This window comes from Oncorhynchus mykiss, chromosome 13, assembly GCF_013265735.2.
Source record: "Oncorhynchus mykiss isolate Arlee chromosome 13, USDA_OmykA_1.1, whole genome shotgun sequence".
Classification (NCBI taxonomy): domain Eukaryota; kingdom Metazoa; phylum Chordata; class Actinopteri; order Salmoniformes; family Salmonidae; genus Oncorhynchus; species Oncorhynchus mykiss.
The window spans coordinates 10,657,837-10,800,317 of record NC_048577.1 but is presented as its reverse complement, the minus strand read 5'-3'; the positions used below and the strand labels follow the sequence as shown (position 1 = coordinate 10,800,317).

At 45.2% G+C, this 142,481-nt stretch overlaps 8 protein-coding genes across 26 annotated transcripts in view; 3 read left to right on the top strand and 5 right to left on the bottom strand.

Moving 5' to 3' along the window:
• LOC110494931 (voltage-dependent P/Q-type calcium channel subunit alpha-1A) overlaps positions 1-19,977 on the top strand; it is a 133,202-nt gene extending 113,225 nt beyond the window's left edge. The window contains exons 45-51 of the mRNA XM_036942587.1: positions 2,570-2,705; positions 5,784-5,903; positions 9,488-9,505; positions 11,213-11,251; positions 13,085-13,307; positions 14,326-14,582; positions 16,431-19,977. Of these exons, the coding sequence (XP_036798482.1) occupies positions 2,570-2,705; positions 5,784-5,903; positions 9,488-9,505; positions 11,213-11,251; positions 13,085-13,307; positions 14,326-14,582; positions 16,431-17,243 (1,606 nt within the window). The 3' untranslated portion in view covers positions 17,244-19,977. The remainder of the gene's footprint in view (positions 1-2,569; positions 2,706-5,783; positions 5,904-9,487; positions 9,506-11,212; positions 11,252-13,084; positions 13,308-14,325; positions 14,583-16,430) is intronic.
• A 10,966-nt stretch (positions 19,978-30,943) lies between these two features.
• LOC118938430 (immediate early response gene 2 protein-like) lies at positions 30,944-32,610 on the bottom strand. Its single transcript, XM_036942358.1, has one exon. The coding sequence runs from the start codon at positions 32,443-32,445 to the stop codon at positions 31,837-31,839; it is 609 nt and encodes a 202-aa protein (XP_036798253.1). The 5' UTR covers positions 32,446-32,610; the 3' UTR covers positions 30,944-31,836.
• A 5,340-nt stretch (positions 32,611-37,950) lies between these two features.
• LOC110487189 (syntaxin-10-like) lies at positions 37,951-59,513 on the top strand. Of its 2 annotated transcripts, none has more exons than XM_036942352.1 (9): positions 37,951-38,105; positions 40,969-41,044; positions 43,615-43,708; positions 48,711-48,805; positions 49,584-49,646; positions 49,831-49,932; positions 50,090-50,196; positions 51,527-51,621; positions 57,216-59,513. In XM_036942352.1, exons 1-9 carry the CDS (start codon positions 38,071-38,073, stop codon positions 57,290-57,292), a joined length of 744 nt encoding a protein of 247 aa, XP_036798247.1. In that variant the 5' UTR covers positions 37,951-38,070; the 3' UTR covers positions 57,293-59,513. The 2 variants fall into 2 exon arrangements, with proteins under 2 accessions (XP_036798247.1, XP_036798248.1); XM_036942353.1 differs by lacking the exon at positions 37,951-38,105 and adding an exon at positions 38,177-38,309.
• Positions 59,514-68,511: 8,998 nt separating this feature from the next.
• LOC110485345 (nucleus accumbens-associated protein 1) lies at positions 68,512-83,067 on the bottom strand. 6 transcript variants are annotated; one of them, XM_036942329.1, is made up of 10 exons: positions 82,524-82,671; positions 79,152-79,303; positions 78,627-78,869; positions 77,844-78,056; positions 76,858-77,272; positions 72,067-72,186; positions 71,641-71,812; positions 71,447-71,544; positions 70,968-71,288; positions 68,512-70,053 (listed from the first exon to the last, which is right to left on the bottom strand). In XM_036942329.1, the coding sequence occupies exons 2-9, from the start codon at positions 79,275-79,277 to the stop codon at positions 70,969-70,971; spliced, it is 1,707 nt and encodes a 568-aa protein (XP_036798224.1). In that variant the 5' UTR covers positions 79,278-79,303; positions 82,524-82,671; the 3' UTR covers positions 68,512-70,053; position 70,968. The 6 variants fall into 6 exon arrangements, with proteins under 6 accessions (XP_036798224.1, XP_036798225.1, XP_036798227.1 ...); XM_036942330.1 differs by lacking the exons at positions 68,512-70,053; positions 82,524-82,671 and adding an exon at positions 82,929-83,067 and having other exon boundaries at positions 70,506-71,288; XM_036942332.1 differs by lacking the exon at positions 68,512-70,053 and having other exon boundaries at positions 70,506-71,288; positions 82,642-82,676.
• On the top strand, positions 82,951-103,292 carry LOC110485344 (tRNA (guanine(26)-N(2))-dimethyltransferase). 3 transcript variants are annotated; one of them, XM_036942320.1, is made up of 16 exons: positions 82,951-83,086; positions 89,060-89,440; positions 91,958-92,147; positions 93,339-93,526; positions 94,691-94,806; positions 94,935-95,047; positions 95,556-95,704; positions 95,819-95,902; positions 95,986-96,055; positions 96,155-96,289; positions 97,032-97,117; positions 97,238-97,346; positions 99,129-99,205; positions 99,453-99,572; positions 101,640-101,757; positions 102,826-103,292. In XM_036942320.1, exons 1-16 carry the CDS (start codon positions 83,055-83,057, stop codon positions 102,892-102,894), a joined length of 2,037 nt encoding a protein of 678 aa, XP_036798215.1. In that variant the 5' UTR covers positions 82,951-83,054; the 3' UTR covers positions 102,895-103,292. The 3 variants fall into 3 exon arrangements, with proteins under 3 accessions (XP_036798215.1, XP_036798217.1, XP_036798216.1); XM_036942321.1 differs by lacking the exon at positions 82,951-83,086 and adding an exon at positions 87,955-88,156; XM_036942322.1 differs by lacking the exons at positions 99,129-99,205; positions 99,453-99,572; positions 101,640-101,757; positions 102,826-103,292 and adding an exon at positions 97,453-97,527.
• A 2,101-nt stretch (positions 103,293-105,393) lies between these two features.
• LOC110485343 (mannosidase, alpha, class 2B, member 1) lies at positions 105,394-118,032 on the bottom strand. 2 transcript variants are annotated; one of them, XM_036942314.1, is made up of 23 exons: positions 117,878-118,032; positions 117,374-117,476; positions 116,882-117,055; positions 116,358-116,551; positions 115,583-115,715; positions 114,878-115,023; positions 114,574-114,773; positions 114,279-114,399; positions 113,762-113,840; positions 113,257-113,366; positions 109,971-110,078; positions 109,759-109,875; positions 109,449-109,637; positions 109,116-109,213; positions 108,710-108,830; positions 108,409-108,527; positions 108,102-108,203; positions 107,884-107,971; positions 107,583-107,663; positions 106,935-107,159; positions 106,535-106,684; positions 106,026-106,128; positions 105,394-105,855 (listed from the first exon to the last, which is right to left on the bottom strand). In XM_036942314.1, the coding sequence occupies exons 1-23, from the start codon at positions 118,019-118,021 to the stop codon at positions 105,752-105,754; spliced, it is 3,009 nt and encodes a 1,002-aa protein (XP_036798209.1). In that variant the 5' UTR covers positions 118,022-118,032; the 3' UTR covers positions 105,394-105,751. The 2 variants fall into 2 exon arrangements, with proteins under 2 accessions (XP_036798209.1, XP_036798210.1); XM_036942315.1 differs by having other exon boundaries at positions 117,374-117,530; positions 117,878-118,014.
• A 101-nt stretch (positions 118,033-118,133) lies between these two features.
• On the bottom strand, positions 118,134-128,120 carry LOC110512270 (E3 ubiquitin/ISG15 ligase TRIM25). 6 transcript variants are annotated; one of them, XM_036942325.1, is made up of 8 exons: positions 127,153-128,119; positions 125,771-125,860; positions 123,356-123,586; positions 122,861-123,032; positions 122,690-122,740; positions 122,131-122,211; positions 119,915-120,160; positions 118,134-119,685 (listed from the first exon to the last, which is right to left on the bottom strand). In XM_036942325.1, exons 1-8 carry the CDS (start codon positions 127,744-127,746, stop codon positions 119,381-119,383), a joined length of 1,770 nt encoding a protein of 589 aa, XP_036798220.1. In that variant the 5' UTR covers positions 127,747-128,119; the 3' UTR covers positions 118,134-119,380. The 6 variants fall into 6 exon arrangements, with proteins under 6 accessions (XP_036798220.1, XP_036798218.1, XP_036798219.1 ...); XM_036942323.1 differs by having other exon boundaries at positions 125,771-125,866; positions 127,153-128,117; XM_036942324.1 differs by having other exon boundaries at positions 122,131-122,208; positions 125,771-125,866; positions 127,153-128,117.
• A 1,747-nt stretch (positions 128,121-129,867) lies between these two features.
• On the bottom strand, positions 129,868-138,731 carry LOC118936325 (amine sulfotransferase-like). Of its 5 annotated transcripts, none has more exons than XM_036942351.1 (6): positions 138,474-138,731; positions 134,642-134,856; positions 131,444-131,570; positions 131,186-131,280; positions 130,590-130,770; positions 129,868-130,062 (listed from the first exon to the last, which is right to left on the bottom strand). In XM_036942351.1, exons 2-6 carry the CDS (start codon positions 134,771-134,773, stop codon positions 129,935-129,937), a joined length of 663 nt encoding a protein of 220 aa, XP_036798246.1. In that variant the 5' UTR covers positions 134,774-134,856; positions 138,474-138,731; the 3' UTR covers positions 129,868-129,934. The 5 variants fall into 5 exon arrangements, with proteins under 5 accessions (XP_036798246.1, XP_036798241.1, XP_036798243.1 ...); XM_036942346.1 differs by lacking the exon at positions 138,474-138,731 and adding an exon at positions 137,703-137,996; XM_036942348.1 differs by lacking the exon at positions 138,474-138,731 and adding an exon at positions 137,841-137,995.
• Positions 138,732-142,481: the final 3,750 nt, after the last annotated feature.

Genomic DNA, 142,481 nt, shown 5'->3' with positions numbered 1-142,481 from the left:
GTCTCTGTCTCTCTGTCTTCCTTCTCTGTGTGTCTCTGTCTCTTTGTCTTCCTTCTCTGTGTGTCTCTCTGTCTTCTGTCTCCTTCTCTCTGTCTCTCTGTCTTCCGTCTCTGTGTGTCTCTGTCTCTTTGTCTTCCTTCTCTGTGTGTCTCTCTGTCTTCTGTCTCCTTCTCTGTGTGTCTCTCTGTCTTCTTCTCTGTGTGTCTCTCTGTCTTCCTTCTCTGTGTGTCTCTCTGTCTTCCTTCTCTGTGTGTCTCTCTGTCTTCCTTCTCTGTGTGTCTCTCTGTCTTCCTTCTCTGCGTGTCTCTCTGTCTCATTCTTTGTGTGTCTCTCTGTCTTCCTTCTCTGTGTGTCTCTGTGTCTTCTGTCTCCTTCTCTGTGTGTCTCTCTGTCTTCCTTCTCTGTGTGTCTCTCTGTCTCATTCTCTGTGTGTCTCTCTGTCTTCCTTCTCTGTGTGTCTCTGTCTTCTGTCTCCTTCTCTGTGTGTCTCTCTGTCTTCTGTCTCCTTCTCTGTGTGTCTCTCTGTCTCCTCTGTGTGTCTCTCTGTCTTCCTTCTTTGTGTGTCTCTGTGTCTTCTGTCTCCTTCTCTGTGTGTCTCTCTGTCTTCCTTCGCTGTGTGTCTCTCTGTCTTCTGTCTCCTTCTCTGTGTGTCTCTCTGTCTTCTGTCTCCTTCTCTGTGTGTCTCTCTGTCTTCTGTCTCCTTCTCTGTGTGTCTCTCTGTCTCCTCTGTGTGTCTCTCTGTCTTCCTTCTTTGTGTGTCTCTGTGTATTCTGTCTCCTTCTCTGTGTGTCTCTCTGTCTTCCTTCTCTGTGTGTCTCTCTGTCTCATTCTCTGTGTGTCTCTCTGTCTTCCTTCTCTGTGTGTCTCTGTCTTCTGTCTCCTTCTCTGTGTGTCTCTCTGTCTTCTGTCTCCTTCTCTGTGTGTCTCTCTGTCTTCTGTCTCCTTCTCTGTGTGTCTCTCTGTCTCCTCTGTGTGTCTCTCTGTCTTCCTTCTTTGTGTGTCTCTGTGTCTTCTGTCTCCTTCTCTGTGTGTCTCTCTGTCTTCCTTCGCTGTGTGTCTCTCTGTCTTCTGTCTCCTTCTCTGTGTGTCTCTCTGTCTTCTGTCTCCTTCTCTGTGTGTCTCTCTGTCTCCTCTGTGTGTCTCTCTGTCTTCCTTCTTTGTGTGTCTCTGTGTCTTCTGTCTCCTTCTCTGTGTGTCTCTCTGTCTTCCTTCGCTGTGTGTCTCTCTGTCTTCTGTCTTCCTTCTCTGTGTGTCTCTGTGTCTTCTGTCTCCTTCTCTGTGTGTCTCTCTGTCTTCCTTCTCTGTGTGTCTCTCTGTCTCATTCTCTGTGTGTCTCTCTGTCTTCCTTCTCTGTGTGTCTCTGTCTTCTGTCTCCTTCTCTGTGTGTCTCTCTGTCTTCTGTCTCCTTCTCTGTGTGTCTCTCTGTCTTCTGTCTCCTTCTCTGTGTGTCTCTCTGTCTCCTCTGTGTGTCTCTCTGTCTTCCTTCTTTGTGTGTCTCTGTGTCTTCTGTCTCCTTCTCTGTGTGTCTCTCTGTCTTCCTTCGCTGTGTGTCTCTCTGTCTTCTGTCTCCTTCTCTGTGTGTCTCTCTGTCTCCTCTGTGTGTCTCTCTGTCTTCCTTCCCTGTGTGTCTCTCTGTCTTCCTTATCTGTGTGTCTCTCTGTCTTCCTCCTCTGTGTGTCTCTCTGTCTCCTTCTCTGTGTGTCTCTCTGTCTTCCGTCTCTGTGTCTCTGTGTCCTTATTTCTCTGGTGCCGCCAGACTTGTGTCTGTGTGTGTTGGTATTGTATTTGTAATTATTGAAGCGATAGTGTGGTTTTATTTGAGTGTGTGTTTTAGTCTGCATGTGTGTGACTGTATCTATTCGCAAACATACATATGCATGTATACCTATGCATGTTTGCATAGGCGTGTGACTGAGTAGGTGTGTGTATTTGACGTGTGTGTGTGTGTGTGTGTTCATGAGTGTGTGCATACATATCTGGGTTTGCGTTTGTGCGTATACAGTATATAAGCCACTAACATCCTCCTCCGTGTCTGCATTCGTGCGTGTGTGTGTGTGTGTGTGTGTGTGTGTGTGTGTGTGTGTGTGTGTGTGTGTGTGTGTGTGTGTGTGTGTGTGTGTGTGTGTGTGTGTGTGTGTGTGTGTGCGCGAGTGTGTGTACACGAGTGTGTGTGTGTGCGAATGCTTGTGTGTGTGTGTGTGTGTGTGCGACTGTGTGCGAGTGTGTATGTGTGTGTGCGAGTGTGTATGTGTGTGTGTGTGCGAGTGTGTGTGTGTGCGAATGCTTGTGTGTGTGTGTGTGTGTGTGTGTGCGGGTGCTTGTGTGTGTGTGTGTGCGAGTGCTTGTGTGCATGTGAGTGTGTGTGCGTGTGTGTGAGTGTGTGTGTGTGTGTATGCGTGTGTGTGTGTGTGCATGTGTGTGCTTGTGTGTGTGCTTGTGTGTGTGTGTGTGTGTGTGTGTGTGTGTGTGAGTGCTTGGGTGTGTGTGTGTGTGTGTGTATGCGCGTGTGTGTGTGCGTGTGTGTGTGCTTGTGTGTGTGTGTGTGTGTGTGTGTGTGTGTGTGTACCAGACCTCCAGAGGGTGGGATGACAGAGAGCCAGTCGTGGGTGACAGCTAAAGCTCAGGAGATGTTTAACAAGACGGGCAACTGGAGCCCAGAGAGACCCTACCCCGACCATCTCCATGACAACAGACACAACCCCCAGGTAACGCAACACAAACATATAACAAACACATGCAGGTCACCGTGGTAACGCAGTAATCGCACAAACTGGCGCCCGACTGTGATTCTATTGAGGTTTTGGGACAATACAGTGGCTGTTAGTGTATAGGCCAACAGTTGTTCCATTGTGTCCTATAGGAGTAAACATGATGATGTCATATACTCTACACTAAATGATAACTTAGTCATACAATGCAGGATTGGCGCGTGTTTTAAAGATATCTGTTAAGCTTATATTCCGGTAAATTGTTGACAACATGATCCTTTTCTGGAGAATGTCATTCCCTCGGTATATATTACATCCTTATTCTTAACTGGTAGAAGGAAATGACAGACTGTTGATACTGCTACTCAACCTATATTTATCCTGGTGATTCACTGAGAAGGCCTTGATTGGTCAAGAGATGGACAATATTCCACCCCTCTCAGCTGTGCTGCTCTGAGTCAACTTCTGGACTGTTTGTGTCGTCCCACTCAAGGTCCTCCTCTTTAATCTATCTCTCTCTCTTTCTACGTTTCACTCAGTGAAGTAACTATGTTCAACCTCCCACCCCTTACTGACACACTCTTTCTGTCCTCTCTCACTCTCTCGCGTCTCTCTCCAACACTCTCATGCCATCTCTTGGCCCATCCTCACTGCCCCCTGGCTCAAACCAAGTCTTGGGCCTACAGGTGGGTGGTAGATGGGCTCCCCCCACTCTCTCTCCCTGTTGGACTGTGCCAAGCCCACCCTGGTCTCATCTCTCTCAGTCAAATTAGTGAAGAACCATAGATATGCATGTTTTGTGTGTTGTGTGTAAAAACATAGAGAGACAGTATTCAGACCTCTTGACTTTTTACACATTTTGTTACGTTACAGCCTTATTCTAAAATGGATAAAATAGTTTTTTCCCTTCATTGATCTACACACAATATCCAATAATGACAAATGTATAAATAAATAACACCCGGAAATATCACATAAGTATTCCCTTTACTCAGTACTTTGTTGAAGCACCTGTGGCAGTGATTACAGCCTCGAGTCTTCTTGGGTATGATGCTACAAGCTTGGCACACCTGTATTTGGGGAGTTTCTCCCATTCTTCTCTGCCGATCCTCTCAGCTCTGTCAGGTTGGATGGGGAGCTTCGCTGCACAGCTATTTTCAGGTCTCTCCAGAGATGTTCGATCGGGTTCAATTCCGGGCTCTGGCTGGGCCACTCAAGGACATTCAGAGACTTTTCCCGAAGCCACACCTGCGTTGACTTGGATGTGTGCTTAGGGTCGTTGTCCTGTTGGAAGGTGAACCTTCCCCCAGTCTGAGGTTCTGAGCACTATGGAGCAGGTTTTCATCAAGGGTCTCTCTGTACTGCTCCGTTCATCTTTCCCTCGATCCTGACTAGTCTCCCAGTCCCTGCCGCTGGAAAACCTCCCCACAGCATGATGCTGCCACCACCATGCTTCACCGTAGGGATGGTGCCAGGTTTCCTCTAGATGTGACTCTTGGCATTCAGGCCAAAAAGTTCAATCTTGGTTTCATCAGACCAGATCTTGTTTCTCATGGTCTGAGAGTCTTTAGATGTATTTTGGCAAACTCCAAGCAGGCTGTAATGTGCCTTTTACTGAGGAGTGGCTTCCGTCTGGTCACTCTACCATAAAGGCCTGATTGGTGGAGTGCTAGAGAGATGGTTGTCCTTCTGGAAAGTTCTCCCATCTCCACAGAGGAACTCTGGAGCTCTGTCAGAGTGATCATCGGGTTCTTGGTCATCTCCCTGACCAAGGCTCTTCTCGCCCGATTGCTCCGTTTGTCCGTGTGGCCAGCTCTAGGAAGAGTCTTGGTGGTTTCAAACTTCTTCCATTTATGACTGATGGAGGCCACTGTGTTCTTGGGGACCTTCAATGGTGCAGAAATGTTTTGGTACCCTTCCCCAGATCTGTGCCTCGACACAATCCTGTCTCTGAGATCTACGGACAATTCCTTTGACCTCATGGCTTGATTTTGCTCTGACATGCACTGTGAACTGTGTGACCTTATATAGACAGGTGTGTGTCTTTCCAAATAATTTCCAATCAATAGAATTTACCACAGGTGGACTCCAATCAAGTTATAGAAACATCTCAAGGATGATCAATTGAAACAGGATGCACCTGATCTCAATTTAGAGTCTCATAAGGGTCTAAATACTTATTTAAATGAGGTATTTCTGGGTTTAATTTTGTATTTTTTTAATACATTTGCTAAACTTTGTCATTATAGGGTATTGTGTGTCGATTGGTGTGGATACATTTAAAAAAAAATCCATTTTAGGGGTCCGGGAGCCTCCGGTGGCGCAGTGCCTCCCGGTCGATGCTGTCCATGGGGCGACGCACAATTGGCCTAGCGTCGTCCGGGTTAGGGAGGGTTTGGCCGGTAGGGATATCCTTGTCTCATCGCGCACTAGCGAGTCCTGTGGCGGGCCGGGCGCAGTGCACGCTGGCACGGTGTTTCCTCCGACACATTGGTGCGGCTGGCTTCCGGGTTGGATGCGCGCTGTGTTAAGAAGCAGTGCGGCTTGGTTGGGTTGTGTATTGGAGGACGCATGACTTTCGACCTTCGTCTCTCCCGAGCCTGTACGGGAGTTGTAGCGATGAGACAAGATAGTAACTACTAACAATTGGATACCACGAAATTGGGGAGAAAAGGGGGGTAAAATGTAAAATTGTAAAAAAATTTAAAAGTTAAGGGGTCCGAATACTTTTGGAATTATCTGTACATGAACGCTGCTACAGTATCTATGGTTCTGTGGGACGAAATGTCTACATACTGCTCCCTGCAGCCCGTTGAAGGACCATAAACAGACAATAGAGAGGCTTCCTTATTTTATAGCTACTTCACAGCCAAGTTGGCCGGTGGAGACAAGACAATATACCTATTGAATAAGAACTACACAACTAACTATAGAATAGTTCAAAAGCATAGAATTATAAACAATTATAGAATCACTTACGATACACTCATTCTAGTCCTATCAAAAGACCCCTGTCTCTGAGACTCCTGCCCCTAGTCGGCAGTGGTCACACACCCTCTGGTCTCTTTCTTGCAGACGCTAGAGATGAGAAAGATGGGGCGGGACGGGTACTCGGAAACTGAGCCCTGTCACCCAATGCGAATGGACAGGCATGGTCGGACCATCTCCATGCCCCGCCTCTCAGACGACAACCAAGTGAGCACCTTCATCCCCATCATCATCATCATCATAAACCCTCCATTCCTCCTCCTCATCCCTGCACTCTTTCCCCTCCGTCCTCCTTCTCCTTTTCCTCGCTCTGACTATCCACTCTGACCTGTGTTTGTCTATTTGGATCCCCATTAGCAGCTGTTCTTCCTGGGGTCCACAAAAACAGTAAACATGACAAGTAACAAAACATGGATACACGGATAGACAAGGACAGACACACACATTTAAAATACAACCATATACAAACAATACAACTAGAAAAATAATAATACATTTTAAAAATGTATTTGTGCGTTAAAGTGTGTGTGTGTGTGTGTGTGTGTGTGTGTGTGTGTGTGTGTGTGTGTGTGTGTCAAGCCCCTGTTTGTTAAGACTACTACTGGTAAAGTGATATGTCTTAGAAACATTTGATGTATCACTTTAAAACTAGTTTCCTTACACTCTTATTAACAGGGTGGTGATATCAGTGTGACGCATGCTAACGCTAACTTAAATAATTAAATATTAGTATGGAGATATGCTAATGCTAACTTAAATAATAAAATATTAGCATGGAGATATGCTAATGCTAACTTAAATAATTAAATATTAGTATGGAGATATGCTAATGCTAACTTAAATAATAAAATATTAGCATGGAGATATGCTAATGCTAACTGAAAGATGAAATCCACAGTAGGGGGAAACAGCCCCATTGTCCATTGTTATTGATTTTGTTGCCGAGCTGAGGAGTGCAGCAAAAATTCCAGTACATTCTGCCCTCTTCTATCGCAATGATGTCAGAGGGGAGAAAACAGTATTCGATGGGTTAGAGGGTCACATGTTCAATCCCATTGCTAGACACATTTTTTTTAAATGTTGAACCCTATCCCAAACACTTAACCATTCAAAATGAATGCCTACATTTAACCAGCCGCAAGGCGCCTTGCCAGGAGGCTCTACCCATCAACCGTGTCAAAAACAAGTTAGAACTGTAACGTTTGGACCAACTTGGAAATTTGACGTTTTGAGAAACGTGGATAAACTGAATCTGAAATCAAATTGGTCAAAAAGTGAGATCTTGTTGCTTTAAAGAATGAAATATTAGCATGGAAATATTGGGTAACAGAGCAGTCTGGATACGTCTTTCATCCACAAAGCACAAACTTGCCTAGCCCTCCTCATCTCACATCCTCCCTCCCCTTCTCCCTCCTTCCCCTGGTGTGCATCCCCATTACATCCATCCTATCCATGCTCATTCCCATAGTAGCCTTGGTGTGTCTGTCTGCTGTCTGCTGTGGCCAGAGGTCTTGGTTTGTTGGGAGAGGGTGTGAACTGAGAAGGACAATACAGGTGGTACCTATTTTACCTCAAACATCTGTGTATTTCAAGAAAAGCTTTCGCCAAAATGTCCCACAATCCCCAGGACAGAATCTGGCTGCAAAAACACACACACACACTGGCATGCACACACACACACACACACACACACACACACACACACACACACACACACACACACACACACACACACACACACACACATATACACACACACACACACACACACACACACACACACACACTGGCATCAAACCATGTACTCTCACTCTGGTCTGGTGTCATCAAGTCTGTTGGTTACTGTAAGACTGTAGCAGTGTGTTGTCTGTTGGTTACTGTAAGACTGTAGCAGTGTGTTGTCTGTTGGTTACTGTAAGACTGTAGCAGTGTGTTGTCTGGTGTCATCAAGTCTGTTGGTTACTGTAAGACTGTAGCAGTGTGTTGTCTGTTGGTTACTGTAAGACTGTAGCAGTGTGTTGTCTGGTGTCATCAAGTCTGTTGGTTACTGTAAGACTGTAGCAGTGTGTTGTCTGTTGGTTACTGTAAGACTGTAGCAGTGTGTTGTCTGTTGGTTACTGTAAGACTGTAGCAGTGTGTTGTCTGTTGGTTACTGTAAGACTGTAGCAGTGTGTTGTCTGGTGTCATCAAGTCTGTTGGTTACTGTAAGACTGTAGCAGTGTGTTGTCTGGTGTCATCAAGTCTGTTGGTTACTGTAAGACTGTAGCAGTGTGATGTCTGTTGGTTACTGTAAGACTGTAGCAGTGTGTTGTCTGGTGTCATCAAGTCTGTTGGTTACTGTAAGACTGTAGCAGTGTGTTGTCTGTTGGTTACTGTAAGACTGTAGCAGTGTGTTGTCTGGTGTCATCAAGTCTGTTGGTTACTGTAAGACGGTAGCAGTGTGTTGTCTGTTGGTTACTGTAAGACTGTAGCAGTGTGTTGTCTGTTGGTTACTGTAAGACTAGCAGTGTGTTGTCTGTTGGTTACTGTAAGACTGTAGCAGTGTGTTGTCTGGTGGTTACTGTAAGACTGTAGCAGTGTGTTGTCTGGTGTCATCAAGTCTGTTGGTTACTGTAAGACTGTAGCAGTGTGATGTCTGTTGGTTACTGTAAGACTGTAGCAGTGTGTTGTCTGGTGTCATCAAGTCTGTTGGTTACTGTAAGACTGTAGCAGTGTGTTGTCTGTTGGTTACTGTAAGACTGTAGCAGTGTGTTGTCTGGTGTCATCAAGTCTGTTGGTTACTGTAAGACTGTAGCAGTGTGTTGTCTGTTGGTTACTGTAAGACTGTAGCAGTGTGTTGTCTGTTGGTTACTGTAAGACTGTAGCAGTGTATTGTCTGTTGGTTACTGTAAGACTGTAGCAATGTGTTGTCTGGTGGTTACTGTAAGACTGTAGCAGTGTGTTGTCTGTTGGTTACTGTAAGACTGTAGCAGTGTGTTGTCTGTTGGTTACTGTAAGACTGTAGCAGTGTGTTGTCTGGTGTCATCAAGTCTGTTGGTTACTGTAAGACTGTAGCAGTGTGTTGTCTGTTGGTTACTGTAAGACTGTAGCAGTGTGTTGTCTGTTGGTTACTGTAAGACTGTAGCAGTGTGTTGTCTGTTGGTTACTGTAAGACTGTAGCAGTGTGTTGTCTGGTGTCATCAAGTCTGTTGGTTACTGTAAGACTGTAGCAGTGTGTTGTCTGGTGTCATCAAATCTGTTGGTTACTGTAAGACTGTAGCAGTATGTTGTCTGTTGGTTACTGTAAGACTGTAGCAGTGTGTTGTCTGTTGGTTACTGTTAGACTGTAGCAGTGTGTTGTCTGGTGTATGACCAAGTATATGGTTGTAAGAGAGAAACACACACACACTAAGAGGAGTGTGTGTGTGTGTGTGTGTGTGTGTGTGTGTGTGTGTGTGTGTGTGTGTGTGTGTGTGTGTGTGTGTGTGTGTGTGTGTGTGTGTGTGTGTGTGTGTAGCATAGAAGCGTAGTAGTGTTTAGTAGTGGAATATGTTGTGTTATACTGTATCTGAAAAGCTTTAGTGTGGCATCGGTAGTGTGGTAGGATAAGACCACATGGCACCCTATTCCCTTTGTAGTGCACTACTTTTGACCAGATCCCGTACTGTCGGGCTCTGGTCAACAGTAATGCATTTTGCAGAGATTAGGGTGCCATTTGGAACGCTAGCTAATAGCCTATAGACTGTATAGTATGAAACACCACCACCTGTGCTCTCCTCACTGACTGTGTCTAACACTGCTCTGCCCTACAGAGTGTACACGATGCTGCGGTAAGTGTGCGTGTGTGCGTGTCAGTGAGCAACGTTTTTTATTGTCTTTCTTTTCCTCTCCCTCTCTCTCTCTCTCTCTCTCTCTCTCTCTCTCTCTCTCTCTCTCTCTCTCACCCTCCTCTCTCTTGTGTGTGCTCGTTGGCCCTTCACCAATTAACTGGATCTCTCTATTGTTCTGCTCTCTTCTCTTCTTCCTTTTAACCTCCCTGCCCTCTGTCTCATCCTCCCTTCTCTCCTTTCCTCATCATGTTCTTTCTCTACCTCCTTCCCAACTTTTTTACCTTCCCTTCGTCCTCCGTTTCCCATCCCTCCCCCTCATTCCTCTCTCCCATACCAACCCCACCTCTCTTTCTATACCAACCCTTTCCTCCTCCCCACTCATCCCTTTCCCCTCATCCTTCACTCCCCCTTCCTCTCTCCATCCCTCTCGCTCCCTGGGTCTTGGTGGCTATGCTGTGTCCAATGGCTCTGTCCTCCGGTGCTGTTTGTTTTTGTCTCTCCCTTTGTTTTTGTCTCTCCCTTCCTCCTCTCTTCTTCCTTCCTCTCCCGTCCTCTCCGCTCCCTTCTTCTCCGCTCTCTTCCTCTCCTCTCCCTTCTTCTCCTCTCCTCTCCTCTCCCTTCTTCTCTCCCTTCCTCTCCTCTCCCTTCTTCTCCTCTCCTCTCCCTTCTTCTCTCCCTTCCTCTCCTCTCCCTTATTCTCTCCCTTCTTCTCCTCTCCTCTCCCTTCCTCTCCTCCCCTTTCCTCTCCTCTCCTTTCCCTTCCTCTCCTCTCCTTTCCTCTCCTCTCCCTTCCTCTCCTCTCCCTTCCTCTCCTCTCCCTTCCTCTCCTCTCCCTTCTTCTCCGCTCCCTTCTTCTCTTCTCCTTTCCTCTCCTCTCCCTTCCTCTCCTCTCCTCTCCCTTCCTCTCCTCTCCTTTCTTCTCCTCTCCCTTCCTCTCCTCTCTTCTTCCTTCCTCTCCCGTCCTCTCCGCTCCCTTCTTCTCCGCTCTCTTCCTCTCCTCTCCCTTCTTCTCCTCTCCTCTCCTCTCCCTTCTTCTCTCCCTTCCTCTCCTCTCCCTTCTTCTCCTCTCCTCTCCTCTCCCTTCTTCTCTCCCTTCTTCTCCTCTCCTCTCCCTTCCTCTCCTCCCCTTTCCTCTCCTCTCCTTTCCCTTCCTCTCCTCTCCTTTCCTCTCCTCTCCATTCCTCTCCTCTCCCTTCCTCTCCTCTCCCTTCTTCTCCGCTCCCTTCTTCTCTTCTCCTTTCCTCTCCTTTCCCGTCCTCTCCTCTCCCTTCCTCTTCTCTCCTTTCTTCTCCTCTCCCTTCCTCTCCTCTCCCTTCCTCTCCTCTCCCTTCCTCTCCTCTCCCTTCTTCTCCGCTCCCTTCTTCTCTTCTCCTTTCCTCTCCCTTCCTCTCCTCTCCCTTCCTCTCCTCTCCCTTCTTCTCCGCTCCCTTCTTATCTTCTCCTTTCCTCTCCCTTCCTCTCCTTTCCTCTCCTCTCCCTTCTTCTCGTCTCCTTTCCTCTCCCTTCCTCTCCTCTCCCTTCTTCTTCTCTCCCTTCCTCTTCTCTCCCTCCCACTTCTCTCTCTTCCTATCCTCTCTCTTCCTATCCTCTCCATTCTTCTCCTCTCCCTCTCCTCTCCTTTCCCTGCCTTCCTTTCCTCTCTGTGGCTTCATGACTGTGTGTGTGGCTCTCTGCTCCTCTTCTCTTTGTGTGCCTGTCTGACTACAGCGGAGACGACACAGGCCTCGTGGACATAACCACCTCAGTGTATGTACCCCTGTCTCTCCCTCTCTGTCTCTTTATCTATCTTCCATTTATTTTATTTCTCTCTCTATCACTCTCTCTTTTTTAATGTACCCCTGTCTCTCCCACTATCTCTCTATCTCTCTATCTCTGTCTTTCTCTAGCTTAAAAAAAATCTGCCTCCCTCGCCATCTCTCTTTCTCTCTGTGTTTTCCCAACTGTCTTTCATCTAGTTTCTGTGTTCTCCTGTACTCTCCTCTCTCTCTCTGATCCTTTTGTCCCAGTAATGTTTTGTGCTGCCCCCCCCCCCCCCCCCCCACCCTCTGTCCTGTATGCCTGTGTTGCAGTGTTGGTCCACATGGTCTAGAAGGAGGGTCTGCTTGTCTGTCTGTCTGTCTGTCTGCTGTCTTTGTATGTTTGAGTTTGCGATTGCCTCTTTGCATTGCCTCTGGGTCGACAGCGAATGTTGAAGCATGATATCGCTAGACGGAAGTTGTTGACCAATACATAAACATAGTCTTGGCATGTCATGTCAGTCACACCGTGCATGGTATACCATATTGGATATTGGACGCTCTTTGGAAGCCAGTTGTGTGTGTGAGTGTCTGGTTACTGCACATGATATGCCTAAGCTACATATGGACCCAGTCTGAACAACAGAATGCAGCTTGTGAGCTCAGTGGGTGTGTGTATTTCTGTGTGTGAGTTGAATGTCCAGCTACTTGAGGAGTGCGCATGGCTTGTCCATATACTCATCGGGCTTGTCTGGTCTGGTTTCCTCATTACATGACCGAGGGACTTGTAGACCTGAATGACTTGAAGAGGTCAGCTCCTAGGTCTGCCTGCTGATAAAGGTGTTCTTCATGCTGGTAGTTAGTGTGACTGTGGGTGTCGGTGTTGAACGCTGCTACGATCTCTAAGAGATATCATTCAGGGTGAATACATGCTTCTGTGTACGTGCCATTGGATGCATGTGAGGCATGGTCTATGCTTGTTCTCTCTCTCTCTCTTCTGTCATTTTGCCCTTTATCTCTCTCTCATAGTACGGAAGCATGGTATTGTAGTTGGATGTGCTTGGCGTTGTGGGTTTAGTGAGGTCTGGCTGATAGAGGGATCTTTTGGGATGGTGTACTCTCCCACACAGACTCTCCCACACAGACTCTCCCACACAGACTCTCCCTCACAGACTCTCCGACACAGACACTCCGACACAGACTCTCCCACACAAACTCTCCCACACAGACTCTTCCACACAGACTCTCCCTCACAGACTCTCCGACACAGACTCTCCCACACAGACTCTCCCACACAGACACTCCGACACAGACTCTCCCACACAGACTCTCCGACACAGACACTCCCGCAGAGACTCTCCCACACAGACACTCCGACACAGACTCTCCGACACAGACTCCCCGACACAGACTCTCCGACACAGACACTCCCACACAGAATCTCCCACACAGACTCCCCCACACAGACTCTCCCACACAGACACTCCTACACACACTCCCACACAGACAAGTGCATTAACACAAGCAGACACTCTCACACTACACACTACCACCACTACATATTCCTGTACAGAGTGAGTTTTAAACAGTTTGACTTTCTTATTTTCTGCCCGTTCTCTCATTCTCTCTCCCACTCTCTCTTCTTTCTCTTCCATCTCTCTTCTCTCATTTCCATCTCTCTTCTCCCGTTCTACATCTTGCTTTCTCTCCTCTCCTCTCCTCTCCTCTCCTCTCCTCTCCTCTCCTCTCCTCTCCTCTCCTCTCCTCTCCTCTCCTCTCCTCTCCTCTCCTCTCCTCTCCTCTCCTCTCCCTCTCCCTCTCCCTCTCCCTCTCGTTTCTCCAGACCATAACAGACACCAGCCCCATGCGTCGGTCCACTTCCTCTCTGGTCCACGGGCGTTCTGGCAGGGAGAGGGGGGTGAGGCTGGATGACTACAGCCTGGAGAGGGTAGAAGGAGAGGGGAGGCACGGTGGGGGAGCAGGAGGGGGACAACGCAGGGACAGGAGGGACAGGAGCCACCGCACCTCTCAGAGGTCCCTTACCAGATACACAGACGCAGACACAGGTGAGAGAGATGAAGAGAGGAGAGACACACGCACATCACACACACACACACACATACACACACATACACACACACACACACACACACACACACACACACATACACACACTCTCTCACACACACACACACACACACACACACACACACACACACATACACACAAACAAACACACTTACAGAGGTCCCTTACCAGATAGACGGACACAGACACAGGTGAGAGAGATGCTTTGAAACTTTGAGTTTCCCATTGACCAAGGCCAGTATTCACAAAGTGTCTCAGAGTAGGAGTGCTAATCTAGAATCAGTTTTGCCTTTCAGATCATAATGAACAAAATAAAATGAACAGGGGGTGCTGATCCTAGATCAGAATGTCTTTATCCCAATGGTTTGGAGGATTCTGGATTTCCTGCTTGTTCCCTCCTGAATCTTCCAACCGGGATTTCTGGAAAACCTGGGAATTTTGCAAATATCGTTAACATTAAGTAAAAGTTACCAGAAGGGAAAGTTTCTAAATAAACTTTTTGGAAGGAAGGTACAAAGTAGAAAGGTTTAGAGAAACTTTTCAGAGAAAAGTCAAGTTCCATCAGAGGTTTGAGATAGAAAGGTCAAGTTCCATCAGAGGTTAGAGATAGAAAGGTCAAGTTCCATCAGAGGTTTGAGATAGAAAGGTCAAGTTCCATCATAGGTTTGAGATAGAAAGGTCAAGTTCCATCAGAGGTTTGAGATAGAAAGGTCAAGTTCCATCAGAGGTTAGAGATAGAAAGGTCAAGTTCCATCAGAGGTTAGAGACAGAAAGGTCAAGTTCCATCAGAGGTTTGAGATAGAAAGGTCAAGTTCCATCAGAGGTTAGAGATAGAAAGGTCAAGTTCCATCAGAGGTTTGAGATAGAAAGGTCAAGTTCCATCAGAGGTTTGAGATAGAAAGGTCAAGTTCCATCAGAGGTTTGAGAAATTCAAGGAAGTAGACTTTCAGAAGAAACTTTATGGCATAAAAAATATGTCCCCCCCTTCTCTTGCAGGGTTGGGCACAGACCTGAGCACTACCACCCAGTCTGGAGAACTCCCCCCCAAAGAGCGTGAACGCGAACGCGGTCGAGCCAAAGACCGCAGGCACCACCATCATCACCACCACCACGGTGGCTCCATGGAGAAGGAGGGGCGCTTCGGGCCAGACAGACACGGGCCAGAGTTCACCCACAGACACCCCCACGACCGGGGGGACAGACACTGGTCCCGCTCTCCTAGTGAGGGGCCCGACGGACGGGGCCACAGACAGGTGGGCACCACACAGCGACGGACGGGAGATGAGAAGCATAAGCATATACACACAAACATACACACACAAATGCATGTGAAGTACACACATAGACTGCACATACTGTATACGGCCTCACACACACACAGTCTCACACACACACCTTTATTCCTCTCTATAGTATATCTTTCTCAGGGAAGTGGAAGAAGTCCTTCGTCAAGCACCCTGGAGAACAGGTGGATTATAATGGTTCTTTCTCCTCATCCCATTGGTGGAAATGGAAAACTAACCAATGGAGAAGCAGCTGGAGTGATCTAACCATTAATCTTTGATTTAGAGTTCTGCCTTGTTGGTCAACTACCACTACTTACAGATGTCAATTTCTCTTTTTCTGTTATCTTTTACTTTTTCTTTCTTTCTTTGTCACTGTTTCTCTCTCTGTCCATTTTTCTTGATGTGGCTCTCGTGGCTTCAATGTGTGTGTGCTCTTTTGCCTCATTGGCGGTTTGGTTGTTATGGTTTTCAATGTTGCTGTCTTTCCACTTTTCTTTTCTCTCTCCTTATCTCTGTCTATCTATCTACCTATATCTATCCCCCTAATCCTCTCTCTTTATCTCTGTCTATCTATCTACCTATATCTATCCCCCTACTCCTCTCTTCATCTCTGTCTATCTATCTACCTATATCTATCCCCCTACTCCTCTCTCTTTATCTCTGTCTATCTATCTACCTATATCTATCCCCCTAATCCTCTCTCTTTATCTCTGTCTATCTATCTACCTATATCTATCCCCCTACTCCTCTCTTCATCTCTGTCTATCTATCTACCTATATCTATCCCCCTACTCCTCTCTCTTTATCTCTGTCTATCTATCTACCTATATCTATCCCCCTAATCCTCTCTCTTTATCTCTGTCTATCTATCTACCTATATCTATCCCCCTAATCCTCTCTCTTCATCTCTGTCTATCTATCTACCTATATCTATCCCCCTAATCCTCTCTCTTCATCTCTGTCTATCTATCTACCTATATCTATCCCCCTAATCCTCTCTCTTTATCTCTGTCTATCTATCTACCTATATCTATCCCCCTACTCCTCTCTCTTTATCTCTAACTAACTATATCTATCCCCCTACTCCTCTCTTCATCTCTGTCTCTCTATCTACCTATATCTATCCCCCTACTCCTCTCTCTTTATCTCTGTCTCTCTATCTACCTATGTCTATCCCCCTACTCCTCTCTCTTTATCTCTGTCTATCTATCTACCTATATCTATCCCCCTACTCCTCTCTCTTTATCTCTAACTAACTATATCTATTATCTATCCCCCTACTCCTCTCTTCATCTCTGTCTATCTATCTACCTATATCTATCCCCCTACTCCTCTCTCTTTATCTCTGTCTATCTATCTACCTATATCTATCCCCCTACTCCTCTCTCTTTATCTCTGTCTATCTATCTACCTATATCTATCCCCCTACTCCTCTCTCTTTATCTCTGTCTATCTATCTACCTATATCTATCTATCTATCTATCTATCTATCTATCTATCTATCTATCTAACAAAATATATCCCCCTCCTCCTCTCTCTTTATCTATGTCTATCTAACTAACTATATCTATCCCCCTCCTCCTCTCTCTTTATCTCTGTCTATCTAACTAACTATATCTATCCCCCCTCTTCCTCTCTCTTTATCTCTCTGTCCGTCTTGCTCTGTGTCTGTTTGTCTCTATCTCCTCTCTCTATCTCCTCTCTATCTCTTTCTCTCTGGTCGGTGTGGTTGTGGTCGTGGTTCCTTTGTGGTTGGCTGTGGTTGGTTCATTTTGTGGTGTTTTTTGATTTGCCTTGTCGCCATATTTGCTGTAGGGCAGTAGCTCGGTGAGCGGCAGCCCCGTCCCCTCCACGTCCGGTACCTCCACCCCCCGCCGCGGGCGCCGCCAGCTGCCCCAGACCCCCGCTGTGCCACGCCCCCACGTCACCTACTCCCCAGCCATACGACACCCCAAGCCCACCTACGGAGCAGGTCCCCCTGGACGACTCCGCTCCCCCTCCCCCCGACACTTCTCCCCCCCAGAGCACGACGGAGGGGGGTATCACCGCCCGCCATCGCGTCACGTTTCCCCGCTTGAGCACGGAGGGTCGAGGCACGGGTCTCCGAGATCGGCCCGACACCAGTCGGGGTCTCGTTCACCTCCGCCCCACCATGGGTCACCCCGGTCCCCCCGCCACGGGCGTTGGAGCGGTCCCCCTCCCGGGGATAGTCTGGAGAGCGAGGTTGGCCCATTCTATGAGCGTGACTGCGAGTACGAGCGCCAGCATGAGCCGCCCGCCTACGAGCAGAGCCTCAGCAACCCACATCCCCACGGCAACCCCCACCCGCACGGCAACCCACATCCGCACGGCAACCCGCACCCACGCTCCCCCAGGACTGCCCGGCACGGGGGCGGCGTGGGCCCACCACCTCCACTTGCTCCCACTCACCCCCGACGAGTCCCAAATGGTTACCGCTCGTCTTCGCCCTCCCCGCACCGGCGAGGGCCCCCACATCAACACCCCAATCCAGGGGGACCACCCCACCGGTCCCCCCCTCATCACCGGGTCCCCCATGGAGGCCCCAGAGGCCCCCGGAAGGGACTGCACGAACCCTACAGCGAGACGGACGAGGACGACTGGTGCTAGCACAGCGAAGGAACAGAAGAACGAGGGAGGAGAGGAAGAGAGGAAAAGGAGGGAGGAGAGGAGTCTCTCCGTCTCCCCCATCCTCTGTTCTTCGTTATGCAGACTTGAATGAAGGGTAAAGGGATGCAGAAGGGGGTGAGGAAAGGAAAGGAGGAGAGGAGAATTTGGGAGAAGTCTCTCCATCTCTCTACCTCCACCCCTGAGACTCAGACTTGGATGGAATGATGAGGGATGGAGGGATGGTTAGAGGAGAAGAGGCACACTGTGTGGGTGTGTGAGACTCTAAACTCAGAGCAGACATGACAGAGAGAGACAGCTATAAGGCAGAACTACGCACCTCTCCTCTTCTCCTCTGTCTCAACTACCATACCCAGAGTTCTCAGCGTGCCCAGGGGGGAGTAGACCGAGGGATGGTGGAGAGGTGCTGACGGAGGTGTGGAGAGGGAAGAAAGAACAAAAGAATGAAAGGAAGGGAGGAGCATGTATATTAAGTTACAAGTGGCCAATGAATGGTAAATAAAAGCCCCTCTCCCAGACTGTTTAGGGGATAGGTGGGTTAGTTAAGTTAAGCTAAACCTGGGTGCTCTTGCTGTTCTGTCATTCTATTCTACTAGCCTGATAAGTGTTAGGAGCTAACAGCTAAACGCTAGCTAGCTAACACTGCTCTTGGTCTAACCTAGACGGACATGTTTAAAAAAACAACAACGAAAACCCATGCCAGGACCCCCTATCCTTATACACGCCAAGCTATGCCTCCAGAAAAATCTAACTTGAAGACTAAAGAACAGAAAACAAAAACAAACTTTGAAAAAAAAGAGGAGAAAAAAAGGGAGAACAACCACTTTAACTTAAACTTTCCTGAAAGGGACCGGACTAGAACCAGGAAGCTCCGCCTCTACTGCAAAAACCAGCCAATGACAGAGCTGGCTGATATTTGATGAGTTTTATCATCTCCTGTTTACTGTTACAGACTCACGAAATGCTGACGACGGACCTGGTGTGACCTCACTTCCGGTGGGTGGGGCCTAGTGTGACATCACTTCCTGTTCCGGTGGATGGGGCCACAGGGTAGGGGCTGGGGGCAGAGTTATGGACCCTTAGGGGGCGTAGTTTGTTTGCCCCCACTATCTTCTCTCCCCCTTCCTCTCTCCTCCATCCTGCCGAAGGACAGGGAAGGAAAATGATGTGAGGATGAGCAGAAAGAAAGAAGGACAGGGAAGGAAAATGATGTGAGGATGAGCAGAAAGAAAGAAGGGAAGGGAAGGAAAATGATGTGAGGATGAGCAGAAAGAAAGAAGGACAGGGAAGGAAAAGACCATTTCTTCAGTATTTCTTCTATCGATTACTTCTTCTTCTTCTAGTTCTTCTTCTTGGACATTGGAGCTTGGTTCTTCTGTTGCGTTCGCTCAAGCCTCTGTTAATCCGTTATGATGCATGAAAAAAATACCTAGAGAGAAAATCTACTGTTGGGGATATGGGGGCATATTGGGTTTATAGAACACTTACATTTTAGGTTTTGATTGAAGAAGTTCTCTTTTTCTGACTCTCTCTCTCTCTCTCTCTCTCTCTGACTCTGTCTGTCATCATGCGTTTGTTTATTGAGTAAATATTTGTTCTATATCACCCTAAGGATCCGATGGACAACCTTTTTTCAGTTTGATTTCTGCCCAATAGGGTTTTAAAGCTACCATTTTCTTATCTTGAAAGTACTCCTAAGTTCCTGAGATACTCCTAAATTTTACTAAGATTCTCCTGTTGTACTAAGATATTCCTAAATTGTTTTGAGGAATAAGTAAGAATTGAGAGAGCTATGGGGAGAGAGAACTTCAACCTCTTTAAATAATTGATTTGTATTGTTAATAATGATGATAGTCCTATAAATACTGATATCAATGTCAATGCAAAACGATGAATGATGATAGCTGTTTGCCGTAGATCTGTTGTCATGTTTTTTGGAGTTTCAATCTGCTGTGTCATCTAGTTTTCATCGTTTATTTTCCTTTGGTTCTGTTCAAACTGTTTCCAAACTGTTCCCAAACTGTTTCCAAACTGTTCCAAAACGCCTTTAACTGGGTCCGATACATGCAACACGCATAAACTTTTCAGGGAGGGGTTAGATGTCGGATTGTGATTGTGAGCAACACAGATGGAACTGTGTGGCGTTGTGTAACGCAGCTCTTTACCTCTGATAGGTCCCCCCTCAGTGGTAGACAGAGAACCGGGGACACGTTCAGTAGCCAAATGTTGTCAAACGTTGCAGATAGAAATGTCATTAACAGAGCCGACGTGGTTCTTCATTCTACGTGTAAGAGATGCATGTTTGTTCTAAATAGCATTTTTCTATCCAAGCGTTCCAAAAACATTGTGTCCTGCTGAGTGCGCCCCAGTCATAGCCAAATGAACCGGCCAACCAACCAACCGTCAGACCTCCACACAGTATCTGATTTACAGCTAGCTGTGGACCATAGAGTTAGAAAGAGGACTTATACTGGGTTATATCCACCTAGAGCCTTCTTTCTACCTCTATGTTGTGAACGAGCTCCACCTCACATCCCCATGAGCTCTCCACTCGCTGTCAAGTCTCTCTGTCTTTCTGATTTTCCATGACATGTTTAGCATTGAGCTGCTTGCTTTACCAAGCCAGAGGAGAACATTCTAGAAACATTTTAGAATCTCTAAGACATTCTAGAAACTCTAGTCTAGACTCTAGAAACTCTAGTACATTCTAGAGCATTCTTTAGACAGGTTAGCTAACATGATTGTTTCCAGATGTTTTGGATTAAAACATATTTATTTTGCTATGATTACAGTTATGTAGATTGTAACAGATATTCCCTATCATAACTCGTAAAATGATAGATACAATATAGATATATAGAGATACAAAAGTTTATATATTATAGAGAGAAAAACATACTTTTATTTACTTCAAACACTCTAGCTAAGTGGCTAGAGCTCAGAAACTCTCCATTGAAATCAGCTACACAGATTCAAATTGCACTTTGTCACTGTAGCTCCACACAATATCCCACTACAAACTCTATGCAGATCTATCCAACATTCATTTCTCCTTTACCATTATAGTTCAGAGTGGTTGTACCATTATAAATAAATGACAATATGTACGTGGGCGCATAGAAATAGAATGTGTAGAACAGGCCTCCCAATTCAAGTCAATGATGGCATATCTATAGATTATATTTCTATGGGTCAGATAGTGTAGTGTCAGATAGTGTATATACAGCGTTTTGATATAGATGGATAGAACTATATAGATAGAGGGTATGCCCACATCGTTTTGCTTTTGCACAATCACTCACGATATCCTTGTCCTTCATAGCATCTTTCCTTTATTTTTGACCCTCCTGCAGTGTTTTGTCCTCTCCTGCTCCCTCTATCATTCTCCCAAGCTGTCCAATCCCAGGCCTAGTGTAGTGTAGTGAACTGGGAAGGGGAGCGGGTGCACATATACCACCCCTGCCCTCCGTATAGGTAGGTCCAGAGAGAGAGGGGGGGACCTACATCAGAGGGGTGTTTATCTACCCAGAAACCCCAGTGCCTCAGTGCCTTCTGTTTTCAGAGTCACATCTACCCTTCCCAGCTCGCCCCTCAGTATCCCCCTCGCCCCCTCCTGTGGTTGATCAACGTCAACCACACTACGCCTTAAAGAGTCCTAGTCGCTGTCTGTGGGCAGGTAGCGGTTGGGAGCAAGGCAGTAGGGACTGGGCTTTGCTTAGTTGGTTGGAACAGTGAGTAAAGCGCAGGAAGAGAGGGGAATGGAAACTACTTTTGATATGGCGGCCATTTTGGGGATCTCCTTCGCCCAGTTTCACACAGTGTAGTGAGATACTGTAATTGCAGGGGCGAAAAGGCAATGATTTGTTTACTTCTCAGGTGTCTCTAGAGATAGATAGCTAGATAGATAGAATCTACACTATATAATAGGCACGCTAAGGCAGTTAGTCAGTTATATCATATAATATGATATCAATTTATAAAATCATATGAAAAAAATATAGGCCTAGGGTTTGAGTTACTGTATGGTTTGTTATCTGGCATGGGCATTTGTAATGTCTTCCCTTCTCCCCTTAACCTCCATTACAGACCACCTACCATTCATCATGAATCTGCCGCTGAAAACTACTTGCACTTGACACTGTGGGTGTCCACTGATCAGGCAGGAAACTGACTACTCCATTTTGGCTCAGCAACACCAACATGCTTGTCCAGAATTGTAACTGCGGATCCAAAATGGCTGACATCGACACACAACACTGCCGTTGTTGCATGTTGTGTGGATTGTGTGCTCCAACCATTATAAAATGAATGACCATTTTAAGGGGTTTATTTTGTTTATTAAAAAAAAAAAATCCAGAAGATTTGTGAAAAGGAGGATTTACGAAGTTTCTAGTTTACTCTCAATCGTTCATCCATCCCTCCTACGTTCCTATCCATTTATTTTTTGTCTTTCCTTTCTATTTCTGATGTGACTTCTTGATCAACTCTCTCTATCATTTTTTCCTCCTCCTTGAGAAAGCAGACGATCTCCGAAAGCCAATCCAACCCCATTCACTCAATCAATCAACCGTTGTGCGTTTGTGAAATGATGTAAATGATTGGTGTGTGAGGCTAGTGTGTGTTGATCCAGAAATAAGGGCTCTCCTAACAAACTAAAGGGGTTTCATGTGCAGGTACAGTAGTGCTGCCAAAAGTCATCTGTATGTATCTCAAACCCATACAGTGGTGTGGTCTCCCCTTGTACAGCACTAGGTGTGTGCATGCGTGTGTGTTGGGGTCACGGGTCAGGGTGAGAGAGTCTATGGGGGGGGGGGGGGGGGGGCACAGCTGGGTGTACGTTCCGCTGAGGTGAAACGTTCTGGTATGTTCTGCTGAAGTGAAACGTTCTGGTATGTTCTGCTGAGGTGAATCGTTCTGCTGAGGTGAAACGTTCTGGAAAAGAACAGATAGAAATGTAATGAATAGAGCTGACACGACACCCTTTTCTGTCAGACTGACAAGCATATCCGTTCTACTTGATGCATTTCTATCTGATTGTTTTCTGTAACATTTGCACCCTCCTGAACAGACCCCGGTTAGAAGAAGTGTCACAAGTCACATTATTTCACAAATGGCACTGGAACGTTCTTGGTTCATTTTCTAGCTCCGCCTTCTTCCGCTTGCCAATACAGCCTTCGTTATGATGTCAGCTGCCATTTTCTCATTGACCTCCACCTGCATCCCCCAGCTCATTTTGGAGTGGAGGGTCACCAACCTCATCAGGGCTGGGTTTACTGGTATGACAGTGAGACATTCTTCTGTGTCTGTGTGTTGTGTTCGTGTGTGTTTGCTACGTGTGTGCTTGTGCGTGTGTGAGTGAGAGAGTGTGTGCGTGCGTGAGTGCGTGCGTGTGTTCACACCTCATCTACAGTAAGTTATCTTCAGTGCCTTACACTGTACAGTAGGAACCAAATCTTCTTTGTAGATAGACAACACACACTGCACTGAATAACGCTTTCATAATGTTTTCATAATGTTTTCTCTCCAACTGTTCTCTTCTCTCCATCCAGTATTGCCTCACCTACCATCCTATTCCTTCTCTCTCTGTGATCGACGAGTAAGGTCTGGAGGGAGGGCATGGGTGAATGAATAGGTGATCGTTGTGTTGGGTCTGTCATCATTCTCTTTCTCTCTCTCTGTACATTTGCTCTGTAAACTCTTCCTGTGTACATCTTCCATAAACTTTCTGAAACAATCCGACCATGTCCATCTATTTTCTCTTTTATCGCCCCTACATTTATTTTTCAACGTTTACATTTCAATCATTTAGCAGATGTTCTAATCCAGAGCGACATAGTGTCGACAACATCACTCCCACTCTTCAATTGTGCTTGAAGTCTCACTCAAGTGATGTCCATTTCCATGTAATACCATACATGAACACAAGGTGGTGCACTCATGCTTTAAACAGAGTATACATTGGTCGACATAACGCACCATTCAAAGGCCTATGTGTATGTTGTCATTACATTGTTTTCGCAGGAGAACGGGTGAGTATCGTGTGTGTATGTGCGCATGTGCATGTTTGGAGGCTTCTGTGTGTGTGTGTGTGTGTGTGTGTGTGTGTGTGTGTGTGTGTGTGTGTGTGTGTGTGTGTGTGTGTGTGTGTGTGTGTGTGTGTGTGTGTGTGTGTGTGAGTGTGTGTCTGCACGTGCCAAAACGCACACAGCGACAACACCGAGATTCTTGACAACTGTGGGTGTGATTGATTCCCTAGAGATGTGTGGAGCTGTCACCATGGAAACCCTCAAGGCCCCTCCCTCACTCTTCATTCCATACAGTCTCCCAACCATCACCTTATAATATCACAATACCATCAATTTGTCCCATAGACACTGATTTAAGATCTGTTTTCAGTGTTAGCCTCCTTATGGTGAAGCATAGGAGTGAGGTGGGGTGAATCTGGAGTAGAAACCATATCAGTCCAGTGCCACAGTAGAAACCATACCATATCAGTCCAGTGTCACAGTAGAAACCATACCATATCAGTCCAGTGCCACAGTAGAAACCATATCAGTCCAGTGCCACAGTAGAAACCATATCAGTCCAGTGCCACAGTAGAAACCATATCAGTCCAGTGCCACAGTAGAAACCATATCAGTCCAGTGCCACAGTAGAAACCATATCAGTCCAGTGCCACAGTAGAAACCATACCATATCAGTCCAGTGCCACAGTAGAAACCATACCATATCAGTCCAGTGCCACAGTAGAAACCATATCAGTCCAGTGCCACAGTAGAGAACCATACCATATCAGTCCAGTGCCACAGTAGAAACCATATCAGTCCAGTGCCACAGTAGAAACCATACCATATCAGTCCAGTGCCACAGTAGAGAACCCATACCATATCTGTCCAGTGCCACAGTAGAAACCATACCATATCAGTCCAGTGCCACAGTAGAAACCATATCAGTCCAGTGCCACAGTAGAAACCATACCATATCAGTCCAGTGCCACAGTAGAAACCATATCAGTCCAGTGCCACAGTAGAAACCATACCATATCAGTCCAGTGCCACAGTAGAAACCATACCATATCAGTCCAGTGCCACAGTAAAAACCATATCAGTCCAGTGCCACAGTAGAAACCATACCATATCAGTCCAGTGCCACAGTAGAAACCATACCATATCAGTCCAGTGCCACAGTAGAAACCATACCATATCTGTCCAGTGCCACAGTAGAAACCATACCATATCAGTCCAGTGCCACAGTAGAAACCATATCAGTCCAGTGCCACAGTAGAAACCATATCAGTCCAGTGCCACAGTAGAAACCATACCATATCAGTCCAGTGCCACAGTAGAAACCATATCAGTCCAGTGCCACAGTAGAGAACCATACCATATCAGTCCAGTGTACCATATCAGTCCAGTGCCACAGTAGAGAACCATACCATATCAGTCCAGTGTACCATATCAGTCCAGTGCCACAGTAGAGAACCATACAGGACTGGAGTCATGTTAGGAAGCAACAAGAGAAAAGACACTACATAACTACATGGCAATTTAAGATAAAAAAGAGAAGTATTTAAATAACAGATTTGCATGTGCAATGTGCATGCCACTACGTGGGGTTAAATAAGTCAACTTCAGGAATAAAATTAAAAAATATATATAAAGAGAAAAAAAGTATATTATATATATATATATATATGTATAAATATATATAGATAGATGTTTTTAAGAGCAATGTGTTCCTTTTTCTTCTATTTTTAAAAACAAAAAACTGGAGAGAAAAAACTTGGACAAAAAAAAAATAGATAGAAAATCTTTAAAAAGAAGAACTTTGGTGATGTAATGAAAGAATGTTTTTGTTTGTTACTTGCCAGTTATTCACTAAAGAGGGGGAACTGCGACGGCGGGGAGGCAGACCATTTAACACTTTAAACTAAATGTTGAAACATTACATTACAACAACAAAAATGAAGAAAAGATCAACATGGAATGAAGGAATACATTTTTCCTTAATTAAATAAAAAATAAAAATCCCTTGATTGAGAGTCTTGAGAGCTGCCTGATGATTCTGGTTATGATGTTACCCGTTTATTCCGGCTATGAAATCTCTTTTTTTCTTGCTCTCTATCTCTCTGCTATTTCTACCAGTGCATTTTGTTACTCCGAACTGAACTCTTCCTAAGGAACCTGAATAAAACCACAGAGAGAATGCATTCTACCGACCCTGTGACTCCTTAATGCGTCTGTGTATAACACACACACACACACACACACAGAGGGAATGCATTCTACCGACCCTCTGACTCCTTAATGCGTCTGTGTATAACACACACACACACACACACACAGAGGGAATGCATTCTACCGACCCTCTGACTCCTTAATGCGTCTGTGTATAACACACACACACACACACACACACACACACAGAGGGAATGCATTCTACCGACCCTCTGACTCCTTAATGCGTCTGTGTATAACACACACACACACACACACACACACACAGAGGGAATGCATTCTACCGACCCTGTGACTCCTTAATGCGTCTGTGTATAACACACACACACACACACACACAGAGGGAATGCATTCTACCGACCCTCTGACTCCTTAATGCGTCTGTGTATAACACACACACACACACACACAGAGGGAATGCATTCTACCGACCCTCTGACTCCTTAATGCGTCTGTGTATAACACACACACACACACACACAGAGGGAATGCATTCTACCGACCCTCTGACTCCTTAATGCGTCTGTGTATAACACACACACACACACACACACACACAGAGGGAATGCATTCTACCGACCCTCTGACTCCTTAATGCGTCTGTGTATAACACACACACACACACACACACACACAGAGGGAATGCATTCTACCGACCCTCTGACTCCTTAATGCGTCTGTGTATAACACACACACACACACACACACACACACACACACACACACAGAGGGAATGCATTCTACCGACCCTCTGACTCCTTAATGCGTCTGTGTATAACACACACACACACACACACACACAGAGGGAATGCATTCTACCGACCCTCTGACTCCTTAATGCGTCTGTGTATAACACACACACACACACACACACACACAGAGGGAATGCATTCTACCGACCCTCTGACTCCTTAATGCGTCTGTGTATAACACACACACACACACACACACACACACACACACAGAGGGAATGCATTCTACCGACCCTCTGACTCCTTAATGCGTCTGTGTATAACACACACACACACACACACACACAGAGAAAATGCATTCAATCTATCCTCTGTATCCTTCCTTAATCTGCATATAGAACACACACTGAATGATTTCAACCTATATCCTCTGTTTCTTTCCCTTCTTCCTTGGTTCCTTCTTATCCTCAAGACAGGAATGGTTTGGTTTATGGGAAGTCCAAACCACACACAAACACACCTATAGAGTATGGTACTTCCTCACATTGTGCAGCACACACACACACCCATTCAGTGAGGCATCCCCAACCACCTTTTGATGTGTGACTACACAACCCCCACCCACCAACACCCTCCCTCTCTTCCTCCTTCTTCTATCCTCACGTTTAATTGACATCGTCCCTCCTTTCCTCCCCCTCTCCCTCTATCATCCTGTGATGTCCTTCCTGCTCTCCTGTCCCTTTTCTCTCCCTCTCCCTCTATCATCCTGTGATGTCCTTCCTGCTCTCCTGTCCCTTTTCTCTCCCTCTCCAGTCTACCCCCTCCCTTCCTCCTACGTAGGCGCTCGTCGGACAATTACTTCAGTGTACACTCTCACACACACACACACACACACACACACACACACACACACACACACACACACACACACTCACACACACACTCACACACACACACACACTCACACACACACACACACACACACACACACACACACACAGCACAGTGGGGGAAGCCACGAGTGATGTCACATAGTCATAGAACATAAAGTCTCCACAGCTTTATCCACTCTTTCTCTGTTATCTTCTAGGTCATTTACTCTCTCTTTCACATACTCACAATCTGTCCTGTCAATAAATCGATCTCTTCTCCCCCTGCCTCCCTCTCTCATACTGTACATGCACACGCACATTCAGAATATCTCCCTCTATCAATAAATCTCTCTTTCTTTCTCGCTCTCAAATTGAAAATAAAAAAAGGTGCTATCTAGAACCTTAAAGGGTTCTTCGGCTGTCCCCATAGGAGAACCCTTTGAAGAACCCTGCTTGGTTCCAGGTAGAAACCTTTTGAGGTTCTAGATAGAACCTTTTTGACTTTGAATATGTGATAGAGAACGAGAGGGAGATTTATTGATAGAGGGAGAGACTCTAAATGTGTGTGTGCATGTAAATGACAATGAATGCGAGAGAGAGAGAAAGAGAGAGAGAGAGAAAAGGAGAGAGACACAGAGGGGAGAAGATATTTATTGATAGGAGAGACTGCGAGCGAGTATGTGAAAGAGAGGGTTCTACCTGGAACCAAAAGAGGTTACCCTATGGGGGACAGCCGAATAACCCTTTTGGAATCCTTTTTTCTAAGAGTGTGACATGAACGACACACACATCTCCCTTCCCCCTCCCAGTCCCACAGTTCCAGATGTGTTGAGTGTTTCTGCCCTGCAGCAGTCGAGTCTTAAAATACACTCCACCTACGCATTCCACCGCTGCGCCCCCCCGCCTCTACGCATCACTTCCTGTTTCTCTCACTCTTCCCGCTCTGCTCCTCCCAACTGCCTGCCTGCCTTGGCACTCATCTACATCACACATAATCACCACACAAAGAACATATCACATACACACACTCACATGAGCTCATACACCCTGCACAGTCACTCACACACACACACACACAGTCACACACACACACACACAGGATTCATACATACTCATAGACTTACTCACATAAACACACATTCTGTCTCTATCTGTCACATATGTGCGCACACAGTCACCACTGTACAAAGAAGACAACACAGTTAGCATGGTGCAACGACAAACACACAAACTCACATACTGTTACTATATCATAGTCACATAAACTCACATACTGTTACTATATCATAGTCACATAAACTCACATACTGTTACTATATCATAGTCATATTAACTCACATACTGTTACTATATCATAGTCATATAAACTCACATACTGTTACTATATCATAGTCATATAAACTCACATACTGTTACTATATCATAGTCATATTAACTCACATACTGTTACTATATCATAGTCATATTAACTCACATACTGTTATTATATCATAGTCATATTAACTCATATACTGTTACTATATCATAGTCACATAAACTCACATACTGTTACTATATCATAGTCACATAAACTCACATACTGTTACTATATCATAGTCACATAAACTCACATACTGTTACTATATCATAGTCACACAAACTCACATACTGTTACTATATCATAGTCACACAAACTCACATACTGTTACTATATCATAGTCACACAAACTCACATACTGTTACTATATCATAGTCATATAAACTCACATACTGTTACTATATCATAGTCATATTAACTCACATACTGTTACTATATCATAGTCATATTAACTCACATACTGTTACTATATCATAGTCATATTAACTCACATACTGTTACTATATCATAGTCATATAAACTCACATACTGTTACTATATCATAGTCATATTAACTCACATACTGTTACTATATCATAGTTACATAAACTCACATACTGTTTCTATATCATAGTCATATTAACTCACATACTGTTACTATATCATAGTCACATAAACTCACATACTGTTACTATATCATAGTCATATTAACTCACATACTGTTACTATATCATAGTCATATTAACTCACATACTGTTACTATATCATAGTCATATTAACTCACATACTGTTACTATATCATAGTCATATTAACTCACATGCTGTTACTATATCATAGTCATATTAACTCACATACTGTTACTATATCATAGTCACACAAACTCACATACTGTTACTATATCATAGTCATATTAACTCACATACTGTTACTATATCATAGTCATATTAACTCACATACTGTTACTATATCATAGTCACATTAACTCACATACTGTTACTATATCATAGTCACATAAACTCACATACTGTTACTATATCATAGTCACATAAACTCACATACTGTTACTATATCATAGTCATATTAACTCACATACTGTTACTATATCATAGTCATATTAACTCACATACTGTTACTATGTCATAGTCATATTAACTCACATACTGTTCCTATATCATAGTCATATTAACTCACATTCTGTTACTATATCATAGTCATATAAACTCACATACTGTTACTATATCATAGTCATATAAACTCACATACTGTTACTATATCATAGTCATATTAACTCACATACTGTTACTATATCATAGTCATATTAACTCACACTGACACACAGTCATCAGGGTGCTAAGAAGAGGAATGGTGAGTGGTAAAGCAATCATGACACACACACACACACAAACACACACACACACACACACACAAACACACACACACACACACACACAAACACACACACACACACACACACACACACACACACACACACACACACACACACACACAATCCATGTATCAATTGTCTCAAGGCTTGAAAATCGTTATTGAACCTGTCTCCTCCCCTTCATCTACACTGATTGAAGTGGATTTAAGAAGTCACATCAATAAGGGATCGTAGCTTTCACCTGGATTCACCTGGTCTCTGTCGTGGAAAGAGCAGGTGTTCTTAATGTTTTGTCCACTCAGTGTACATCACTGCATGCATACTCCTTTTATATTATCCATGAGAAGAAGGGCAGGGTGGGCGGTGTAATAATGATGCACATCACATCCTGATGCGTACATCCTCCCCTCCCTCACCCCAGAGATGAGACCACGCGCCACTGCAGATCTTATTATAGCCGTCGGCTGGCTGGGAGATGAACCACGTCACTGTCCATGCCTCTCCGTAGCATTACAACTGCACTTCACATCATAGTGTACATCTGAGGTGGCACCATATTCCCTATATAGTCCAACACATGCTGATGTGGCTATAGTAGGCTTACATATTGTATACGGATTTCAACCCATCCGTCATGCTAGTGAGGCCTACTGATCTATAGAGATAAATAGGACATGGAAAGAGTGCATTTTGTCAATGCACTGTGAGTTAGTTGGTCATGATGAATGAGTCCTTGAGCAAACCAAATGAATGGCTCCAGCTATTTATGTATGACATAACTCCCAATAAACCTCATGCAACTGTCAGTTCAGGTTATGAGAGGAAGTGAATCAGAATTTATGTCACAATCCACCGGATATTGGTGTGTGTGTGTGTGTGTGTGTGTGTGTGTGTGTGTGTGTGTGTGTGTGTGTGTGTGTGTGTGTGTGTGTGTGTGTGTGACAGCGGCTCTACTTACTCTTATTATAACCATCTGAGCCTGAGGAGTATTGCCTAATGCGGACCTGGACCACATATTGGGAAATGTCTGTGTGGTTCTGTGTTGTCTATCAGCCATCTCTATTTACCCCAGATAAATGAGACGTGTGTGTGTGTGTGTGCAAGCTTTTCAATACTATTAGGTGAGAGAGAAATAGAAAACCAGATCAACAACTATATACAGTTTTAGAATGTTTATTACAACTCTGATATAAATTTGAGGTCATAGTAAAAATTAAATAACAATCTATATATAAAATAGCTTATTTCACAGTTCATACAGCATTTCACATAGGCTACTTCTCTGTAGTTATTATCACATTTGCATTGTCAGTGCATCATATTGAACAGGTGAGACTGGTGTTACTACTGAACATTGTTTATATGTTATGTATATCATTTGACATTGTATGTTGAGCACCATTTCAGTACAGTCTCTAGCACAGTCCCATTCATAGTCATTGATCAAAGTCCAGTGGGTGAATGTGTGCCCTCCCCTGTTGTTTTTATAGTTTTACCCAGCAGAGTGGGTTATTTCCTGGTGTGTCTCTGTGTGTTGACCGTTGACACGTCAACTTTAATCATCTGTTATCCGTTTGGTGTTTTATGAGTCATCCCTCTCGTTCTTTATGAGTCATCCCTCCACGAGCTATGCGTCAGGAACTAACTGCCCTGGAACTTTTCCACTGAAACACTTTTTCAGTCACTGAGTTTCACCACTTCCTCAAACTTTCCAAACACAGTCACTGAGATCGGGTCGAGTCTGGTCTCGTTCTAGTTTGTGAGTTGCTCTTGTTCTCTCTCTGTTTCTTCTTTCTCTTGTTCTCGTCGAGACACGGCTGAGACCCAGTTCTAGGGTGTAGCCTAACCTGGTCCCCGTGAGGGCGGAGATATCGCACCCTGGCCCGAATAATCCCATTGTCCCGCGGGCTCGCCAATGTAGGTCAATTTCCTACTGACCCGTCCTTTAAACCTGGATTTAAACCGGCCTCTCCACCGGTTACCGGAGGATAAGATCAGTTCGATCATAGCCTACCAACAACAAAGCTCCATTCAGAGCCGTTTTCACAGTTCAGAATGCCGCAATTGCCCGGTTTGAGTTTAGGGACAGGGTGGTGAAAACGTCCCCGGCGCGGCAGCAGGTCCTTCCGCCGGTTCTAAGCACCCTCTCCTCCCCCAGCTCCAGTGAAAGTCTCGCTCTCTTGCTGGGGAGGAAATCGGGCGCGACGGACGCCTTCCCCCGGCGTTTCCTGGAATGCCTGTCTGGGCTCACAGGGCTCCGGTTCTCTTTGTCCTCTACCGTCTCCTTCGCAATAAATGTCCTGGTCTTGCATGCGCCCTGAGTGGCCTCAGAGTCAAAGGACATGGGCTCCTGGATAGTTGGAGTCAGCGGCGACTCAGGCTCTGGCTCGACCTGTGACACCTCCACCTCGACTTGTTCCCCACTGGCAGTAGTGTCCATCGCATCCTCCTCTGGTGTGACCGGGACCAAGTGTGCGGTTCCCAGCTCCTCTCTCTCCTTGGCCAGGCAGGCGGAGTGGTACAGGTCCCGGGCGGAACGCATGACCACGGAGAGCAGCAGACTCCGGTGTAGCCTCATACCTCCTCGCTGTGCTCGGGAGGCGTACAGTTTACTAATGGACACTGCCATGATCCGTTTGGCTTCAGCGCTCACGTCCATAGTTCCTCTTCTTGGTAGATTACCGTCAATTACGCACTGTTCGGTTGACGGTTGGAACAATAATTTAGAGCGTCAAGCTTTAGAATACTATTCGATACTATTAATAAAATATTATTCTTTCTATAAATGAAGCTGTACTTGTGTGTTGAGTTCTTCCTGTCACCAGCTGGTGTACAACAAGATAATGAGAAGTCCAGAGTAACAGGGCGGTGTTATATTTCCACTCTGACGTAATGAGCCTCGAGCTGCTTCATTCCTCCTTGGTGACAGGATAAACACGCCCTGCCCAGACCTTCCTGCTCAAGCTTAAGTTTCCTGCAGTAGATACCGTATGGCTGGCTGTCTACCTTATAGCATTACATGTATGTAACCTAGACGACCTCCTATTGTAGCAACCGGTTATAAGTAAGCGTTTCACGGTATAGTCTACACCTGTTGTATTCGGCGCATGTGACAAATAACATTTGATTCGATGTTTTACGCGTGTTGTTGGAAACGCAGAGATCAGTATGCTGTTTGGGATTTCAAGAAACTCAATAAAAAGAATAAGATGTTATTCTAGTAAATTCATTGTAATAATAACATAACAGACTACCTGTGTTGTTGGAAACACAGCTAGCCTATGTCATCACCAATATGGTGCTTGAGACTTCAAGCAACTCAAAATCAATGTAAATAACAAATAACCTGTCTATTCATATAGAAAACGATTTTATTATAGTCAATTTATATGAAGCTGACATAAAATAGAATAGAATATAATTGAATAGACTTCATTAATTGTTGTCAGAGCAACATAAAAACAGATAGTGATCCTACAGTAGAAAACAACAACAATGTCCCTAATATTCCAAACATATTGCTCTGTTCCCTTTTAGAGGACTATTGTAGTGTTGTTGTTTTTCTATCAATCCCTGCAACATGTATCAAGGTTCAGTTACACTATAATTCTCAGAAGTCTGTGGGTGGTAAAATATGTAGCTGTCTCCGTGTTTCCAGGGAGTTTCTGTTTGGGTTTTTTTCTCCCTCTCTATATTTTTTTTCTATCCAACGTCACCCTCAAACATCCATATATGGCCCATCCGCCCTGGCTGTGAGTTCCCCAGGGGCGCGCAGTGGAAAAGCCATGACGTGAACGCGCAGCCACGTAACCGCAGCGCACAGCGGCACTTCCCCCCATCTAGCCCCAGCGTTCATCAACGCACAGCGGCAGCATCGCAGCCGTATCGTCATCGCCACAGCTTCCAAATATGGAATTGTCACCGGTACAACAGCACAGCGCCAGTACCTTGCGCGTTGGGGCTGGTTGCTTGCAGATGTGCTTGGTTTACTAGGAAGAGGCACGATTGAGGTTAAACAGCAGCTGTCAGTCTAGTTTCTAGAGCTGCGATAAGAGGTCATAACGTCTATAAATAGAACTCGGGGGAAATCTGCGACTCAGTAAACTCCAATCTATTATTTGTTCTCTGACTGTTGACTGTCTGTGTGACTGTTCCTTTGTTCGCCTATTGCTTTCATTCTTCTAATTGGATTCAAGTACTAATGTGTGCTGTGTGGGACAGTCTCGTGCCCTTCTGAACCGTGATATGACTCACTGTACACTTAATATAATTACACATCTCTATGGCACACACATTCTATTATACTCCCAGGTGGAAATCGAAAAAAGTAACTCTGGGAACCCACCAATGTAGCCCAGTAAAATCCTTGAATGCACCTGAAAAAGCTCATTTCACATATTAGAATGATTTCACTCCCGGACCTAGTTTGGGTTTCCCCCACCTTTGATTGTAGGTAGGCCTATAGATGTGTAATAATATATTATAGACATAGTCTGTTCTAACTTGTCATTCCCCAAAACAAAACATCTTGATCATCCAGTGAGTCAGTCAGTGTTCATGTCAAGTGATGATTTCTCCATTGGACTTGGATCCAGCAAGGTGCCAGCCCAGAAGTGTGTGTGTGTGTGTGTGTGTGTGTGTGTGTGTGTGTGTGTGTGTGTTTGTGTGTCTAGTGGACTTGGATCCAGCAAGGTGCCAGCCCAGAAGTGTGTGTGTGTGTGTGTGTTTGTGTGTCTAGTGGACTTGGATCCAGCAAGGTGCCAGCCCAGAAGTGTGTGTGTATGTTTGTGTGTGTGTGTGTGTGTGTGTGTGTGTGTGTGTGTGTGTGTGTGTGTGTGTGTGTGCGTTTGTGTGTGCGTTTGTGTGTCTAGTGGACTTGGATCCAGCAAGGTGCCAGTCCAGAAGACCAAGAATAAACATTTGTCGGAATAACAATTGAACTGTGTCAAGATTTCCATCCCACTGCATGTAAAAATAGTCTGCTATGTGTGCGTTGTGAATGGCACCCTATTCCCTATAGTGCACTACTATAGGTCCTGATCAAAAGTAGTGCACTATATAGGGAATAGGGCGCAATTTGAGACACATACATTTATCGTTTTCCGGCCTTAGTGCATTCCATCCACTGAGTGAGGGATGGCTTATGTTTGACGTGCAATGTGTGTGCGCGCGTGTGTGTGCGCGTGTGTGATGCTTGAGATCTGTGAATGTTCACAGTGTAAAAGGAGGAGGAAAGCGGAGGAGGGGGGAGAAAGGGAGGAAACAGGACAGACAGAAAGGAGGGAACGGGGTGTGGGAGAGGAAGAGAAAATATAATGGGCAGGGCAAAGGGAAGGGGAGGAGTCAGAACAGAGGGCAAAGGGGAAGTGGAGGAGACGGAACAGAGGGTATGAGAGACAGACCCTGAGGGGAGAGAGAGAGAGAGAGAGAGAGAGAGAGAGAGAGAGAGAGAGAGATGTATGATCATATGTGTGACCATACGGCAAATGAATGACCATATTAGAGTAACATATTTTCCTCAGATTACAAAGACCCGCAAAGAATTTGAAAAAACGAATACAATTTTGATAAACTCCCACGGCTATTAGATGAAATACCACAGTGTGCCACCACAGCAGCAATATTTGTGACCTGTTGCCACAAGAAAAAGGGCAACCAGTGAAGAACATGCACCATTGTAAATACAACCCATATTTATGTTTATTTATTTTTCCTTTTGTACTCTAACTATTTGTACATCATTACAACACTGTGCATAGACATATTCCTCTGAGACTTTAGTGAGTGTAAGGTTTACTGTTCATTTCAGATTGTTTATTTCTATTTTGTTTGATCTATTTCAATTGCTTTGGCAACGTCAACATATGTTTCCTAAAAAAGCCCTTTGAATTAAATTGAGAGAGAGAAAGAGTTGGAACGATTTTATGTGGGAGAAGTGGTGCTGGACTCAACACATTTTGGCTCAGTCAGAGAACTTGGCTCTTTCATAGACAAGTCTCTCATTGGCCAATTCTTACACAATGTCCCTCTTGTCAGCAATGCAATTTACTTTAATTTCATTAAAGGTCCAATGCAGCCATTTTTATCTCAATATCAAATCATCTCTGGGTATATTTTCAATTAAAATGGTCAAAAACAAACAAAAATAGCTTTTTAGCAACTATCAATTTCTCAAGCAATAATTTTACTCGGACTGTCTGGGAGTGGTTTGAGTGGGGAAGGGGGAACTGAAAAGTAGCTGTTATTGGCAGAGAGTTTTGGAACTGTTTGTTGTTGGTCTATTAACTAATTTACCGCATGGTGATGTCACCAGGTAGGCCAAAACTCCATCCCACCTAAACAGGCTGACATTTCAGGCAGTCTTTTCAAACAGCTCTTACTCTAAAAGGGAATAATCACAATTTTCACAGTATTACTACAACCACATATTGCGAAAATATATATAAAACACAGTAAAATCAAGTTTTTGACTGCACTGGACCTTTAAATGAAATAAAAATATGTTAGTGTTAGGATACCACAGGGTTCAATTCTTGGACCGACTCTCTTTTCTGTATACATCAATGATGTCGCTCTTGCTGCTGGTGAGTCTCTGATCCACTTCTACGCAGACGACACCATTCTGTATACTTCTGGCCCTTCTTTGGACACTGTGTTAACTAACCTCCAGACGAGCTTCAATGCCATACAACTCTCCTTCCGTGGCCTCCAATTGCTCTTAAATATAAGTAAAACTAAATGCATGCTCTTCAACCGATCGCTGCCTGCACCTGCCCGCCCGTCCAACATCACTACTCTGGACGGTTCTGACTTAGAATATGACTCGCAGCAAACATCTCCAATCCAAAATTAAATCTAGAATTGGCTTCCTATTTCGCAAAAAAGCATCCTTCACTCATGCTGCCAAACATACCCTTGTAAAACTGACCATCCTACCGATCCTCGACTTCGGCGATGTCATTTACAAAATAGCCTCCAATACCCTGCTCAGTAAATTGGATGCAGTCTATCACAGTGCCATCCGTTTTGTCACCAAAGCCCCATATACTACCCACCACTGCGACCTGTACGCTCTCGTTGGCTGGCCCTCGCTTCATACTCGTCGCCAAACCCACTGGCTCCAGGTTATCTACAAGTCTCTGCTAGGTAAAGCCCCGCTGGTCACCATAGCAGCACCCACCTGTAGCACGCGCTCCAGCAGGTACAGTATATCTCTCTGATCACCCCCAAAACCAATTCTTCCTTTGGCCGCCTCTCCTTCAAGTTCTCTGCTGCCAATGACTGGAACGAACTACAAAAATCTCTGAAACTGGAAACACTTATCTCCCTCACTAGCTATAAGAACCAGTTGTCAGAGCAACTCACAGAAAACTGCACCTGTACATAGCCCATCTATAATTTAGCCCAAACATCTACCACTCCCCCTACTGTATTTATTTATTTATTTTGCTCCTTTGCATCCCATTATTTATATTCTCTACTTTGCACATTCTTCCACTGCAAATCTACCATTCCAGTGTTTTAGTTGCTATATTGTATTTACTTCACCACCATGGCCTTTTTTTTTGCCTTTACCTCCCTTATCTCACCTCATTTGCTCACATTCTATATAGACTTATTTTTCTACTGTATTATTGACTGTATGTTTGTTTTACTCCATGTGTAACTCTGTGTTGTTGTATGTGTCGAACTGCTTTGCTTTATCTTGGCCAGGTCACAATTGTAAATGAGAACTTGTTCTCAACTTGCCTACCTGGTTAAATAAAGGTGGAATTAAAAAAAAAAAAATACCACTATTCCTAAAAGAATGTGTTTCCTCATAAAGCAATTGTTCATTCTATATGAAGAGGTGGACTAGCATAGAGCAGGGCATGCATGAATGACAAGCTAGTTGACAAGTTTCTCTGATCTTGTGATTATACATTTAATATTGCTGTGTATAAATACTACAGTACTGTGCTACCCTTTTTGGAGCAACTGCAACTGTAAAGGGCATGCATCCCTTATTCAGGGGATGCCTGGATTTAAGAGCACTTAACCAAGAAGTCCTGCTGTTCTATTCTATTCTGAATGAATATATAATATGCATTTACATCTCTGTTATATAATTACAAAAGCAGATATGTACAATTCTGACTGTCTAGCTTTGACACAGTACCAAATGACAGTACAGTCCATGGCCACATGACAGCGGAGCTCCGTAGAGGCGCTCCGTGCATTGTGCTGGCGTCCTGCTTCGGGCCCCCAGCGCGCATGCGTCAGGTCTGGCGTTGAAGTGTCCAATATGTCGCTGGAAGATCCGTTCTTCGTAGTCAAGGGGTAAGGAAGGGTTTCTAAATAAACTGTCAACCAACTTCTCCGCCGTTTACTTACAGGACAAGTTGGATGTGTATGACGTTTGGGGTAGTTTAGTTTGATAACGTGGCGTTTAGAAGTTATCAACCTGTCTGTGGCAAGCTAATTTGCTAGCTAATGCTACAGGCTAGATTCGCAATCAACGTGCGGGTTTATGTTGACATTAAGGTAGCGACTTCGCGTTGGCGTGTCGTTGAAATCTTCGTGTCAAAAATGATTCCTTGAAAGTTGGGTGGCGAGTTTGGGTCTATTGCAACGGGGCCGTTGACGGAGTGTTGTGAAATTGACAGGAATGTGTGGAGTGTCCACACAGATTTGTTTGGGTCAAGATAGGGCGTTACATCTCCGCGTTACCTAGAAATGTAGGCTAACGTTACATGCCTTATTAGAGGCTTTGATGGCACGTGTATTTGTGTGTGAGATAGAGGGAGATTGTTGTGTTGTGCCTGGAGTAGAGGGCATGCAGCTTCGCCAGCTTGCGACATTTGTATCATTAACCACATAGCTAAACGTGGGATCAGTGTGTAGATACATTGCAGTATCAAATCAAATTGTATTAGTCACATGCGCCGAATACAACAGGTGTAGGTAGACCTTACAGTGAAATGCTTACTTCTCAGCCCCTAACCAACAATGCAGTTAAAAAAAATACCAGTAAGAGTAAGAAATAAAAGTAACAAGTAATTAAAGAACAGCAGTAAAATAACATCAACGAGACTATACACAGGGGGTTACTGGTACAATGTGCAGGTGCACCGTTTTGTTGAGGTAATATGTAAATGTAGGTAGAGTTTTTTGAAGTGACTATGCCTAGATGATAACAACAGAGAGTAGCAGCCGTGTAAAAGGGGGGGTCGGGGGGTCGGAGGCGGAGCAGTTGCTATACCAGGCAGTGATGGTGCAGCTGTGGAACCTTTTGAGTATCTGAGGACCCATGCCAAGTCTTTTCAGTCTCTTGAGGGGGAATAGGTTTCGTTGTTCCCTATTCACTACTGTCTTGGTGTGCTAAGACCATGTTAGTTTGTTGGTGATGTGGACACCAAGGAATTGAAGCTCTCAACCTGCTCCACTACAGCCCCATCAATGAGAATGGGGGCGTGCTCGGTCCTCTTTTTCCTGTAGTCCACAATGATCTCCTTTGTCTTGATCACGTTGAGGGAGGGTCTGTTGTCCTGTCGCCACACGGCCAGGTCTCTTACCTACTCCCTATAGGCTCTCATCGTTGTTGGTGATCAGGCCTACCACTGTTGGGTCATCTGCAAACTTAATGATAGTGTTGGCGTCTGCCTGGCTGTGCAGTCATGAGTGAACAGGGAGTACAGGAGGGGACTGAGCACGCACCCCTGAGATGCCCCTGTGTTGAGGATCAGCGTGGCGGATTTGTTGTTGCCTACCCATACCACCTGTGGCCGGCCCGTCAGGAAGTCCAGGATTCAGTTGCAGAGGGAGGTGTTTAGTCCCAGGGTCCTTAGCTTATTGATGAGCTTTGAGGGCACTATGGTGTTGAACGCTGAGCTGTAGTCAATGAACAGCATTCTCACATAGGTGTTCCTTTTGTCCAGGTGGGAAAGGGCAGTGTGGAGTGCAGTAGAGATTGCATCATCTGTGGATCTGTTAGGGCGGTATGCAAATTGTAGTGGTTCTGGTCTAGGGTTTCTGGGATAATGGTGTTGATGTGAGCCATGACCTGCCTTTCAAAGCACTTCATGACTACAGGTGTGAGTGCTACGGGTCGGTAGTCATTTAGGCAGGTTACCTTAGTGCTCTTGGGCACAGAGACTATGGTGGTCTGCTTAAAACATGTCGGTATAAAAGACTCGGACAGGGAGCGGTTGCTACATTGTTGTAGCTAACATCGTTAAATTTAACCTAGCATTTTTCACTGTCTCTTTAACAAGGACTTGTTTAAAGTGTGTCAGGGAAATGCAGGAAAGGTATTGTTAAGTGTGTGATGTGTATTTTTATGATGTGTGTCTAACCCAGGGCTCTCCAACTCTGTTCCTGTAGAGCTACCATCCTGTAAATGATCATTCCAAGCCTAATCTAGCACACCTCATTATAATAATTAGCTGGTTTATAAGATAAATCAGGTTAGTTACAACTGGGATTCAAGTGAAAACCTACAGGAGAGTAGCTCTCCAGGAACAGGGTTGGAGTGGAAACCTACAGGAGGGTAGCTCTCCAGGAACAGGGTTGGAGTGGAAACCTACAGGAGGGTAGCTCTCCAGGAACAGGGTTGGAGTGGAAACCTACAGGAGGGTAGCTCTCCAGGAACAGGGTTGGAGTGAAAACCTACAGGAGGGTACCTCTCCAGGAACAGGGTTGGAGAGAAAATATACACACGGGTAGTTCTCCAGGAACAGGGTTGGAGTGAAAACATACAGTAGGGTAGCTCTCCCAGAACAGGGTTGAAGTGAAAACATACAGGAGGGTAGCTCTCCAGGAACAGGGTTGGAGTGAAAACCTACAGGAGGTTAGCTCTCCAGGAACAGGGTTGGAGTGAAAACCTACACAAGGGTAGCTCTCCAGGAACAGGGTTGGAGTGAAAACCTACAGAAGGGTAGCTCTCCAGGAACAGGGTTAGAGTGAAAACCTACAGTAGGGTAGCTCTTCAGGAACAGGGTTGGAGAGCCCTGATCTTTTTATATGTATTTATTTAACCTTTTATTTAACTAGGCAAGTCAGTTAAGAACAAATTATTATTTACAATGACGTCCTACACCGGCCAAACCCGGACGACGCTGAGCCACTTGTGCGCCACACTATGGGACTCCCAATCATGGCCGGTTGTGATAAAGCCTGATCTAACCCGTGTGTGTTGTCTCAGGGAGGTCCAGAAGGCGTTGTCTCGTGCCAGGAGCCTTTACGAACGCTGGGAGGAGCTTCTGGAGGAGGGCACTCAGGTACACACTGGACACACACGCCTCTTAACTGCATTTCTACTGGAATGTGTGCAGCCACAGCATGTAAAACAACAGCTTGGAATGTGTGCAGCCACAGCATGTATAACAACAGCTTAGAATATGTGCAGCCACAGCATGTATAACAACAGCTTGGAATGTGTGCAGCCACAGCATGTATAACAACAGCTTAGAATGTGTGCAGCCACAACGTGTATAACAACAGCTTAGAATGTGTGCAGCCACAACATGTATAACAACAGCTTGGAATGTGTGCAGCCACAGCGTGTATAACAACAGCTTAGAATGTGTGCGACCACAGCGTGTAAAACAACAGCTTGGAATGTGTGCAGCCACAGCATGTATAACAACAGCTTAGAATGTGTGCAGCCACAACATGTATAACAACAGCTTGGAATGTGTGCAGCCACAGCGTGTATAACAACAGCTTAGAATGTGTGCGACCACAGCGTGTAAAACAACAGCTTGGAATGTGTGCAGCCACAGCATGTATAACAACAGCTTGGAATGTGTGCAGCCACAACATGTATAACAACAGCTTGGAATGTGTGCAGCAACAGCATGTATAACAACAGCTTGGAATGTGTGCAGCCACAGCATGTATAACAACAGCATGGAATGTGTGCAGCAACAGCATGTATAACAACAGCTTGGAATGTGTGCGACCACAGCGTGTATAACAACAGCTTGGAATGTGTGCAGCCACAGCGTGTATAACAACAGCTTGGAATGTGTGCAGCCACAGCATGTATAACAACAGCTTGGAATGTGTGCGACCACAGCGTGTATAACAACACCTTGGAATGTGTGCAGCCACAGCGTGTATAACAACAGCTTGGAATGTGTGCAGCCACAGCTTGGAATGTGTGCGACCACAGCGTGTATAACAACAGCTTGGAATGTGTGCGACCACAGCGTGTATAACAACACCTTGGAATGTGTGCGACCACAGAGTGTATAACAACACCTTGGAATGTGTGCAGCCACAGCGTGTATAACAACAGCTTGGAATGTGTGCGACCATAGCGTGTATAACAGCAGCTTGGAATGTGTGCGACCACAGCGTGTATAACAACACCTTGGAATGTGTGCGACCACAGAGTGTATAACAACACCTTGGAATGTGTGCGACCATAGCGTGTATAACAACACCTTGGAATGTGTGCGACCACAGCGTGTATAACAACAGCTTGGAATGTGTGCGACCACAGCGTGTATAACAACACCTTGGAATGTGTGCGACCATAGCGTGTATAACAACACCTTGGAATGTGTGCGACCATAGCGTGTATAACAACACCTTGGAATGTGTGCAGCAACAGCATGTATAACAACACCTTGGAATGTGTGCGACCACAGAGTGTATAACAACACCTTGGAATGTGTGCGACCATAGCGTGTATAACAACACCTTGGAATGTGTGCGACCACAGCGTGTATAACAACACCTTGGAATGTGTGCGACCACAGCGTGTATAACAACACCTTGGAATGTGTGCGACCACAGCGTGTATAACAACACCTTGGAATGTGTGCGACCATAGCGTGTATAACAGCAGCTTGGAATGTGTGCGACCACAGCGTGTATAACAACACCTTGGAATGTGTGCGACCATAGCGTGTATAACAACACCTTGGAATGTGTGCGACCATAGCGTGTATAACAACAGCTTGGAATGTGTGCGACCACAGCGTGTATAACAACACCTTGGAATGTGTGCGACCATAGCGTGTATAACAACACCTTGGAATGTGTGCGACCATAGCGTGTATAACAACACCTTGGAATGTGTGCAGCAACAGCATGTATAACAACACCTTGGAATGTGTGCGACCACAGAGTGTATAACAACACCTTGGAATGTGTGCGACCATAGCGTGTATAACAACACCTTGGAATGTGTGCGACCACAGCGTGTATAACAACACCTTGGAATGTGTGCGACCACAGCGTGTATAACAACACCTTGGAATGTGTGCGACCATAGCGTGTATAACAGCAGCTTGGAATGTGTGCGACCACAGCGTGTATAACAACACCTTGGAATGTGTGCGACCATAGCGTGTATAACAGCAGCTTGGAATGTGTGCGACCACAGAGTGTATAACAACACCTTGGAATGTGTGCGACCACAGAGTGTATAACAACACCTTGGAATGTGTGCGACCACAGCGTGTATAACAACACCTTGGAATGTGTGCGACCATAGCGTGTATAACAGCAGCTTGGAATGTGTGCGACCACAGAGTGTATAACAACACCTTGGAATGTGTGCGACCACAGAGTGTATAACAACACCTTGGAATGTGTGCGACCACAGCGTGTATAACAACAGCTTTGAATGTGTGCGACCACAGCGTGTATAACAGCAGCTTGTCATCATCAATCTCTGACTTACTAGTGTAGCCTGTTCAGTCCCTACCTACCTGATATGTACTGTTACTGTTATCTGTAACTGTGCTCTATCTATAATGTACAGGTGAACATAGACTTTTCACTGTGTTCAGGCTCATGTTTGACATGCCTAAATGTGTTTTTGTTTGTTGTGCAGGTGAGCAAAGATGAGCTGGACTGGAGCACCAATGAACTGAGGAACTGTCTCAGAGCCATAGACTGGGACCTGGAGGACCTGAGTGAAACCATCAGTATCTTTTTCTGTCTTTATAAACATAATGCTTACACACACACAGAGAGAACGAGGGAAAGAATGAAAGATGACAGAGTATGCTATATGAGGGCACTTCCATGTAAATGGACCAGGAGTCTTTACAAACGCTGGGAGGAGCTTCTGGAGGAGGGCACTCGGGTCCACACACACACACTGGACACACAAGCCTCTTAACTGCATTTCTACTGGAATGTGTGCAGCTACAGCATGTAAAACAACAGCTTGGAATGTGTGACAGAGTATGCTATATGAGGGCACTTCCAGGTAAATGGACCAATGAGCACCAACGTCAAGTTCATAAGATCACATCGAATGTTATTTGTCACATGTGCTGAGTACAACAGGTGTAGACCGTACCGTGAAATGCTTACTACAAGCCCTTAACTCCATTTCTTAAACTGCATTGTTGGTTAAGAAAATATTTTAAAAAATATATATTTACTAACTAAACAAAAAAAACAACAAAAATTAACACAATAAAATAACAATAATGAGGCTGTATACAGGGGGTACCGGTACCGAGTCAATGTGTGTTGGGTACAGGTTAGTTGAGGTAATTTAATCATGTAGGTAGGGGTAAAGTGACAATTTGTAAAAATTGAACTTTTATTTAACTAGGCAAGTCGGTTAAGAACAAATTCTTATTTACAATGACATACTGTTATGTTCAGCTCATTGTGTCTCCTGTTACTGTCCTCTCTTCCACTGGCTGTTATGTTCAGCTCATAGTGTCTCCTGTTATGTTCAGCTCATAGTGTCTCCTGTTACTGTCCTCTCTTCCACTGGCTGTTATGTTCAGCTCATAGTGTCTCCTGTTACTGTCCTCTCTTCCACTGGCTGTTATGTTCAGCTCATAGTGTCTCCTGTTACTGTCCTCTCTTCCACTGGCTGTTATGTTCAGCTCATAGTGTCTCCTGTTACTGTCCTCTCTTCCACTGACTGTTATGTTCAGCTCATAGTGTCTCCTGTTATGTTCAGCTCATAGTGTCTCCTGTTACTGTCCTCTCTTCCACTGACTGTTATGTTCAGCTCATAGTGTCTCCTGTTACTGTCTTCCTTTCCACTGGCTGTTATGTTCAGCTCATAGTGTCTCCTGTTACTGTCCTCTCTTCCACTGGCTGTTATGTTCAGCTCATAGTGTCTCCTGTTACTGTCCTCTCTTCCACTGGCTGTTATGTTCAGCTCATAGTGTCTCCTGTTACTGTCCTCTCTTCCACTGACTGTTATGTTCAGCTCATAGTGTCTCCTGTTATGTTCAGCTCATAGTGTCTCCTGTTACTGTCCTCTCTTCCACTGACTGTTATGTTCAGCTCATAGTGTCTCCTGTTACTGTCCTCTCTTCCACTGGCTGTTATGTTCAGCTCATAGTGTCTCCTGTTACTGTCCTCTCTTCCACTGACTGTTATGTTCAGCTCATAGTGTCTCCTGTTACTGTCCTCTCTTCCACTGACTGTTATGTTCAGTTCATAGTGTCTCCTGTTACTGTCCTCTCTTCCACTGGCTGTTATGTTCAGCTCATAGTGTCTCCTGTTACTGTCCTCTCTTCCACTGACTGTTATGTTCAGCTCATAGTGTCTCCTGTTACTGTCCTCTCTTCCACTGGCTGTTATGTTCAGCTCATAGTGTCTCCTGTTACTGTCCTCTCTTCCACTGACTGTTATGTTCAGCTCATAGTGTCTCCTGTTACTGTCCTCTCTTCCACTGACTGTTATGTTCAGCTCATAGTGTCTCCTGTTACTGTCCTCTCTTCCACTGACTGTTATGTTCAGCTCATAGTGTCTCCTGTTACTGTCCTCTCTTCCACTGACTGTTATGTTCAGCTCATAGTGTCTCCTGTTACTGTCCTCTCTTCCACTGACTGTTATGTTCAGCTCATAGTGTCTCCTGTTACTGTCCTCTCTTCCACTGACTGTTATGTTCAGCTCATAGTGTCTCCTGTTACTGTCCTCTCTTCCACTGGCTGTTATGTTCAGCTCATAGTGTCTCCTGTTACTGTCCTCTCTTCCACTGGCTGTTATGTTCAGCTCATAGTGTCTCCTGTTACTGTCCTCTCTTCCACTGGCTGTTATGTTCAGCTCATAGTGTCTCCTGTTACTGTCCTCTCTTCCACTGACTGTTATGTTCAGCTCATAGTGTCTCCTGTTACTGTCCTCTCTTCCACTGGCTGTTATGTTCAGCTCATAGTGTCTCCTGTTACTGTCCTCTCTTCCACTGGCTGTTATGTTCAGCTCATAGTGTCTCCTGTTACTGTCTTCCTTTCCACTGACTGTTATGTTCAGCTCATAGTGTCTCCTGTTACTGTCCTCTCTTCCACTGGCTGTTATGTTCAGCTCATAGTGTCTCCTGTTACTGTCCTCTCTTCCACTGACTGTTATGTTCAGCTCATAGTGTCTCCTGTTACTGTCTTCCTTTCCACTGGCTGTTATGTTCAGCTCATAGTGTCTCCTGTTACTGTCCTCTCTTCCACTGACTGTTATGTTCAGCTCATAGTGTCTCCTGTTACTGTCCTCTCTTCCACTGGCTGTTATGTTCAGCTCATAGCTGTTTCTTTGTCTTTCTGTTGTCTGGTGGTCAAACCAAGAGTGTTAAAACAGTCTGATTCTGGAGAACCCTTCCCCCTCTCTCTTCCTCCCTCTCCAGTTAATGTCACCTCTCCCAGCTCTTACCAACACCTACCCATGAGCCTCTTCTCTTTCCATTTACTGTAACCAGCATCCTCTTCCACTGAGCACCAACCGACACCGGACGTATATGGACGTTGAAGAGTAGTTGACATTTGGTCAGTCCAGCCTGACCTTCATTTCAACGTCCACAGGCGGACTGGACTGGACCAAATCTGAACCTATTAAAGAATTATGTTTGGATTGTACAGTCAATACAAAATAATAGTGGAGTACAGTAATGAAAAGTAGAGTACTCTACTGTATTGCACTCTACTGTAGTGCACTCTACTGTACTGTATTGTACTGTATTGTACTCTACTGTATTGTACTGTACTGAACTGAACTGAACTCTACTATACTGTACTGAACTCTACTGCATTGTACTTTGCTGTACTGTACTGAACTCTACTGTACTGAACTGAACTCTACTGTACTGAACTGAACTCTACTGTACTGAACTCTACTGTACTGAACTCTACTGTACTGAACTCTACTGTATTGTACTGTACTGAACTCTACTGTATTGTACTGTACTGAACTCTACTGTACTGAACTCTACTGTACTGAACTCTACTGTATTCTACTGTACTGTACTGTACTCTACTGAACTGTACTGAACTCAACTCTACTTTACTGAACTCTACTGTACTGAACTGTACTATACTGTACTGAACTCTACTGCATTGTACTTTACTGTACTGAACTCTACTTTACTGTACTGTATTCTAGTGTACTGTATTGTACTGCACTGAACTCTACTGTACTGTACTGAACTCTACTGTATTGTACTGTACTGAACTCTACTGTATTGTACTGTAATGAACTCTACTGCATTGTACTTTACTGTACTCTACTGTACTGAACTCTACTTTACTGTACTGTATTCTAGTGTACTGTATTGTACTGCACTGAACTCTACTGTATTGTACTGTACTGAACTCTACTGTATTGTACTGTACTGAACTCTACTGTATTGTACTGTACTGAACTCTACTGTATTGTACTGTACTGAACTCTACTGTATTGTACTGAACTCTACTGTATTGTACTGTACTGAACTCTACTGTATTGTACTGTACTGAACTCTACTGTATTGTACTGTATTGTACTCTACTGTATTGAACTCTACTGTACTGAACTCTACTGTACCGAACTCTACTTTACTGAACTCTGCTGTATTGTACTGAACTCTACACTGCTTTGGTTTGCTGCGGTGTGATGTCTAAACTTGTGAAACATGAGGAGAATGACATCCATAATTATGCCGTTTCTGTGTAGTATAGGGGACCATGATGTAATTCCGTTACCGTAAATGCGTTACCGTGTGTAAATCCACTTCACTTACTGTAGTTCAATAACCAACTCAAGGTGTGATGTTGTAGCTGACCCCATTCTTTCTGCAGACATCTTTGAATGTTAATTCTGAGCAGGTATTTAAGAGTTTTTGGAAAACGTGGTCGCATAAAAGAGATGTATAGTCTGTCCTTCCTTATAGAAAGAGGGGGAGAGGTGTATAGTCTGTCCTTCCTTATAGAAAGAGGGGGAGAGATGTATAGTCTGTCCTTCCTTATAGAAAGAGGGGGAGAGGTGTATAGTCTGTCCTTCCTTATAGAAAGAGGGGGAGAGGTGTATAGTCTGTCCTTCCTTATAGAAAGAGGGGGAGAGGTGTATAGTCTGTCCTTCCTTATAGAAAGAGGGGGAGAGGTGTATAGTCTGTCCTTCCTTATAGAAAGAGGGGGAGAGATGTATAGTCTGTCCTTCCTTATAGAAAGAGGGGGAGAGATGTATAGTCTGTCCTTCCTTATAGAAAGAGGGGGAGAGGTGTATAGTCTGTCCTTCCTTATAGAAAGAGGGGGAGAGGTGTATAGTCTGTCCTTCCTTATAGAAAGAGGGGGAGAGATGTATAGTCTGTCCTTCCTTATAGAAAGAGGGGGAGAGATGTATAGTCTGTCCTTCCTTATAGAAAGAGGGGGAGAGAATATACAAACACAAACTGGCCCAAAGACCAACTGAGCCCTAGACTATGATATCTGGAGCAGGACAGCTGATATGAATGAGGTGTGTGTGTGTGTGTGTGTGTGTGTAGAGCGTAGGCCTGTGTGTGTGTAGAGCGTAGGCCTCTGTGTGTGTGTGTGTAGAGCGTAGGCCTGTGTGTGTGTAGTTACAGGTGTTCAAAAACAAATCTCTTGAGTCCAAAGGGGGGGCACTGCCCCCCTCCGGGCCTCCCACCCTGCCGTACTCGGCAGAACCACATTCCTAACAGTTCCTGAGGAGAACCCTGAGATCTGTGTGTGTTGAGCCTTGACCCTCTCCCAGGTATCGTTGAGTCCAACCCGGGGAAGTTCCGTCTGGGGGAGAATGAGCTGCAGGAGAGGAGAGACTTTGTGGAGCGAACACGGCAGGCCGTACAGGTAACACGGTGTAACCTGTCTGTCACCGGCAGGTAGCCTAGTGGTTAGAGCGTTGGGCCAGTAACCCAAAGGTTGCTGGATTGAATCCCTGAGCTGACAAGGAAAAAAATCAGTTGTTCTGCCCCTGAGCAAGGCAGTAAACCCACTGTTCCCTGTGTGCCGAAGACGTGGATGTCGATTAAGGCAGCCCCCCGCACTTCTCTGATTCAGGGGGGTTAGGTTAAACGCTAAAGACACATTTCAGTTGTACAACTGACTAGGTATCCCCCTTAACCTACCTCTATAACGGAAAATAAAAGGGGATTTCTGCAGCTACATTTGATTGGATTTAATCTACGGTGTGTAGTCTGTTGTTGTAGCTGCTGTAGCTAACACTGTGTGTTGTTGTAGCTGCTGTAGCTAACACTGTGTGTTGTTGTAGCTACTGTAGCTAACACTGTGTTGTTGTAGCTGCTGTAGCTAACACTGTGTTGTAGCTAACACTGTGTGTTGTAGCTACTGTAGCTAACACTGTGTGTTGTTGTAGCTAACACTGTGTGTTGTTGTAGCTACTGTAGCTAACACTGTGTGTTGTTGTAGCTACTGTAGCTAACACTGTGTGTTGTTGTAGCTACTGTAGCTAACTGTGTGTTGTTGTAGCTAACACTGTGTGTTGTAGCTAACACTGTGTGTTGTTGTAGCTACTGTAGCTAACAAGGTGTGTTGTTGTAGCTAACACTGTGTGTTGTTGTAGCTAACACTGTGTGTTGTTGTAGCTAACACTGTGTGTTGTGTGTAGGAGATGAAGGATCAACTCTCCAGTCCCTCTGTTGTGGCCCAGGCAGAGAAGAAGAACAGACAGGTTGGTTTGCCTGTCTACACACTATTTCTCTCTCTCTCTTCTCTTTCCTCTCTATCTCTTCTCTCTCCTCTCTCTTCTCTCTCCTCTCTATACACACACACCTTTATGTTGATACACATTGACTTATGCAGGCATCTTCTCTGTCTCACACGTTGTAACATCAGCTGGTCTCTGTCTATCTCAGGCTCTGATGGGTGCGTCTGGGCAGGACAGGTCTGATGGTCTGGAGTCTCACCTGGTGTCAACCAACTCCAGATACATCCAGGATCAACAGGAACAGCAGCAGGTAGGATGGAGGGAGGGAAGAGGGTTAGCGTGAAGGTTTCTGTGTCTCCTTGATATTTAAGGAACAAGATGATGGTTTAGGGCTGAGCTGCGGTGTGAACATGAAGCTACGGTTGGGGTTAGGAGGAGGAGGAGGATGATGATGGTGTTCTCCACAGTTGATCATGCAGGACCAGGATGAGCAGTTGGAGCTGGTGACCGGAAGCATCAGAGTACTGAAAGACATGTCAGGACGCATCGGAGATGAACTAGACCAGCAGGCTGTGTGAGTACACACACACACACACACACACACACACACACATTTGGTGTTGAGGGTCAATGGGAGTAATGGGAAGGGAACAGGGGTTGGAACCTCTCCACCTGCTGCCCTTAAGGGACCACACCTCCCTCCCTCTTCCACTGGTTATCCTGACTTAAATAGGGTTGGAACCTCTCCACCTGCTGCCCTTAAGGGACCACACCTCCCTCCCTCTTCCACTGGTTATCCTGACTTAAATAGGGTTGGAACCTCTCCACCTGCTGCCCTTAAGGGACCACACCTCCCTCCCTCTTCCACTGGTTATCCTGACTTAAATAGGGTTGGAACCTCTCCACCTGCTGCCCTTAAGGGACCACACCTCCCTCCCTCTTCCACTGGTTATCCTGACTTAAATAGGGTTGGAACCTCTCCACCTGCTGCCCTTAAGGGACCACACCTCCCTCCCTCTTCCACTGGTTATCCTGACTTAAATAGGGTTGGAACCTCTCCACCTGCTGCCCTTAAGGGACCACACCTCCCTCCCTCTTCCACTGGTTATTCTGACTTAAATAGGGTTGGAACCTCTCCACCTGCTGCCCTTAAGGGACCACACCTCCCTCCCTCTTCCACTGGTTATTCTGACTTAAATAGGGTTGGAACCTCTCCACCTGCTGCCCTTAAGGGACCACACCTCCCTCCCTCTTCCACTGGTTATTCTGACTTAAATAGCCGCCTCATATGTGTATGTGTGTAAAGAAAGGACATACCTAGTCAGTTGTACAACTGAATACATTCAACTGAAATGTGTCTTCCACATTTAACCCCTCTGAATCAGAAAGCCTTTAATCGGCGTCATCGGCCCCACGGACAGCAGTTGTTGTTGAGAGATAATCGCCTTGCTCATGTGCGTGGTTTTAAAGGGTTCAAGGAGCCTCTGTGTGTACTGAACGTTTACATGTGAATTCCATTGTTGTCATGTAATCTCACAGTATACTTCCCATGCTGAGACGTGTGTGTTTGAAGGGTTCAGTGAGTGTGTATTTTACGTGTTCATTGTTTGAGGGATTCTCCTGTATGTTCCAGTATTTTAGGGGTGTTTTAGACGGTTTGTTGTGTGTGTCTCAATGGTCTAAGTGTGTGTGTAAGCAGCAGGTAGCCTAGTGGTTAAGAGCGTTGGGCCGGTAACCAAAAGATCACTGGTTTGAATCCCTGAGCCGACTTGGTGAAAAATCTGTTTGTGCCCTTGAGCAAGGCACTTAACCCTAATTGCTCCTGTAAGTCGCTCTGGATAAGAACGTCTGTTAAATGACTCAAATGTGGTTGCCTAACACCTATTTTGTCCTGTATGTTCCAGTATGCTAGGAGAGTTTGGAGAGGAGATGGACCAGACAGGTTCTAGGATGGACTCTGTCCTCAAGAAGATGGAGAAAGTCTCCCACATGACCAGCAGTGAGTTAACACACACACTCCATCTCTGTCAGTTCTTCTCTCTCACACACATAGACGACAGGTACAACACCAAGTCACCCTCCCTCTCTTTACCTTAATATCACTCTCTCTCTCTCTCTCTCCCTCTCTCTCTTTTCCTCTCTCTCTCCCTCTCTCTCTTTTCCTCTCTCTCTCCCTCTCTCTCTTTTCCTCTCTCTCTCCCTCTCTCTCTTTTCCTCTCTCTCTCCCTCTCTCTCTTTTCCTCTCTCTCTTTTCCTCTCTCTCCCTCTTTCTGTCTTTCTCTCTCTGTCTCTGTCTCTCTCTCTCTCTCTGTTTCTGTCTCTGTCTCTGTCTCTCTCTCTCTGTTTCGGTCTCTCAAGTTTCACATTCAAATTCAAGCTGCTTTATTGACATGAAAAACAATGTGTCTATATTGCCACAATATACACTAATAAAATAATGAATAATAATAATATGGTAGTAAATAATACAAATCATTACTACTACCACCATCATTACTACTACCACCATCACTACTACTACCACCATCACTACTACTACCGCCACCATTACAACTACCGCCATCACTACTACTACCGCCATCACTACTACTACCGCCATCACTACTACTACCGCCATCACTACTACTACCGCCACCATTACAACTACCGCCATCACTACTACTACCGCCATCACTACTACTACCGCCATCACTACTACTACCGCCATCACTACTACTACCGCCATCATTACTACTACCGCCATCACTACTACTACCGCCACCATTACTACTACCACCATCACTACTACTACCGCCACCATTACTGCTACCGCCATCACTACTACTACCGCCATCACTACTACTACCACCATCATTACTACTACCGCCACCATTACTACTACCGCCATCACTACTACTACCACCATCATTACTACTACCACCATCACTACTACTACCGCCATCACTACTACTACCGCCACCATTACAACTACCGCCATCACTACTACTACCGCCATCACTACTACTACCGCCATCACTACTACTACCGCCATCACTACTACCATCATTACTACTACCACCATCACTACTACTACCGCCATCACTACTACTACCGCCATCACTAATACTACCGCCATCACTACTACTACCGCCATCACTACTACTACCGCCATCACTACTACTACCGCCATCACTACTACTACCGCCATCACTACTACTACCGCCATCACTAATACTACCACCATCACTACTACTACCACCATCACTACTACTACCACCATCACTACTACTACCGCCATCATTACTACTACCGCCATCATTACTACTACCACCATCATTACTACTACCACCATCACTACTACTACCGCCATCACTAATACTACCGCCATCACTACTACTACCGCCATCACTACTACTACCGCCATCACTACTACTACCGCCATCACTACTACTACCGCCATCACTACTACTACCGCCATCACTAATACTACCACCATCACTACTACTACCACCATCACTACTACTACCACCATCATTACTACTACCACCATCATTACTACTACCACCATCATTACTACTACCGCCATCACTACTACTACCGCCATCACTACTACTACCGCCATCACTAATACTACCACCATCACTACTACTACCGCCATCACTACTACTACCGCCATCACTACTACTACCGCCATCACTACTACTACCGCCATCACTACTACTACCACCATCATTACTACTACCGCCATCACTACTACCACCACCATCATTACTACTACCGCCATCACTACTACTACCGCCATCACTACTACTACCGCCATCACTACTACTACCACCATCATTACTACTACCGCCATCACTACTACCACCACCATCATTACTACTACCGCCATCACTACTACTACCGCCATCACTACTACCACCACCATCATTACTACTACCGCCATCACTACTACTACCGCCATCACTACTACTACCGCCATCACTACTACTACCACCATCATTACTACTACCGCCATCACTACTACCACCACCATCATTACTACTACCGCCATCACTACTACTACCGCCATCACTACTACCACCGCCATCATTACTACTACCGCCACCATTACAACTACCGCCACCATTACTACTACCGCCATCACTACTACTACCGCCATCACTACAACTACCGCCATCACTACAACTACCGCCATCACTACTACTACCGCCATCACTACAACTACCGCCACCATTACAACTACCGCCATCATTACAACTACCGCCATCCTTACTACTACCACCACCATCATTACTACTACCGCCATCACTACTACTACCGCCATCACTAATACTACCGCCATCACTACTACTACCGCCATCACTACTACTACCGCCATCATTACTACTACCACCATCATTACTACTACCGCCATCACTAATACTACCGCCATCACTACTACTACCGCCACCATTACTACTACCACCACCATTACTACTACCACCACAATTACTACTACCGCCATCATTACTACTACCACCATCATTACTACTACCGCCACCATTACTACTACCGCCATCACTACAACTACCGCCACCATTACAACTACCGCCATCATTACAACTACCGCCATCATTACTACTACCACCACCATCATTACTACTACCGCCATCACTACTACTACCGCCATCACTAATACTACCGCCATCACTACTACCACCACCATCATTACTACTACCGCCATCACTACTACTACCGCCATCACTACTACTACCGCCATCACTACAACTACCGCCACCATTACAACTACCGCCATCATTACAACTACCGCCATCATTACAACTACCGCCATCATTACAACTACCGCCATCACTACTACTACCACCCTCACTACTACTACCGCCATCACTACTACTACCGCCATCATTACTACTACCGCCATCATTACTACTACCGCCATCATTACTACTACCGCCATCACTACTACTACCGCCATCACTACTACTACCGCCATCACTACAACTACCGCCACCATTACAACTACCGCCATCATTACAACTACCGCCATCATTACAACTACCGCCATCATTACAACTACCACCATCACTACTACCACCACCATCATTACTACCACCACCATCATTACTACTACCACCATCATTACTACTACTACCACCACCATCATTACTACTACTACCGCCACCATTACTACTACCGCCATCATTACAACTACCGCCATCATTACAACTACCGCCATCATTACAACTACCACCATCACTACTACCACCACCATCATTACTACTACCACCATCATTACTACCACCACCATCATTACTACTACCACCACCATCATTACTACTACCACCATCATTACTACTACCAGCATTACTACCACCACCATCATTACTACTACCACCACCATCATTACTACTACCACCATCATTACTACTACCGCCACCATTACTACTACCGCCACCATTACTACTACCGCCATCATTACTACTACCGCCATCACTACTACTACCGCCATCACTACTACTACCGCCATCACTACTACTACCGCCATCATTACTACTACCGCCATCACTACTACTACCGCCATCATTACTACTACCGCCATCACTACTACTACCGCCATCACTACTACTACCGCCATCACTACTACTACCGCCATCACTACTACTACCGCCATCACTACTACTACCGCCATCACTACTACTACCGCCACCATTACTACTACCGCCATCATTACTACTACCGCCACCATCACTACAACTACCACCATCACTACTACTACCGCCATCACTACTACTACCGCCATCACTACTACTACCGCCATCACTACTACTACCGCCATCACTACTACTACCGCCATCACTACTACTACCGCCACCATTACTACTACCGCCACCATTACTACTACCGCCACCATTACTACTACCGCCACCATTACTACTACCGCCATCACTACTACTACCGCCATCACTACTACTACCGCCATCACTACTACTACCGCCACCATTACTACTACCGCCACCATTACTACTACCGCCACCATTACTACTACCGCCACCATTACTACTACCGCCACCATTACTACTACCGCCATCATTACTACTACCGCCATCATTACTACTACCACCACCATTACTACTACCACCATCATTACTACCACCACCACCATTACTACTACCACCATCACTACTACTACCACCATCATTACTACTACTACTACCACCATCATTACTACTACTACCACCACCATCATTACTACTACTACCACCACCATCATTACTACTACCACCACCATCATTACTACTACCACCACCATCATTACTACTACTACTACCACCACCATCATTACTACTACTACTACCACCACCATCATTACTACTACTACCGCCATCATTACTACTACTACCGCCACCATTACTACTACCACCACCATTACTACTACCACCATCACTACTACTACCACCATCATTACTACTACCACCACCATCATTACTACTACCACCACCACCATTACTACTACCACCACCATCATTACTACTACTACCACCATCATTACTACTACTACCACCATCACTACTACTACCACCATCACTACTACTACCACCATCATTACTACTACCACCATCATTACTACTACTACCACCATCATCACTACTACTACCGCCACCACTACTACTACCGCCATCACTACTACTACCGCCATCACTACTACTACCGCCATCACTACTACTACTGCCATCACTACTACTACCGCCACCATCACTACTACTACTACCGCCACCATCATTACTACTACTACCGTCATCACTACTACTACCGCCATCACTACTACTACCGCCATCACTACTACTACCGCCATCACTACTACTACCGCCATCACTACTACTACCACCACCATTACTACTACCGCCATCATTACTACTACCACCATCACTACTACTACCACCATCACTACTACTACCACCATCACTACTACTACCACCATCACTACTACTACCGCCATCACTACTACTACCGCCATCACTACTACTACCGCCATCACTACTACTACCACCCTCACTACTACTACCACCCTCACTACTACTACCGCCATTATCACTACTACTACTACCGCCACCATCATTACTACTATCATCATCATCACTACTACTACCACCATCACTACTACTACCGCCATCACTACTACTACCGCCATCACTACTACTACCGCCATCACTACTACTACCGCCATCACTACTACTACCGCCATCACTACTACCACCACCATCACTACTACTACTACCGCCATCACTACTACTACCACCATCACTACTACTACCACCATCATTGCTATCATTACCATCACCCCTACTACCATCATCATTACTACTACTACTACCACCATCACTACTACTACCACCATCATTGCTATCATTACCATCACCCCTACTACCATCATCATTACTACTACCGCCATCACTAAACTGCTATCACTTCTACTACTATCTGGAATGATGTTAAGTTACTGTTTACTATGCATATGTTATTATTCAGTGGCCCTCAGGCTATGGCAGGCAAGTACATATTAGCATCTCTAGACTATACACTCGTGATTGTGACGTGTGTGTGTTCTCTCAGGTAGGAGACAGTGGTGTGCCATCGGAGTACTGGTGGTCATCATGGTAGTTGTTCTCATCCTCTTCTTCACCCTCTGAGTATGGACCTCTCTTCACTACACGACTCTACCGCACTCACCCACTCCTTCCTGGGGATGAACCATGAAATGGATGAAGGGATGAATGGAGGCATCGATATAGGAAACAGGGAATCCAATCCAACCCTCGTCTTTCCTTTGTCATAGATTATTCAGAGACTCAATTCTATCTTTCTAGTACTCATCACTTTGTCCCTGTCTCTCTCTCTCTGGGTATCTGTCTATCCCTGTTTCCCTCCTATTTCCCACCTCTCTCACCACCCATATCAGAGGAGTGAACAGCAGTGAGATGACGGTTACATTATATTATATATTCAGGCAAAGCTAAGATGTCTCTCTCGTGTGAATGATGGTACAGACTTGGGAGGAGGGAGGGAGATGTCAATGTTGCCTTATCTATTTTTATACGTCTATGAGATGATCTTCATCCCAAATAGAACCCTATTCCCTACATAGTGCACTACTTAGGACTGGTGAAATCACCTAGATCAGTTGTTAGGTCAACTTCTACCTTGTTCCAAATCATCTGGCCCGTTGGAATAGCTTTATCATAGGAGGTAGAAGTTACCCCTAGACATGTTTTATGTAGTTTCCCCTTCTGGATAAAGGATTTGAGGCTAGTGATCTGATCCCAGATCTGTGGAGACGGGAAAGGTCAAGCCTATGGTGATAGCTTTACCATAGTAACAGTTGGAGTTCTGGGTTGCTGGGCAGGAAATTAGCAGCACAAGTTAATTTGAAGCTCTTTCGCCCCCTAGCGGACATTTATGGCCATGTCCACATTTCATAATGTGAGATACCACTGACTGATGTGATGGCCCGTTTTCAGAGTTTTTGGGGGAGTGCTGATATAGGATCAGTTTTGCCTCCTACTCTGAGATGCTTGATGAATATGACCCTGAGGTGCATTTTATACTATTGTGTAAATAAATCTAAACGTAATGCTTGACATTGTGGGATGTGGACTTATTTCTCCTTCCTCAAGACACCTTTCCTGCCTGGTGTCTTTTGGTTGGTACTGCCACCTTGGTACCCGTTTGTGTGGGATGGTTGGTTTAATCTGTTCATTTGCGATTGGTTGTGTATTTAGGGCTCCTGAGTGGCGCAGGGGTTGAAGGCACTGCATTGCAGTGCTAGAGGTGTCACTATAGACCCTGGTTCGATTTCAGGCTGTATCGTAACCGGCCGTGATTGCGAGTCCCATAGGGCGGCACAATTGGCCCAGCGTCATCGTAAATAAGAATTTGTTAACTGACTTGCCTAGTTAAATGAATTTACATTGTACTGATTGGAAAAATACTTGAGTGATTCATTCTCTGTGATCAGTTTGAAAGGTTGTAGCTCTGTTCTACTGAAAACTGTCTACTGGTTTCCATCTATCACATTGTCCAATGATTTAGGTTTATTAGGAACTCTCTCAGGGTGCATTGACTGGTGCAATAGGCCCTGTTCTAATAGCTCCTTCCTTCACCTATTCCTCAAGGAAATCACCACTGATCTAACACGATCTGGTTGGTCAGAGGACGCAGTGGAAAGTAGCCTAAATTCCACCTATCCAACTTTGTCAGATCAGTGATTGAGCACAAACAAGGTTGCATTAGAAGGGTTTGAACAGGGCCTGATTCTTCCAAGTCAAAAAGGAAAAGGTTAGCTAGCATTTATCCACTTCAATGATCAGTGTTTCTCCTGCTATGGAAATGCCTAACCATTCAAGAGTTATTGCTAGATGCCTTGTGGGAAGAATGTATTGTGTAAATAGCTTACAAAATGGCCACCTTCCTGCTTTTGTTGGTTTCATTGAATTAGTGACCTCACTCGTCTCTTTATTTCAAGTTCTACTGTTGCTATTCATTTGTAACATTCAGTGTAATGTTTTCCAAAGTCTATGAATTATATTTGCCTCTTAACCCAAACAACATGTGCTGGAGTTGTAGGTCACCCTGTCTATGAATGAACATAGGAGTCATTTCTAATGCTTTGCCGTACCATCAGCCTGAAACATCAAGTAAACACTCCTTTTTTTGTACGATAAATGTTTTGCCGTACCATCAGCCTGAAACATCAAGTAAACACTCCTTTTTTTGTACGATAAATGTTTTGCCGTACCATCAGCCTGAAACATCAAGTAAACACTCCTTTTTTTGTACGATAAATGTTTTGCCGTCATTGTAGTTTCTTGATGAAAATGAACTATTGTTCTTAATAAATCATATGCTTTTAAAGTGTTTGACTCTCAATGCATTTCAGTTCCGAAGGGAAACTATCTCCACGGCTGGTGTAGTTCAGTGAGCCACCTTGGCCGGGATTCAAGCCCATCGGCCCTTTTGAAGGAAATGTTCACAGAGACCACGTTCTCAATTGGAAATTACTTTTAAATATCAAGCGTGCTATTACGCTGATCTGATTGAATGCCAGCCCTTGGAGACAGGCCCTTAGACTGGATTCAAACCTATGGGTGGTGTATTTCAGTTGAAGACCTTACACGGGAATGAAAGAATGAGCATGACGACCTACCCTCAGCACCAATTTGCATTATTCCACAATACTTTCCATGCCATAAAGAGAGCTGTCCTGAGTACTGTAGCGCTGGAAAAAGCGTGTGTGAAATGTTTGCGTCACGCATACCTGAAACAAATAGCTATAAACACTATGAGACATACGTGAAGCATCCAACAGGCTGCGGTATGTCTGTACATATCAATTTGACATGATATTTCCAAACTTAAAGACGAGTACAACCAGAGATGTGTGGCTTTGGTACAAGTACAAGACTGAATCCTTGGAGACAGGCCCTTAGACTGGATTCAAACCTATGGGTGCCAGGAATGTTTGTTATAAATGTGGTATACATGCCTAAGTTGTGACCCCTAACTCAACTTGATATTTCCAAACCATGAAGACGACAGCACAACTCCATAACGTACGACTAAAACACAGTAAAAACCACACGTATTTGTTACAAACCTTTTATTAAGATATTCAGATTGTTTTTCAGAATTTCTGTCTTTTTTACAGTAGTTAATGTGCAATTATCTTTATTACTGGGTCACAGTTAGGATTTCACAAAGTTATTGGCACTTGGAACACTGGCATGTACATGGGTAGGGATCAGGGTAACACGGCACGGGATAGGGTCGTGGGGAGGAGCATCATCAGTAGTATATCTCTGACAACACTGCATTAGGTTGTATTTTATATCCAAAAAAGCTTTTATTTATTTGATATTTTTAGTCTGGGTTATTTTTTAAAACAATAACTCATGCTGCAAGTGAACAACTAACAAACTTCAATAGTGCTTCTATGTGTTGTAAGAATGTACAGTTTAATATACTGTATTTATAGTGTGAGAAGAAAGATCTGCGATGGGGAAAGACCGACGGCACCAGAGACAGGAAACCAAATCAAAAAGAGAGGAGTCATTCTCGGTTGCTGTCATATCTCTCTATGTAACTGAGGTAATGACTTTCACAAAGCATCCCACTTCTCCACAGCCAATACCTTGACTGTATTCTATTCATACCATGTCAACATGAGACTTGAGCTATTTTTATTGTTCTGGTCTGTCTGTACCTGAACTAACTGTAGCCTAACGTCTCCTGGGTCGTATTCATTAGGGCGCACCGTAGCGAAACGCTTTGCAACGGGGGGGGGGGGGGAGAAAAAAAACATGAGCGTCTCTTATTAGACAAGTTCATGCAGTCCCTCCCCGTTTTCAGTCCGTAATGAACACGACCCCGGTACTTATGAGGTTAGTAACGGTCTGAGGCTATGACCGACGGCATAGGAGGTAAACTATCTGTGTAGTTGTAAACACACATTAAACAGGACACTATCAGTGAGCTGCCATGCCGTGTGTGTGTGTGTGGTTTGTGTATCTCTGGTGCGTCAGGGTCCTTATAAGGAACGGTAATACTAGTAAATGTATCTCTGGAATAGACGTTTAGAAGATTGCTGTCAGTCAGCGGTTGCAGAGAAAAGCACAGATTGGAGCCAGACCTGGGATCAAATACTTCATCTGGGATTGATTGAGCACGCCTGGCTTAGTGGACCCAATAGAATTGTCCTAAAAACGGCATACACGGCCCATCAGACTCTCCAGGAGGGCTAGCGCTCCAAAGTATTTTAAAGATTTAAAAGACTTGAACCCAGGTCTGATTTTAACTGCAAGGAAACATACAAGGATTGACAGGCCACAATGCAAGCAGAAATGGCCATGTCCCTTACCACTGGTCTAAGGTCAGATCTTTCTTTATCCCCATTATGTTTAGAATTAGGATTGGTAATAGGGTAATCTGGTTCTAGAGCTGTGGTAAAGGGGTTAACGTCGACCTATAGCCTGCCATGCAGAGAGGGCACGGTTGGGAGGAAGGGGAGGGGGGCTACTATAGTAATAGAATGGCTTCCCACCCCCTCTCCTCCCTCTGCAGAGAAGAGATGTACAGTCTGGTCACTAGGACCCAGGGTGTTACATGACCACGTGACCTGACCAGGGGGATAACCTCCCTACGCGTTGGTTGGTTGGGCACCACCCCCCAGAACCTGCCCGGGGGGGGGGGGGGGTACAGAAACAACAAATGAACACCAAATAAAAATACAAAATGAAAAGGAATAATAAAAAATACAGAAAGGAAACTACAAAAAAATCATCCTCACAAAGAGTTGACTCCCCCCCCTCGTCCCCACACCGATTCATTAGTAGACAGCGTAGCAAATCATTTCACAATGAAGAAAAACTAGAGCTTCCTTGGACAAATTCAGGTAGTCCCTCCACGCTTGTCAGTTTTCCACCGTTTGGTGCCTAATGAACACAACCCTGGATCCATCGAAATAGAACGGACTTGGAACCTCTAACCACCTCAAACTCAACTCTGGACCTCGAAGCCAGTTTCCACTGAATGTTTTCATTGTTCCCCTCTAAAACCAGGGACTGATTTAGACCTGGGACACCAGGTGTGTGCAATTAATCATTAGGTAGAACAGAAAACCAGCAGGCTCGGGACCGCGTAGGGTAAGAGTTGAGTACGGCTGCCTAACCCATTATGCCATCATTGACTTGAATGGGGAGGTCCGTTCTATAGATTCTATTTCTATGCCCGGATCACACTTCTGCCACCAAATACCACTCCACAGACCGTTCTAGAGGGACTAAATAGAGAGCGTGTTGACAAGGTGCCGAGGCTTTGGCTAGCGGTCTCTACTATACCGGACCGTTAGCGCTCACCCAAAGGTGCTTCAGTAAAGATTATTTCACCCTCTCTATTTCCCTTTTATTTGTCTGCGGTGCCGAGTGGAACCAGGTAGCGACAAGAAGCAACCCAGTGAGCACCAGACATTGAAATGGCGTATTGTCAACGTCTTGGGAAGACAGACGGGTAGATACATGGACATGACAAAGACAAGAAGCAATGTATTCCTGTCAGGATATAGGCTATGAATGAGTCGTAACTTGGGGCTGTGTACAGGCTCCAGCAGAGCTTACGTTAGCTATGGGGATCAACGGACTAAATATTTGGTCTCAAACACAATGGGGACTTCATCCCCAAAGCAAATACTGACAGGTCTTTTTGAATGTAGAATGAATGAATACAAGACAAGTCGAGACAGAAAGCAAAGCTCAACCACTGTCTCACTGATGTAACATTACGCTGCCCTCTATCGGTAGGATGATGGTAATGTCAGGCAGCGCAAGAAGTCCCCCCTCCCCCCCTGAGTTGGAGTACCAACACCAGACACCAGGTGGGCGAGCACCTTATGAGCATCACAATCCAGCTATTCTCTTGTGGACAGACAGTTTTAGGCAATAATGTTACTTCTGGGTAACCGAGATCACAATCCAGCCAACATTTCCCTGGCTGGGACAGTTGTCATTCTATACCATTTAGCAGATGCTTTTATCCAAAGCGATTTACAGTCATGCGTGCATACATTTTACGTATGGGTGGTCCCGGGAATTGAACCCACTATCCTGGCGTTGCAAGCGCCATGCTCTAACAACTGAGCTGGATCACATGAGACGAGAGCCAAGCATGGTCAAGTGAAGGCGGAAGCTAATTTAACTTCCAGGGAATTCTGGATTTCAAAGAAATGTACAAGAACATAAAAAACAATGTCTGATGGATATTATAAATGGTTATTCCTAGTAAGGAATTTAAGAGATATAGTCCCTTAGGAGAGACTGACATACCAGCTAGTGGGGCTTCTACAGTCCATCATCCGTCGGTCTGTAAACCAACCAACCCTGTCTCCCTCCCAAAAGTACACAATGCAGTTTCAGTACTGTGTTCCCCCTTTTCGTGTCCAGCATCAAAACTGCCCCCTCCCCTTCATTACAGCACAATGCAAAAATATGTGGATCTCTTTCTCTAGCTATTTTACACTTTCAGAGTTCGACTTCCTCTTAATGACAGAACACTTGGCAAGTTTCTAAAACGTGTTAATGTTTGAATTAGTAATCAGGACCTAAAAAACACTACATAGTACATAGCTTCTCTTAGCAACACTAGTATTTACACACTAGCGTTGCTAGGAATTAGCTTGCAAAAAAACAGAATAGTCAGCTGGAAGACAGGAGTGAAATAAAATGACATTTCAACTTACTCTGCCGATTGTCTGTAGAGTTGGTCCTTATGCAGGGGGGAAATTAAGCAAGTAACATTTAGTAGAACAGAACTTAAACCCTGTCCAAACGTGGGTCTGTCGTCCCACTTCCTCTCTGCTTTGCTCGCGTCAAGATAAAAGTCTGGCACGTGCGCCATACCTGCACAAAAGAGCTTGCGAGGGACTTTTATTTTGACATGAGGTAAACAGAGAGGAACTGAAGTCCCGGAGGAACTGCATGGGGTCTACAAACAGACCGTTAATTATACGTCCCATTCTATGTTCTTTCTCCATTTCCCCCCTGAATAAAGACCAACCCGACGGACAAAGTTGAAATTGAATTTGACTTCTGGCTTCCAAGCTAATTCCTAGCAAGGATATTGTGTGAATACTAGCGTAGGTAAAAGCAGCTATACAGTACACATTTAAATCTGTAGAAATAAAAACATTGGTAAGTATCAACAGAAAAACAGCAACGTAATAACAACATTTCCTACAAAGCTCTTTTCTAAAATATGGTCTCTAGTATTTTTTAAATGTCATTTCTGGCCCCGCGAAACAACTTCCAGCCACATTTAGAAATGGTGTGCTTGGCCAGTGTTCCTACAGGATCCCTCACTCACTCGTCCTCCTTTTCCTCGTTCTCCTGTCCCCTCTCTCAGTAGCATTGGACTTGATAAAAGTCATTTAAAAAAAAAGACAAACATGGTTGTATCCCAAATGGCATCCTATTCCTTATTTAGTGCACTACTTTTGACCAGGGTCCATAGGGCTCTGGTCAAAAGTAGTGCAATATTTTTTTAGGGAATAGGGTGCCATTTGGAACGTAGACTTGATTTCCAGGCTAGGAGGCCAGGGGTGTCTGTGGTAACGTCCCAAAATGGCACCCTATTCCCAATATAGTGCACTACTTTTGGTCAGAGTCCTATGGGATGCCATATGGGCCCTAGTCAAAAGTAGTACAGGTAATAGGGGATTGATTTCAGCTCTGCTATAATGAAACAGTCTGGATTTCCAGGCTGTCTGCCTGACGACTCACTACATACTTCAGTCAGGCAGCCAGCGTTGAAGTCGGTTGTGGTGACATCACAATGAGGGGTGTTGTGCAAAACAAAAGTCATTACCGATTGGAGCATCTCGAACCAATCAGAGTAAGCCAATGACACATTTTGAAAACGCAGCTTTACCCACGTGTGTTCTGGCTCTGGCCCAACCCATCGCTTTCTGGGACCAATCACAACTGTTTGAATGTGTTTGCGTTCTAGAAATCGTCAGATCCATGTTGTAGCGTTTGGCCGGAGCAAGGAGCCTGGGTAGGCAGGAAAAGGCTACGTCACCCCACCCCTTACATTAAGAAACAACTAAATATTTATCTTTGTTGCAAAAAGGCCATGGGACGAGCATCTTCTCCCTCTCAGCTGTCTTGACTGCAGTTAAGTACCAGAGGCCTGCCACAATGCTTCCTACGTCCTCAGACTCTAAACAAGCAGGAAGAAAGAGTAGCACCACACCCCCCTCCCCTCCATCCATAAGAGTTAGGGTAACAACCATGTATCTAGGAACGTATAGAATAGCGCCCCCCCCCCTCCATCCGTAAGAGTTAGGGTAACAACCATGTATCTAGGAACGTATAGAATAGCACCACTGTCTCTCTCCCTTCCTCCCAACTCCCTCCCATCTTCCCGCTCAAGTCTAGGGATTTCACATAAAAATAAAGTCAGTCAACTTGGAATAACAACAATCTTATTAGTATAAACATCTAAAATGGACTGTGTCTCACTGTATTAATATTTAGATAGAGAGACCACCGACAGGGAAATGTATACCACCATCTTCAACATCATCCTAGTCATCACTGCACTTTTATAAAACAGACCCATTGTCAGCCTGCAGTCTCCTGAAGGGAATGGACGCCTGGTTGGTTGGTTAGACACATGCATTGCCCGATGCAGAGACATATATACAGTACCAGTCAAAAGTTTGGACACACCTACTCATTCAAGAGTTTCCTTCAAGATTGTTGGAAAAAGCATTCCAGGTGAAGCTGGTTGAGCGAATGCCAAGAGTGTGCCTAACTGTCATCAAGGCAAAGGGTGGCTATTTGAAGAATCTCAAATATATATTTGATTTGTTTAACACTTTTTTTGGTTACTACATGATTCCATATGTGTTATTTCATAGTTCTGATGTCTTCACTATTATTCTACAAATAAGGAAAAGCCCTGGAATGAGGGCTTTTTGACTGGTACTGTATATACACACACACGCACACAGACTGTCACACCAGCACACAGGCAAAAAAGGACACACCTGGACCGACACACACACCAAGTCATCCTATCAGGCAGTCCCATCTGTGGTTTAGACAGTTACCACACCAAACAGCCCCCTTCCTCCTGCCAAACAAACATTCACTCTTACACACCAGTCATTCACATACACAACACGGCCGCCATTTTCAGACATTTAGCTTGCATCCTAAACGGCACCCTATTCCCTACATTGGCTCTGTCCCAAATTAAGTAGTGCACTTAGACCTGGGTCATAAAGTGGAGGCTGAATTGAATCAGAATAAAGTGAAGCTGAATGAGATCAGGACTCTGAATGGGATTTAATGGTTTGTTTAGTGAACAGTTTGATGCTGTCCCCTCCCTCCCAGCCAGTGTTTCATCTATATTCATTTAGCAGCGGTGGCCCACCACTCCTACATTATTGCCACAGAGGCAAAATATATATATTTTTTAAATATATATATATTTTTATATATATATTCCTGCAAGACGTGCTTTTAAATGGACAGTTGTTGGCTCAATGACTGGAAGTCTATGGGAACAGCTAGCATGTCATTGTGCTAATGCTAGTAGCAATGCTGGGTGTGTGTCTATAGGCTTCCTTCCTCTCCAGACTGTAGTACTGTAGGTCTCTCCTACTGAGTCAGACACAAACAAACAGTCTCCTCTCATTCTCTACCACCGCACATACCACACACACACACACACTACTGGCAGAGCCGCGTACCCAAACCACCCACACACACCAACAGGACATGCGCATTCGCCACTCCAAAACCCAGACACACACACGTATGCAACACATAGAACCAGACGCAGACTCACTCACCCTGGCACAGACATGCGCATTCCACACACACGCGCACACACACACACACACTCTCTCTGTCTTCCAGTCAAAGGCGTTAGCGTGAAGAGCTAGAACTTAACACGCATGACTCCATATATGGCAGCAGAGAGAAATGGGGAAAAACTGCACACACCAGCACGCATGCATGCCTTTATACAGAGCCAACCAAGCATCCCATCCTCCCTCCCTCTCTCTCTCTCTCTCTCTCCTCCTCCCTCCCGCTCTCTCTCTCCCTCTCCTCCCTCCCAGAGACAGACTGTCCTCTCTCTCCCTCTCCCCCCTCCCTCTCCTCCCTCCCAGAGACAGACTGTCCTCCTCTCTCCTCCCTCCCTCTCCTCCTCCCTCCCAGAGACAGACTGTCCTCTCTCCTCCCTCCCTCCCTCTCCCCCCTCCCTCCCTCCCAGAGACAGACTGTCCTCTCTCCTCCCTCCCTCCCTCTCCCCCCTCCCTCCCTCCCTCCCAGAGACAGACTGTCCTCCTCTCAGAGACAGACTGTCCTCCTCTCAGAGACAGATTGTCCTCCTCTCAGAGACAGATTGTCCTCCTCTCAGAGACAGATTGTCCTCCTCTCAGAGACAGACTGTCCTCCTCTCCTCTCAGAGACAGACTGTCCTCCTCTCCTCTCAGAGACAGACTGTCCTCCTCTCCTCTCAGAGACAGACTGTCCTCCTCTCCTCTCAGAGACAGACTGTCCTCCTCTCCTCTCAGAGACAGACTGTCCTCCTCTCCTCTCAGAGACAGACTGTCCTCCTCTCCTCTCAGAGACAGACTGTCCTCCTCTCCTCTCAGAGACAGACTGTCCTCCTCTCCTCTCAGAGACAGACTGTCCTCCTCTCCTCTCAGAGACAGACTGTCCTCCTCTCTGTCTCTGTCCTGTCAGCCACTCACTATTTTTCCCTTTAAGGCAGCGCTTGACAAATGCATTAAAAAAAAAGTGCAAATTTCTCATCCTACTCACTTCTCTCTTTCTCTCTGTCAGTGATAGAACTTGGTGAAGTCCCCAAGGATCATACCATGTGGTTAACAAAAGGAGGGGTGGGCTCCAGACCTCCCCACCACCCACCCGTCCAGGCCAAATGGAAGCTCTAGTAGTGCCTGCCCGTTACACTTTTAAAACCTGGGCTCTTCTTTGACAGTTAGCCTTTTTATAGAAACACTCTAAAACCTCAATATATATATATATAAAATTAAAATAAACTACAAACGTAAACAACATATGGCCCGTTTTAAAAGCCAGGCCTAAAAGCAGACACTTAGATAACTCTGATCTAAAAAACAACACAACGGTAGTTTCCAGATATAAAAACAACTCCAAGGCTTTCTTTTGGTTGGCTGGTTGAAAGGGGGAGTTACGATGACAATGTTAAGCCTATATTTTACCCAGGTTTATTTTATAGTTGTTTGTTCTACACTCGGTCTGTTTAGGTTCACAGTCAGAGTGTGGGGGAAGTGTTACGATTGATTAACCCTCAACTCCAAAGCAGTGTGCGTGTGTGTTTTAGTGTGCGTGTGTGTTTTAGTGTGCGTGTGTGTTTTAGTGTGCGTGTGTGTGTGTGTGTGAATATTTTAGTGTGTGTTTCTACCCCAAACACACAGCAGATCACCACAGTAACAGTGCAGTGACACAACAGACCAAGCCTGACAATCACAACGGAGCCCCCCGTCGGCACCGACACCAACTGCATTACAAGGTGCCAGTCTGTTTCTACTCCCTTGTCAACTCCTTATGGAATTGTTACGCAACGAGTTACAAGGTGGCGGCAAGATCCTACAAACAGACCTGGGACCAGGCTATCACTAACAACCGTGTCTATAGCACTAGCCTGTCTATGCTCACTTCTGCTCAGAGTACAAACCCCTTGATCTAGGATCAGCTTGCCCTCCCCAAACCTTGACAACTAGCGGGAAAAGGCAAACATGACCATAGATCAGCGTTTAGGGGCAACGGGTCCTTCCTCTTTGACACGCCATGATTCTACTGTATGATGGGATACTGGCGGTGGTGTCATTGGCTCCCTACTGGTACTGTGATAGATGGGAACTGCCACAGTCATCTTTCATCCAATCACTGATGAGCTGTAGCTAGAATGACAGTTGGTCGTTATTCATGGCTTGTCAAGGTCCATCTCCTCTCTGTAGTTTCTCACAAGGTGTGTTCAACAGAGCTTTACAGTGATGTTTATAGGCTGGCAGTGTGCTGCGGCTGGATCAGTCTGGGTGCACCGGTGTGTGTGTGTGTGTGTGTGTGTGTGTGTGAGAGAGATGCAGCATCACACACACACCAGAGAGATGGATGAATGAGTCAGCCAAGCGTGTGTGAGCACACTCCGTCTGGGTTCTCACTCTCTGCCGCATGTGACAACACACACTTCTGTCACCATCCACACACTGACACGCAAAGTGTGTGTGTGTGTCGTATTACTTTAATTGGCACCATTGTATCCACCCAGGATGTATAGGGATTAGTCCTCTAGGGTACTTTAATCCGTGTGTGTGTGTGTGTGTGTGTGTGTGTCATGAATGCCTCTTAGCAGGATACACCAACCCTCCCTCAGTCCATAACGAAACCAAATACAGAATGGGTCCACCCTGTGTACACTACACAGTACACACATCTAACATAATGCCTCTACACTCTAGCCCCTACACCCTAGCCCACAGCTTCAAGCTTGGTCAAATGGAGACGATTCTAGTATTTGGATAAGACTTGTATTATAGTATTATAGTGCAAGACAAGTACATTATTCAGTTATTACTTGCTTAATAGTGAGAGACAACAAATGTCACTTTCCTTCGAAATGTGAATATGGGCGTGAGCTGACATGATTTTAAACGGTCCCTTACTCCTCCCTCTCTCTCTCTCTCTACACAGAATTCAGTAGACGTATAGGAAATCATACTGCATCATCAACATGGATACCAGATCAGAGCATCTTCTTCCTCATCCAGTCACCAACTGTTCAACCATCTTTCAGTAACACATCTCCTCTGCTTTTCAGGGAGTCTTGGCAACAAGTCAAATGTCTACACGCAGAGAGAAAAACAACTATGAGAAGAGAGTCACAAATGAAAAGTGAAAAAAGTAGGAATGAAAACTGCCCTCTAAATTGTCACTTTCAGGGTCAAGGGGGGTGGGGGGGAGGGTTAGGGGGGGGTCCAAAAGTCCTGCCAATATACAGAATACATACACCTATTTCAACCATTAAGCCTTTACGTACCCCCCCACAAATATCAACCCCCTCCACATAAAATAGCCTTCAGTAGGACTTCCAGAGTCTCTATATAAACTGATGAATACAATCTAATCAATCCATTACAATCTACTGTCCACAGACAATACATACAGGTGACTGGACATCGCTTCACGACCGATACATTCATTATCAAAACAGTGTTATTAGACCCCCCCCCCCCCCCCTCCCATTACTACCCCATTCAACCCCGACCCCCATCCAACCCAAAAGCCCCCCCCCCCTCCCATTACTACCCCATTCAACCCCGACCCCATCCAACCCAAAAGGCCCCCCCTCCTAGGGAATGTGTTTCAGCGATATGGAAAGGAGAAAGGACCTTCGCCAACCAGAAAACAAACATTAAAACAAACATTAAAACAAGAAAAGATTCTACAATGGGGATCAGGGAATATTTCTAGGTTAACCCCCCCTTACATGACAAACCTCCCCAGTCTTTCTTTCTACACCTCTATCCCTCCATCTCTCTCCCGCCCAAAAGGGGGCAGACACTATGTACATGGGTCTGGGACGGCGAGAGAGAGAGAGAACAAGGGATGTAACAGATGGATATAATAAATGAAATTCCAAGTATTGAGGGAAGAGGTTAAGATATGGAAAGGTGACATTAAAAAACAAACTAAAACTGGGGGAGGAAGTATCGCCGAGAGCAATGATCAAAGACCATCGACCAATAAGATCACTCACTTTAAAACAAAGTGCTGCCGTCTCCGCCCACAACGCCTTGTAACCCCTCCCCCGAAGAAGGTCCCGCATCGCTATTGGCTGCCGCCGCCTCTTCTGCCAGGGAGTTGGGGTCGAACCCATGCTCCGCCCCCAGGGCGTCAGCCTCCATCTTGATGGCGTCTGATTGGAGGAAAGCGGAGTAGGCGTCACCCTCGGCCATGAGGAGCTTGAGCTTCGGGATCCAGGACTTCCTGACGACCCGGCGGGCATTAGTGCACATGTCAGCCGCGATGGCGTTCATCTCGCTCTCCTTGAAGCTCGGCGCAAAGTTCTGGCAGTAAACTGTTGAGGGGAGAGAGACAGTTAGGTGCTGCGGACAACATATGGAATGATGTGAAGAAACGCAGGTATATGACTACAACACGGTGCAGCACTGAGTGTGTGAGCCTTGTCCAGTGTGTGTGAAAGCAAAGCTGTGCACTGGAGTGTGTGACACTCACACTTGACGGCGTGCAGTACTCTGCTGTCCAGGGGCTTGCGGCTGGGGTCGTTGGTAGAAGAGCGGATCCCCGTCCCACAGCTGTTCGCTAGAGTACTCCTGAGAGGGGAAATATACACACAGCATCATTTACTGTATGTCTTCACAAACAAATATGGTTTCCAACGATCAAACAAACACACACCCTCCCCTCACCTGTCGAAGAAAGAGGCCAGCAGCCTCCTCAGTAGGACCTTGTGCCGCGTGCCGGCGCTGACGTGACAGTTCATGAGTTGGGCGCGGGAGATGAACACGGAGGTACCCGTCACCAGCTCCAGCCTCTCTGCAGGGTCCCCCTCCTCGTACAGCCGTGGGTGGCACCGGTTACCTACACCAACCAATCAATCCATTCAAATGTATTAAAGCCTTTTTCACATCAGCTGCAGGTGGCACCGGTTGTCAATCAATTCATCAAATCAATCAATACAATAAGGGTTTTTACAGTAACAGTAGCCTGGTCTAAACGCAGGTGGCAGCCAGCAATTGCCTATGAATAAATTAATGACTGAACTCAGAATGTCAACGTGTCTAGAGTTGCCTAAGACTATAATATTACAAACTAAATGAAGTCTGTGTGTGTACCTATCTGGGTGATGAGTTCGGCAGGTAGCGAAGCCAGATCCTGGCGTAGCCTCACCCCCCTGCCGCCCCGGGTCTCGGCCGTGAGGTGCTCCGGTAGGGACTCCACACGCTCGCCCGCTACTGGGGTGGTACAGAGGGGGCACACGTTACACATGAATACACACAGCAACATCAAACACGCGGCTACATTAACACACCTATACACTGAACAAAAATAGAAAACGCAACATGTAAAGTGTCGGTCCCATGTTTCATGAGCTGAAATAAAAGATCACAGAAATGTTCCATAAACAAATTTCGTTTTATAAAATTATTTATATCCTTGTTAGTGAGCCTTTCTCCTTTGCCAAGATAACGGTCAGGTGGATGAATTGTGGCATATCAAGAAGCTGATTAAACAGCATCAGTACACAGTTGCACCTTGTGCTGGGGACAATAAAAGTCCACTAAAATGTGGTTGTGTCACACAACACAATGCCATAGATGTTTCAAGTTTTTAGGGAGCATGCAATTGGCATGCTGACTGCAGGAATGTCCACCAGAGCTGTTGCCAAAGACTTTAATGTTAATTTATCTAAGCCGCTTCCAACATCGTATTAGAGAATTTGCCAGTATGTCCAACCGACCTCACAACCGCCGACGTTGTGTGGGCGAGCAGTTTGCTGATGTCAACATTGTGAACAGAGTGCCCTATGGTTCTGGTCGGGTTATGGTATCGGCAGGCATAAGCTACAGACACAAAAATACCGCGACGAGATCCTGAGACCCATTGAGAGGCCCATTTAATTTTAGGTTTCTGTGACCAACAGATGCATATCTGTATTCCTAGTCATGTGAAATTCATAGAATAGGAGTTCATTTATTTACTTCAAATGGTCTGATTTTCAAGCCTCATTGACCCTGCTTTGTAGTATATATACAGTTGAAGTCAGAAGTTTACATACACTTAGGTTGGAGTCATTAAAACTTGCTTTCAACCAGTCCAGAAATGTCTTGTTAACAAACTATAGATTTAACAAGTCGGTTAGGACATCTACTTTGTGCATGACACGTAATTTTTCCAACAATTGTTTACAGACAGATTATTTCACTGCATCACAATTCCAGTGGGTCAGAAGTTTACATACACTACGTTGACTGTGCCTTCAAACAGCTTGGAAAATTCCAGAAAATGATGTCATGGATTTAGAAGTTCCTGATAGGCTAATTGACATAATTTGCATCAATTGGAGGTGTACCTGTGGATGTATTTCAAGGCCTACCTTCAAACTCAGTGCCTCTTTGCTTGACATTATGGGAAAATCAAAGGAATTCAGCCAAAACCTGAGAATTGTTTTTGTAAATCTCCACAAGTCTGTTTCATCCTTGGGAGCAATTTCCAAACACCTGAATGTACCACATTCATCTGTCCAAACAATAGTACACAAGTATAAACGCCATGGGACCACGCAGCCGTGATACCGCTCAGGAAGGAGACGCGTTCTGTCTCCTAGAGATGAACGTACTTTGGTGCGAAAAGTGCAAATCAATCCCAGAACAGCAGCAAAGGACCTTGTGAAGATGCTGGAGGAAACAGGTACAAACGTATCTATATCCACAGTAAAACAAGTCCAATATCGACATAACCTGAAAGGCCGCTCAGCAAGGAAGAAGCCACTACTCCAAAACCGCCATTAAAAAAAGCCAGACTACGGTTTGCAACTGCACATGGGGACAAAGATAGTACTTTTTGGAGAAATGTCCTCTGGTCTGATGAAACAAAAATAGAACTGTTTGGCCATAATGACCGTCGTTATGTTTGGAGGAAAAAGGGGGAGGCTTGCAAGCCGAAGAACACCATCCCAACCGTGAAGCACGGGGGTGGCAGCATCATGTTGTGGGGGTGCTTTACTGCAGGAGGGACTGGTGCACTTCACAAAATAAATGGCATCATGAGGCAGGATAATTATGTGGATATATTGAAGCAACATCTTAAGACATCAGTCTGGAAGTTAAAGCTTGGTCGCAAATGGGTCTTCCCATTTGTACAATGACCCCAAGCATACTTCCAAAGTTGTTGCAAAATGGCTTAAGTACATCAAAGTCAAGGTATTGGAGTGGCCATCACGAAGCCCTGACCTCAATCCTATAGAAAATGTGTGGGCAGAACTGAAAAAGCGTGTGCGAGCAAGGAGGCCGAGAAACCTGACTCCGTTACACCAGCTCTGTCAGGAGGAATTGGCCAAAATTCACCCAACTTATTGTGGGAAGCTTGTGGAAGGCTAACCGAAACATTTGACCCAAGTTAAACAATTTAAAGGCAATGCTACCAAATACTAATTGAGTGTATGTAAACTTCTGACCCACTGGGAATGTGATGAAAGAAAATCTGAAATAAATCACTCTCTCTACTATTATTCTGACATGTCACATTCTTAAAATAAAGTGGTGATCCTAACTGATGTAAAACAGGGAATTTTTACTAGGATTAAATGTATTTGGCTAAGGTGTATGTAAACTTCTGACTTAAACTGTATATATATATATTTCTGCTCTTTCAAAGACCTGAAGTTCCGATGAAGATAACAGATATAATCTAGAACTATCTTGTTGCCATTATTTAACCAGGAAAGTCATCAAGAACACATTCTGTATTTAATTTCTGTCATTCCTTCACTATGACAAATAACCTATAGATAGTTATATATATATATCTACATCTTCTTTGTTTTCTCACATGAACTGTAGCTCAGTCAAATCTTTGAAATTATTGCATGCTGCGTTTATATTTTTGCTCAGTGTACAAAACATTAGGAACACCTGCTCTTTCCACGACAGACTGACCAGGTGAATCCAGGTGAAAGCTGTGATCCCTTATCGAGGTCACCTGTTAAATCCACTTCAATCAGTGTAGATGAAGTGGAGGAGTGTGTGCCATTCTGAGGGTGAATGGGCAAGACAAAAGATTGAAGTGCTTTTGAACGGGGTATGGTAGTAGAGGGGGTGCAACTCAGTGTTAGGAAGGTGTTCTTAATGTTTCGTACACTCAGCGTACAACTGGCTATAATGACATGCAGGTCTAGCTAACACTATCCTGCAACGGAGTGGGACAGAGGAGGAGAGGATACATGTCAAGACAGATACTCACACTTAAATATGCATCTATTAATATTCACATACCGACAACTAGCATTAATGTACAGACATAAGCAAAGGCACACACAAACAGAACATACAGCAGATAGCATCAGAGAGTGATGCTAATTCCCCATCCTCTTCCAAACCACGATTACAATCAGCTGCCTACTCGTTCCCTCTAATCTCGTCTCTTCCCTCATCTATCAGTCTATTGTTCTGACCTGAAGCACTCTTGCTCCCTCCCCCCTCGAGCTGGGAATTGCCAGGGACCTCACCATACAATATTATCACGCTACTTAGGTACCAATATGACACGTATTGCGGTTCTCACAAATCTACATGTATTGCGATTTTATACGGAGGTTTTATTGTGAATTGATGTTCAAAATATATTGCTCACCATATGTCTGCTGCAGAGAGACAAGAGAGACCCATGAGAAAACCAGTTTTCATCAGCCATGGAAATAAAAGTGCTCTAAACACATTGGCTCACTATTTAAAACAGGAGATGGAGGCCAAGCTATGGAATGAAAAATAACAGTTTTGGTGCAGGTTCAGCCGGCTAACGTTACCTAGCTAATTATTAGTATATATACACTACCGTTCAAAGGTTTGGCGTCACTTAGAAATGTCCTGGTTTTTGAAAGAAAAGCTCATTTTTTTGTTGTTTAAAATAACATCAAATTGATCAGAAATTCAGTGTAGACATTGTTAATGTTGTAAATGACTATTGTAGCTGGAAACGGCAGATTTTTTTATGGAATATCTACAGAGGTGTACAGAGGCCCATTATCAGCAACCATCACTCCTGTGTTCCAGGTAATACAAGTTTATCATTTTAAAAGGCTAATTAATAATCACAAAATGGTTTTCTAATGATGTTGGCACAGATGAAAACTGTGATCCTGATTAAAGATGCAATAAAACTGGCCTTTAGACTAGTTGAGTATCTGGAGCATCAGCATTTGTGGGTTCAATTACAGGCTCAACATGGCCAGAAACTTGTCAGTCTATTCTTGTTCGGAGAAATGAAGGCTATTCCATGCAAGAAATTGCCAAGAAACTGAAGATCTCGTACAACACTGTGTACTACTCCGTTCACAGAACAGCGCAAACTGGCACTAACCAGAATAGGAAGAGTCGGCGCCTCGTCACTGTTGACGTTGAGACGGCTGTTTTGGGGGTACTATTTAATGAAGCTGCCAGTTGAGGACTTGCTGCCAGTTGAGGACTTCTAATGATCAATTAGCCTTTTAAAATTATAAACTTGTATTAGCTAACACAACCAGCCATTGGAACACAGGAGTAATGGTTGCTGATAATGGGCCTCTGTGCGCCTATGTAGATATTCCATAAAAAAATCAGCCGTTTCCAGCTACAATAGTCATTTACAACATTAACAATGTCGACATTGTATTTCTGATCAATTTGATGTTATTTTAATGGACATTTTTTTGTTGCTTTTCTTTAAAAAACAACGACATTTCTAAGTGACCCCAAACTTTTGAACGGTAGTGTGTGTATATACATATATATTTAAAATAAATCAATACTTGGGAGTCAAATATTGGTATAATAATCAGCCCAAAATAATATTGCGATATTTAACTTAATCCACCCCCCCCCCATAACTACGCACCTCCAGATTCCTACCTCAAACCAACTCTCTCTCACCTGTGGCGCCCACATTGAGCATACTGTACATTGTGTACATGTTACAGATCTGCCTGTACTGCTCTTCAGCGCTGTCATCGGTCACTTCCTCTTCCTCCTCGTCATCGTGGTAACTAAGGGGCGAGTCGCTGGTGTACATGCTCAGCGTCCCCGGACTCGTTCCGTCCGGCGTCCCGACGCTGCTGCTGTTATGGTTACTGTTGTTGTTGTTATGGTTACTGTGGTTAACAACATTTCTGCCCGTTGCATCTTGGGAGTTGCAGTTGTTTGAGGAGGCGGAGGAGGAAGAGTAGCGGGCGGCTTTCCTGGACCCCCCTCCTCCTCCCGACCCCCCTCCCCCGTCACCGCGGTTGCCCCCCTCCCACAGGCGCTTGGCGACAGGGCTGCACACCACCGAGTAGGAAGTGGCCTCCTGCTGAGAACGAGAGAGAAGATATTAGCTACATAACATCTATTTAGTGTGTTGTCATCCGTTCATCATGTATGGGGGGCTGCCAAACTCATGTGTATTTATGCTTGAGCATTGAATGTTTGTGTATTTCCTTGTATGGCACAGGAGACAAAGAGGTTCACAGCTTGCACCTTTGACCAGAGGGGCATACTACCAAGCAGGATTAATGAGTTAGCTAGCTAACTTTTATTCAAAAAACAGAAATAACTTTAGAATTTCTGGTTCACTAAGAAAGCTAAACTTGCTGAGACAATTATACCATGTCCACTTCAAGCTTATCTTTCAAAAACATACATTTTAGAATATTAAGGCAAGTTAGCCACCTAACTCATTTATCCTGTTTTGAAGTACACCCCTCTGCTCTATGAAAGACCTGACGTTCCACTGAAGACTGCATCCCCTCCCAGATAAGATATATAATCTAGAACACACTATTGTTTTACCTTTCTTTAACCAGGATAGTAATTGAGAACATTTAATGTCTATTCCATTCCTCCACTATGACAAATAACCTATATATTTTTTTACAACTCACCTGCTGTGGTGTGGGTTGTGGCGTAGTCCCGCTCTGCTCCGTCTTCACCCTCGACACCAGGGGGAGGGGTGTCAGGCAGGAGGCGGGCCTACATGCTGCCGTGGAAACCACCCCAGCCCCTCCCCCTGTGGTTTGAGTGACAGGGCTCTGGGGCTCGGAGGGCGGAGTCTCTTCTGCATGAAGACCCTGGGAGTCACAGCTAGGGGAGGAGACCTGGCGGAATAATATGCAAATGAAGAGGTAAATAAATCTGAGAACAATATGTAAAATATTTAAGACTATGTAAAGTGGGAACTGGAAATCTTTGACAAGGAGAACCTTGGTTAGCCTAATGCAGGGGTAGGCAACTAGATTTAACCGCGGGCCAAGTTGTGTTGGAGCGAATAGTCGGGGGGCCGGAAAATAATTATAATAATTTGTACACTGCAAATTGACCACAACAAAAATAGATTATTTAAAAATAGCAATAATATCCTACCTTGACTACATTGAGACATGATCACGTCTTTTTTGTGTGAAGGAATACTTGGTAACAGATTTCCTAAAATAAACTATGTTTAGCTGAATTCCTGGCGATTTTACAGTTTCTTTTTTATACCAAAAACTAAAATAATAAATAAATATTTACTATATACTTGGGGGGTGGCAAAAGAAAACACCTGTTGCCGACCCCTGGCCTAATGAAACAATCCACTTGTGCTGTCAGTTGCAGGCCAATTATCTCCCAACATCATAGGAGTTGGCAAGAAAGCACAAACAGGTTGCTATGGTTACACTAGATACCTTAAGGAAGAACTCTGTGCCCTTCTCCATGATCTGCTGGATCTGCAGGAAGCCTGCGGTGTACATGAGGAGGAACTGGTCCCCTACGTTCATGCTGAGGCGGCCTGTGTAGCAGAAGGCCAGGATCTGCTGGAAGCTCTGGGGCTGGACGGCCGGGGGGAGCTCCACCACACTGCTCTTCCCTCCAGCGTTGAACAGGTCCCGGAAGTAGGAGCTACTGGCCGCCAGGACCGCCCGGTGCGCCTGGGGAGGGACGGGGAGAGGAAGTAGTGAATAAATATACAGCACACAGGCTTCTTCCTAAACAAACTTGAGGTACAACCAGAGAATATTTCACCAGGTTTCTTTCACCTAATCAAAATATAGAACTGTTGATTCAGTCATTATCAGATCAATCTAGCCTAACAGTTAACTGTGTTTTGGATCAGCCGTCGCCCTAACTTGAAGGCTTGTCAGTGAGGTAAATAACAGTTAGATTGGTTCAGTTTACTCCAAAAAACAACATTGATGTTTATCAACTCCCACCTTGAAGGCGTGTCCCTTGACAACCACGGAGACGTCGCAGTAGAGCCCCTGGAGACGCTGCTCATTGAGACACTCCAACACGTTGTTGCCAAAGTTAGGGATCGCCATCTGTAGCGTCTGAGCCATAACGCTCTAGCCCAGCACCACCGGGTCTATAACAAGGAGAGAAATGTTATATTAGGTCTTGTCTATGTCATGGGTATGTCATGACTACGTCATGACTACGTCATGACTATGTCATGACTATGTCATGTAGGCTACAAAGTTAGGGGTCGTCATCTGTTGCGTCTGAGCCATAACGCTCTAGCCCAGCACCACAGGGTCCAATAGCAGGGAGAGAAATGTCATGTACGGTATATGTTATGGATCACTTCCTGTTTGTTGTTGTTTACTGGAGAGACTGGGATTGAAATAAGGAAAATTATGGGAGGGAGGGGGATAGACGGATGACTAATGCACCTTTAATAAAGAGCGCTAGAAAGAGAGCTCTTTTTTTTTTAAATAGCCAATTAAGTTTGCCTCATTCATTTAAAATAAACATTTTCCAATTCTGCGGTGGGTAACTAGCATTAGTCCTACTTGGTTGTTTTGTTTTTGAACGAGACAAGAGAAAAAAGGCAGCAGAACTCCATTACGTAATTATTCAGTTCTGTTTGGTTTGTTGCCATCCAGCCTTGATGTGTCAGATCACAAGTAGAAAGAATGGCTGTCAAACTTGCCTCTCCACAAAGAACCCTTAAAAGTGTTCCATCCTTTTTGGAGACTTTGCATTGAAGAAGACTGCCACAACTTTAACTGACTGGCGGCACATAAGACACCACGATAGCTTTTAATTTAGATTATTTTTAGAGCACTACTAACTGTGTAATGAACCACATGTGACTGGGAATCAATGGAAAGGCCACGACCATGAGCCACTAGGCTAATAAAAAACACTCCGATGGGGATTAGGCCTATTTAATAACAAGGTCAAGCAAAGCTAATTTCATCAACACTCATACGATTAAACAATGAACGGACCTATATGTTGTCCTTAAAAAGGCAGCTTACTCGAGTGCCAACTGAAGGAAAATATCCCATGGAATAGGCTAAAAACAAAGGTTTTGTTATTTATTTCCTAGGACCGTGGCTAATTAAGATCTATGGTCTTGCTCTTTGCATACACATTTGTATCTGTGTAAGTTAATATACATGCATTTCTCCATTAAAACTATATAAACAGAGAAAGCATAATAATTTACCTCCTGCCACTGCACAAGATAAGAGAGCACGCTTTCAACGTTTCAATAATTATTCTCACAACTAACAATTGAAACAGGTTGAACTTTATATTTAGCCTAGCACATTTCCTTGTCATCAAACTGAGAACATAATGCTTAATTTTGATTGGTTCTATTCTGCATTCCTCCAAACAAAACGACCACCTAAACCCATCATCACATTAGGTTCCATTTCCTCTGGGGACACACCATCCAAGAACATAAAGGCAGTTCATTTAACTGATTTGACCTCTAACCCTCTACCTACCAGTAACATTATATGGCCACACGTCACCACCACACAATGTTTGTGTTATGTGAGGGACAATAATATTACATAATCTGAATTAAATTCCATATTTTGCCATCTGAATTGAAGTTTTACATTAATGAAAGAAAAAACATGTATACTTCATTCAACCTCTTAACCCCCTCCCAGCCGTAACATTACAAAACAACACACACCACAAAACGATTAGTCAGACATGATTATATCACAGGTTATTAAGAAACTAAATGTTATGTTTTGCTGATGCCACCTTATTTTGTACAAGCATAAGATCAATGAATAAGCGCACATTCAGCAATCTAATCAAATACGAATGTAAAAATATTTTTGATATAAATGATAGGCATGGCTGTAGCCAACAATCAATCAATCAAATACTATGATATTCAATTTCCTGGTTTGGGAGGTGAAAGGGTAGCCACAGTTAGCAAGTAGCAAGCTAAACGCTAATGCTAATTTGATGTTAACCAAATTAAAATGTCAAATTCTTGAACGTCCAAGTCATCAATTGAACACTGTCAAGTAAACGCATTTGCTTATTTACTTGAAAACACTTGCTTTAAAGAGTCAAAAATGAAGAAATCTACTTTGCATCAACCGGCATGTGGCTATATTATGTAGCTAGCCTCCCAAGAGCACGAATAATATTAACTTTAAACGGAATATACTGTACATCGATTAATCATTAATAGCTCAATCTCACATCGAAGGGTAGCGGGAGAGTCTCTTCGGTGTCCGCCAAGAGAAGACTAGAGGCCTGAACAGCGGTAGAACGGCCAGACGGAGTGGGCAGAGAGAGCTGTCCGTGCCCCGTTTTGTGCCCGTATCTTTGCCCCGTGAGATTCGGAGCGCTCGGGCTGGCACGGGCCGGGGGGCGACGGAAAGAGCGGACGGTTGGATAACAAAAAAATACTTGATCACCGGTTCTCTCTCTCTGTTTATGTCGACGCAGCCCTTCATTTGCTCTATCAAACTAGCTAAGAGACAACGGCACGAATTCTGTCACAAAAATAGTAGAACAAATAAAATATTCAGGAGTTCGCATCCCCCGCCGCTCTCGCCCCCACTCTGTGCCAGTGCTCTCGGTTAGAGTTACCTCCTTGGGCCTAGGCTAGCTACTCGGGATACACTGTACTTTTTATTTGGGGTTAGCCCATCGCATAACGTAACCCGGCGCTAGCTGACTTATCACCAAAATTAATTATTTGTCGCCCGAAACAAAGGATCATCCAATTAAAGTTTCGTTTAGTAAAAATCAGAATATATAAATATTTTAGTTATTTTTGGGAGGTAGCTTGGGGGTGGTCTCCGGTCAACACTCAACAGGTCAATCCGGGACAAACGTAGGCAAGTATCTTGGGGGGGCGAGTCAGTCTGAACCATGCATGCTTGCAGCGATATAGCTGTTAGCCTATGAGTTCCTGCTAGCCAAGACACCAATTTAACCAGTTAACGACAACACGCGATGTACATAAACCCCCAATCGCATTAACCATTTATGTTAGGAGTAGACTCATTCTACTGGGAAAATGTCACTCTTCAACGAAACATCCAGGTAAAACCCGGCCGCGTTTCAAAAGTTGAGGAATAAAGAGCGAGAGAGAGCGCGGATTGCTGTGAACTCACCGTTGAAAGGCAGTCTGGACAACCCGCGGTGTTGGCAGGCAGTGTGAGTGTGAAGCATAGACGGTAGCTATATAGCCACTAAAGTGGTTAAAGTTTTGTTGGTGCTGCTGTTCGGTGTTCCAACTCAGCCCATCCCCCACCGCACACCTTCCCAAAAACAATAGCTAACTAACCCGCCCACTCCCCCAAAAAACTCACACGGAACCGCTCTCAATTCCTCCCCGAAGAAGAGCCACTTCACAACAGCTAGCCGCCGCAAACACCTCGACGACTTCCCGTGTCCTTTCTGACCCCGGTGAACCCTGGTAAAACTCACCCCCCTCGCTATATTCCGTTGGAAAGTGTTTCAATTGAGTAGTGCAGAAGCGTTCGGTCCTCTCCCTCTCTACAGGCAGCCATTCAGTGTGTGAGCACAGCACAGGTGGAGAAGCAGAGCACAGAGCTGTCGAGGGAGCCCAAAACGGTACCCAGAGGTGGAGGAAAAGATCACAGAGCTAACCGATCTCTCAGACAGAAAGCGTCCCCAACCAACCCGGATGCCCCTGTCGGTCTCCACCAACTGCCCAATTCAAATCACACACACATTTTCCGTCTCTCCCATACCTGTGGGACTCCCTCTTGTCCAGACAGCCCAGTTGACTGGTGATTCAGAGTGGAGATCGACGGGAAGCCGCCGGTAACGCTTAAATCTCCTCCCCGGTTGGATTCAGAGCTCGCTGCGGGTGCTGAATGTGCTATTTTCGTATGTCTAGACTTCTCAGGTGAGCCCCTAGGCGTCTATAGTACGCGCATAGAGTACAAACTACCATCTGCATTCAAGCAATGGGAAAAGCTATAGAGCTGCCTAGATACAGTTCTTTCTTACTGTCAAAATGCATCTTCATCATGGCCATAATTGTTGTTAGACGAGCGCCACCTCCCGCGTTAGATGTTAAATAATGATAATTAATAATTTCATAACAATTCATAATTCTCTTTAATCATACGTATTATAAATGCTCTAGCCCTGACGCGTTCAGGGTATCACTTGGAATCATGATGGCAATGATAATTGTCACGTACATGCTGCTGCATACAGTGCCAGAGAAGAGGAAAACATGTGAAAAAATGAGGCAATGGAAACATAATAAAACAACAATATTAAAACACTACTTTTATCTACAGTATCACCTTTTGGCCTGTTAAATTAAGGCTTTTCATGTAACTTAAAAAAAAATATTCTTCGCACATTCAAGGCATGGAAAGTAGGCAAACTGCCAGATGAATGACCGCTCTGTCCTATGGCTTTCTATTACAAAAGACATGTTCAATACACCTTAGCAAAATGTTTTGCAATGGAACACGAAAAACTAAAGAATCTCTCCCTGTTTCAGTCCATTTGGTGCAGAATGAATATGACCCAGTTATGAGAATTCTCTCATAGAATTAGGAATTAGTAACTATATAGAGCTGCACAGTGGATGTGTCATAATACCCATAAAACCTAGTGGTCAAACAGGGAAAAGGTTCCAATCATTTTTCCACCATAAGGGATTTTAGAAACACAAAAACTAAGGGCTGTGTTTCATGTGGGCTTACCCTGGCGTGACGTTTTGATTATCATGTAAATCTGTCGGACAAGGTGACTTTTATCAATATAGTAGTCTCTGATACGAAAATGCTTATTAGCATCAAAGTAGACATACAAGACTACAAATCCCTGCACGTCATCTCTAGCTGACACCTTTGCTAACAGGTATTGTGTCAATTTAAAACTTGCACAAGACAGTTCACAGAAATGTCCATGTAAAGACATGTTGCCAGTTTATTAATTACTACATTTAGCTAACATTATATGTTCATCCAAAGATTGTTACCTTTGCCTCGGTTCGGCAGTCTCGTTCAGATATGGCATTTGTAGTTCTTTATTAGCAGGCAATTAGCAGTTCATTTTTGGGGGGTAAATACAGGTGAAAATATTGATAAAAGTCACCTTGTCCTCGAGAGATTTCCATAGTTATCAAAACATCATGCCAGGGTAAGCCTACACGAAACACAGCCCTTATTTTAAGTGTTTCTAAAAAAAAAACTATGGGAAAAATAACTGGTGGAACCATTTCCCTGTCTGACCGCTAGGTTTTATGGGTATTAATGACTCATACTGTGGTACTCTATATGCATTTTCTTCTCTAATTTGAAATGTGGGGGCAAGAAATGTGAATTGTTTTGCTCTCAAGAAAAGGACGCCATTGAAAGCAGTGATTACTGGGGTAGCAGTAAATGTAAAAGTTGACTAAATGAAGGGGAAGATCCCCGGGGTGTTCGTGATGCTCGTGTTTGGTGCGACGCAGACAGGGGTGTGAGTAGTGAAACAGAAGTGTCATTGTCTGTTCTTTTGAGTTTTGATGTTGAGTCTTTGCCTGACAAAGTGATGTTAGGATATATAAGTTGTCCTGTACAAGCTTTGGTGCCGAATACATTACATTGTTACAGGTGTCAAGCTTATGGGTATGTGGCAGCAGTGTGTAGGAGGGAGGTTCCTAGGTGTGAGTAGTGTGCAGAAGGGCATGAGACAAAGGAATGTAGGGATGCCCATGGGGCTGGGGATCAGAATTATTATTTTTTAATTATTTAACCAGGTATTTAACCAGGTAAGCTAGTTGAGAACAAGTTGTCATTTACAACTGTGACCTGGCCAAGATAATGTAAAGCAGTGCGACAAAAACAACAACCCAGAGTTACATATAAACAAATGTACAGTCAATAACACAATAGAAAAGTCTATATACAGTGTGTGCAAATGTAGAAGATTAGGGAGGTAAGGCAATAAATAGACCATGGAGGCTAAATAATTACAATTAGCATTAACACCGGAGTGATAGATGTGCAGATGATGATGTGCAAGTAGAGATACTGGGGTGCAAAAGAGAAAAAAGCTAAATAACAATATGGGGATGAGGTAGTTGGGTGTGCTATTTACAGATTGGCTGTGTACAGGTACAGTGATCGGTAAGCAGCTCTGACAGCTGATGCTTAAAGTCAGAGAGGGAGATATGAGTCTCCAGCTTCAGTGATTTTTGCAATTCGTTCCATTTATTGGCAGCGGAGAACTGGAAGGAAAGGCGGCCAAACAAAGGATATGTTGACAGAGTCGGAGCAGGTCTTTTTGCTGATGCCATGTCATATATATTTTTTAATGACATTATTTTTTCGTGTGTGTCAATTTCGACCAGAGTTACACATGGAATAAACAAACATACAGTCAATAACACAATAGAAAAAGTATATATACAGTGTGTGCAAATGAGGTAAGATAAGTGAGGGAAGGCAATGAATAGGCCATAGCGGCGAAATAATTACAATATAGCAATTAAACACTGGAGTGATGAATGTGCAGAAGATGAATGTGCAAGTAGAGATACTGGGGTGCAAAGGAGCAAAATAAATAACAGTTTGGGAATGAGGCAGTTGGTTGGGCTATTTACAGATGAGCTATGTACAGGTGCAGTGATCTGTGAGCTGCTCTGACAGCTGGTGCTTAAAGCTAGTGAGGGAGATATGAATTTATAGCTTCAGTGATTTTTGTAGTTTGTTCCAGTCATTGGCAGCAGAGAACTGGAAAGAAAGGCGGCTGAAGGAGGAATTGGCTTTGGGGGTGACCAGTGAAATATACCTGCTGGAGCACGTGCTCTGGGTGGGTGCTGCTATGGTGACTAGTGAGCTGAGATTTTATTGTATTTTTTTATTTTACCTTTATTTAACTAGGCAAGACAGTTAAGAACAAATTCTTATTTTCAATGACAGCCTAGGAACAGTGGGTTAACTGCCTTGTTCAGGGGCAGAATGACAGATTTGTACCTTGTCAGCTCGGGGACTTGAACTTGCAACCTTTCGGTTACTAGCCCAACGCTCCAACCACCCTGCCGCGGGGCTTTACCTAGCAAAGACTTATAGATGACCTGGAACCAGTGGGTTTGGCGACGAATGTGAAGCGAGGGCCAGCCAACGAGAGCATACAGGTCGCAGTGGTGGGTAGTATATGGGGCTTTGGTGACAAAACGGATGGACTGTGATAGACTGCATCCAATTTGCTGAGTAGAGTGTTGGAGGCTATTTTGTAAATAACATCACCGAAGTCAAGGATTGGTAGGATAGTCAGTTTTACGAGGGTATGTTTGGCTGCATGAGTGAAGGATGCTTTGTTGCTTTGTGATCCTGAGAGGAGTGGTGTGAGTAGTAGAGCTGTACCAGTACAGATGGAGGGGTCCTGAGAGGAGTGGTGTGAGTAGTAGATCTGTACCTGTACAGAGGGATGGACCCTGAGAGGAGTGGTGTGAGTATTAGATCTGTACCTGTACAGAGGGATGGACCCTGAGAGGAGTGGTGTGAGTAGTAGATCTGTACCAGAACAGATGGAGGGATCCTGAGAGGAGGGGTGTGAGTAGTAGATCTGTACAGAGGGAGGGATCCTGTGAGGAGTGGTGTTAGTAGTAGATCTGTACCAGTACAGAGGGAGGGATCCTGAGAGGAGTGGTGTGAGTAGTAGATCTGTACCTGTACAGAGGGATGGACCCTGAGAGGAGTGGTGTGAGTAGTAGATCTGTACCAGAACAGATGGAGGGATCCTGAGAGGAGGGGTGTGAGTAGTAGATCTGTACCAGTACAGAGGGAGGGATCCTGAGAGGAGTGGTGTGAGTATTAGATCTGTACCTGTACAGAGGGATGGACCCTGAGAGGAGTGGTGTGAGTAGTAGATCTGTACCAGAACAGATGGAGGGATCCTGAGAGGAGGGGTGTGAGTAGTAGATCTGTACAGAGGGAGGGATCCTGTGAGGAGTGGTAGATCTGTACCTGTACAGAGGGAGGGGTCCTGAGAGGAGTGGTGTGAGTAGTAGATCTGTACCTGTACAGAGGGATGGACCCTGAGAGGAGTGGTGTGAGTATTAGATCTGTACCTGTACAGAGGGATGGACCCTGAGAGGAGTGGTGTGAGTAGTAGATCTGTACCAGTACAGAGGGAGGGATCCTGAGAGGAGGGGTGTGAGTAGTAGATCTGTACCAGTACAGAGGGAGGGATCCTGAGAGGAGTGGTGTGAGTAGTAGATCTGTACCAGAACAGATGGAGGGATCCTGAGAGGAGGGGTGTGAGTAGTAGATCTGTACCAGTACAGAGGGAGGGATCCTGAGAGGAGTGGTGTGAGTTGTAGATCTGTACCTGTACAGAGGGATAGGCCAACAAGTGTTATATGTTTCAGTAAGATTGGATTTTTAGCATTTATAGTAATGGTTATCAACTGTACTGCAAGGATGGAATGTAAGTCACAGCAAATTGAGGTTGTGGTGGCAGCTGCAGAGAGGTATTTGGGTGTGTGAGACGTGACATCAGAAGAGTTACAGGGTGTGTTGTGGTGGTGTCCCATCCTTTCAGGTTGTTGGCTGAGGTAGGACTAAATAGATTTACATAGTGGAGTAGGGTGGTGATATTTTTAAATTATTTTTATTTTTTAGTGAGTGTAGTGTTACATGGTAGGGTATTTGTATATATATTGTTTTCAAGCAAAGGAGAAGCGAGTTGTAATCCAGTCTAGTAGGTGGCGGTAATGCAACATTGGATACTAACCGCCCTTAAACCTCAGCGAAGAAGAAGAATTCGAAACGCCTTTTTGCCTCTTTCTGTTTGGTTCTGCGGGTTTCTGTAGTTGTGGTCCATGCATATCTGCGTCCATGTGTTAACTTGAGTTTTGCAACAAATAGCTAGTGAGTTATTACCGTTGTCATACAGTAAATATACATAATCATCAAATACAGCTACATGTTAAGTTGTCAACTTGGGAAAGTGCGCCGCAGATAAGGTAATCGTTTTTATCTTACTTGATAGCTAAATACCGGTAGCTAGCTAGTTAGCGCTTCGGCTCATTTCAATGCAGTCAGTTAGCTTTGTGAACTTAGCCGGTGTCCGCATGTACAAGTTGCAAGTGTTTTATCATAACTTTTTTGGTGTGAATGTTCATGTTAGTTAGATTGCTGGTGTCTTTTTTTTTCTCTGACAAAACAAGCTCTGACTACATTGAAAGGGGTGCGCCCTGGTTTATGTAGCTAGCGTGCTACCTTAGCAAGCTGCTCTGACTTCAGCTCAGGCATCAGTAACGTTATAGATCATCTTTGCTTCAAACCATGGTTTAGCTAACAGTCTTTGTCCAACAGCTCATTTTCTCTGTGTGTGTTGTCAGTTCATGCTCTGTTCTAAACTGTGGAGGAAGAGCCCCAAGTCGAACCAATATCTGTTTTTCCATCACACCAGTACTGTGTAACCTCATCGAAAATAAGACTTTGTTCTTAACTGACTTAAATAAAGGTCAAATTAAAATAAAAAACCTAGCCCAATATGTACTCTAACTTGACTCCTTAAGGTCCTTAAGGAGACCTATGTTATTTTCAGAGGTATAATTTACTGTCTCTGACATCTAAACGTGAATCTATTCTCAATTGCAATATGGTTCTAGAAACATAAAACCCATGACTTTCATATGACATCAAAATAATTAAACAAATGCAAAATATACACTTACTGTACACCGCAAGCGATGCGTGTTAATTTTCAGACCGAGAATCTGGTCTCTTAACAAAACTCCCCCGGACAGTAGACGCCTTCGTCTGATGACTCTTATGTGTAATGTAATGGCACTGATAGTCATGATCAATGTCTGTGTGTGACAACTGTGACCGTTATAACACATTGTTGTCATTTCTTCCAGGACTGAGAAGTGCCCTATGCTGATCATCACTGCTCGGCTACTCCCCCTCTTAACTGTACCCTTCACCCACCAGAGGATTCTAAGGACAGTTGTTGCCTACAGGGGACTGAGAACCATGGAGCCCCTCAGGGCCCCTCAGGATCCACAAGTTAACACCACCCTGTCTGGGGTAGACACCAAGCCTCAGCCCCCTACTTCTGGAGCCCCAATGGAGGGCTTGAACCCAAGTCCAGCTGCCTCAACACCTGACCAGGAGATGCCCCCGACAACAGGGTTGTTGCCAGGGGAGACAGTTGTCAGGGAGGGCAAGGCAGCCATATTGTTTCCCAGTGCCAACGAGGTGTTTTACAACCCTGTGCAGGAGTTCAACAGAGATCTGACGTGAGTTTGACTGATGGGGCTTATTCACTAGGAAGTAAACGAAAGAGGGACCTACCTGAATTAGTCCAATAGAAACTCTCATACAGTTTGCTTTGGTGTGCACTTATGAATACACCCCTAATGGTCTTTTATCCCTTAGCTGGCCCAACATTCAGCTCAAGGCTGCATTGTCAACATATACCTTATCCCTGGACATATTATGGGATATATGCATACATTGCAATTTGGATGTTTTCCTATGGGTCTGTAAGCCTTCAGTTGAAGAAACTGCATTCAACATGGCTTATGTAGAGCTGAATCTGCGAAGAAAGTATAGCTATAGTCAGAGCCATGTATTTACACTGAATAAAAATATAAACGCAACATGCAACAATTTAAAAGAGTTTACTGAGTTACAGTTCATATGAGGAAATCAGTCAATTGAAGTAAATGAATTAGGCCCTAATCTATGGCCCTAATCTATAGATTTCACATGACTGGGAATACAAATATACATCTGTTGGTCACAGATACTTTAAAAAAGGTAGGGGTGTGGATCAGAAACCCAGTCAGTATCTGGTGTGACCACCATTTGCCTCATGCAGTGCGACACATCTCCTTCGTATAGACTGTTGATTGTGGCCTGTGAAATGTTGTCCCACTCCTCTTCAATGGCTGTGAAGTTTCTGGATATTGGTGGGAACTGGAACACGCTGTCGTATACATTGATCCAGAGCATCCCAAACATGCTCAATGGGTGACATGTCTGGTGACTATGCAGGCCATGGAAGAACTGGGACATTTTCAGCTTCCAGGAATCGTGTACAGATTCTTGTGACATGGGGCCGTGCATTATCATGCTGAAACATGAGGTGATGACGGCAGATAAATGGCACAACAAATTGCCTCAGGATCTCATCACGGTGTCTCTGTACATCCAAATTGGCAACGATAAAATGCAATTGTGTTCGATGTTTGTACCTTATGCCTGCCCATACCATCATCCCACTGCCACCATGGGACACTGTTCAAAACGTTGACATCAGCAAGCCCACACGACACCATACACGCTATCTGCCCGGTACAGTTGAAACTGGGATTAATCCGTGAAGAGCACACTTCTCCAGCGTGCCAGTGGCCATTGAAGGTGATCATTTGCCCACTGAAGTCGGTTACGATGCTGAACTGCAGTCAGGTCAAGACCCTGGTGAGGACGACCAGCACTCAGATCAGCTTCCCTGAAATGGTTTCTGACAGTTGGTGCAGAAATTCTTCAGGTGTGGAAACTCATTTTCATCAGCTGACATGGTGGCTGGTCTCAGACGACCCCTCAGGTGAAGAAGCTGATGTGGAGGTTCTGGGCTGGCCACACGTGGTCTGCGGTTGTGAGGCCGGTTGGATGTACTGCCAAGTTCTCTAAAATGACGTTGGAGGCAGCTTCTGGTAGAGAAATGAACAGTCAATTATCTGGCAACAGCTCTGGTGGACATTCCTGCAGTCAGCATGCCAATTGCACACTCCCTCAACATGAGTGGCATTACTGTGTGACAAAACTGCACATTTTAGAGTGGCCTTTTATTGTCCCCAGCACAAGGTGTGCCTGTGTAATGATCATGTTGTTTAATGAGCTTCTTGATATGCCACCTGTCAGGTGGATGGATTATCTTTGCAAAGGATGGTACAGGGATATAAACTAATTTGTGCTCATTTTGAGAAGTAAGCTTTTTGTGCGTATGGAACATTTTGGGATCTTTTATTTCAGCTCATGAAACATGGAACACTTTACATGTAGAGTTTATACTTTTGTTCAGTATAGACAAAATACATTAGTGGCGCAGCGGTCTAAGGCACTGCATCACAGTGCTAGTAGGCGCCACTACAGACCTGGGTTCGATCCCGGGCTGTATCACAACCAGCTGTGATCGGGAGTCCCATATAGCGGTGCACTATTGGCCCAGCATCATCCGGGTTAGAGGAGGGTTCGACCAGGGGGGGCTTTGTTTGTACCTTCATTTAGGTCGTCATAAATTAAGGTTTTGTTCTTTATTGACTTGCGTAGTTAAACGAAGGTACAATAAATATGGCTCAGGCTATGGTAGCTAGCTGGTTGTTCATCACAGGTACAGGCTATGGTAGCTAGCTGGTTGTTCATCACAGGTACAGGCTATGGTAGCTAGCTGGTTGTTCATCACAGGTACAGGCTATGGTAGCTAGCTGGTTGTTCATCACAGGTACAGGCTATGGTAGCTAGCTGGTTGTTCATCACAGGTACAGGCTATGGTAGCTAGCTGGTTGTTCATCACAGGTACAGGCTATGGTAGCTAGCTGGTTGTTCATCACAGGTACAGGCTATGGTAGCTAGCTGGTTGTTCATCACAGGTACAGCCTATGGTAGCTAGCTGGTTGTTCATCACAGGTACAAGCTATGGTAGCTAGCTGGTTGTTCATCACAGGTACAGGCTATGGTAGCTAGCTGGTTGTTCATCACAGGTACACCTGTTTCATCTCATGTCTCAGTCTTGCCCCCCTTCTCTCCAGGTGTGCGGTGGTTACAGAGTTTGCCCGGGAGCAGATGGCCCGGAGGGGGGTGAAGGTGGTAGTGCCAGGGGAGAAGGAGAGGGTGGTGGTCAATCTAGCTGACGAGAAGAAAGAGGAGACAGAGATGCAGACAGGGGAGGAAGGAGGAGAGGAGCCAGTCGTAACTGCTTCAGTGGGGGAGTGCTGTAAGGTATGAAAAAGCGTGTGTGTGCATCCATGTTCCAACCCTACTGTTCTCCTCTCCACAATGGTCTACCAGTGTGTTGGTATTCTAACCCTACCATTCTCCTCTCTCCACAATGGTCTGCCAGTGTGTTTGTGATCTAACCCTACCATTCTCCTCTCTCCACAATGGTCTGCCAGTGTGTTGGTATTCTAACCCTACCATTCTCCTCTCTCCACAATGGTCTGCCAGTGTGTTTGTGATCTTACCCTACCATTCTCCTCTCTCCACAATGGTCTGCCAGTGTGTTGGTATTCTAACCCTACTGTTCTCCTCTCTCCACAATGGTCTGCCAGTGTGTTGGTATTCTAACCCTACCATTCTCCTCTCTCCACAATGGTCTGCCAGTGTGTTGGTATTCTAACCCTACTGTTCTCCTCTCTCCACAATGGTCTGCCAGCGTGTTTGTGTTCTAACCCTACCATTCTCCTCTCTCCACAATGGTCTGCCAGTGTGTTGGTATTCTAACCCTACCGTTCTCCTCTCTCCACAATGGTCTGCCAGTGTGTTTGTGATCTAACCCTACCGTTCTCCTCTCCACAATGGTCTGCCAGTGTGTTTGTGTTCTAACCCTACCGTTCTCCTCTCTCCACAATGGTCTGCCAGTGTGTTGGTATTCTAACCCTACCATTCTTCTCTCTCCACAATGGTCTGCCAGTGTGTTTGTGATCTAACCCTATCATTCTCCTCTCTCCACAATGGTCTGCCAGTGTGTTTGTGTTCTAACCATACCCTTCTCCTCTCTCCACAATGGTCTGCCAGTGTGTTTGTGTTCTAACCCTACCATTCTCCTCTCTCCACAATGGTCTGCCAGTGTGTTTGTGTTCTAACCCTACTGTTCTCCTCTCCATAAAGGTCTGCCAGTGTGTTTGTGTTCTAACCCTACCGTTCTCCTCTCTCCACAATGGTCTGCCAGTGTGTTTGTGTTCTAACCCTACCATTCTCCTCTCTCCACAATGGTCTGCCAGTGTGTTTGTGTTCTAACCCTACTGTTCTCCTCTCCATAAAGGTCTGCCAGTGTGTTTGTGTTCTAACCCTACCGTTCTCCTCTCTCCACAATGGTCTGCCAGTGTGTTTGTGTTCTAACCCTACCCTTCTCTTCTCTCAACAATGGTCTGCCAGTGTGTTGGTATTCTAACCCTATCATTCTCCATCCAGAATGGTCTGCGTGTGTTGGAGGGTCTGGCAGCGTCTGGCCTACGCTCTGTGAGGTTTGCTCTGGAGGTGCCTGGTCTACGTAGCGTCACGGCTAACGACTTCTCAGCCAAGGCTGCTGCCCTCATCGCCCGCAATGCCCAGCACAACGGAGTCACACACCTACTGCAGGCCAGCCAGAGAGATGCCAGGTTGGTCTCGCTCTCTCCTTCATGTATCTCATTCTTTTCTTCTCTTATTGTCTTCTTTTTTTGTTTATCTATGCTCACTGACACACTCAGACAGTCTTCTCGAAGTCAAACTATCACTCTCCATTTATCTTTTCTCCCTATTATTCAGTCTCTCCCTCTTTACCTCTCTTTTGATCCACCTCTTTCTCCTAACCTCTGCCCCCCCATCATGTTAATCCCTCCCTGTCTCGTTCCTCCATGTTAATCCATCCTTGTCTCGTTCCTCCATCATGTTAATCCCTCCCTGTCTCGTTCCTCCATGTTAATCCATCCCTGTCTCGTTCCTCCATCATGTTAATCCATCCCTGTCTCGTTCCTCCATCATGTTAATCCCTCCCTGTCTCGTTCCTCCATGTTAATCCATCCCTGTCTCGTTCCTCCATCATGTTAATCCCTCCCTGTCTCGTTCCTCCATGTTAATCCCTCCCTGTCTCGTTCCTCCATCATGTTAATCCCTCCCTGTCTCGTTCCTCCATGTTAATCCCTCCCTGTCTCGTTCCTCCATCATGTTAATCCCTCCCTGTCTCGTTCCTCCATGTTAATCCCTCCCTCTCTCGTTCCTCCATCGTGTTAATCCCTCCCTGTCTCGTTCCTCCATGTTAATCCCTCCCTGTCTCGTTCCTCCATCATGTTAATCCCTCCCTGTCTCGTTCCTCCAGCGTGTTAATCCCTCCCTGTCTCATTCCTCCAGCGTGTTAATCCCTCCCTGTCTCGTTCCTCCATCATGTTAATCCCTCCCTGTCTCGTTCCTCCATCATGTTAATCCCTCCCTGTCTCGTTCCTCCATCGTGTTAATCCCTCCCTGTCTCGTTCCTCCATCGTGTTAATCCCTCCCTCTCTCGTTCCTCCATCGTGTTAATCCCTCCCTGTCTCGTTCCTCCTCCATCGTGTTAATCCCTCCCTGTCTCGTTCCTCCTCCAGCATGTTAATCCCTCCCTGTCTCGTTCCTCCTCCATCATGTTAATCCCTCCCTGTCTCGTTCCTCCTCCATCATGTTAATCCCTCCCTGTCTCGTTCCTCCTCCATCATGTTAATCCCTCCCTGTCTCGTTCCTCCAGCATGTTAATCCCTCCCTGTCTCGTTCCTCCTCCAGCATGTTAATCCCTCCCTATCTTGTTCCTCCAGCATGCTGATGTATGAGATGCGTGGGAAGAAGGACCGATATGATGTCATAGACCTGGACCCCTACGGAAGCCCCGCCCCTTTCCTGGATGCCGCCGTCCAGGCTGTCGGTGAAGGAGGTCCGTAGATGTCCGTCAGTTATTCTCTCTGCTTAACTTAACATGTTTATGTGTCAGCGACAGATACACTGAGTGCGTTTTCCAGTGTGGTTTTACTAAAAACGTCTCTCTCTCTCTCTCTCCCCCAGGTCTGTTGTGTGTGACGTGTACTGACATGGCTGTGATGGCTGGTAACAGTGGGGAGACCTGCTACAGCAAATACGGCTCTGTCTCCATCAAAGCCAAGTACTGTCATGAGATGGTGAGGAACGCTTGGCTAAACTGTATTCTTGCAGCGTGTATATTCAACTAAAACTGGATGCAAGTGACCTTCGTCTCTCCTGAGCCCGTACGGGAGTTGTAGCGATGAGACAAGATAGTAACTACTAACAATTGGATACCACGAAAAGGGGGTAAAATAAAAAATAAAATAAAAAACTGGATGCAAGAAAACCCTTGTTGGAATAATACGTGTGTAGTAGAAGGAACATTTAGGGAAGTTGTGTGAATACATTTTGAATAGAAGTTTGAGAGTTTGGTCCCTGCTGTGTAGCTTGTCTCATAGCTCTCCTTCTCTACTTTCCCTCTTCTCCCTCGCCACCCCTCTCTTCTCCCTCCTCGCCACCCCTCTCTTCTCTCTCCTCGCCACCCCCCTCTTCTCCCTCCTCGCCACCCCCCTCTTCTCCCTCCTCGCCACCCCCCTCTTCTCCCTCCTCGCCACCCCCCTCTTCTCCCTCCTCGCCACCCTCCTCTTCTCCCTCCTCCCCCAGGCTCTGCGTATCATCCTACACAGTCTGGACCAGAGAGCTGGTGTGTACCAACGGTACATCCACCCCCTGCTCTGTGTCAGTGTGGACTTCTACATACGAGTGTATGTCAGGGTACACACTGGACAGGCCATGGTCAAAAACTCAGCAAGGTATGGACACACACACACACCGTAACACAACACTTTGTCTAGACATGAAGTGTTCATAACGGACTGTGAAGTTGTTATTCTGAAGATATGATGACATTACACCTGGTGTTTCAGTAAACAAGCGTTGGTGTATAACTGTGTTGGCTGTGGCTCGTTCCACTTACAACGACTGGGCAAGAGGACGACTCAGGGAAACCAGTAAGACACTATTTCTCTATATGGGTTATTCCTGTCGAGTTGGGCAACTTGTGTGTGTTAATGTTTCTCTCTGTGGGTTTCAGTATAAAGTACTCTGCAGCCACTGGACCGCCGGTCGGAGCAGAGTGTGAACACTGTGGACACAGACACCAGGTGAGGACACACACACACACACACTCTCAAACACACGTTGTCTCTTACTTTCGCACGCATTCTCTCTTGACACCGTCTCTCCCTCCTCCTCCTCTGTAGCTGGGTGGTCCTATCTGGGGTGAGGCCCTCCATGACGTGAGCTTCGTTCAGAAGGTTCTATCTGCCGTCTCTGGGAACCCGTCCCGCTTTGGAACCGCCCGCCGCATAGAGGGCATGCTCAGCATGGTCACAGAGGTGAGAGGTTAAGGGTCATAGAGGGCATTGTCACAGAGGTGAGAGGTTAGGGGTCGTAGGTCTACAAGAAGCAGTCTGAAATACACTTTATATTACATGGAATAAGACATGGGGGGCCTTTTCTCAACTGCATGCTGCTCTCCTCCTCAAAACCCATTGGAGGAGAAGGTCAGAGGTGAGGGACTTCTCTTTCTCCTCCAATGGGTTTTGAGAAGGAGGTGAGGAGTATGCAGTTGAGATTCTTCCATTGATGCTGATCCAAGGTTAGGTTGGTGTTCTCACTCTTAATGGTAGGATTGGGAGAAAGGGTCAGCTGATCTGAGGTCAGGTTGGTGTTTTCACTCTTAATGGTAGGATTGGGAGAAAGGGTCAGCTGATCTGAGGTCAGGTTGGTGTTTTCACTCTTAATGGTAGGATTGGGAGAAAGGGTCAGCTGATCTGAGGTTAGGTTGGAGTTCTCACTCTTAATGGTAGGATTGGGAGAAAGGGTCAGCTGATCTGAGGTTAGGTTGGAGTTCTCACTCTTAATGGTAGGATTGGGAGAAAGGGTCAGCTGATCTGAGGTCAGGTTGGTGTTTTCACTCTTAATGGTAGGATTGGGAGAAAGGGTCAGCTGATCTGAGGTTAGGTTGGTGTTCTCACTCTTAATGGTAGGATTGGGTAAGAAGAGAAATGGCAAGCTGATCTGAGGTCTGCCTAAGATGAGCCATGTCCAAACTTTAACTGTTGTCTGTGTGTCCAGGAGCTGGAGGATGTGCCTCTATACTACACAGTGGACAACCTGAGCAGCACTGTACACTGCAGCACTCCCCCTCTGCTCCAATTCAGGTCCTACTCTCCCTCTCATATAAGACTGTCCTGTCTGATTACATAAAATACAACTCGCCCCCCCCCCCCCCACCCCTCTATCCTTGAACTCACTCACCCTCTCTCTCTCTCTCTCTTCAGGTCGGCTCTGCTTCATGCAGGCCACAGGGTGTCCTTGTCTCATGCCTGTAAGAATGCTCTAAAGACGGACGCTCCTCCCAGGGTCCTCTGGGACGTCATGCGATGCTGGGTAAGACACAATGCACCATGGGAACCATTTCAATACGGGATGAAACTGAAAGTCCCAATCCGGGTGTAGATCTGACGGTATGTGGTGGTTATGTTGTATCCTGTAGGAAAAGTCCCATTCCGGGTGTAGATATGACGGTATGTGGTGGTTATGTTGTATCCTGTAGGAAAAGTCCCATTCAGGGTGTAGATTTGACGGTATGTGGTGGTTATGTTGTATCCTCCGGGTGTAGATCTGACGGTATGTGGTGGTTATGTTGTATCCTCCGGGTGTAGATATGACGGTATGTGGAGGTTATGTTGTATCCTGTAGGAAAAGTCCCATTCCGGGTGTAGATTTGACGGTATGTGGTGGTTATGTTGTATCCTCCGGGTGTAGATCTGACGGTATGTGGTGGTTATGTTGTATCCTCCGGGTGTAGATATGACGGTATGTGGAGGTTATGTTGTATCCTGTAGGAAAAGTCCCATTCCGGGTGTAGATTTGACGGTATGTGGTGGTTATGTTGTATCCTCCGGGTGTAGATCTGACGGTATGTGGTGGTTATGTTGTATCCTCCGGGTGTAGATATGACGGTATGTGGAGGTTATGTTGTATCCTGTAGGAAAAGTCCCATTCCGGGTGTAGATTTGACGGTATGTGGTGGTTATGTTGTTTCCTCCGGGTGTAGATTTGACGGTATGTGGTGGTTATGTTGTATCCTCTGGGTGTAGATATGACGGTATGTGGAGGTTATGTTGTATCCTCCGGGTGTAGATTTGACAGTGTGTGGTGGTTATGTTGTATCCTCCGGGTGTAGATTTGACAGTATGTGGTGGTTATGTTGTATCCTTCGGGTATAGATTTGACGGTATGTGGTGGTTATGTTGTATCCTTCGGGTGTAGATTTGACAGTGTGTGGTGGTTATGTTGTATCCTCCGGGTGTAGATTTGACGGTATGTGGAGGTTATGTTGTATCCTCCGGGTGTAGATTTGACAGTGTGTGGTGGTTATGTTGTATCCTGCGGGTGTTGTTTTGACGGTATGTGGTGGTTATGTTGTATCCTTCGGGTGTAGATTTGACGGTATGTGGTGGTTATGTTGTATCCTTCGGGTGTAGATTTGACGGTATGTGGTGGTTATGTTGTATCCTTCGGGTATAGATTTGACGGTATGTGGTGGTTATGTTGTATCCTCCGGGTGTAGATTTGACGGTATGTGGAGGTTATGTTGTATCCTTCGGGTGTAGATTTGACGGTATGTGGTGGTTATGTTGTTTCCTCCGGGTGTAGATTTGACAGTATGTGGAGGTTATGTTGTATCCTCCGGGTGTAGATTTGACAGTATGTGGAGGTTATGTTGTATCCTCCGGGTGTAGATTTGACGGTATGTGGTGGTTATGTTGTATCCTTCGGGTGTAGATTTGACGGTATGTGGTGGTTATGTTGTATCCTCCGGGTGTAGATTTGACAGTATGTGGAGGTTATGATGTATCCTCCGGGTGTAGATTTGACGGTATGTGGTGGTTATGTTGTATCCTCCGGGTGTAGATTTGACAGTATGTGGAGGTTATGTTGTATCCTCCGGGTGTAGATTTGACAGTATGTGGAGGTTATGTTGTTTCCTCCGGGTGTAGATTTGACGGTATGTGGTGGTTATGTTGTATCCTTCGGGTGTAGATTTGACGGTATGTGGTGGTTATGTTGTTTCCTCCGGGTGTAGATTTGACGGTATGTGGTGGTTATGTTGTATCCTTCGGGTGTAGATTTGACGGTATGTGGTGGTTATGTTGTATCCTGCAGGAAAAGTCCAATCCTGTGAAGAGAGACAGACTGTCAGAGAGCAGCCCTGCTCACCACATCCTCAATACTGAACCCATGTAAGTCTGGGACTGAACCAACTGCCTGGGAGATGAAGATGCCAGTACAGTTTAACATAGAGATGGTATAATGTAGTGATGAATAAGATTATGGATATTAGGAAAAGGTATGTCCTGTGTCCCCCTTTCTTGCTCTCTCCCCCTCCCCCATATCTCCCCTCTCTCTCTCCTCTCTCTCTCCCCCATCTCTCTCCTCTCTCTCACCCCCTCCCCCATTTCTCTCCTCTCTCGCGCTATCTCTCTCTAGTCTACAGGCGTGTTTTGATGTGAGGGAGGATGCCAATCCCCAGTCTCGCCGTCGCCACCTCACCCGCTTCCAGGAGAACCCTGAGCCTTTCTGGGGGCCCAAGGCCCGCGCCAATGCTGGGTAGGATACACTTATTAATACTAACCCTGTATTTGAACCCTAACCCTAAACCTCAGGCCAGCTGGGGGCCAAGGCTGGGTAGGATACACTTATTAATACTAACCCTGTATTTGAACCCTAACCCTAAACCTCAGGCCAGCTGGGGGCCAAGGCTGGGTAGGATACACTTATTAATACTAACCCTGTATTTGAACCCTAACCCTAAACCCCAGGCCAGCTGGGGGCCAAGGCCCGCACCAATGCTGGGTAGGATACACTTATTAATACTAACCCCGTCCTTGACCCCTAACCCTCAGGCCAGCTGGGGGCCAAGGCCCGCACCAATGCTGGGTAGGATACACTTATTAATACTAACCCCGTCCTTGACCCCTAACCCTAAACCTCAGGCCAGCTGGGGGCCAAGGCCCGGACCCTCAGACACTTATTAATACTAACCCCGTCCTTGACCCCTAACCCTAACCCTCAGGCCAGCTGGGGGCCAAGGCCCGCACCAATGCTGGGTAGGATACACTTATTAATACTAACCCCGTCCTTGACCCCTAACCCTCAGGCCAGCTGGGGGCCAAGGCCCACACCAATGCTGGGTAGGATACACTTATTAATACTAACCCCGTCCTTGACCCCTAACCCTAACCCTCAGGCCAGCTGGGGGCCAAGGCCCGCACCAATGCTGGGTAGGATACACTTATTAATACTAACCCCGTCCTTGACCCCTAACCCTCAGGCCAGCTGGGGGCCAAGGCCCGCACCAATGCTGGGTAGGATACACTTATTAATACTAACCCCGTCCTTGACCCCTAACCCTCAGGCCAGCTGGGGGCCAAGGCCCGCACCAATGCTGGGTAGGATACACTTATTAATACTAACCTCGTCCTTGACCCCTAACCCTAAACCTCAGGCCAGCTGGGGGCCAAGGCCCGCACCAAGGCTGGGTATGGACCCTCAGACACTTATTAATGATGATCTCAACATGAAGTTAGCTAAATAAATATTTATACAGTATTGGGTTAAACCTCTCCCCATTGTTTCTTGCTGTCTCTTTCTCTCCACCTGCCTCTTACTGTGTTCTTCCCTATATTCTCTCTCCTTTCTGTCTTTCAACATATGTTTACATTGCCAAAGCAAGAGAAATAGATAAACAAAAGTGAAATAAACAATAAAAAATGAACAGTAAACATTACACTCACACAAGTTCCAAAATAATAGAGACATTACAAATGTCATATGTCTATATACAGTGTTGTAACAATGTACAAATAGTTAATGTACAAAGGGGAAAATAAGTAAATATGTTTTGTATTTACAATGGTGTTTGTTCTTCACTGGTTGACCTTTTCTTGTGGTCACAAATCTTGCTGCTGTGACACACTGTGGAATTTCACCCAGTAGAATGGGAGTTTATCAAAATTGGATTTGTTTTCTAATTCTTTGTTGGTCTGTGTAATCTGAGGGAAATATGTCTCTAATATGGTCATACATTTGGCAGGAGGTTAGGAAGTGCAGCTCAGTTTCCACCTCATTTTGTGGGCAGTGTGCACATAATCTGTCTTCTCTTGAAAGCCATGTCTGCCTACGGTGGCCTTTCTCAATAGCAAGGCTATGCTCACTGAGTCTGTACATAGTCAAAGCTTTCCTTAATTTTGGGTCAGTCACAGTGGTCAGGTATTGTGCCACTGTGTACTCTCTGTGTAGGGCCAAATAGCATTCTAGTTTGCTCTGTTTTTTGTAAATTCTTTCCAATGTGTCAAGTAATTATCTTTTTGTTTTCTCATGTTTTGGTTGGGTCTAATTGTGCTGTTGTCCTGGGGCTCTGTGTGTTTGTGTTTGTGAACAAAGCCCCAGGACCAGCTTGCTTAGAGGACTCTTCTCCAGGTTCATCTCTCTGTAGGTGATGGCTTTGTTATGGAAGGTTTGGGAATCACTTCCTTTTAGAGTTTTGATAATTAGTGGGTACCGGCCTAATTCTGCTCTGCATGCTTCATTTGGTGTTTTACATTGTATACAGAGGATATTTTTGCAGAATTCTGCATGCAGAGTCTCAATTTGGTGTCTCTCTCTCTCTCTCAGTGGTGGAGGTATCTCATCAGACCTGGAGGACAGGAGGAAACAGGGTCAAAACAAGAGGAAGAACCAGATCACTGACGCCACCCAGCTTAAGAGCTTCCCCTGCAAGAGGTTCAGGAAGGTATGGGAGCACATTTTCCCTCCCCACACCCTGTAACACTAGGCATTGCATTACACAAGATTCAGAAAGTCCGAAAGTTGCAAGAGCTTCCCTTGCAAAAGGTACAGGGAAACACCCCACAATAACCATATAGACATAGTAGAATTGTAAGGCTGCGTTTACACAGGTAGCCCAATGCTGATCTTTTTACACTAATTGGTATTTTGACCAATCAGACCAGCTCTAAAAAGAGATCTGATGTGAAAAGATCTGATTTGATTTCTCAAAAAAGGCTATTAGGAGAAAAAATATCAGAATTGGGCTGCCTGTGTAGAGGCAGCCACAGGAATGTTTCACAGGAGCTTTCTCTTTGGTGAAATGTTCTGAAGGGTGTGAGCACACTCTGTTCTTTTCATAATAACACTGTCGGCATAGTAACCGTACACTACCAGAGAACAAGGTGTTCTATCTCCCCAGCAACAGACAGTGCCTCATTAATTATGAATCATCATAACACTTCAGCTATTATTACAGATACATTTTCCACACAATAATAAACCTAAACTGGCATTGTTAAATACTTATTGGCTTGAAGGGCATTCTAGAGCTTGCAATATTTCCCTATAACGCACGGTAGAATTGAAGGGCTTATACATATTTAGTTTGAGCTGCTTTTTAAAGTAAGTCTAATTGGAAAAAGTATTGTTTTTAAATTTGATTTTCCTAATAGCCAGCTCAGACTGATGGTTGGGTTAGCTAAACTAGCGAGTCTGTTAGCTACAGTAGTTGCCTTGGTAACCAAGCAATCTAGGTAACTTGCTAGCTACTTCAGTGGATGTTGAACACATTTCTAGTGGTAAATATGTTAAATTCTAGCCTTGGTGTAAAAGGGATATTCAACATGGGGCTCTATGTGTTCTGTGGGAAAGGAAGGTCAGTTTCACTCCGCTCGTGTCTAGTTGATCATCTTCTATGTCATTCATTATTTTACATAGGACACATTGATTATGATTTGCATATGTTTTTCCCCCTCCCTTTTCTGCCACTCGTCCCCCCTCCCCTTCTCTCTCTCTCTCTCTCTCTCTCCAGGGGAAATGCACACACGGTGAAAAATGCTGTTACTCCCATGACCTGGAACAGACTGACCAAATGGAGTGATTCCTTCCTCTCTTTTCTTCCCTCCCACTTGGTATCCTCATGTCCAGCTCAGCAGAATCTGTCCACTAAGGTATACTGGACACAATCATGACGAAGCAACCAGGTGAAACTCCAGGCCCCTGACATAACTAACTTTGAACTCCGGTTATGACTCCGGGGTGACGTTTCCCCCTTGGTACAAATCTAAGATCAGCTTCCCCTCCCCCAATCCTCTACATTACCATTAGTGGGGAGAATGCAAAACTGACCCAATATCAGCATCTATGGGCAACTTCATTATGGGATGTCTAGTTAGCCCTGTATTGGAAATACACATACTGGCTTCATACTGAAGTGAAGCATCAATTCTGTTTTATTTATGACTGTTGTGACAGTCTAATAAAAGTCTTCATGACAAATGTGGAGAAGTCATTTGTTCTGGTGAAAAAGAGCTTTTACTGATGGGTCATTTTTATTACAGCTGTTGTGTAATTGTCAATGTGCTTTGACTTCCATTGTAGCACATGTACATATTATAGTCATGTAGAGGAATGGGTGAGTGAATACACACTGTACATATTATAGTCATGTAGAGGAATGGGTGAGTGAATACACACTGTACATATTATAGTCATGTAGAGGAATGGGTGAGTGAATACACACTGTACATATTATAGTCATGTAGAGGAATGGGTGAGTGAATACACACTGTACATATTATAGTCATGTAGAGGAATGGGTGAGTGAATACACACTGTACATATTATAGTCATGTAGAGGGATGGGTGAGTGAATACACACTGTAGATATTATAGTCATGTAGAGGAATGGGTGAGTGAATACACACTGCACATATTATAGTCATGTAGAGGAATGGGTGAGTGAATACACACTGTACATATTATAGTCATGTAGAGGAATGGGTGAGTGAATACACACTGTACATATTATAGTCATGTAGAGGGATGGGTGAGTGAATACACACTGCACATATTATAGTCATGTAGAGGAATGGGTGAGTGAATACACACTGTACATATTATAGTCATGTAGAGGAATGGGTGAGTGAATACACACTGTACATATTATAGTCATGTAGAGGAATGGGTGAGTGAATACACACTGCACATATTATAGTCATGTAGAGGAATGGGTGAGTGAATACACACTGCACATATTATAGTCATGTAGAGGAATGGGTGAGTGAATACACACTGCACATATTATAGTCATGTAGAGGAATGGGTGAGTGAATACACACTGCACATATTATAGTCATGTAGAGGAATGGGTGAGTGAATACACACTGTACATATTATAGTCATGTAGAGGAATGGGTGAGTGAATACACACTGCACATATTATAGTCATGTAGAGGAATGGGTGAGTGAATACACACTGTACATATTATAGTCATGTAGAGGAATGGGTGAGTGAATACACACTGTACATATTATAGTCATGTAGAGGAATGGGTGAGTGAATACACACTGTACATATTATAGTCATGTAGAGGGATGGGTGAGTGAATACACACTGCACATATTATAGTCATGTAGAGGAATGGGTGAGTGAATACACACTGTACATATTATAGTCATGTAGAGGAATGGGTGAGTGAATACACACTGTACATATTATAGTCATGTAGAGGAATGGGTGAGTGAATACACACTGCACATATTATAGTCATGTAGAGGAATGGGTGAGTGAATACACACTGCACATATTATAGTCATGTAGAGGAATGGGTGAGTGAATACACACTGCACATATTATAGTCATGTAGAGGAATGGGTGAGTGAATACACACTGCACATATTATAGTCATGTAGAGGAATGGGTGAGTGAATACACACTGTACATATTATAGTCATGTAGAGGAATGGGTGAGTGAATACACACTGTACATATTATAGTCATGTAGAGGAATGGGTGAGTGAATACACACTGTACATATTATAGTCATGTAGAGGAATGGGTGAGTGAATACACACTGTACATATTATAGTCATGTAGAGGAATGGGTGAGTGAATACACACTGCACATATTATAGTCATGTAGAGGAATGGGTGAGTGAATACACACTGTACATATTATAGTCATGTAGAGGAATGGGTGAGTGAATACACACTGCACATATTATAGTCATGTAGAGGAATGGGTGAGTGAATACACACTGTACATATTATAGTCATGTAGAGGAATGGGTGAGTGAATACACACTGAGAAACAACCTGGGTTTAACTTCAGCTGCACATTGATCACTCTGATTCAACACACAAGCTGTTCAATTCATCTTTTGACCAATCAGATTGGATCTTTTGCCACTAATTGGTCTTCTGACCAATCAGATTGGATCTTTTGCCACTAATTGGTCTTCTGACCAGTCAGATTGGATCTTTTGCCCGTGTAAATGCAGCCTAAACCACTCATTTGAAAAAGGCACATTCGAGAGGAAAATCGCTTATTGCACAGAATATTCACTCGGCATGTAGAAATGTGAATCAGAAAATATATATTGGTAACAGGTGTGTGTGTGAATAGTTTATTGATGTTAGAGACAAATGACAATGATAATTTAGTAATAAGTAGTTACAGAAAAGGGCTTTGAAATACCAGAAAGGTTGTGGTATTGGCACTAGAATTACAACACAAACGGATTGTTCAGCGGCTTCAAAGAAGCTCTTTTATAGGAGCTAATTTAAAACCCACTCCGGTCAACTCTCAACTTATGACAAGAAATCCTGTTCATTTGATTCATCTTCATGTACTCAGACTCCAAATTATTTACATCCAATCAAGGCAGTGAGTTCATAATTGCTAAGCCACAGGGATTGATCATTGGCTAGTTCTGGAACGGAGGTTGGTGATTGACTATCTCTGCCTGACACGGAGCAGGAAGGTGCGTATCTCCATGGGCTTGAGGCTCACCTCCCACACAGAGGGGTCTCCCCCTCTCTTCGGCAGGGGCTTCTCACCTGAGGCAAACGGAGACAACAGGTATCAAGCTCTGTGCAATGAACAGAGCAACAAGCCCCACAACGGACTAACAAAGGAATTGCTACAATAAAGCAGGTCAGCGGTCTTCACGCGTCCTAGAGGGCTGAGTAAGCAGAGAGTTGATTTGTTACACCTGTGTGATGTGTACCTGACTCCGCCTTCCAGTCCAGACGCGTCATCTCATCCTTCCACTGATTGGCTGACAGGTTCATCTCGGACACGCCCAGCACGTCCAGAGTGGAGAACAGCTTCTACAGAGAGAGCAGTGTGTGAGTGACTGATGGAGAGTAGAGCATCTGTCAGTAACTTCAGTATCTACATTGCTTTCATGTTTTCAAAGCGGTTTGAAATGAATTAACTTGTGAATAACGGTTGTTACATCACGTTGAGACAGGAATGTATGGTATTAGTAAAAGGTTTCACTTTGTTTATGGCTCGTATGCATACGTGTGGGAGTTCTGAACCTGTAGGTTGACAGTTCATCTTGCTCTCCATAGCCCGATACTGATGCTCCAGTCTGAGCAGCACTGTGTGTGTGTGTTCGCCACTAACCTGACAGTGAGACTGAATGCTCTCCTGGGCTTGCTGCTGGTGCTCCAGCCTTAGAACCACAGTCTCTGTATGGTGTGTGTATATACAGTATCACATATCACTAACCTGCAGATTAACAGTAACAGGCTGGGAATGCTCCTTGCTCTCTGAAGCTTGGTACTGATGCTCCAGTCTGAGCAGCACTGTGTCCTGGTCCCACTGAGACACTGTCAACAGGTGAACAGCAGGGGGCAGCACTGCCTGTAGCCCAGAGAACTGAGGTGGGGGGGTTCAAAGATGGGTTAATTTCAATAGTCCAAAGTGACACATTTCACCTGCAGAGCTGATAACTGTTCCTCAATCAGCCTCCTTCACTCTCCCCCCTTTCCTAGATGCCTCACCTCTTTCTCAAAATCCATTGAAGAAGGCCTGAGGGGCGGGACCTTGAACCTTCTCCAATACGGTTGAGAAAGAGGCAAGGAGGAGAACTTGAGGAAATAATCATTTGCGATGGGTTCTCTCTCACCTCCAGCCTGGTACTCGGGTGCAGCTCTCCGTCGGTGAACGTGATGAGAGGCTGCAGTACCACTTCCTGTGCTAGGGGGCGGTGTGTGTCAGCAGCCGTGGCAGGGGGGCTGAGGGAGAGGAGGTGGCGACCACGAACCACCAGGCCTTCTGGGTAAATGTCAGACGTCTCGTTGAGGGGCTCACCTACACCCCGGACATCATCGTACAGCAACCTACGGTGGAGCTGGGGGGGGGGGGGGGGGGGGGGGGGGGGGGGGGTTGTGTGGATGGAGTGTGTCAGATGTGACAGTGATAAAGATAGACAGGGTGTGGAGCCGGAGGGGGGGGTCGTGTGGATGGAGTGTGTCAGATGTGACAGTGATAAAGATAGACAGGGTGTGGAGCCGGAGGGGGGGGGGGGGGGGGGGGGGGGTCGTGTGGATGGAGTGTGTCAGATGTGACAGTGATAAAGATAGACAGGGTGTGGAGCCGGGATGGGGGGGGGGGGTCGTGTGGATGGAGTGTGTCAGATGTGACAGTGATAAAGATAGACAGGGTGTGGAGCCGGGGGAAAGAGGTGAGACGTGAAACACACACAACAGATGTCTTTGACGCCAAAATCCTACCACATGAAAAATGAAGAGTAGTGAGAGAGTGTGTGTGTTACCATGATCTCCAGTGATCCATCCTGGATGCTGCCCCCTCCCTGAGAACGGTCCGTCACTACAGTCAGCTGGTCCTTGTCATCCTGCACAGACACACAGTGGAAGTCACCATTTACTATTGTCAGATAATATGACATGAACTTGTAAAACAGAGTGAAGAGAACAGGAGGGAGAGTCGAGAGTTTTGGACCAGAAGTCTACCACAGAAAAAGGAACTAAGTGGGAAGAGGAAATGAAAGTGCATGATCACGAGAGAAGGAAGAGGAAGTGTCAGACCGGGGTGTGTGACCAATGACCAAACACCTTAATGTAAGCTCTAGAGTTGATTGGATAGTAGTTGCCAGCAATTGGCTCAGACTGTCTCAGGTTCCACGTGGGCCGGTAGTCTTTTCTGTCAGAGACAGATATACAACGCATTAGGGTGTATACTGTGTGTCTGAACACACTACTGGAATACAGTACTCCATCATCAACACATACTGATGCAGTATAGAGTTGGGAAACACACACGGGTTCCTCACCGTCTCTGTAGCACCTCTCTGCCATTAGAGTCAGTGTAGAAGACACCAGAGGAGTTGATGCTGCTGTCTAGACGACTTATCACCTCTTTACCCAGGTCATCACTGATGGGGGGGGCAGATAGAGAGAGGGGGGGGGCAGATAGAGAGAACATGATACACTATAATCTATGGTACAGGAATACTTTCTAGTCCGTTAAAGACTCACTCCTTCTGCCAGACATGCACAGGCTGTCTCAATAACGCTCCATTCTCCTTCCAGTGCATTATCTGTGACCAGGCCCCATGTGGCTCTGAGCCCCTTCCTCACCCTATAGGCACCGGGCCGACAGTCCACTCCAGTTCCAGAGCCCTGCTGTCTGTGTAGAGACGGACCACCTGAGAGACCCAGGGACTGAACCACTGTCTCACCTCCTGCACCACAGAATTCTGATGGAGGGAGGGGGAGAGGGGGTGGGGAATAAGACAGGGGAAGGGGGTTAAGGCAGAGACTAGAAATTGTGAGATGACTGGAATGAATCTCTTGAACGTTTAGTGGGTCTCATGCATATTGAATTATATTGAAACACATGCAAGTAAAGAGACTAGATGAAGTATAATGTAGTAGGTACCTGTAGTGTTTCTATCTTAGCCGTCTTGCTGATGATGAAAGGGGTAGAGGTGTTAGGTCTGAAGATGTAGGCCCCTGACATCTGAATACTCTCTGAGTTGTTACCATCGCTGGCGTTGTACCTGGACAAACATACACAGAACAAAGATGACAGAAAATCCCTCAACGTGACAATGCTAGCACACAGTGAGAGTAAAGAAGAAGGTTGGGGAGAGAAGGACTGAGAGGGAGAAATAATTATGGAAGGGTATAGAGAATAGGAAGGAGTGATAGAGAGAGAGAGAGAAGGGTAGAGAGAAATGGAGAGCGAGAGGGAAGGGTAGAGAGAAATGGAGAGAGAGAGGGAAGGGTAGAGAGAAATGGAGAGAGAGAGAGAGAAGGGTAGAGAGAGAGTAAGTAGTACGGACCAGTAGAAGTTCTGTGACAGTTTGACAGTCTGTTGTGTCTCCAGGTTACTGAGGCTGCTGAGGAGACCCGTCTCTGGGTCAAAGGTCACCCTGAGAAACTAGAGGAGACACAAAGTGACAGAACAGGTGACATCCAAACCTAAAAACCGAGATACAAAACTTTCCAAACTTAAAACAACACCTTTCCAACTGACTTTATACATGATATGTCATCATTAACGGAGACATTGTACATTTTGGAATATTGGTCTCCATTGATGACATGAAATCAATACATCAAATATTTGCTTTCATAGTAGAAAGTACGTTTGTGTCCAGCCACAAGACCCAGACCTTGTTCTGTACAGCCTTGGGAGCCCTGGGCAGTGGAGAGGACTGAGGAGATGGAGGGCCGTTCTGAAGCAGGGAGACAGAGTAGGTGCTGTAGCCCAGGGGAGGGGCCTGAACCTGGAACAACAGCTCGTTGACAGCGTACCCCCTGCCCCGTCGCACCGCCGCTGTGGCCTGGGACACTGGGACCACCTGGGGGGGATAGAGTGGGGTACTCTCACAAAACGCAAATACACACACAATACATAACTGTCATAGCAAAGGTTATTGAACTACGACATATGACAACCATTATCAGAACAGACAGACCAACCTGACTGTCCACAGCCTTGCCCTTAGCATCTGAGATCCTGTAGGCCGTCCCGTTGACTGGCAGTCTAACTGGCCAACTGACTGGACGAGCTAGAGGGTTGTACACGTTCACTGAGAACTGACAGAGAAACATGGAAACAGAGAGGAGGGAAATGTAACTTCACGGAACCAAAGAGGAATTGTGAGTGTGTGTGTGTGCCCGGGTAGTGTTACCTTCTTGCTGGTCTCTGTGAGGGGACACACACTGATGTTGAGGTGTTCACAGTAAACACGAGGAGCAGATGATCCACTCAGAGAGGATAGAGTGTTACTGACCAACACCTGGGACAGTGGGGAGAGAGAGGTTACACACACTGTACAGTGATATACTTTATTTAGTCTGTGTCCTATAGTCCTCCACACAGTGGGGATGAGAGGTTACACACACTGTACAGTAATATACTTTATTTAGTATGTGTCCTATAGTCCTCCACACAGTGGAGAGAGAGGTTACACACACTGTACAGTAATATACTTTATTTAGTCTGTGTCTTATAGTCCTCCACACAGTGGGGAGAGAGAGGTTACACACACTGTACAGTAATATACTTTATTTAGTCTGTGTCCTATAGTCCTCCACACAGTGGGGATGAGAGAGGTTACACACACTGTACAGTGATATACTTTATTTAGTCTGTGTCCTATAGTCCTCCACACAGTGGGGAGAGAGAGGTTACACACACTGTACAGTGATATACTTTATTTAGTCTGTGTCCTATAGTCCTCCACACAGTGGGGATGAGAGGTTACACACACTGTACAGTGATATACTTTATTTAGTCTGTGTCTTATAGTCCTCCACACAGTGGAGAGAGAGGTTACACACACTGTACAGTAATATCCTTTATTTAGTCTGTGTCCTATAGTCCCCCACACAGTGGGGGGATGAGAGGTTACACACACTGTACAGTGATATACTTTATTTAGTCTGTGTCTTATAGTCCTCCACACAGTGGGGAGAGAGAGGTTACACACACTGTACAGTGATATACTTTATTTAGTCTGTGTCTTATAGTCCTCCACACAGTGGGGAGAGAGAGGTTACACACACTGTACAGTGATATACTTTATTTAGTCTGTGTCTTATAGTCCTCCACACAGTGGGGAGAGAGAGGTTACACACACTGTACTGTGATATACTTTATTTAGTCTGTGTCTTATAGTCCTCCACACAGTGGGGAGAGAGAGGTTACACACACTGTACAGTGATATACTTTATTTAGTCTGTGTCTTATAGTCCTCCACACAGTGGGGGGATGAGAGGTTACACACACTGTACAGTGATATACTTTATTTAGTCTGTGTCTTATAGTCCTCCACACAGTGGGGAGAGAGAGGTTACACACACTGTACAGTGATATACTTTATTTAGTCTGTGTCTTATAGTCCTCCACACAGTGGGGAGAGAGAGGTTACACACACTGTACAGTGATATACTTTATTTAGTCTGTGTCCTATAGTCCTCCACACAGTGGGGATGAGAGGTTACACACACTGTACAGTGATATACTTTATTTAGTCTGTGTCCTATAGTCCTCCACACAGTGTTGATGAGAGAGGTTACACACACTGTACAGTGATATACTTTATTTAGTCTGTGTCCTATAGTCCTCCACACAGTGGGGAGAGAGAGGTTACACACACTGTACAGTGATATACTTTATTTAGTCTGTGTCCTATAGTCCTCCACACAGTGGGGATGAGAGGTTACACACACTGTACAGTGATATACTTTATTTAGTCTGTGTCCTATAGTCCTCCACACAGTGGGGATGAGAGGTTACACACACTGTACAGTGATATACTTTATTTAGTCTGTGTCCTATAGTCCTCCACACAGTGGGGAGAGAGAGGTTACACACACTGTACAGTGATATACTTTATTTAGTCTGTGTCCTATAGTCCTCCACACAGTGGGGAGAGAGGTTACACACACTGTACAGTGATATACTTTATTTAGTCTGTGTCCTATAGTCCTCCACACAGTGTTGATGAGAGAGGTTACACACACTGTACAGTGATATACTTTATTTAGTCTGTGTCCTATAGTCCTCCACACAGTGGGGATGAGAGAGGTTACACACACTGTACAGTGATATACTTTATTTAGTCTGTGTCCTATAGTCCTCCACACAGTGGGGAGAGAGAGGTTACACACACTGTACAGTGATATACTTTATTTAGTCTGTGTCCTATAGTCCTCCACACAGTGGGGATGAGAGGTTACACACACTGTACAGTGATATACTTTATTTAGTCTGTGTCTTATAGTCCTCCACACAGTGGAGAGAGAGGTTACACACACTGTACAGTAATATCCTTTATTTAGTCTGTGTCCTATAGTCCCCCACACAGTGGGGGAATGAGAGGTTACACACACTGTACAGTGATATACTTTATTTAGTCTGTGTCTTATAGTCCTCCACACAGTGGGGAGAGAGAGGTTACACACACTGTACAGTGATATACTTTATTTAGTCTGTGTCTTATAGTCCTCCACACAGTGGGGAGAGAGAGGTTACACACACTGTACAGTGATATACTTTATTTAGTCTGTGTCTTATAGTCCTCCACACAGTGGGGAGAGAGAGGTTACACACACTGTACTGTGATATACTTTATTTAGTCTGTGTCTTATAGTCCTCCACACAGTGGGGAGAGAGAGGTTACACACACTGTACAGTGATATACTTTATTTAGTCTGTGTCTTATAGTCCTCCACACAGTGGGGGGATGAGAGGTTACACACACTGTACAGTGATATACTTTATTTAGTCTGTGTCTTATAGTCCTCCACACAGTGGGGAGAGAGAGGTTACACACACTGTACAGTGATATACTTTATTTAGTCTGTGTCTTATAGTCCTCCACACAGTGGGGAGAGAGAGGTTACACACACTGTACAGTGATATACTTTATTTAGTCTGTGTCCTATAGTCCTCCACACAGTGGGGATGAGAGGTTACACACACTGTACAGTGATATACTTTATTTAGTCTGTGTCCTATAGTCCTCCACACAGTGGGGAGAGAGAGGTTACACACACTGTACAGTGATATACTTTATTTAGTCTGTGTCTTATAGTCCTCCACACAGTGGGGAGAGAGAGGTTACACACACTGTACAGTGATATACTTTATTTAGTCTGTGTCCTATAGTCCTCCACACAGTGGGGAGAGAGGTTACACACACTGTACAGTGATATACTTTATTTAGTCTGTGTCCTATAGTCCTCCACACAGTGTTGATGAGAGAGGTTACACACACTGTACAGTGATATACTTTATTTAGTCTGTGTCCTATAGTCCTCCACACACTGTACAGTAATATACTTGATTTAGTCTGTGTCTTATAGTCCTCCACACAGTGGAGAGAGAGGTGGAGAGTCAATCATACACAGTTCATCTAACAAGAGAGACTGCATGGATCAATAGAAAGAACAGGCACACATGGTAGGTACCTGGCAGTGTGCCCAGCCGTTGGCCAGTTTCCTAGCGTAGTCGTTGGCAACGTGTTGCTTTTCCGTCCCGGATACGGCGTCGTGATGCTGAGCCACTGCCATGGCCTTCTCTACCAATCACAACACAGAACACTCCCTGTCAACCTTGCTGTCCTCTAAACCGCTTCATGCTTATTAATACAAAGGATGCAAGTATTAATAAGGATGCTAGTATTAATAAGGATGGCAGTATTAATAAGAAGGTTGCCCGTATTAATAAGAAGGTTGCCCGTATTAATAAGAAGGATGCTACTATTAATAAGAAGGATGCTAGTATTAATAAGAAGGATGCTAGTATTAATAAGAAGGATGCTACTATTAATAAGAAGGATGCTACTATTAATAAGAAGGATGCTAGTATGGACATTGAAACAGAGTCTGACTGCCACTAGTCTTAGTCAACTCATGTAGTGATGATGAAGTAGTGCACTTGAATGTGATGAAAGTGTGTACACTAGACACTTACTCAGGGTCTCACTGTCTCCAGCTCCAAAGGGACCTTTCCTTGAGATGGGACCACCAAGGACCTCCAGCTGTTTACACGTCTGTGAAACCAGAGGGAGGAGAGGAATAATGCATTAACCACGTCTCCAGACATGGCCTCAGTGTGGGGCGACTGAACTGTCATCCCTGAGTGAATGTCTGGTGGCTTTGTATGAAAAGTGTACAAGCTGTCAAATCCATGACTCCACACCTCCCTCTGGAAAGCTCATTGGAGAAGAGGCCCCACGTCCCTCCCCTTCGACCTCCTCCTCCAACGAGGAGGAATCAATGGCCGCGTTCGACATAAAGCCAACTTTAAAGGCAAGTCGAGACTGACTAATCTACAAATCACCTTACAACATCAATAACTGCTCAATATTACTTGTAGATCAGTCAGTCAGTCACAACTTATTCATGACACATCACGGCTTTGAGGCTCTCAAACACAGCGTGTATAAGCTTTTCAGACTCAGCCATTGTCTGTGGTTTGAGTAGTGTACCTGCAGGTAGCTGTTGCTGATCCTCTCATAGCGTTTCAGGGCTGGACGGCTGGTGAAATATCCTGTCCAGAAGTCATGAGCTGAGTCAGCATAGGGGAAGAAATCATCTCCTTTTAGAGGCCTGACAGGGGGGTCGGGGGTGAGAGAGAGAAGAGAAAACATTTAAATGACCTGTACATAATTTAAGGTAGCAGGAGGGAGTAGAGAATGTTGACTTCAGAGGCTGTTACTCTAGCTAGCTAGACATAGTTTAGTATTCTAACAGAATCATGTAGTTAATATAGTGGTATAGTACCATGTGAGGTTAGCCCTGTGTAGCTCCTGTAGGTAACAGGAGGGTGTAGAGTAGAGAACGTTGACTTCAGAGCCGTTACTCTGCATCTGGTTGACGTAGCGAATGAGCTTGTCCAGGTTCTTATACCACAGGTTGGCGTTCTCATACTGGAAGTCTGACCCCATAGTCATTATGATGTGGTTGGTTTTATACACCAATGCCTGGTGCAGGGGAGAAGAGAGAGAGAGAGAGAGAGTGTGTGTGTGTTATTATGACTAACCTGTGTGTGTGTGTGACCGACCTGTATGTGTGTCTCATCTCTAACCTGTCCGTGTGCGATGTGGAGGAACCTGGTCACCACATCGTCAACATTATAGTCCTCCAGATCAGGGTCGTCTCTGATTGGTGGATCGTCACATGACTGGTCCCAACAGAAGCCCTCCGGAGGGTTGTAACCGTTAGGGAGGATACCTGGAGGAGAGGGGGCTGGGTTAGGCTACTGGGGTGCTAGGGGTCAGGGTTCATAGGTGGGAGGTCAGGTCAGGATTGATCACATGACTGTTCTCAACAGAAGCCGTCGGGAGGGTCGTACCTGTTAGGGAAGATCCCTATGGGAGAGGGGGCTGGGTAAGGCTACAGCGGTGGCTAGGGGTCAGAGGTCAGGGATTGAAGGTCAGTATTGATAAAGGGAGAGGGGTTTTGTCTAGAAGGGATACAGCTTTCGTCAAAATTGACTTTTCGTAGCAGGTTAGGACAACTTACACTTTTGACTTCAATTTGACACAAGCTGTATCCCATCTAAACATTGCCCGGGGAGACGGGTGTTAGACTATAGACTACACTTGGGTGGGGAGAGAGGACAGATGTTAGTGCCGAAAGGGAAAGAGTAATATTGATGAGGAAAATGGGATATCCCAGGTCTATTGCAAAAACTGAATAGGTTGTGAGCAATATGACAGAAAATATCTAATGGAACGACTATGTGAAGCTGTTGCTATATTGCTAGAGGTTGAAGGTGAAAGATCAGTACCAGTGAAGAGGTCAGCCATAGGGGGGGTGAGGCTCTCGCTGGCCCTCCACAACATCTCCTGTTCCCTGGCTACCATCCTCCTGTTACGATCCTGGTAGTCCAGACGACCAAAGAAGAAGCCGTCATAACCCATCTAGAACAGAGAGAACCATCAGTCAATACAATACACACACAATATAACATGGTTTCTTGTCACATACACCAGGTAGGTGCAGTGAAATGTGTTGTTTTACAGGGTCATCCATGGTAGTATAGCGCCTTCTAAAAGCTTTACCTTCTGGGCTCGGGTATTCAAACCAGCAGCCTTTAGGTTACTGGACCAACGCTAGGCTACCTGCCACCCATCCAATACAATAAACACAGTACGGATTCTAATCGTCCCTCTGACCTTTGAACTGAATGGAAAGATGAGGGAGACTCATGCCGTCTCGTGTTATTTCTGACTTGGAAAACTTTAGAGTAAATTTGTTTTACCCCACTTCTATTCCCAACTCACGAGAACCTTATGACACTGACAACCTTTCAACAGACGAGAGTCTTGGATGGTTGTACTATATCTATTCTGACAATGGATTAAGACATGATGGAAAAAAGGAGTGGAAGATATTTACCCGGGCAAGAATAGACAGAGAAAGGCTGACAGACAGGATATTGTGAGGTAGAAAAAGGACAGCAGATTGTGGGTTGTATTCACTAGGAACCAAACTGGCCAAAACAGGGAGGGACCTACCTGTAATAAGAAACATTAAGAAACACTAATGAATATGACCCTCACCTGTGCGAACATGGAGGCGTGCTCGCGGGCGTGCCCGAAGGGGTCGATGTGCCAGGCGACGCGGGGGCGACCGCAGTGTCCGAACGTGTCGTTGAGGAACCGCAGGCCCATGGTCATCTGGTCTATGACTGCACTGTAGTGAGTGGTCGCCTCGTCACTCATACACCAGCCCCCGTTTACAAACTCCAACCGCCCTGAGAGGAGGGAGGGGAGGGGAGGGGGAGACAAAAGTGATAACAGCAATAAAGATTTATTTAATGTAATATGACTTAATCACAGGTTAAAGGGGTTATAACTGTTTATAACCTCTGAATTGCAATTTACATCTGTTCAATAACACCACCAATAGCAGTCACACTCAGGTGAGAAAGATGCTTTATCACACTGCTATAACACCTACATCTCTTCTCTCATTAACCTGCTGTCTGACTGGCTCCTTCACCAGCAGTAGAAGGCGAACTCTACCGCTTTATAACGTCTTCCTGACATGTTTTATAAAGGCTCTATAACCCCTCTGGCCTCACCCTCATTGACTAGCTGTTTGACAGTGTTCTGCATGTCATCAGTCTGTTGTTTCCACCACCGGTAGAAGAAGGCCGTCTCTACGTAGATGAAGCGTCTGTCAGGGTTCTTCAGCAGCTGGTCCACCACAGAGTCCAGAATGTACTGCACCCCGGCGTGCTGGATGTCATTACGGTCTGGAACGACGACAGGCAGGTTACATACACAGGTTAGACACACACACACAAACGTGATAACACATATGCACACACGACACAACATCCATCATGCGGTTCACATCCACCCAGTCATGAGGTTTGAAATGTAAAACCATGTGATTCTAGGTTATTGTAGGTGTTATGTATGCCTATAATAAAAACCTCACAACTATGGTTTTAACAATGTGTCAGTTTAACTTTTAACTATACCACCTTGACCTATGACATAGCTGTTTATGACTGTGTTTGTGTGTGTAGATGTGAGCCACATGATAGATGGGTGGGGGGGATACAGACCTCCATAAAAGTATTGGTCCACGGTCTTGAGCCAGCCGACGTCGTCGTGGGTGTGGGGAACCAGATGCACGTTCAACATCCCAGGCTTGGTAGCATGACATGACTAGGATGTGTAGCACACACGATGGGAAAATAATGAGGGATTTTAGCTGGTGGGCTAATGTTATGGGAAGGAGAGAGGCATATCAGAAGCTACTTAGCTTTATAAACATTCTAAAGTTGTAATTGTAATTTAAATAAACCACCAATGAAAACAGTGCAAGACCAGACTTAGTGCAAGACTGGCTAGATCGAATTTGTAGCTTTGCATTTCACGTTTTAAGTGGAAGTATAAATATGTTGTGCCAGGAATATAACTTCTGCTACTGTGTTCTCTACACGAAAATGAAGGGGTTTGAAATCGGCTAAAGAAGAAGTTCATCAAAGCCGCTATACCAATACACGGTTTAAGTGTTTCAGTTGCGTTTTTATTCACCACAATAGGGATAGGAACTATAGACGTACCTTGTATCCACATGTAGGACTTTCTTGGGGTGTTTGACAGACGGGAAAGCCCCAAACGCTGCTTTGAAATAATAACAGGAGGAACACAAACGGTGTATACTCCGGAGTCGCCATCTTGGAAAACAGCCACGAGTCATGTGACATTTGTTTATGTATCTTTCCTATCATGTGACTTCCCCCCAGACCACGCCCTCTAGGGGCAGACCTTTACTTGTTTTATGCTCTGAAGGGGGAAATTGGAACGTTGAGAGTAAAATTGAGATTGAAAATGTAGAATTGGTTTATTGAAGATAGTAACAGTTACACAGCCCACATGACTAAAGCTACACATTCATTGTAATAGTCACAGAGAAATACATTATTGAAGGAATGGGGAGGTAGAGAGAGATGGGGCCATAGAAACCATAGGCTACCCAGCATAGCCTATCCCACTATTAGTCTGACTATAACTCATGAAATAATGCACTTTATAGCAAATACATATTTCCTTCAATGTCCCTTCATGATGATATAATGGCATTCAAAGCCTTTCCAACTAATAGTATTTTGAAATAGCTACATTCCACATTTGGCTACATTGCAATTTTTCACATGATGTTATTGTTAAGTAACAGTCACAGTGATCAATAGAATTGGATGATTGATCAAGATGGCTTCATGGCTGCTGAAGTGAAGTCTCTGTTTACAAGAGGGCCACATTGTTAATGATATTTGAATGGAGAGGCCATGCATACAATATGCTGCTCAGTTCAGACTCTCCTTACACAACAACTTTGTCTTTTCAGCATCACTAGTTTGGTGACTTGTGATAGGCCGAGGTAAGGCTATCCAAGTAACACAACGCCTCCACGGAGTTGAGCGCAGATTAGTTTTTTTTGGCATTGATACTTAAAAAATGATTGATTGATGTCAATGTAAATTATTAATCCCTTACCGTGGACCTATGCTGAGTTGACACCTTGAGTTGATATTTCAGGGAGGCACGTAGCCTAGCGGTTAAGAGTGTTGGGCTAGTAACTGAAAGGTTGCCCGGTTTGAATCCCAGAGCTGACTAAGTGAAAAAATCTGTCGCTGTGCCCTTGAGTAAGGCATTTAACCATAATTGCTCCTGTACGTTGCCCTGGATAAGAGTGTGTGCTAAATGACTGAAATGTAGAGCAACAGCAATGAGTAAACAATCAGTTGTTGGTTGTAGCTTTTAGGAGGTCCATTTAAAAAAACACAGTGGAGGAGTAGAGGTACCTGGCAACGCTAAAGCAGAGTTCTGGCCATAACAAGAGAGGGCAGCAGAGTTAGGTTTGGGGTCTAGGATGGGTTCCCATTGGGCGAAGAGAAGGTGTTCAGAAAGAGAGAGGTCAGGGAGCAGTAAAGAGCAGGGTTCATGTTTTCTGGGGCAGAAAAACACATTTGTGTTTACATGTAATCAATGGTATTTGCTCGGCAGTACGCAGGAAGAGTTCCCATTGGGTCAAAATAAGAGATCCAGAAACAGATGGGAAGAGGTTAGTTCCCGTTGTGTGTTTCATGTGGACATATCAACAGTGTGGAGTCCAGGTCTAACCGAAACGCTGGGTACAGCGGCTGAGAGAACGGACACCTGAACGCGTGGAGCAGGGAAACGCCGTCCGACGCCACACTATAGAACGACAACGCTCCCTTCTGGTGTTCCAGAAACACGCCGATCCGCGGGCACAGGGGCGCAGCTACGGTCGTCTTCCGGTTATCGTGCCACGCGGCGTAACCGGCGTGCGTGCATCTCAGACGCCATGAGTTCTCGTTGCGTCCCAGCAGACAGGGTTTTCCACCTCCTTTAGATGAGAAAAACATGAATACAAACCTTCACCAGGGAATCTTGATAAGAAAACCTTTGGCTGTCCCTATATAGTGCACACGTTTTGTCCGGAGCCAAATGGGATACCGTTTCAGACAAAGCCTTGATTAGAAAGTCATTATTACAAACACTTTATGTGTGAAATGTTGACATTTGCAAATTGCTCAACATAACTGACAGGAAAAACAATCCCTAGAAGCAGCTACCTTTTCGTCCGATCCCTTTGTATGTCACCCCAATGTCCACCCACCCTCCTCCCCTCCACTCCACCTCCCAGTAGCTGGCCCCTCCAAACTGGCCCTCCCTACAGAGGACCTGGGCCACGGAGTCGAAGCGCAAGGGGTGGAGGGGGTAGGACTGGGGCTCCTCTCCACAGTGAGCCCCCTGGGGACCCTCCAAGAGGAACAGGGTGGGGTGGGCCGTGTCTGGATCCAGGGACAGACGACAGGAGCCTGAAGAGAGAGAGGAGGGGGTTAAGGATAAACGAGTGAGAGATCCATCGGGACCCTCAGGAAGGACCAAGGTGGGGGTGGGCAGTGTCTGGGTCCAGGGACAGGAGATTGAGGAGATCAATCAACCAACCAATCAATCAATAAGATGCCTGAGTCCAGAGTGATTGATTGAACAATCCATGACAATTATTTACCTGTTAGCTTAGAAGTGTCATAAACTTTCAGTAGCATTATCATGACCACCGGGTACCATTTCTAACAGAGATTATTGAACTAAATACACAGCAGTTTTCGGCGCAGTAAAATGAACAGTGACCATATGAATGTCTGTCTGCAAATAGGACAGTCTTAATCTAATAGAACTATTAGAATTAAATACAAGAAATGAACAACGCACTATTACGCAACAGCGTGGTTGCCTGGACAGAGGGCCAGTGTTCTGATTGACGTCTAGCCCAGACAGATACCGTACATGCCTGCCACAGTCTTAAGGGTCCTACACACCCTATGTAAACAGAGCGACGGAGAGCCATATACGGTCCGTTCCAAAATTTGAGCAGCAAAAAAGTACGTAGAAAACGACGCTCCGTCGCTGCGTTTGCCTAGTTTACATAAAGTGCGTAGCGGCATTTCCTCTAACCCAGACAGTGTGAATTATTAAACCTAACACCCGTCTCCATGATCTCCTCCTGTCCATGGGCTTGTCTCATCATGTACCTGTTGTTCACCGTGAACAACAGACTACTAAATGTCAGAAATATCATATCCACCTATGATTCATGAAGGTAAAGAAAGCACCAGACAGACATGGAGTACTTCCCAAATGGCACCCTATTCCCTATGTAGTGCAATGCTTTTGACCAGGGCCCTAGTCTAAAGTAGTGCACTATATAGGGAATAGAGTGCCATTTGGGACACAAGTGCATTCTCAGGTTACCTTTTCGCCCTCATTAACTGTGAAGGTGAGGAGGGGGACAGGAGGAGGAGGGAAGGAGGGCATGGGAGAATGAGAGAGAGATCCCCTTTCTGAGTAGCTCTGGGTTTGTGCCAACAGTATGTCAACACCTGTGTTTGTGTGTGTTTGTGTGCGTGTCAGTGTGTGTGTTTGTATGCATGGCAGTGTGTGTGTGTGTGTGTGTATGTGTGTGTGTGTGTGTGTGTTTGTATGAGTGTCAGTGTGTGTGTTTGTATGCATGGCAGTGTGTGTGTGTTTGTGTGTGTGTGTGTTTGTATGAGTGTCAGTGTGTGTGTGTGTGTGTGTGTGTGTTTGTATGAGTGTCAGTGTGTGTGTGTTTGTATGAGTGTCAGTGTGTGTGTGTGTGTTTGTATGAGTGTCAGTGTGTGTTTGTGTGTGTGTGTGTGTTTGTATGAGTGTCAGTGTGTGTGTGTGTTTGTGTTTGTATGAGTGTCAGTGTGTGTGTGTGTGTGTGTATGAGTGTCAGTGTGTGTGTGTGTTTGTATGAGTGTCAGTGTGTGTGCGTGTGTTTGTATGAGTGTCAGTGTGTGTGTGTGTGTGTGTGTGTGTGTGTGTTTGTATGAGTGTCAGTGTGTGTGTGTGTGTGTGTTTGTATGAGTGTCAGTGTGTGTGTGTTTGTGGGTGGGTGTGTGTGTGTGTGTATGAGTGTCAGTGTGTGTTTGTTTGTGTGTGTGTGTTTGTATGAGTGTCAGTGTGTGTGTGTGTGTGTGTGTGTGTGTGTGTTTGTATGAGTGTCAGTGTGTGTGTGTGTGTGTTTGTATGAGTGTCAGTGTGTTTGTGTGTGTGTTTGTATGAGTGTCAGTGTGTGTGTGTGTGTGTGTGTGTGGTGAAGGGATGGCATGGTTGTCATAGGACAGGGCAGGGTGTGAAAACAAGGTCATCTCGGGATACCACGTGACCAGGGCAGCCTCGCCACGGTGACAAGGTGTATCGTGGGTAGTACTTACACCTCAGGAAGGCTATTGTGTGTGTGTGAGTGTGTGTCAGTACTTACACCTCAGGAAGGATACTCTCATCCTCTGGTCCGAAGGCTGGAGAGAGAGGGGGGAGAGAGGAAACGATGCAGGCACTGCTACTGAGAGAGAGAGAGAGAGAAGAAGACAGAAGGGAGAGGGGGGTAAGGGGGCGAGGGACAGAAATAGAAAGAAAAAGAGAGAGAGGAGAGAGGGGGAGGAGGGGGAGGGAGGAGAGAGGGGGGAGAGAGGAGAGAGAGGAGGGGGAGGGAGGTAGAGAGGAGAGAGGGGGAGGGAGGGGGAGGGAGGTAGAGAGGGGGGAGAGAGGAGAGAGAGGAGAGAGGGGAGAGAGGGGGGAGAGAGGGGAGGGAGGTAGAGAATGAGTCAAAGAGGAATCAGTGTTACATTACATCCAAATGAATCACATCAGAAATTACTGACAACGATTCAACTAACATCCCCTGAACAGACATGTTCACCCTAAAGCCTGAGTCTTAGATGAGAAACACACCACAGAGGTGACCCTGAGAGAGCTGTGTGTGTGTGTGTGTGTGTGTAACTGTGTGCATCTGTGTTTGCGTCCTGTTTCTCTGGGCTTACCTTTCAAACACTCTCCACCAGACATGTGACAGGCAGAGGAGCTCTCATTCACTACAGAGAGGTAAAAAAGTGTGTCGCATTATTGGAGTCTCTGAGAGCATAGCTGTGAAAAACTGCATGCAGTTGTGTGTTTGAGAATAAACCAGTGTGTGTGTGTGTGTGTGTCTTTACTCCCTCCACCTGCGTGGCTAATCTTGTCCACTTCCTCTCTACAGAGTTCCTCCATGCGGGCCCTGAGGTGGGACAGAGCTCTGCGGGCTGCACTGAAGCCTTCTGCGGGGAGGATGAGAGGGGCTCGGGGGCGCCACCCAGTGGGTGGGAGGACACACAGCAGGGGAGCCTCCTGGGGATGGAGAGAGAGAGGGAGGGAGGGATGGAGAAGAGGGGTGATGAGTAGAGCATTTTTATTCTCTCTCTCTCTCTCTCTCTCTCTCTCTCTCTCTCTCTCTCTCTCTCTCTCTCTCTCTCTCTCTCCGTCTGTTTTGACTGCATTATTCTTTGTAGTTCTCTCCATGTCTTCCTCATTAACATTTCTCTCTCCTTTATTTTTCAGCTTGCATCCAGTCTTTCTTTCTCTCCATTATCCCTCCCTTTCCCCATCAATTCCTCACTGTTTCTTCTCTTCTCCTACTCTTCCTTCTCTCCCTTCAGTCCCCCCACCCCCACCTGTAAGAACTGAGCATTATCCCTCGTCAGTAGCTGGCCCATTTCCTTGTCTCTCCTCCGCAGCTCCTCCAGTTCATTCTCCAGGGTCTCCAGCTCTCTCTCTGCCCTGCCCAGGACAGTTCTCTCCCGGGCTTCCAGCCTGGCCCTCACCTCCCCCCTGGTCCTCTCCAGACGGAGGGCCAGGTCCACAAACAGGGTATTGCTGTCCTCCAGGACTAATGCAGCTGATGCCTAGGTAAGGAGAGGGGAGAAGGGACACCAAATGAAGGAAAGTAAAGGAGCAACGTTTTCTTCAGTAATAAGCACCAAGAAAGTAAACATTTACATTTAAATAATGTTGGTTTCATTGGTTATTTTAATTTGATTCCAAACCATATGGCTGAAATGTACTTTTATTTGTCAATGCCAGGGGAATAGAGAGGGCAGAGAGGTAGCCTGGCTCCTGACAGAGGTAGCCTGGCTCCTGACAGCGGTAGCCTGGCTCCTGACAGCGGTAGCCTGGCTCCTGACAGCGGTAGCCTGGCTCCTGACAGCGGTAGCCTGGCTCCTGACAGCGAGTAGCCTGGCTCCTGACAGCGAGTAGCCTGGCTCCTGACAGCAAGTAGCCTGGCTCCTGACAGCGGTAGCCTGGCTCCTGACAGCAAGTAGCCTGGCTCCTGACAGCGAGTAGCCTGGCTCCTGACAGCAAGTAGCCTGGCTCCTGACAGCGGTAGCCTGGCTCCTGACAGACAGTAGCCTGGCTCCTGACAGCAAGTAGCCTGGCTCCTGACAGCGGTAGCCTGGCTCCTGACAGCAAGTAGCCTGGCTCCTGACAGCAAGTAGCCTGGCTCCTGACAGCGAGTAGCCTGGCTCCTGACAGCGAGTAGCCTGGCTCCTGACAGCGAGTAGCCTGGCTCCTGACAGCGAGTAGCCTGGCTCCTGACAGCGAGTAGCCTGGCTCCTGACAGCGAGTAGCCTGGCTCCTGACAGCGAGTAGCCTGGCTCCTGACAGCAAGTAGCCTGGCTCCTGACAGCGGTAGCCTGGCTCCTGACAGCGGTAGCCTGGCTCCTGACAGCGAGTAGCCTGGCTCCTGACAGCAAGTAGCCTGGCTCCTGACAGCGGTAGCCTGGCTCCTGACAGCAAGTAGCCTGGCTCCTGACAGCGAGTAGCCTGGCTCCTGACAGCGGTAGCCTGGCTCCTGACAGCGAGTAGCCTGGCTCCTGACAGCAAGTAGCCTGGCTCCTGACCGCGGTAGCCCGGCTCCTGACAGCAAGTAGCCTGGCTCCTGACAGCAAGTAGCCTGGCTCCTGACAGCAAGTAGCCTGGCTCCTGACAGCGAGTAGCCTGGCTCCTGACAGCGAGTAGCCTGGCTCCTGACAGCGAGTAGCCTGGCTCCTGACAGCGAGTAGCCTGGCTCCTGACAGCAAGTAGCCTGGCTCCTGACAGCGAGTAGCCTGGCTCCTGACAGCGAGTAGCCTGGCTCCTGACAGCGAGCGACAACATGGCCAGACAATAAAGATGTAGGACCTTAATTTGACCCACTGACAGTTTGCTACAGCAGGAAAATAATGCTGCAGCAACATGAAATGTGAATTATTATGTAAATTATATTTAATTTTTTTTTTTTTTACTGTCATGGTTCCACCTGTCACCAGAGGGCGGCAGAGACCAACCAAGAGACATTAACGACACTCAGGCGTCCTATTTACTCATTATGACGTCCCTGTTAAAAGAGGTGTGTTTTCTGTTGTCCTTTGCTGAAGCTTGAAAAGTTTACCACGTGTGGTTGTTTCCTGAGTGAGTTTTTGAGACTTAGTGTTGTTTTTTTCAAGTGTACTGTGATCCTGCGGCTACCGTTTCTCAGTATTGTGTTTATCCTTAACCACTGATTCCTCGTCTGGTCTCTTCTCTATAGCTGGGTCCAACCTCACCACGTCACAGATACATGTTTTGTAAGAGGAAATCAAGTCTGAATTTCCAGAGTGGAAATAACAAACCTCATAAGACTTTTTAAACCTCAAGTACATTTTAAATGTCCTACATTTAAACGTTTTAAATGTCCTACATTGCAGGAAAGTTCTCCTGCAACAGACTGATCAAATAAAATCCTACATCTGTAGAACGTTTCTCCCCTTTTGTGTGCACTGTGTTGGATCTTGCCATCTGGTTTCAAGAGGACCACAGGACACTATTGTGTGTTATCCTCCAGGATTTTACTCATGTGCATGTACGGCTTTTTCTAGTTTTATGTGTGCTTGTTTTTTAAAATGGTTGAATTAATAAACTAAACTTCCAGATAGCAGCGGTTTTATGTTCCGGGGCGACTGTCTGAAAAAAGTCGCACCCGCACCGGCACCTTTTAATCTGGTTACTATTCACTCTTTTTATGTTTCTGTGTCACTCTGTGTGTGTGTGTGTGTCTGTGTCTCTCCCACCTTGACGGCCTCTATGCTCTGTTGAAACTCTTCCAGCTCCCTCTCTCTACTCCTGATCCTTCCCTGTACTGACCTCCGAGAATCCTGCAACTGAACCTGAGAGACGGAGAGACAGAGAGACAGAGAGACAGAGAGAGAGAGAGAGAGGGAGAGAGACAGAGAGAGAGAGAGAGACAGAGAGAGAGGTGGAAAAAAGGGGTAGGGGAAAGGGAACGAGAGAGATGGCAGGCAGGGAGGGAAAGAGAAACAAATGATCTACTCACCTTGACATACGACACCTTCCTAATATTGCGTTGTACTCCCTTTTGGTGTCGAAAGCACTTCACAAGGATGCTGGCCCATATTGACTCCAATGCTTCCCACAGTTGTGTCAAGTTGGCTGGATGTCCTTTCGGTGGACCATTCTTGACACACACGGGAAAGCGGGAAAAACCCAGCAGTGTTGCAGTTCTTGACACACTCAAACCGGTGTGCCTGGCACCTACTACCATACCCCGTTCAAAGGCACTTCAATCTTTTGCCTTGCCCATTCACCCTCTGAATGACACACATACACAATCCATGTCTCTTGTCTCAAGGCTTAAAAATCCTTCTTCAACCTGTCTCCTCCCCTTCATCTATAACCTGTCTCCTCCCCTTCATCTACACTGATTGAAGTGGATTTAACAAGTGACATTAATAAGGGATCATAGCTTTCACCTGGATTCACCTGGTCAGTCTGTCATGGAAAGAGCCGGTGCTCCTAATGGTTTGAACACTCTGTGTATGTTACATATACTTATATAGTGGACAATGAATCTTGGTCAGCAGCACTCCAGTCTGAGTAGAGCAGCATCAGTGGCGTAGCAACACTACAGCCCCCTTAGTGACATACACCTACAGCACCTGCCTACTCTCCTGGTATGGGAGCGATACCCCAGATAGCCTGACCACGGCAGAGGGGGCACAGTGGGGTGTTTCCCAGTGACGTAACTAACCTGCATCAAACTGGTGCAGAGGGATGTCATCTGTCACAATCAATCATATTCATAGGTTGCCATATTGCATAGGCTATTTATCCTCTATTCAGTTGTTAGGGATAGTGGCAGTTTGTTAGCCTGCAGGGTACAGACATGTTTTGTGCCAACCATAGACATGTAAACTAGGGTGCCAACTCTTTGTCTCTCATTGTCATGCCAACAATGTTCGGCTTGGCAATGTGTAATGGAGTTGGCAAGAGCACAAACACGTCTGGGACCAGGCTAACAGTTTGTAAACCTAGGTGGAAAGATCAACAAGTGTTTTCAGGAAACAACTTAGTTTATAATCACTTTTAATCACCAGAGTGATGAGTAGGCGTCCTTGAAAAGCGCTAGATAAGTCCCATGTATTATGATTATTACCTGTTTCCGCGCCCTTTGCTCGTCGATGCTGTGCAGTTCCTCTTGGTCAGACTCGCACAGCATACAGTCGCCACTCCACTCCACCGCATCGCCCCCGTCGCCGCCGCCATGCTCCAGGCCCAAACGGTGCTGCGCGCACAGCCTTTCCGCCAAACTCTCCACCGCGGCAACAAGTTTCTGCCGTCGCAACGTCCCCACGTCGCGGTGCGGCAAGATGTGGAGCTCGCAGAAAGACGCCAAGCACACCAGACACGACTTGAGCGCTTTCAGTTTGTTCTGAACCGGGCAGAAGTCGCACGGAACGTCCCCTACACCGCCTAGATACAACTCCGGCGCCGTAGCCAGTTCGTTCAGTTTGAGTTTGTCCACTACCTCTTGTAGCACCGTGTTCCGCCGTAGCATCGGTCGAGGTATGAACTCTTCCCGACATTGCGGACAACTGTAGTGACCAAGGTCGGTTTGGTCCCAATAACAGGTCATGCATGCCATGCAGTAGGTGTGTCCGCACGGAATGGACACCGGATCCTTCAAGATATCCAGGCAAATAGGGCACCTAAACTGGCTCTCTGTTACCGAGATATTCGCCTCAGCCATATCAGTAAGGAGTTTTCGTATGTTCTCCCTCTCGAGCCTCTGTAGACTATTTCTCCGTAAAAGAAAAGAAACCAAAAAAGGCACTCCCTGATTCCCGGTTGTTTGTGTATGTGACGGGGAGCGGTTGCGGCTCAGGTCTTACAGGAATAGCCTAGGCTTCCGATATGTCATCCATTCCGTACGGGAGCTAATTACGAGAGTAGACTACATCAGAAAGCGTTTTCGGGATCCATGTAAATACAAACCCTGAGGTCAACCCGTCTCCCTTTACCGTATGACTTCAACTACCTAATTCACCATAATAAACGGACAATATACAATAATAATAAAGGCGCATACAGATTATTGTTTTCGGGATCCATGTAAATACAAACCCTGAGGTCAACCAGTCTCCCTTTACCGTATGACTTCAACTACCTAATTCACCATAATAAACGGACAATATACAATAATAATAAAGGCGCATACAGATTATTGTTTTCGGGATCCATGTAAATACAAACCCTGAGGTCAACCCGTCTCCCTTTACCGTATGACTTCAACTACCTAATTCACCATAATAAACGGACAATATATAATAATAAAGGCGCATACAGATTATTGCTTATAATACAGTAATTCCCCATAATAAACGAATGATAACCTATAGTCTTTATTAATAACAGACAAACACAAGTTACTACAATATTCCATTTTAATGTAATGAAGTATATTATACCGATTATATTTGCATGAGTCTTAATTAAATGAATATATTTCATTTTTATTCACATTATTAAAAAAGTAGGATATTTGTGGAACTAAATTTAACAGTTCATGGAAATAATATTTAAGGTGTGTGTGTGTGTGTGTGAGAGAGAGAGAGTATGTATTTGTGTGTGTGAGTGAGTGAGTGAGTGAGAGAGTGAGAGAGTGAGAGAGTGAGAGAGTGAGAGAGAGAAAGTATCGTGTATGCAGTGGAGGATTTAGGCACAGGTGACATGGGCAGCCGCCCAGGGCGGCATCTTGCCGGGGGCAGCATGGGGCGCCCACACAAAATAAAAATAATAATAATATTCTGAATGGTGACATGGGCAGCCTATAATAATATTCTGAATGGTGACATGGGCAGCCTATAATAATATTCTGAATGGTGACATGGGCAGCCTATAATAATATTCTGAATGGTGACATGGGCAGCCTATAATAATATTCTGAATGGTGACATGGGCAGCCTATAATAATATTCTGAATGGTGACATGGGCAGCCTATAATAATATTCTGAATGGTGACATGGCCAGCCTATAATAATATTCTGAATGGTGACATGGGCAGCCTATAATAATATTCTGAATGGTGACATGGGCAGCCTATAATAATATTCTGAATGGTGACATGGGCAGCCTATAATAATATTCTGAATGGTGACATGGTCAGCCTATAATAATATTCTGAATGGTGACATGGGCAGCCTATAATAATATTCTGAATGGTGACATGGCCAGCCTATAATAATATTCTGAATGGTGACATGGGCAGCCTATAATAATATTCTGAATGGTGACATGGGCAGCCTATAATAATATTCTGAATGGTGACATGGGCAGCCTATAATAATATTCTGAATGGTGACATGATCGCTTTTCCATCGCTCATTTTCTCATTACATCAGTGATATGATGTCACCGTGTGGGACTGTGGGTCAATTAACCTTGTCGGAGTGGGCACCCTGATTCTAGTTTGTGAGCTAGGCAGGCCTCCCACTCAAAAGTATGAGATGGGGAGGGGGGCGAGGGTAGGTTGACCTCAGGTCTCCCCACTGGAAGCCAGAGGGAGGGGGAGTGGGGAATCTATCAAATAGCGCACCTCTAACTTAGTACAGTACTAATGCAATTAGTAATGCAATTAGTTGTGCAGTTTAGTTGGTGTGTTTCTTGTTTGAAGTTCAATAGTGTAATAATCAGGTTCTCTTCTTTATAAGTGTGTTATTCTATTTGTGTATTATAGGATTTGTACAATTTTTTTATATTTGTCTTTGTTACTTCTTTTTGATATTTATGAGTCTTATTTTAGTATTTTTATATGTTGTAATTATTTATTTAGTGCTCATCAATGATGCTTTTTTTGGGGGGGGGGGGGGGGGGGGGGGCTGAAAGGACGGTTAGCCCAAGGAGCCGTACAAACTAGAACCACCACTGTGTGTCTGTATCAGCCGTGAAGCTCTGTGATGTCCCAGACGAAGTTGAGAGACAGGTCCTTCATCCTCTCCTGATAGATCTGGTCAAAGCGTTCACTCTGAGCCACCGTCAACAAGTTCTTCCAGTCTCCTATGGTACCTGAGAGAGAGAGATTGTTTTATTAATTATTTTTATGTAACCTTTTATTTAACTAGGCAAGTCAGTTAAGAACAAATTCTTATTTACAATGACGACCTAGGAACAGTGGGTTAACTGGTCTAGGAACAGTGGGTTAACTGGTCTAGGAACAGTGGGTTAACTGGTCTAGGAACAGTGGGTTAACTGCCTTGTTCAGGGGCAGAACGACAGATTTGTACCTTGTCAGCTCAGGGATTCGATCTAGCAACCTTTCGGTTACTGGCCCAACGCATTAACCTCTAGGCCACCTGCCAATAAAGCTATGAAATAGATAAAGCTATGCTTGATATATTTCAGATACATTGACACTGGAAGGGGGGCTAGGGGGCTCACTTTCTGACGGGAAGTTCTGAAAACCTCCTTAAATACACCCCCCCTCTTTTCTGCCCCCCCCCCCCCCCCCCCCGATACCAGTACAAACCTATACTCATGTTTTTCATGTATCAATTTCAACAATAAAGCCTCTAAACATTTCTTATTTTCCTCACCTTTGCGTAGGAACTTCCCCTTCTTCTTGTCATTGACGATCTCAGGCAAGAACTCATAGTTGGCCTTGTCATCTTTCTTCATGTTATTGAAGGTGACTTTCTCCACTATGCTGTCTATAGCTGCATCAGATAGACTCTTCCCGACAAACTCAGCCAGACGCTCTACCACCGATCTCAGGTCCTGTTGTAGCAGGACACATGAAATAAAACCAATATGGCATGTAAAATGAACAGAAATATAAACCATTTGTAGTGTTGGTCCCATGTTTCATGAGCTGAAATTTAAAAAAAATCCCAGAAATCTTTCAGCTTATTTCTCTCAAATTTTGTGCACACATTTGTTTACATTCCTGTTAGAGAGCATTTATCTTTTGCCAAGATAATCCGTCCACCTGACAGGTGTGGCATTTTAAGAAGCTGATGAAACAGCATGATCATGATCATTACACAGGTAATACTACATCTGTTGCACGACTTGTTGCAGTAGTATCAGATGCATCATTGATGTAGGCTACTGCATCTTATAACAGGTCAGTGCAGTGGTGTAGGTATTCATGTGGTACATACAGCGTTAATCAGTGTAAATGTCATGTTACCTTGATCATCTCTTCATAGCTGAGGAACATGATGTTGTATTTGTCCTGGTTGTTGTACCATCCTCTGACATGGTCGAACCAGCAGCCACCAAGCACTGAAGAGATGGGTTCACATAGGACAGCAGACAGTAAGTGCTAGTCAGTGTGTGTTAGTTGTTAATTAGCTTACGGTTTTGTATAATACTGTGTTACACTGATGAAGCCAATTTGGCCAAAGAAGTGCCATGTGATGGAGGGAGGGTGAACAGTGGCACTCACTCCATCCACAGAAGAACTTGTCCAGCATCTCGTCATAGTGTTCTGGACTGTCCAGATTCTTCATGAACTTAGAGAAGTGGAAGTAAGACACCAGGATGTCTTTAGGGTTCCTGGTCACATAGATTACCTATGGAGGAGATAGGGGAGATATAGTAGCTCTTTCCTGCAGTTGAATGACCAAAAGCGCCCTCTAGTGGCCTCATGACCAAAAGCGCCCTCTAGTGGCCTCATGACCAAAAGCGCCCTCTAGTGGCCTCATGGGTGGAATGTTATTCATATTTTTCACAAGACGAAAATCCGGTGTTTTTACGTCAAATGGTTTTGTTATATTTCAGTCTTCTGTGATGTATATCAAGTGTAATATTGGGATGCAAACTCAAAATTGAATACATTTCAACTCTATATCTGACATGGTACAGGTGTCCTCTTTTTGTAAGCCCATAACCATGTGTGTGAGGTGTATACTTTTGTTTCAAAGTAGATTTGTTTAAGACTACCAAGAAACACTCTGTGTGACCCTGATTTAGCCCACTGCAGTAAAAGGTTAACAGTGTGTATTGAGGAGAAAGGGGTGATATAGAGTTGACAGGGGTGATATAGGGTTAACAGTGTGTATGGAGATACGGGGTGATATAGGGTTAACAGTGTATATGGAGGAGAAAGGGGTGATATAGAGTTGAAAGGGGTGATATAGGGTTAACAGTGTGTATGGAGATACGGGGTGATATAGGGTTAACAGTGTATATGGAGGAGATACGGGGTGATATAGGGTTAACAGTGTGTATGGAGGAGATACGGGGTGATATAGGGTTAACAGTGTGTATGGAGGAGATACGGGGTGATATAGGGTTAACAGTGTATATGGAGGAGAAAGGGGTGATATAGGGTTAACAGTGTATATGGAGGAGATACGGGGTGATATAGGGTTAACAGTGTGTATGGAGGAGATACGGGGTGATATAGGGTTAACAGTGTATATGGAGGAGATACGGGGTGATATAGGGTTAACAGTGTGTATGGAGGAGATACGGGGTGATATAGGGTTAACAGTGTATATGGAGGAGAAAGGGGTGATATAGGGTTAACAGTGTATATGGAGGAGAAAGGGGTGATATAGGGTTAACAGTGTATATGGAGGAGAAAGGGGTGATATAGGGTTAACAGTGTGTATGGAGATACGGGGTGATATAGGGTTAACAGTGTATATGGAGGAGATACGGGGTGATATAGGGTTAACAGTGTATATGGAGGAGAAAGGGGTGATATAGGGTTAACAGTGTATTGAGGAGAAAGGGGTGATATAGAGTTGAAAGGGGTGATATAGGGTTAACAGTGTGTATGGAGATACGGGGTGATATAGGGTTAACAGTGTATATGGAGGAGATACGGGGTGATATAGGGTTAACAGTGTGTATGGAGGAGAAAGGGGTGATATAGGGTTAACAGTGTATATGGAGGAGAAAGGGGTGATATAGGGTTAACAGTGTGTATGGAGGAGACAGGAGTGAAATATGGTTAACAGTGTGTAGTGTGTATGGAGGAGACAGGGGTGATATAGGGTTAACAGTGTATATGTATACCATCTAACCCCACTCACTACCATCTAAACCCACTCACTACCATCTAACCCCACTCACTACCATCTAACCCCACTCACTACCATCTAACCCCACTCACTTCCATTTAAACCCCACTCACTACCATCTAACCCCACTCACTACCATCTAAACCCCACTCACTACCATCTAAACCCCACTCACTACCATTTAAACCCCACTCACTACCATGTAAACCCCACTCACTGCCATCTAACCCCACTCACTACCATCTAACCCCACTCACTACCATCTAACCCCACTCACTACCATCTAAACCCCACTCACTACCATCTAACCCCACTCACTACCATCTAACCCCACTCACTACCATCTAACCCCACTCACTACCATTTAAACCCCAATCACTACCATTTAAACCCCACTCACTACCATCTAACCCCACTCACTACCATCTAACCCCACTCACTACCATCTAACCCCACTCACTACCATTTAAACCCCACTCACTACCATCTAACCCCACTCACTACCATCTAACCCCACTCACTACCATTTAAACCCCACTCACTGCCGTCTAACCCCACTCACTACCATCTAACCCCACTCACTACAATTTAAACCCACTCACTGAAGGCATAATGCTGTATGTATAACCATCTAACCCCACTCACTACCATCTGACCCCACTCACTACCATCTAACCCCACTCACTACCATCTAACCTCACTCACTTCCATTTAAACCCCACTCACTACCATCTAACCCCACTCACTACCATCTGACCCCACTCACTACCATCTAGCCCCACTCACTACCATCTAACCCCACTCACTACCATCTAACCCCACTCACTTCCATTTATACCCACTCACTTCCATTTAAACCCCACTCACTACCATCTAACCCCACTCACTACCATTTAAACCCACTCACTACCATCTAACCCCACTTACTTCCATTTAAACCCACTCACTACCATCTAAACCCCACTCACTACCATCTAAACCCCACTCACTACCATTTATACCCACTCACTGAAGGCATAATGCTGTATGTATAACCATCTAACCCCACTCACTACCATCTAACCCCACTCACTACCATCTAACCCCACTCACTACCATTTAAACCCCACTCACTACCATCTAACCCCACTCACTACCATCTAACCCCACTCACTACCATCTAACCCCACTCACTACCATCTAACCCCACTCACTTCCATTTAAACCCCACTCACTACCATCTAACCCCACTCACTACCATTTATACCCACTCACTGAAGGCATAATATTGTATGTATAACCATCTAACCCCACTCACTACCGTCTAACCCCACTCACTACCATCTAACCCCACTCACTACCATTTAAACCCCACTCACTACCATCTAACCCCACTCACTACCATCTAACCCCACTCACTACCATCTAACCCCACTCACTACCATCTAACCCCACTCACTACCAGTTAAACCCCACTCACTACCATCTAACCCCACTCACTACCATCTAATCCCACTCACTACCATCCAACCCCACTCACTACCAGTTAAACCCACTCACTACCATCTAACCCCACTCACTACCATTTAAACCCACTCACTGAAGGCATAATGCTGTATGTATAACCATCTAACCCCACCCACTTTGGCCCTCTTCTTCTGCAGGCCCTTGGGCATAAGTTCCTGGTGTAGATGGGAGCAGAAGAGGCGTGGAGAGGGTCTCTCGGTGTAGGTCTTCCCCTTCTCCAGGATCTCCAGCCAGGGCATCCTCACAAAGGTGGTCTGGTTAGCCTCCTCTGGGAAATCATCCTCAAACAACAGGGTGATGATACGCTGGGTCCATACTGTACCTGGGAGAGGAGAGGGAGAGAGAGCAAGAGAGTGAGAGAAAAGTGGCAGTGAAGGTGAATGTAGTTTGTCCTCCAAAAAATGGAGAGAGGGAGAAACCCCACCTTACAGGTTCTGTCAATAGTACTACACTGACCTTACATACTGTTACCTGAGCACAGGTAACTTGTAGATAGGTTATATATTTTAGCCATGTACAGTATATATATATTAAGATAATGTGGCATATTTAATTTTATTTACAATGACAGCCTAGGAACAGTGTGTTAACTGCCTTGTTCAGGGGCGGAACAACAGATTGGGGTCAGATGGTAGTGATGGGGTTAGATGGTAGTGAGTGGGGTTAGATGGTAGTGAGTGGGGTTAGATGGCAGTGAGTGGGGCTAGATGGTAGTGAGTGGGGTTAGATGGTAGTGAGTGGGGGCGGAACAACCTTGTCAGCTCGGGGATTCAATCTCGCAACCTTCCGGTTACTAGTCCAACGCTCTAACCACTATTCTAGCCCTTTTTCTCCCCAATTTCGTGGTATCCAATTGTTAGTAGCTACTATCTTGTCTCATCGCTACAGAGACAAAGGTTGAAAGTCATGCGTCCTCCGATACACAACCCAACCAAGCCGCACTGCTTCTTAACACAGCGCCAACCAAACCCGGAAGCCAGCCGCACCAATGTGTCGGAGGAAACACCGTGCACCTGGCGACCTGGTTAGCGTGCACTGCGCCCGGCCCGCCACAGGAGTTGCTGGTGCGCGATGAGACAAGAATATCCCAACCGGCCAAACCCTCCCTAACCCGGACGACGCTAGGCCAATTCTGCGTCGCCCCATGGACCTCCCGGTCGCGGCCGGTTACGACAGAGCCTAGGCACAGCTGGTGGCACAGCTGGCGCTGCAGTACAGCGCCCTTAACCACTGCGCCACCCGGGAGGCCTAAGGGAGGCTGTTCTTAGGCACAACGCAATACTTATATAACTTATATATTGAAAGGTTTCTAGTTTGCTCAGTTAATTTATTCCATTTCTTTATTGCTCTAAATCGAAATGTTCTTTTGCCCATTTCTTTTTTCTGTCTGGATAACGCATAGATGGTGGACAATCTATTCCTAGTATTTACGGAATGTCTGTTTCTTACCAACTGAATACCATTGTGAATAGAACTTGGCCGTTTTAAATTTTCTATATTATAAAATAAAATAAGCATGTGTTTTTCAATTATCTTGTCGATTGATGACCAACCAAGAACACTGCGCATGACTGCAACAGAAGAACCATATCTCCGCCTTAAAACAATCCTTGCTGCTTTATTCTGTGCATTCTGCAGCCTCCTAACTTCACTAGATGATGCATTTCCCCAGACCACCGAACAATAGTTCACCTGACTCTCAACCAATGCCTGTGTTATTTGCTGAATAATTTTTCCTGGTAAATATTTAGCTATCCTTCTGATTATGCATGCTGTTTTAATATTTTTTTTTACATTGATTAGTTATTTGAGATGACCATGATAAACAGTTGTCTAGCTGCACTCCCAGTAGTTTGGTTTCTGACATTTCTTCAAATTATACTCCTCCCATACTTAATTGTATCCCATGCTGTTTTGGCCTTTTCCTAGTTGAACAGACCAACATAACTTTGGTTTTCTTGGTGTTTAAAGCAAGTTTGTTTTGGCAAACCCATTTCCTGATATTCTCCAAATCTCCTTGTAAAGCTTGCTGTACCAGTGTGTGTGTGTGTGAGTGAGTGAGTGAGTGAGTGAGTGAGAGTAGAAAGGGATATACTGTAAATGTCCATTTTGGTACAGTTTGTTGTCAAAGCAAGGCAAACTTTAACCAATATGCTTGAGATGAAATAGCCTACCACAAATAGTTGTATTATTATATTTGTGTTGTTGTTGTATGTATTAAGGATCCCCATTAGCTGCTGTTTTGGCTGCAGCTACTCTTCCTGGGGTCCAAACAAGATGAAGGCATTTACATCTCAATGTATTTAAAAAAAAATGTAAACTACATAATACAACAAACACATTATTACACCACAACTCTACCACTACATATCTACACTGCAACATTTATAATACCACAATATATCAACATCACAATGTACTTGTGTGTAGAGTGCGTGTTAGCTTGTGTGTGCATATGCGTGTGTGTGTGCCTGTGTGTGTGTCTCTTCACAGTCCGAGTTGTCCCATAAGGTGTAGTTCATGTATTCATGGCTCTATGTAGTACTGTGCCTTTCCCAGAGTCTGTTGTAGACTTGGAGACTGTGAAGAGACCCCTGGTGGCATGTCTTGTGGGGAATGCATGGTTGTCTGAGCTGTGTGTTCGCTGTTTGAACAGACCCCTGGTGGCATGTCTTGTGGGGAATGCATGGTTATCTGAGCTGTGTGTTCGCTGTTTGAACAGACCCCTGGTGGCATGTCTTGTGGGGAATGCCCAACTCTACCTGGAAAATGTTGGAGAGGCTTCCATTAAAGAACACCCTCTGTGTTCTGTTAGACAGGTAAATCTCGACCCACTATAAAGCAGGGGATGTAAAGCCATAACACGTTTTTCAGCAGCCGACTATGATTGATAAAGTCAAAAGCTGCACTGAAGTCAATCAACACAGCTCCCACAATCTTCTTATTGTCAAGTTCTTTCAGCCAATCATCATTTGCGTAAGTGCCATACATCTTCCCTATGAGAATGCTGAATGTCAGCTGTTAATGTGTTTACTGCAAACGTTGGCTTATTCATGCTTTAATTACAACCTACTCAATTTGTAATAGATTTTCAAGCACCAGTCCTGCTTATTATACCTCTGTAGCTACTGTCCGTGTGAAAGTAAGACTTTTCAATCGTTTGCTTACCTGATTTGGGGAAAGTGACAAGGACAACATCACTGTCCTTGATCTCAAAGTGTTCCAAGCTGTCGATATATTCCGTGGTTAATTCATACGTGTCAGCCACGGGAAACACCTGGCCTTTATATGTAAACAACTGCTCACCGAGAAGCTTATACTCTTGTTGAGCCATTTAGAAAAAACGTTATCGGAAAACGGTTGATAAGGGGAAAAACAGCTGAAACCAATTGTGGTCAATAGGAAAATGAGAGTGAGGGAAGGTGACCGAGGACGTTTTCTAAGAATTAGATTAGATTTTTATAAGTGAAGTTACGTAAACCGTGTCAATTTTTTTGTTTACGGGTTAATGAGAGTAGGCTTCTTCAGTTAACCTTTGTACAGTTGCATTGTCCTGTTGTAACTCTACGGTTGTCACAACTTCCACCTTCTAGCCTTCGTGATCCACTTTTCATTTTCCATTTGTTTTGTATTTGTTTTACACACCTGGTTTCAATTCCCCAATTACATGTTCATTCTTTAACCCTCTGTTTTCCCCCATGGTTTTTATGAGTGATTGTTTTATTGTAAGTTTGGTCCGATGTTTATGGGCTTGGTATTACTTCATGTATTTGGACATTTTGAGTAAAGTTTCTTGTGTTACTCATCTCTGCTGTCCTGCGCCTGACTCCTCTGCACCAGCTACACCCAGATCCTTAAACAATCACGCACAAAAACCATGGGGAAAACAGAGGGTTAAATGATGAACATGTAATTGGGGAATAGAAACCGTGACAGTACCCTCAACGCGCTGCAGCAGCGCACCGACACCGACCCCGGAGACGACCGGAGGTCGAGGCGCAGGGCGATCCGGTTGGAGACGGTGGAACTCCAGTAGCAACGAAGGGTCCAAAACGTACTTCACGGCAGGTTTCGGGTCGAGAGCCAGACCCTGTCCCCCGGTGCGAACACCGGTGGCGATCGGCACTCGCCTTCTGACACCTCACGGCCTGTTGCAGGTGCACATAAGCGGCGTCCCAGGTCTGCCCTTTTATGGAAGGGGTTGAATTAAAAAATAAATAGCAATCTGTTTGCCCAAATAGGCGAGTCATTTTGTAGCTGTTGCTGGTTGAGCAATAGACTACATGTATGATGTCATTGTGGCTATGACTTTTTGAACTTCCAGTGGACATGGGAATTCTAAACCTCGAACAGAGTTGGCCAAGCACGGTCAATTATTCAAGTCATTCCACATCTCTCCTCTTTCAATTCACTTCTCATCAGGAACGGAGGGATGGAAGGACGAAGGGATGATTGTAGATCCATCCATTCATGGGGTTTTAGTCACTGTGGAGTGTTTTTCTAACCAGAGGGTTGATTGGTGATTGGCATGTTATTGGTTATTGATCTAAGAACCATGTCATCAAGTGGACGTGTCAAAGACACCCCAGGGGATAGGCTGTCAACCAGCAGGATCGGTCGATTCGATTGGTTTAGAAACAGACATGCTCACACTAGATACACGTGTGCCTTGTATGTGTGTGTGTGTAAGTGTGTGTCTCATTTACAGTAGAATGAATGACTGTATAGAGCTCAAGTGTATCTTGATTCCCGAGAGTGTCTAGCAAAACTCTCTCTCTCTCTCAAACACACATGCACACATGCACACACTTTCTCTTTCTCACTGACTCTCTTTTTTTTCTAAATTATTGTACTATACTGCCATCTTCTGTAAGATCTCGGAAAGACACCGAATTACACAAGAACGAGTCAATTACCATTCGGCAATTTAACTTGGATTGTAATTAAATTCACGTGAACCAAGTGCTGTCGATTCAGATTACTGTAAGAGAAGAGACTTGTCAGTCACTTATTACTGTGTGTGTGTGTGTGTGTGTGTGTGTGTGTGAACCTATTTTACCCCCAGCTGTCAAGGAGCAGCTACTTTGAACTGAAAATCCACTAGACTCTAACCCAGTCATATAGGTCACCTGTTCAGGTATCCAGTCATATAGGTCACTTGTTCAGGTATCCAGTCATATAGGTCACCTGTTCAGGTATCCAGTCATATAGGTCACCTGTTCAGGTATCCAATCATATAGGTCACCTGTTCAGGAATCCATTCATATAGGTCACCTGTTCAGGTATCCAGTCATATAGGTCACCTGTTCAGGTATCCAGTCATATAGGTCACCTGTTCAGGAATCCAGTCATATAGGTCACCTGTTCAGGTATCCAATCATATATTTTTCACCTGTTCAGGAATCCAGTCATATAGGTCACCTGTTGAGGTATCCAGTCATATAGGTTACCTGTTCAGGTATCCAGTCATATAGGTCACCTGTTCAGGTATCCAGTCATATAGGTCACCTGTTCAGGTATCCAGTCACATATGTCACCTGTTCAGGCATGTGGTCTTACCTTAATGTAATGTGATACACACACCTACATACACACATAACGTTGGAGGATCATGTGACGGACAAGATAGTAAGTGTGTGTGTGTGTGTGTGTGTGTGTGTGTGTGTGTGTGTGTGTGTGTGTGTGTGTGCAGATGGAGGGTTGGAGGTGAAGAGGTGGATTGTCAGGTACTTAAGATTTGACCTGACCCCCCCCATCGCTTAGCTCTCTCTTTCCCACAGAAGGACACTCTATCTACCCTCCTTCTGGAGGTAAGTACCCCCCTGCTGAGTGGTTCCCTCCATGCTACAGGGAATTAGCGCTGGACTTCAGCCCAGCCTCATTGCTCTGTATTCAGGGTCAGATGACCATGTCTCCCTTGAGTGATGGAGGTATATGATGACACCTGTCACGTTCTGACCTTAGTTCCTTTGATTTGTCTTTGTTTTAGTATGTATCACGCTGCGCATTGGTCCTCCGATCCTTACTACTCCTCCTTCTCCTCCTCGTCGGAGGAGGAGGAGGAAGACAGCCGTTACAACACCTACTAGCCCCAAAAGTGCACTGCACGTAAACAAGAAATTAAGCTTTTTGTTATTTGAATGATTGTGTAAAAGTCACATCAGTTCATTTGTGCAGATCTTTGAATTGCCTGGCTTGACCTAAATGGCTATATAGGAGGGGAGCCCACCCATAGCTTAGTCTTATACATTTACATATTACTGTAAATTGGCTTCATGGGTATCAGACCATTTGTCATGTATGGGATGTGAATGTGACTTTGTAGCCTGCAGTGCTGTAGGTGCATTGTCTAATTCATATAAATGACACCTTTGCCACATTTGAAAGTGTATAAAGAGTTATTTCTTCATTTCTATAGTAAAGGACTTGGAGAATAAACCTCTTCTATGTATTTCCAATAAAAAGCCACACTTGAACACAGTCTAATCCCCTGTCTGGTTTGCGTCCCAAATTGCACCCTATTCTCTATTTAGTGCACTACTTTTTTACCAAGGGGCCTATAGGTAACAGGGTGCCATTTAGGATGCATCCTTGGTCCTGTGTATAGATTGGGGCCGAGATACAAAGCCCTGCTAAAAGGCTCCCTTGACTCTCTGGGTCTTTGTTCAAAGTGGAGAGCAATGTACTTGCTGTTTTAAAAGGGCCTTTTCAGCTAGGCCGTAAACCGATCCTGGGCCTTGCCTAGCTGGGGTGTGCCCAGGACGTCTAGGGTTTACCTGGGGGACTGAGAGGGTGGATGTGAGATTGGGTGGAGGGGAGGGGAGGGAGGAGAAAGAAAGAAAGAGACTGGGGGATGTGGGAATGAAGGGAGGGAGGTGGACGAGAAAGAGAGAGAAAGAGAGAGAGAGAGAGAGAGAGAGAGAGAGAGAGAGAGAGAAAGGAAGGCAGCTGGTCAGTAGGAGTGAAGCGAGGGATGGAGGGATGGATGGTAAGAAGAGAAGGCTGAGAAAGGACAGACAAACAAAGGTGTGGATGAAGGTTGCGCGTTTGTCCCCTCTCGTTGATTCTCTGGTGAATTAATTGTATCAGCCTCTTTCTCTTTATCGACTTCTCTTTCTCTCTTTTATCAAACGCTGTCCCTGAAAGGGGAGGATAGCCTATATACTGTATGCAAAGACAAGAACGAGCCTAAAGTAATGTGATGCTTACTGGGATACAGACAGTGTTGTGTGAATACTCTACAAGCAGAAATATTGCATACAAGACTGTAAAACTGAATATTAGCCTAAAGCGGAATCTGATTTGGTGCCAAAGGTCCAGAGTTTTGCCTGGGGCAAGTCACAATTCTTCTGAGAACCCCTGCTTCCCTCCCACCGCAATTAGGACGAGTTTGATCTGTGACAGGCCTTTTCTGATTGACTGTGGCCTCTGCAGCGATTAGGCCCTACTGCACACCATAATTACGGCTCTAATTGGCAACGCTTGGGGAACATGATGTGGGCAATGGGCATGATGATTGATAATTCATCAAATCCATCTCTGGTGTGATGACATTCATTAACCTCTACTAGCCTATGTGCTTCTCTCTCTCTCTGCATAAATGAACCCATGTAGCCTCTGCCAAGGCCTTATCAGTCTCGACTATTCATTTAGTCATACTTCAGATCAAGCCCCTGCACGCTATGCAGTTGTCTTGCAGCTTCCTTCCCCCACATCTACAGATGAAGGCTCCATCACAAATAGAATCCTTTCCCCTACACAGTGCACTACATTTGCCCAGAGCCCTATGACCCTGGCCAAAAATAACGCACTAGGGAATAGGGTGCCATTTGGGAGGCGGCGGGAGAATTATTTGGGCATTGCCAATAACAGTTAAGCTCCTAGTCATGTCAGAAATGGACAGAACCTGTTGAGGATTAACCCATAAACAGTCTGGGCTTTTGTGCC

Excerpts from the sequence above, each read along its gene's own strand:
- LOC118938430 (XM_036942358.1), bottom strand. The coding sequence starts at position 32,445 with ATGGACGTGAGCGCTGAAGCCAAACGGATCATGGCAGTGTCCATTAGT.
- LOC110487189 (XM_036942352.1), top strand. The coding sequence starts at position 38,071 with ATGTCGCTGGAAGATCCGTTCTTCGTAGTCAAGGG. Across the intron at positions 49,647-49,830 it reads CAGAGAAGAAGAACAGACAG|GCTCTGATGGGTGCGTCTGG; the intron begins GTTGGTTTGCCT and ends TGTCTATCTCAG. Across the intron at positions 51,622-57,215 it reads AGTCTCCCACATGACCAGCA|GTAGGAGACAGTGGTGTGCC; the intron begins GTGAGTTAACAC and ends GTGTTCTCTCAG.
- LOC110485345 (XM_036942330.1), bottom strand. The coding sequence starts at position 79,277 with ATGGCTCAGACGCTACAGATGGCGATCCCTAACTTTGGCAACAACGTG. Across the intron at positions 77,273-77,843 it reads CACAACCCACACCACAGCAG|CAGGAGGCCACTTCCTACTC; the intron begins GTGAGTTGTAAA and ends TCTCGTTCTCAG. Across the intron at positions 71,545-71,640 it reads CTGGCCTCTTTCTTCGACAG|GAGTACTCTAGCGAACAGCT; the intron begins GTGAGGGGAGGG and ends TTCCCCTCTCAG.
- LOC110485344 (XM_036942320.1), top strand. The coding sequence starts at position 83,055 with ATGTGCTATTTTCGTATGTCTAGACTTCTCAG. Across the intron at positions 95,048-95,555 it reads CCAAGTACTGTCATGAGATG|GCTCTGCGTATCATCCTACA; the intron begins GTGAGGAACGCT and ends CTCCTCCCCCAG. Across the intron at positions 99,206-99,452 it reads ATCCTCAATACTGAACCCAT|TCTACAGGCGTGTTTTGATG; the intron begins GTAAGTCTGGGA and ends ATCTCTCTCTAG.
- LOC110485343 (XM_036942314.1), bottom strand. The coding sequence starts at position 118,021 with ATGTCACATGACTCGTGGCTGTTTTCCAAGATGGCGACTCCGGAGTAT. Across the intron at positions 114,774-114,877 it reads TCCACATCGCACACGGACAG|GCATTGGTGTATAAAACCAA; the intron begins GTTAGAGATGAG and ends CCCCTGCACCAG. Across the intron at positions 114,400-114,573 it reads CACAGGGCTAACCTCACATG|GCCTCTAAAAGGAGATGATT; the intron begins GTACTATACCAC and ends CCCCCCTGTCAG.
- LOC110512270 (XM_036942323.1), bottom strand. The coding sequence starts at position 127,746 with ATGGCTGAGGCGAATATCTCGGTAACAGAGAGCCAGTTTAGGTGCCCT. Across the intron at positions 122,741-122,860 it reads TAGCCACGCAGGTGGAGGGA|TGAATGAGAGCTCCTCTGCC; the intron begins GTAAAGACACAC and ends ACCTCTCTGTAG. Across the intron at positions 120,161-122,130 it reads GAGAGTATCCTTCCTGAGGT|GCTCCTGTCGTCTGTCCCTG; the intron begins GTAAGTACTGAC and ends CTCTCTCTTCAG.
- LOC118936325 (XM_036942346.1), bottom strand. The coding sequence starts at position 137,868 with ATGGCTCAACAAGAGTATAAGCTTCTCGGTGAGCAGTTGTTTACATAT. Across the intron at positions 134,857-137,702 it reads TGTCACTTTCCCCAAATCAG|GTACAGTATGGACCCAGCGT; the intron begins GTAAGCAAACGA and ends CTCCTCTCCCAG. Across the intron at positions 130,771-131,185 it reads GCTATGAAGAGATGATCAAG|GACCTGAGATCGGTGGTAGA; the intron begins GTAACATGACAT and ends CTGCTACAACAG.